Below are 144,179 nucleotides of genomic sequence, written 5' to 3' on the forward strand. Positions count from 1 at the left end.
CCTCCTCAGGGACCACTGCAGGAGAACCTCCCTCCTTGCAGCTTCAGTCTGTGCATCACCTTCCATCTCTTATCTCATGTGGGAGCCCCTGCTCTGGCACAAGGACATTGGACCTACTTTAATCACAGGGCCCAGTCACACTGTGATGGTGACCAAAACCTTGTTTGTTTAGTGAAATGGGTTGGTTGTCCCAACAGACAAGTTTCCACATCACAAAATACCACCACCGTTTAAGGTAGTTGGAATAAATTGATGGCTGAGAATGGTCATGGAATCTGACCTGCACATTTGAGCTCTCACTTGGGGAGGGGGAGACAAAGTATGTGCTGACCCTTCCTGCACTATACTTATTCATTAGATAAATAGAGGACATTAGAAAGGGGGAAGCATTAAACAAAAGCAAGTAAACAGGCCAGAAAGACTGAAATCAATAGGAATAAAATTAAAACTTCTTGAAGTCAGAAGGTAATTTAAGCATAACATACCAGAGTGACACGAGGAAGGCTACACCACCCCAATTAGATGGTTAAAATGATGAGGAATAAGTTATCTGAGCTCAGCAGATATCCTTCAAAAATGGAAAGCCAAGTGATGAGACCAATAGAAAGTAGTATAAACTCTGGCAGGAAAGATAGAAAAATAGGAGGGTGATGAGGAAATCTGAAGAGACAGATATAAAAACAAATACAAATGTTTGATATTCTTTAAAAATATGGATGTGATGAAAAAACTGTAGATCTACTGTGCTACCTAGGAGGAATTAAAGATACCAAGGACACCAAAGAAACAAAAAGTGATTTCTTTGTGTCATTTTCATCAAAGAAAATTCTGGGTAAAAAAAGATGAAGCCCTGTCAGAGCTGAGCAGTCAAAAGAGAAGGGAGCACAGTTTTTTACCGAGGAAACCCTCCCCGCCTCCCCCCCCCCAAACGCATTCACAGTCTACTAGGATTCCTTGAGAATGTCCACAACATAGTGAATAAAGGAGAACAGAGAGATATTTTACCTGGACTTTCAAAAAGCCCTTGAAAGAGTCTGTGACAAGAGGGTATTATGGAAATCTAGGGTTAGATTTAGACTCACTTTCAGTCCATTTGAGGGAGAGGAGGAAGAAAAGGAGGGTCTAAACTACCTTTCCATCCCTTTTGATCCTGAGGGCAGCTAATGGCCAAACCAGCCGCAGAGAAAGATTAGGGGAGTGGCAAGAGGGCTGCTCCAATATATGCTATCTGGCCCAGAATTGCCAGGGCACAATGTGCTCCAAATCTCCCCCCCCCCACCCCCAATGTCTTCAGACACCCTCCTTGGCCTGGAATGCCCACTACACTGAAGGAGTGGGGTGAGCAAATGACAAGCTTACTGGTCTCTAAAGCTGAGAATGAACTTAGCATCTTTTTATGGGATCATTCAATTTAAAAAAAAAGATCATTAATTACAAGTCTTCATTTATAACTACCTGTTTTCAACTGCTATGCTAAAGAAATCCTCAACAGCTTGATGAAGGCAGCTTTAAGTATCTCCTTGTCCAACTGTAGCAGTGCCAAGAGGACTTAACCAGGACCAGCATCTGGCCCTATGTAGTGAAGGGATGAGAAGGAAAGTTCTACCATGGTGTACAAAATAATGACTATGAATGAATGATTGAACAGAGCAAGGGGCTAACAGTGGGATGGTCACAGTATCTGTAACAGGACAGGTGCTGTCTAAAATGTTAATAGTGATTTGGAAAACAGAATAAAAATTGCAGACAGCACCAACTTATTCAGGCTGTGCAAGACTAGAAAAAAGACTTTGAGAAACTTCAAAGGGACCTCAAAAAGCTAGGGGAATGGGCAATACCATGGCAGATGAAACACAGTGGCAAATGTAGATCAGTGCACTGTGGAAGGAATAATTTGAGTTCACCACACTGATTATAACACAACGAAAAAAACCCCAAGGAAAAAAGTAGTTGTCGTTTTGAAGACCCCAGTTCAAGCATGCCGCACCAGTCCAGGGATGGCAGAAACAGGGGACTAGCACCCCAGCCACAGAATTATTGCAGGAGGACTAATCTGTGTGTTCTGCTCTGCCCCATGCCACCTACCTCAAGCTACTGCCTTCCCATTGGCTTTCGTCTCCCAAACAGCCAATCAGGTCCTGGCCAGTGGTGAGGGCAGGGCACACCTCCATCCATGGGGAGGCACTAACTGTGCACACGGCGTGGGATGTTGGAGGTGAAAGTAGGAGCTGGAGCAGTTGCTGTGTTGCCCGGGGTTGGGCAGAGGTGCAGGTAGGACCTGGGGTGATCATTCACCCTCCTTTCCCTCTGCTCCATCCATTCAAGGTGCACCATTGCACCAATCAAAATGGGAAAAAATTATTATTTTCCATCCCATGTTTTATACAGACTAATGAAGATCTTATAGTGTCATTATGTTAACTGATGGACACTCACCTGTAATGCAGCATTTTTTTCGGATTACCCCGGGTAATCTAATCCACTATGGCAGTGGAGCTGGGCAAAAAAAAATTTCAGGGAATAGTTTATCTGCTGAAAAATGCAGTTTCAGTTGATCCAAAACTATTTGCAAATTCATGTTGAGTGCACCAAATAGCTTTGACAAAATCAAAATGTTTCAGTAAAGTTGAAACAACAACAACAACAAGGGTTCATTTTGATATTACTGAAACATTTTGACTTTTGGGAGGTGGAGTTGCATAATGGCTAGAAGAGCAGCTGTGGTTATGGCACTCACATGGGCTGTAGGAGGAAGTGTCCAGTTGTCACTAATCTCAGAAGTTTCTCACTGTTAAATTATGCCAGGATGGCTAGGTTTGTCAAACAACACTTCAGTCAAAGTTATAGGATTGGACCCCAATGTGCAAGTCCTTACTCACTTGAGCACTAAGTATAGTGGTCAAATCTTAAATGTTCACACCAGTTTGAGCAATATTTCTTTGATGTATAATGGGGAAAATAGTAAAATTAGTACATACTTCCAGACCAGCAGAAATAGTTTGGATGTGACACTGTCTTCTTAAGGCATGCTTAGGGGTTAATTGTGTAAGTAAAGGTTGGCAGGTATGAGTTCATAAACACCAAGAGTCTGAAACACCACTGTGTTACACTGGTATAAAACTAGGGCAACATCTTTCACTGGAATTCCACTAATGTAGAACTGGAATAGTGCTGCAATGAATCAGGCACTGAGGTTACTGAAACGTTAAGGAAAATCCATTATGCATTAGTGCTACTTATTGCATCGCTGAAATCCTCAGCACCAATGGCAAGGTGCAAATGTTTTCTGACTTCAGTTCCCAAATGACATGGACTGAAGTATTTTTAGAAGAGAACAAAACTCCCAATGGGAGGGGGGGGAGAGAATCTATTTAATATACACTCACAGCCTTGTTGGCCTCTCCTTGTGAGTGTTTAGTAGGATTCTATATGGTCACTTGAATACCTGACATGAAAGTAGGTCTCTGCAGATCTAATACGGATAGAATCAGCATGTACACAATTATATTTGTACACAATTCCTAGAAAGACAATTATGTTGATGTAAGGCCTTGTTTACTCTTGCAGACAATTGCATTAAAGGCATTTAGTCTTTTGAAATAACGTCTCTAGGGAAGTAGGATGCTGGTTAATTCATCCAAAGGAGCAGAACCTGACATTTTCAGCAGAATATTTGGCAACATTTTGCAGAGTTTCCTGCTGAGACATTAAATGTTTTTGCTGCTGTGTGTGTTATATAGCGAAGTATGTGGGAGGATTTTGCACCAGGGCCAGTACACATGGTGAATAGGTCTACCTTTTCCAGTGAGTCCTTGAATATTAAGTTTACTTGTGAAGCAGAAGGAACAGCTTGAACTATTTAAAATCCATTATATTTTTCCACACTGTCAAGATACCTGGGAGCTTTTCCTTAAGTGTGTTCAGCTTTCTGTATTTAAATACAATATATTTTAGATTGAAATGTGTCAAAGAAAATAACCAGGGTCTCAAATCAGCAAAGTACTTAAATACGTGCATAAATTTTGGTACATTAGCAATTCCATTGCATAATGTTAAGCCCATGCTCAAATACGAAAAATAGGCACCAGTTCAGCAAGGTAACAATTGATTAAGCGATGTTTGTCTTCCAAGAAAATGGGCTAAGCATAACATCTGGGGACACTGTTATAGAAGGAGTGACCAATACTGTCAAACTGTAGTCTTTTAATCTTTGGGAACTCTGAATTTGTTAAAACGTAGTGGCTGCCATGTAGAGCTTATTTCTCTATTCTGACTAATTCTTTTGAATGACCATTTCACAATCCTAAAGACATGCAGGGCTGGTCTTACCATGAGGCGAACTGAGGTGGCCACCTCAGGTGCCAGACTGTGGGGGGAGAAGAGGGTGCCACTAGGACCCAGAGTGTAGAAAAGTGTGTCTGCTGCTGGTGCATATGTATTCTCTCTGCTCTAGATGCATAGAGATGGTGGAGTGCTGTGCTGGAGGAAGGAGGGCACAAGAGACTTAACAGGCAGGCAGGAGAAAAAGTGAGAGGGAATAACAGAAAAGCAGCAGGAGCTGCAGGGAGAGAGAGGAGGATGAGCCTCTTATGTACCTCTCTAGCACCCCCAGGAGTCTGGACTGATTAACACCAGCTTCTCAGGGAGCTTCCTGTTTCCTGCTGCTTCCGTGAACCCACTTGAGGAGAACAGGCAGTCAACTGAAGTAGCAGGAGCCAGTTAGGCCCTTAAGACGCGGATATCTTCCCTCACTCAGGCTCTTCTACCAGTCTGCTTATTTGTCCCCGTCAATTGAGTGTTGAGAGCCACTATAGATGTCACAGAATAGCAGCCATGAGTGAAAGAAGAAAACACCTTTCTGGGGCAGCATTCAGAAAAAGAAAGCAAAGGAAACTTTAAGTAGGAAGGAGCTCTTCTGAGATACATAGACACAAATGTTCATGGTGAGCCTTCCGGCCTCAGTGAGGATGTGAGTGGTGAGGAGATGCCTGATCTTTCAGTTAGTCAGAGTGCAGGTGACCTGGCAGCTACTGCAGCATCCATATCTCATCTCAAATGGATGTAACCATGCACTTTCCTGAAGAAAAGTGTAGGTCAGAGAAGAGTGTGGTGGAGGTGAAAGAAACAGCTACTGCCGAGTTTTATTTCCTGAATTCTGGATGATCCAAGACTGTGGACCCACTTCAGCAGTAGCTTGAGGGACTTCCTTGTACTGCATGGACCACAGCAAGTGAAAAACTTCATGTTCCCCAAAGACAATGAAAATAGAAGTTTCCATCCAACATATTACTGGTGTGAAATCCCCAATGGTGACAAAGTGGAGAGGCCATGGCTTATGTACTCAAAAAACCAGAATGCTGCATACTGTTTTTGTTTTGCAAACTTTTCCTGTCTAATGTTCCAGCCACATTGGGTTCTACATGAACAAAGGATTGGAAAAATCTGGCTAGACATCTGGCATGCCATGAGAAGGCTGCAGATCACCAGAGAGCATTCCACAGGTGGAAAGAGCTTGAGATGAGATTAAGGTTAAAGGCCACCATAGATGATCAGCATCAAGAGAAGATTGCATCAGAGTCTCTTTACTGGCAAAATGTTCTGAAAAGGCTCATTGCCATTGTGAGAATGCTTGCTACCCAAAACCTAGCACTGCATGGCACTTCAGATCAGCTGTATGTGCCAAACAATGGAAACATCCTTAAAATTGTGGAGCTGATGGCGGAGTTTGATGTTGTACTCCAGGAGCATCTAAGAAGAGTCACCACCCAAGAAATGCACACACACCACTACTTTGGAAAAACAATTCAAAATGAGATCATATAGTTCCTGGCAACAAAAGTCAAACAGAAGATTGTGGCAGATCTGAAGTCAGTAAGATATTACTCTGTTATTCTGGACTGCACACGTGACATCAGCCACATGGAACAAATGACTTTAATGGTGTGTTTTGTAATGGAACCTAGTGAAAATGTCCCTGCAATGGTGACTGTCAGAGAGCCTTTTCTAGACTTTATTGACATTAATGATACTACAGGAGCTGGTATGACAAATGTGCTTCTGAAAAAGCTGGAAGATATGGGAATTGCGATAGCGATATGAGAGGTCGGGACCACAATAATGGTGCCAACATGAGAGGAAAGAACAGAGGAGTGCAGACACGGATCCGAGAGTTAAACCCTTGAGCTTCTTTTGTCCCATGCAGTTCTTATTCATTGAACTTGGTGGTCAGTGATGCAGCATCAGCTTCTAGTGAGGCTGCTGAATTTTTTTTAAATGTGATTCAAAGCATCTATGTATTTATCTCTGCATCAACTCATCAATGGCAAATTTTGAAGCAACATCTGGGAACATCCTCTCTGACACTGAAACCCCTGAGTGCCACATGATGGTAAAGTCGAGTGGAGGTGATAAAGTCTCTCAAACACCAAATTGGGAAGATAGATGATGCCATAGTTCCCATTATGGAGGATAATGCTGTGACAGGAACTGTTCATGGGAGAACAGTGGCAGAGGGAAATGGAGTCACCAGAAACATACATAACTTCAAATTTCTGTGTGGCTTAGCTGTGGCATGACATACTGTTTGAAATAAATGTTGTGCTAAGCAAGAGACTTCAAGGTGTTGACCTTGATATATCTGGAGCAATGGAACTGGACAAAGTAGAGTCATACCTACAGTCTGAGCAGTCAGATGAGGGATTTCAAAACATTTTGAAAAGTGCACAGAAGTTGGCAGAGGAACTTCACACTGAAACTATTTTCCCATCCATTCAAGAATACAAGAGTCACCGAAGAGGACATTTTGATTACGAGGCATGGAATAATCCCATAAGAGACCCCAAACAATTCAAAGATGAATTCTTTAACCAGGTGCTAGATAGTACAATACAATCAGTTGAAGAACATTTCATGCAGGTCAAGAAACACAGCAGTATATTTGGGATGTTGTATGATATTCCAAAATATCTCACTATACCTGATGACCTACACCAGCAATGCAGGGCACTAGAGACAGTGTTGACACAGGATGACATGTGCGATATTGATGCGAGTGATTTAGGTGATAACTGAAAGCCCTCTCAAGATACATTTCAGCAGGATCAACTCCAAAGGCTGTTCTGGAATATATGTGCACATACAAGATAACCACCCTCTTTCCAAATGCTTCTGTTGCTCAGCACATACTTCTAACACTTCCTGTAACAGTTGCTAGTGGAGAATGCAGCTTCTCCAAGCTGAAATTTATTAAAAACACATCTACGCTCCACAATGACACAGGAGAGGCTGGTCAGCCTTGCAACCATCTAAATAGAGGATGAGCTGGGCCACACTATGTACCTTCAGGAAGCAGTTCACATCTTTGCAACCAAGAAGGCACTTTGATTATTCAAACAGATAAAAATGCCAGTGTTTACTTTGCAGACAAGAAAAGTTAACTTTCAAATGCCTGAACAGCAAATGTAAGCATTACTTAAAACATTTAAACAAGGCATTTTAAGTTGTTAGTTCTTCTTTATTGAGGTAGGTAGGAGAGCAGTACCATGAGAGGAGTAGAACAGGAAGGCGGCAGAACTGAGACCTTTCAAAGTTTTGGCCCAAGCGAGGGGGCATCATTTGAGCTCCCCGCCTCAGGTGCCAAAAATGTTGTGGGCTGGCCCTGAAGACATGTGACCCTGTTGTCAAAAGTGAGACACTTTGTGGAGACGTTACACATTGTGTGAGGAGGGATTCCTTAGGGGTGTCAGACACAGAACTTTTGACAAGGCCAGACAATTTTCTAACAAGTAAAAGCATGGGTGTCAGATGCACATTAAAAACAAAACACCAGAGCTGAGACAATACTGGTTGTGGGTTACAATAAAGGTACATTGCATGGAAGAGGGAGATAAACACCCCCTTCACCAGCCAGTCATCTAGAGAGGTGATCACCTGGAATCCTGAACTTTTCCAGAGCTGCAGTTACCACTGTCAGAATCTTGATGAAAATGCAAGAGGCCCACACCTGAACAAAGGGAGAAGTACTGGTATAATACTATGGCCTAAAAGTGACCCTCAAAAACTGCGTGTGTGACTGGAGACAAACAGTGGAAAACTTCTGTCTGAGTCCAGACACTCCCAGAGGTTGATGGTGGCCAACATGTATTTAAAGACTCCATTTTGGATTTCTTGTAGTGTACAAATGGTTTCTGCCACTTGAGGTCAACATTCAAGCTCAGGACCCTTGGTCTTTTGTGATGTAAGTAGAATAAATGCCTCTTCCTTTTTTATGCAGAGGGAAAAGGCAAGACACTTGGCTGATCCTGAAGTGAGTGCATGAGTCAGCAACAGATTTTTGGCAGGAAAGGTGGAGAAAGTGGAAGGGATCCAAAGTAGATGTGAAGTCATTCAAACTAATACTGATTCAGCCCTGGGGAAATAAACAGTTTGGCAGAGACTTTTGCATTTACACTGCACACTGAAAAGTACCCAATTGCTGTTTTCATGTTGTGACATGTTTGGAACTATTGATAGTTTTCTTTGTAAGTCAAATTGCACATTTTACATCTCTTAGGTCCTGTAGCACTGAGCACCTCTGATACAATGGCAGATTTAAAATGACTAAAATTACCTAGTTTCTCTTTCTGCACTCACATACCTCCCTTTATACTTCATTGTCCCAACAGGAGCTGCTCTCTTGTGGGCATTGTGCCCCTGAAGTCAATGGATACTGGCCCTTGATGATGGGCAATCACTTGTTACTGAGCATGATCATTTTCCGTGGGCGTTATGGGTCCTCAGGTCGCTAATAAGGCCAATCCTTGAACCACAGGTTCTATTGCAATGTGGGCAGATGTTTTCAGGCTCAGCAGGAGGCTGTTGACCATAACTGGAAACCAGTCTCTTCTTCCTCCTCTTGAGCTTCTCAGCGAACAAGTTCAAAATGCAGGGGGACCATCATGTAGGACTTCACTCCATTTTAAGTGATCCTGGACAAGTGTTGATGTCAATATTACACTTTAGGTTGTCCTTCAGCAAGTGCTTATAATGCTTCCATTGTTCATGTTATGGTGCCCTTCTTTCAGCTGAGAGAAAAGGACCTGTTTTGGGAGGCGATGGTCTGGCATCTGGTCAACAACATGACTAGTCCAGCAGAATTGCTGATAGATGATCTGCCTCAATACTGGTAGTCTTTGCCTCTTCCAGAACACTAATATTGGTGCACCTGTCTTCCCATTTGATATTCAGAATCTTACAAAGGCAGCATTGACGGTGTTTCTCAAGGACTTTCAAGTGGCATCTATAGGTTGTCCAAGTTTTGGACCCATACAACAGTGTTGGGAGAATAACGGCTTGATAAACAAGAAGCTTGGTGTCTGTTCAAATGTTGTGATCTTCAAAAACCCTGTGCTATAAACAAGAAAAAGCTACACTGGGACAGCTCAGGCAATATTGAAATTTTGCATCAATATCTGCCTTGGATGAAATAGCTTCCAAGGTAGAGGAAATGATCAACATTCTCCAGTGCCACGCCATTGATTTTGATAGATGGGGAATGTAATACCTCATTTAGAGAGGGCTGATCATATCAAGACTAAAATGCTCTAAGAATGAAACCAAGACAAGCGTAAGCATCGGCAAACACATTCAAGATAGTTTGAAGATCTTTCTCAGAGTGGACAAAGATTTCATTATCAGCATACTGAAGTGCCACAATAGATGTTGTGGAGATCTTACTCTTGGCTTTCAGCCTGCTAAGACTGAACAGCTTTCCATCCATTCTGTAGCAATTAGGTAAAAAATGACGGCAATAAAAACTACAAACATTGTTGGAGCAATGATACAGCCCTGTTTGAGTCCTGTTTGTACTTTGAAAGGTTCACTCTGGAAGCCAGTGCTGCTCAGAACATTTGCTTTCATGAAGCAATTTTAGGACATTGGATGTCCTGATAAATACATCAATCTTAGAAAGTACAGTCCAGAAGGAACAGCGATTCACTGAATCAAAGGCTTTAGTTAGATCAATAAAAGCCATGTACTGTGGTCGGTTTTGCTCCGGACACTTTTCTTGCAGCTGCCATGCTGTGAAGATCACATCCACAATTGCACGACATGGTCAGAAACCACTGTGTGACTCCAATAAAATTTCTTCTGACAGGGGCAGAGTCAGGTTTGAAGGATCTGTGCCAGAACTTTGCCTGCAATGGCTAGGAGGGAGATACCATGGTAATTCCCACAGTCCACTTTATTCCCTTTCCTGAAGAGGGTGACAATCAGGGCATTCCTCATTTCACAGGGTATCTCCTCCTTTATCCAGATTTTAAGGATAAGCAAGTAAAGCTGCCAAATTAGCTCTGGTCTGCTGTCTTTAAAGATTTCAGCAGGGATCCCATCTAGACCTGCTGCCTTGTTGTTCTTTATCTGCTTGGTGGCATTGTGTACCTCATCCAAATTGGGAGGGTCTCCAAGCTCATCCCTAAATGATCATTGAGGGATTTGCTCAAGGACTTCATTTGCAACCATAGAATTACTGGCCCTACTTTGTGTCTGGAAGATATATACACACCCTTTTGTAACCTGGATCCTGGTCATGTGACCAGGATAAGGAAATAGAGATCAGTCCTTTATCAGCACCCTGGTGTATCCTACTCTTGTAATAATGCTTCTGTCTTCTAGTCTTGTTATTTGGAATTTCTCATGGTACTTTGTATTTATCAGAAATCAGGGATTAAACTACCTGCCAATGGCAAGTCTCATTACTCCCAATTATTGCAACGGTAAACTTTTATTTTAAGCCTATTGTAGGTAAATCAAAACCAGCTCCTAACTTGCTATGAACATTATACCTAAAGCCTAAGGATTGCTGGTGAATCTTACCCATATGCTCAGGGTTTAGCTGATCGCCATATTTGGCGTCGGGAAGGAATTTTCCTCCAGGGCAGATTGCAAGAGGCCCTAGAGGTATTTCGCCTTCCTCTGTAGCATGGGTCACTTGCTGGAGGATTCTCTGCTTCTTGAAGTCTTTAAACCACAATTTGAGGACTTCAATAGCTCAGACATAGGTGAAAGGTTTTTTGCAGGCATGGTGGGTGAAATTCTGTGGCCTGCGTTGTGCAGGAGGTCAGACTAGATGATCATAATGGTCCCTTCTGACCTAAATATCTATGAAAAATCTATGAGAGTGGCAAAGAAAGAAAGTAATTTGAGGAGAATTGCTGTTAGATGAGAAAAGGAGTACTTGTGGCACCTTAGAGACTAACCAATTTATTTGAGCATGAGCTTTCGTGAGCTACAGCTCACTTCATCAGTGAAGTGCTCAAATAAATTGGTTAGTCTCTAAGGTGCCACAAGTACTCCTTTTCTTTTTGCGAATACAGACTAACACGGCTGTTACTCTGAAACCTGTTAGATGAGAGAATCCAGGATTGAATTCTGTGGTCATCCTTTTGGCAGTCAGTAGCCTGTATGAAGACAGGACAGTTAGATTCCTGAACTTAGTACAGCTACCTAAGCTAGATGCAAAGGTTTCTCCCTTTGAGGAAATAAAACTTTTGGGAATGGTCTGAGGCAGAATACATCTTTTAATTCTCTTGGTGAAAAACTCTGGGTGAGGCATCAGACCCAGGTAAAGGAATACATACAATATTTTGTTCTTATGATTTCAACTAGTCTTGATTTTTTTTTTCCCCTGGATCCTCCTTTCTAGTTCAGACATCCCTTTCCACCATCAGATGGATTTTATTTCTAAATTCTTCTACTTAAAATGCTACAGATGGCCACCAGGAGGCAGATGTGTTTTGTTAATCAACTATTAGATTCCAGATTTATTACTGATTTAACAACATTTAAACAAACAACTTTCAAAATCTTCAGATTTGTTTAGGTCAGCACTGCAAGAGAGCTTTTCGCCTATGACCATTTGTTCTTCTTGTCCTTGCCCCCTTATTTTCTTTAAATTTAAGTTTAATTTTAGGGTGGGGGAAATTTTCTAAAAAAAAATAAAATTATTAGCACAGGGAGGTTTTATTTTAAATGTGCTTCCTGTTATTGTTACAAGTAGCTTGTTCTTCTGCTTGCTCCCAGAGTGAAGTTATAATTCTCTGGAAGAATCTTAGAAATTACAGGTAGAAAGACCTAAATTATTTGGTGCATCCCTTGCCCTGACAACATGCATTGTTCCCTGAAGTACATTTTACAAAGGGATTGAGGACATCAGTTTGTTGCTAGACAAATGATGAACATAATGTGAAGTTACAAAGACTACATTTTGACTTCACTTCAGGATTAGATATAGGGTTGTGAAATAAAAAAGCTCACTGAAATATAAACGTATCTTATGCGTAACTGCCTTTATCAGTAAAATGAGTAAGCAGCACTATAAACAGTTACATAGATTAGTAAGCATCTAGGCAGGTGGGTGTCTCCTTCACTGTCAGTCTCTGAGGGAGGCCACACCTCTTTTCTGACACACTCCTGAAACAACAGTCTAAGTAAAGGGGCGGGAGGGGGGGGAGGTAGCAGGGCAGAGCCACAAATAGTTCCGGGGCCCAGGCTCTCAACCAGGGCAGGGCACCAAACAAAGAATCAGCAGGGGTTGAGCACACTACAAACTATCCACAGTCCTAGCTCAGACAGTAGACTAGGCCAGGCCTCCTAGCCTGAGGTGGGGTGGTGGGGACACACGGGCCCTCTTGACTCCACATCACAGCCCAGGGTCCTAACAGAGCCAGAGCAGTTTGCCACTGGGTCAGTAGGGATCCAGCCACAACACACTGACTTAGAGTCAGCCAGCACCATAGCCAGACAGTAATCAGCTGTTCCTGGGCCACTTCCTCCCCTCCCTTCAAGGTGTACCTGAACCCCCAAGGTCATCCTCCATCTCCCCAGGGTACACTGCCAGTGGCACTCCCAGCAGCTCCTCAGCATCAGGCACGTCTAGCAGTCCTGGTACCTGGGATGGGTCCTTGAGACAATAGAAATCTTCCACCAGTTCCAGCAGCAGACTAGAAGCATCTGCCTCCCTCAGAAGCTTCCACTCAAATGAGCTGCAGGGCCCTCCTTTTATACTTCCTGTTCCTTTCCCGCCCTTTTGCTTCTGGCATAGTGGCCTAGGTCTTCCTGGTTCCAACCACGAGGGGGCATCTGGCTCTCCCTTGCTGTCAGTCTCTGAGGGAGGCCATACCCCTTTGCTACAAAATTAAATATAACATTATGATGGGATTATCTGTTAGAAGTATAAATATTTATATTGTGGTAGCATCAAAAGGCCACAACTAGGATTGGGGTCCCATTTGGCTGTGCAATGTACAAACACAGAAGACCCAGTCGCTGTCTGGGAGGATTTACAATCTAAAATCTAAATATAACATCTGTACAAGTTCTTTGGTGGCCTCTTGGAAAGCACTAACAACTAAGATATATCTCCCCTAAAGACTAGATTTAAAGCAGTGTTGGGCATGTTGATATAAAATATCACTTGGGCACTGAGTACCCTTTCTTATAATAGATATTTGTATTTAATACCATTTGGACTTCATAGGGTCACTAAGTTACAGATCAGTGTTAATGACCAGACAAGCCCTTCTCAGACAGCTGTGCAAATGTTGCCTGTGCACTAAAAATGACAGTTCAAAATTGCTTCTGTTTTTGTAGGTTTGTAGTTTCTGCTCAGTTCTACGGGTGGTATATGTTAATGAAGCCAGTGTAAAGTGTATGAGTACACTTGCAGTGTTAACTTACATATCCCAAAGGAAGTGTTACCACAGATAAAAAGCTGGGAATTTGAGGAAATGGTATAGATAAGAGGGTAGACTGCAGAAATATGATTAAATTTATTTTATGAGGCAAAGGGTGATATCCTGGTGGTACTAATAGGAAACATGAGGGATGGTGAAAGTGACATATAGACTCCAAGGCAGGTAGATATGGCTACAATTTTGTCTGCATGCTAGTTATTTTAACTTCAAAGTAACAATTAAAAAAACCCTCATGAATCTTCATTGGGGCAAAGGAACATTTTTGCTAACATGTACAAACTGATATTTGTGCTAGTTTCTATCTTTAGAGGGACCACTGGTATCCAAGCAGCAGTATCCTGCTAATGACACAGATTAAGAATAAATATAAAATTAAATGATAGCTCATGTTTCCAGAAAGCACTTCCTTAAAATGTGTATTTCTAGAAATTATATCATTGTTAGACAAAAATATCATTTTCCTGTTTCCCTAGGCAGGAACCCTAATCCCTCAGCTAACACAAGAACCACTGATCCATATGTTTGTGAGCTCCAGGCCGGATGACTGCAATGGGAGTCAATTCAGATGCTAAAGAAACTAACTGATGCACAGTGGAGCAAGCCCTGGCTAACACACACAGGCTGCCCAGAGTACATCCATCTGATAGCCCCACTACCTATCACCTGCATAACAAATAGGTTAAAATCCTGATACTCATTTGCAAAGTGGGCAGGGCAGGGCGTAATATCACTGAGACTGCCTCTCCCTCCTTGACCAAACTGATGTAACAATATTGCAGTCTGAATTAATGATGACTAGAGCCCTGCACGGATACAAAATTTGTAGCCACATTCGATTCGCAAACATGGTCTGTGGACATCTGCAGATATAAAGCACGTATCTGTAGTCTTGGAGGGTTCCACCACGCTCCCTCTATTTATTGTTGGATTGGCCTCTCATCTCTTTGTAAATAAAACCTGTGGCATTGCAGGCCCTTCCATAGTCAGAAGCTTTTCTTCTCAAGTGGAAGTAGCATTTCTTCACAGATCTCAGTGTGGATCCAGTTTAAGGAACAGAAGTGAGACTGCTTTGACAAGAAAGAATTAGTTATTAACTACAGAGAAATGTTACATCAACAAGGAAGGATACTAAACCATTTTGAATGGTGGTGTTCTGTTGTTGTAAATACCCATTGGGTTTAGAGATGGGGATGGCAGCTCTTCACATATACATTTGACAACTTTGTATCAGAGTATGGTGTCTGAACTATTATTTGGTGTTTGTTTTTAAAAAAAGGAATATAAGTTCTCAGTGCCATTAGTGACTGAATACACATACTGCAACGGAGAGCTATTTAAAAAAAATCTGAATTAAAACATCACGAATCATGAACATAGTGATGTAAGTTTTTCCAAACATTTGAGATCCCCTGCTGTGTTGAAGCATAACATGTTATCCAAAAAGTCTTGGGGTGGCAGGGAGAGAGAGACGTGTGTGTATAATCAAAGACTAAGTAGCCTTTCCTTTTCCCCACCCCATCTTTCCACCATGTGTATACAACATACTGCAAAAGGACCAAGTGTTGCTGCTGCCAAAAGATGTTGGTGCCACCACAGGAGCTGTACTATTTTCAACCTTTATGTTTAATTATTTGCTTTATATATAATAGTTAGAGAGATTTAGATTCCTGTTCAAACAGCTGTTGAAATTCAAAGTTGTTGTGAGATCCCATGAAAGATAGTCACGTACAACAGCTATTAATGCACTACCCCATAGTTCTGTTTGAATAGTGTGATTTACGTGACCCTCAATATGTACAGCAAAATAGTTGTAGCAATTAGCATGAATAAACATAAGTGGAATATGTATTACATACTTTCACCACCTGTCTTCATTTTAATTTTTCCTTTTTTTATTTAGAATCAACTGACCAAAGGTCTGTTGGTTTTTTTTAAATTCAGGATGAAGGCAAACAGGATTGTGTTTGGTATTTAGTCGGCAAGCATGCAGGAATTGAGGAAAAGTTTCCAGCTACATTTCTAATTTACAACATATTCTTGTTTGATCTAATTAAAACCTGAGGATTTAAGAGTATCTAGCCTCAGTGTCTCATTCTTCTTTGCGATGCATCATGCTCCCACTGTTGCAGTAAGGCTTTTCTCATGGAGCACATCACAATTATGGTTAAAAAACCTATAGCTAGTCTTAAGTCCATATATCAGCTAAATCATGAAAGGTGGCCCCTCACCCCAACATTGCCACATCCCTGTCACAGTTTAGGACAACTGCATCTGTATGTCCCCTCAGGGGTTCAGCAAGGGCACCCACTCTCAGCTTGCAGCTCCACACCTGTTGCCTTTCTGGGTGGAGACCTGTTTCTCTCCCTCCTGACCAGCAAAGACAGTCTGTCTCCTTGCTTTCCCCTCTGAGACCGATAGAGTGATTTTCACCAGTTGTAAGTTACTTCCTATGCAAGTTCCTACTTTATTCTTAAGGTAAAAATCACTACAGAGAAAACATTTTAAAACAATAAAATGCTAATGAGCTTAGTGGATATTACATCACTCTAAGGGTTTCTTTATGGTTACAAGTTTGTCAGAGCTTCAGCTCAGAATAAGCACCCAGTCTTAAGGGGCCTGTTGTGATAATTGGCCTACAAATTCACTCTCATTGTGAGCTCAGAAGTAAAAAGTATATGAAAGTTCATAAAATGTCACAATAATCTATAACAAGTCTTGAGAAAAGCTAGGTAAGGGAGACAGATTGAACGAGTCTAAACAAAAAGTCCTGCTGATATATTTAAGGACTGTGTTGAAATGATGGTTGGTAAAACCAGAAGATGTGGACCAGAAATTAATGAACCAAATAAATGTATATTAGGCCTAACTGGTGGACAAATGACGACATGAGCTATTCCACCATCACTCCCTTTTTGGGTCCTTAAAGAGACTTTGGTGGAAAAGATGGAAGAGAACCGAGGCTACTGAAGCAAAATGCCACTCTCCCATCTCCTGTGCCCGTAAGTCTTCGTCATTCTAATTCTGAGATGAGTTCGAACCAGACCATGCCAAAGAGAGGGACTCAGATAACTTTGCCACTTCCACTGGCTCCAGCTGAATCCCAAACACCATCTCGGATTAAACAGGAGCAGACTTTAACAGCAGCAGCAGCAGCAACTCCTCATCTCACCTTCTTCTTTTCCCCTGAGAGTTGTTACCATCTTTGATACCAACTAAGAGACGGTCAAAACTAAAGGACATGAGAACTGTTAAAATTAAAGCCTTTCAAATACAGAAAAGATGGAACACTTAGTATCTTTAATACAAGGTTAAAGGGATTTTTAATGGTGTGTTTGCCATAGTACTAAGCAGGCTGAAGTCTCTGTAAACCAAACCCCAGACTTTGTTTAACCCTGTTTATTGTTGGAGAGCGACTGGTTTACGTTAACACCTTTGGCCTGCTTATTCCAACTAAATGAATACAACAAGCCTCAGTAGGCCAAGTCCTTCCAATCCTCTTCAAAAAATTGAAGGCCTCTGTGGTCCCAGGGTCCTGTCTATTTGCTGGATCAAGAAGGCGGCCTCGAGTCAGTTTACAACCTAGGCTTGTATCTAAAAGTCTTTTCTTTGGCTGTTGGTCTCCGGAGAATCCAGTTTGAACAAATAAATATGCATCTCCCCAAAGGGTAGCTTTAAAGCCTGCTAATGGAGGAAGTTCATTAGCATCCCCCTCCCTACTAGAGAAGGTGAAAACACATACACCACATACACAATTGGATTTTGAATATGATGTACCCTGAAGGTGTTAATCCTTATACCAGTGGCTCTCAACCTTTCCAGACTACTGTAGCCCTTTCAGGAGTCTCATCTGTCTTGTGTACCCTCAAGTTTCACCTCACATAAAACTAGAAAATCAGATATAAAAATACAAGTGTCACACTATTACTGAAAAATTACTTACTTTCTCATTTTTAACCATATAATTCCAAAATAAATAGATTGGAACATAAATATTGGACTTACATTTCAGTGTATAGTACATAGAGCAGTATAAAGTAATTGTATAAAATGTTTGTTTATACTGACTTCACTAGTGCTTTATATGTAGCCTGTTGTAAAACTAGGTAAATATCTAGATAAGTTGATGTATCCCTTGGAAGACCTTTGCACACCCCCAGGGACAAACATACCCCTGGTTGAGAACCACTGCCTTATTCAATAAGGGCTAACTTATCTCACTAAAGTTTATCTTAATTCCTTAAGTTTTGTTCAGGATACTACACGGTTTTGTCAGTCTCTCACACTAACTATCCACTATGCCTCTGGAGAATATCATTTTCTGCATAAGGCCCTAATAAGGATATCATTAAGAGGAGCTGCCCTCCTACCAGCTGCTGGTGTGTGCTATTTGGTGACCACAGCATCTATTACTTGACCTCATGCTCCCCTGAGTCCCAGCTCCTTCATATCCACACCCTGTGGGGAAACGTCAAAGCATGTCTCCTGGTGTACAGGCCACAAGAAGGAGCTAGTACAGCATTCTCCTCCCACTACAAAGAAGGTGGAGAATCAGTTTAAAAAGAGACCAGTCAAGTCATCCAGCCCCCATCTCTACCAATGCATCACAGATTCCTATTTCAGAGGGAGATGGGGGAATCATGGAAAAAACAAAACCAAAAGACAGGAAGGAGAACATAATAGAACAGAACAAGGGAGCAAAAAAAGGGCCAGAAACCTTAATGCAGCATACCCAGGTAAGGGAGGCAGAACACATGGGACCAATGTCAAGGTGAAACAGTGGCTGCACCATAGTTACTGCGGTGTTACAGAGTTCACTTTTAACAGGAGCTTTAAGTCTTTATTTTGTGACAGTCTCACTGAAATGGCAAACACCAAAATATAGAATAGAAACTTTGAGCAGTATTTTCATGCTGGTTTGATGAAAAAGGAATTGATACCATGAGAATATTGAAGAGTTTTAAAATCACCCATTTTGGGCATTTTATTCCTGGTGGATTGTCTCACTTTCGTTTGTTCTTCTTTTGCAAGAAATCTAAAACACCGTGGGATGCGTCCTTTGTGGCAGAACATACTCCACCTACACAGAAACTTAAAAGCATAGAAATAAGTTAGAGGAAAGACTTATTCATTCCTTTCCACCTTCCCATTGCCTGCAACAGTGCCCCTAGCATACTTATGGCATGACTATTCAGATGCATGGAATGTGTGCAAGTCAGATGTGCTGATCTGTTGATTTAAAAGCATTCAAGGATCATTGCTAAGATTTGACATTAGAGTGCAAGTATGATGTAGTAAGGGTTCTTACTGTTTTTCTGGTATCTGTTGCAGATGGAAGTGAAAGCCTTATAGAGTGTGTTATCAATAGCATAGGCAAGACGAAGGTGGAAAGGAATGCACAAGTGTTTCCCTTAATTTCTGATTTCCATGCTTTTAAAGGTTTTGGTAGCTACATCATGTCCTGCTACAACTTCAGCCACCACTAAATGTAGTATTCCATTTGTTAATAGGACCAACAAAGACAATATGGGGAAGAGTGTGAAGGACAGAAATGTGAGGGGATAAGGGAAGGGAACACTATGAAAAAAGAGCCCCCGGAATAGCCCACCTTAACAGTTGTAGCCATTCTACAGAATTTTTAAGTCACCCTATTAAGTCCATGTTGGTTACATCCTTTAGGTTTTTAGAGTAATTTCTATAGAATCATATTGGATTAAAATTCCCAAACTCACTAGGACTTTTCCCACAAGAGATGAGACAATAAGGCATGGGGAAAGGTAAAGGACAGAGGATAGGGCAGTGGGGATTTAGAGACAGCCAAGAAGTGATGGAATTGCATATTTAGGGCCCAATTCTGCCACCCTTCCTCAAGTTAAGTGGAAACTTGAACTGAGGCACTCTGATGCTAGAGAGAGAAGCAACTTATATGTAGAGTTCTTGCGATAAAACATAGTACAGTGCCATCTCAGTGTAGAAGCAGCAGAACTGGGTTCTTAGAAAAACAAGAAAGGTACCACTTTTCCCTTAAGAAAGATGAGCATAGGAAGCACAGCAAGACGGGAATAAATAAAGGGGAAAGAACAAATACGAATTAGAGATGGAAGGAGAAAATGGAATTCTAGTCCATGAAATAGGAGACTGAAGAAGGAAAACATACTGAGATGGGGGAAAAAAATGGAGAAAATAAGCAAGGACAAAACACTTGGGCTAATGCATTATATTTATTTATTCCTGCTGGTACTCCTTGATGTCATTTTCCTAGCAAATATCCAACACAGCTGTAAATCTGGAGGAAGGGAATAGCAAAATGATGTTTTGTTGGGAACTAGAGAGTCTTACTTCTTTGCACTGTTAGTGCTGGGATGACGTTAACTGTTTCATGCCACAGTGGAAAATCATGCTCCCCCCTCCGAATTTCAAGTCTTGATGCAGAAATGAGGGGAAACCTTTGAACGACAATTTAGTTTTCTTCAAAGGAACGCCAAGGGAAACCAATCAAGGCACAATTAGTATGAGTTTATCAGCAGTTAGCTTGAAAGAAAACAGGCTACTCCTGCAGGCACCAGAAATGCTACGAGTTTGACAGCCAGATATCCAACTTCCAGACAACAGGAGGTAAAAGGGGCCAGACTGTGCTAATGAACCACAGGCAAACTGCTGGTTTGTTATTTATTAACACTAATAAATGAGCTCATAATACCGATCAGAGAGTTTACACATCTCACAAAAAATTCCATGTGACAAGTATCATGATACATATTGTAGAAACAACAGCCGTGGCCGTAACAGTAAATAATGTTTCATTAACTGATGAGTAATATACCAGAAAGCAATCACACTAGTAATCAGTAAGAATTTACAAACATTAAAAAGTGCATAACATTTGAAACAAAAGGAAAAAATGTGACATCACCACCTATTAAAAAAAAAAAGCTTCTCTTTTTACCCTGTGATTGGTGCAAATGCAGGTGCCACAGTAGTAGTCATTCTTCTCACTCACCTAGATCAGGGAGACATGGGATTGCCCCAAGACTAAGCACTAGGGTAAATCTCTGGCCTTTTTTGCCCAGGGAAAATTGACCATCATAGCTACTGCAGAATATCTTATTCTAGAATAGTTATTCCAAAGTAATTTACCCAGGTGGACGTATTATTCTGGAGTCAGAGTGACTTTCTTCCAAAATAAATAATTAATCTTCTCACAAAAGCAGAGGAGTTATTTTTGAATAAAATGACTTTTAATTCTGGAATGAAAGTCCACAGAGGGGAGTTATTCCAGAATAGCTTCAATTATATCAGAATAGTTATTCCGGAACAGTTGTTCTGGAACAGTCAGGCTGGTCAATTTCTCTCATGTAGACAACAGCTAGGTTTAACAGCAGGAACCACAGCTTCACCAGCACCATGGGCTTCATTATTTTCAAATCAATGTTTTTCAAACCATACAGGTTATACATTTACTCTAAAACAACAATAATAAAATGTTTGGACTTTCTCTTCTTTTTTAAAAAAGCCCAGAGAAAGATTTATAAATCCAAGAAAAAAATATAGGGGAAAAAACAAAATGTAAAGATTCAGTTTGAATCCCGGATCTGCAACGAACTACAGTCAAGTGGCTGAACTGTACCACAGATACAAGACATACCGAACTGAGGGAATATTCACATTAGTGAATCACTCTGAAGGCTCATCTAGTAATAAACTGGAGTGCTGATGAGTCAATAGTTTTAGGCATAATCAATTTAGCAGTTGACATTTTAATTTGTCATGTGCACACCACCACATTATGCAAAAAAACAGCCCTTTCAAACAAGTGATAGAAAAATTCACAGTAACAGAAATATTCTTCATAAGCATTTGAGACAGGGCAGGGTGGAGCGTCTAAGTAGTACAATACAAAACATTGTAAATAACAGAGCTGTAAATCACAGATGCAGAGTTCTAAAACCAGTGCTTTCTACACAGTTCTTTTACTAGGTGATCACTTTGGCCAGAGAATTTTAAACTCTGAGGATCACTCAAACCTTTGCCACAGAACACAATTAAATCCTCTGATGGTTCAAAGACCATTTGCTACAAGAATTATCTATTTTGTTCTACTTTCTACAAGCATTCCCATCAAGTGGTTGTTATGAAAAGATCCATCCGATGACAATGTCCCACGATTAATAACGTTTCAACCATTGCTAATGACAGAGGTAGAACAAATTCTGTCTGCTGTCACAGCCTGTGTCCCCATTTTTAGCATTATGTTGAGCAGGTTCCAGCAGTGAAATGCATCCATTTTCTTTTCCACCAGCTTGCTCATGGAAACAAATTTGTTCCAGTAAACTCCTGCAGTCTGCAAACATCCAGCAGCTGCTCCTGTCGGTCAAAGTTGGATGTCAGCTTTCTTGTTTCGCTGCTTCCCCCTGGGCCTCCCCTGCTTGTTCAGTTGGGTTTCTTTGTGCATCTCCTTCGCCTTCTGCAAGGAACAAACAAAGGAGGGGAATGACTGGGGAAAAAACTAACCGGTTTTCAGACTGATCCATTCTAGATCTGTATTTTGCTCCTGGAATAAAATTTTATCCTTTGCCAAATTTAAGAATTTTGCAGTGTTATTGTAGCTGTGTTGGTCCCAGGATATTGGAGAGATAAGATAGGTGTGGTAATATCTTTTATTGCTCCAACTTCTATTGGTAAAAGAGACAAGCTTTCAGAAGTTGGTCCAATAAAAGGATACTGCCTCACCCCCATGGTCTCTCAAAATTTAAGAAGTGTCAGAAGATATCTGAGAAATAAAGTCAAAAGGAGAACTACGATGTTGACAAAATAATGGTGCATTTAATTCAAATACGCTTTAACGATACCCTATATTGATGAAATATCAAGACTGCATATTTAAAGACATGTTGACAAACCTGTTTCTGGCTGAACAGTTATAGTCTATCATTGCAAGTAACATTAAGATTACTAAAACAAAGATGTTAACAGTTTTCCAGGTTTCTTTACCATGTTAATTTGACTATATAAGAAAATCATTGTTTGTACTGTGCCTAAATACAGCTCTCTGGTGGGCTATACAATTATGGTAGAAAAGTACCATATTAAACAATAGAGGTAAAATTATTTTTTAAATTAATTCACTATGTGTAGTACTTTCTCCACGGACCACACTCCACATATGCCACTACTTCTGCTTCTACTTCTGCTTCTACTCCACATATGCCACTACTTCTACTGTCTCATTATAAGCCACACGAATGATTTGCAGACTGGAAAATATGTCTTACAGTGATAGACTTAAGGAGTTCAGTCAATTTAGTTAATCTAAAAGAAGGTTAAGAGGTGACTTCATAATGGCCTATAAGTACCTACAAGAGCAAAACACATCTGATAGGAAAGGGCTCTTTTAGCTGCTAGATAACAAGATCCAATGGTTGGAAGTTGAAGCTAGACAAATTCAGTTTGGAATAAGAAGGTAGTTAACCACTGAAACAATTTACCAAGCAAAGTGGTGGATTATTTGTCACTTGTACTCTAAAGATTGAATTACAGCATAAATTATAGGGCTCGATGCATGAATTACTGGGTGAAATTCTATAGCCCAAGTCATGCTTAGGTCAGATTAGAGGATCATAAGGCCTTATGGCCTCAAACATCTAAACATTGTCACAGGGTGTGTCAAGGTTGATTCCTCACTCTGGCACTTCGAGTGCAAAGGTGGGGGCACACAAGGATTTTAAAAATTAATACATGCCACTCCAGGCTTGTATTAAACTCCCAAGGTTACAGCTTTTCTCTGACTTTGGCTTGGTAAACATTCTCACCACTCAAATGCAAAACCCCTTTGAAACCCAGAAAGGCGCACTTGGGAATTCCTTCCTGTGGGATACCCTCAAGCCCTTTCACCCCCCTCCCCCCCAGAGAAGAGCAGAGAAAGGAAAACAAAGAAATCAGCTGTTGCCACCAGCTAATTAAAAAAAACATGCACAAACCTCTTGGAACACCAAAAATCCAATCCTGTTTTTAAAAAGGTAAATTTTATTAAAAACAAAAAGAAAGAATACACATCTGGAACTTAGGCTTTTGCTAGATTTAAAAAACCCACTTACAAAAATTAAACATCAACAATAACTTTCTTGAGGTCCAGCTTAAAGGTTACAGCAAAACAAAAGCATTTGGGTTTAGCACAGAAGAGTCCACTAGCCCTAAGAAATAAACAGAAATAAACGTAATTGCATCTTTCTAAACATTCCTGATCTACTCACACATTTGGGGGTTCCAAGTAAGTGTTTTAGGTATGATCTGATGATCTATGATCATACCTGGCTTAAAGCTGCTTATAGCACAACTGCTCCCTGTTCCCCTCTTTCCTGGAGAACAACAACAGCACACAAAGGGAAAGCTTTTTCCCCCAATTTTAAAAAGTTCTAGCCTTTCCATTGGCTCTTTTGGTCAGGTGCCCACTCCTTTTCTTTTATCTAGCCAGGGAGAGTTTTTAACCCTTTAGAGGTAAAGCGAGAAGAGAACAGCCACCAAGAGGGACTTTATAACTAAATGGCTGGCTGTCCGTCCATAAAAGGGAGTGACCCCCGCCGCCCTTCATTTATCACAGGGTGATGGCCCCTTTAAGGGGAAATGGGCCAGTAACATCTGTGCCATAATTAATTAGGTGCTTTCCAGCCTGGGGGCTAAGGAGGGTCAGGTGGTAGTTTATGGACACCTGGGCCTTATTAGAAGACTGACAAAGCTCTGTTTAGGGAGTTAAACACAGTGGGCGGGAAGCCTTCTGTGGGAGGCAGAGAGCCAGGGTCTGCAGGAGGCTGGGTACTGCAGGGCTCTATACCGGAGTAAAGAGGAACAACAGATAGTAGACAGACTTCTATGGAAGGCCCAAAGTGAGAGTCTGCAGGAGACTGAGGGGACTTCCAGAGAAGGAGCCTGGAAGTTGGGGATCTATCCCAGAGAGAGAGACAGACACACACACACAAAAACGCAGAAGGGACTGGGAACAGGGCCCAGAGGCAGGGCATTGGAGAAGCCCTGAAGGCCAGAAGAATCCTTTTGTTTCTTTGGGACTTTTGTTTGGACTTATTACTTCAAAAGGGGATTGAACTCAGAGTGAGCCAGCCCGAGGGCTGAGCCACAAACTCTAGCGGGGAGGAAACTGAGGAAGGGAGTGCCTGCAGTGCCACACACAGCCAGCAGGGCATTACATTACAGTACACCCTGTGACTATTTTGTAGGCCGTTCCACTATTTGAACATAGTAAGGTAAAAAAAATATTGTGGTTTAACCATCTATGCATAATCTTTTATTAATTCAAGTGACACTGAATATCTGCAACTGTATCTTCATGCACACACCCACTCATGAAACCATTCACTTCTCTATGAATATGCAGTGGCACAGCACAAATAAATAAAATACCAAGTTCATGCAGAGCATCAGCTATTAAGGGTGAACTTTTCATAACTTCCTGTTGATAAGAAAATTTACAATAATGATAATTACCAACCTGACCAAAGGTAACGCATGGGAGGTTGCTATTTGGATGCATTCACTAACACTGATGCTTATTCTATTAATTACGGGCTGACTTATAGATAATACTTTTTAAAAAAATACTTTTTGTTGCCATCCTTTTTCTCCGAACACCTGCCAGTATCTGCATTGCACCAATTCCTCAGATCCTGCAGTCCGCTCTTCCCTAACCCACCATTATCAATGACCAAACAATTAATAGGGATTCTATTTGCATATGGACACCTCCTACTTGAAGATAAAGTAAGTCTCCTCTTCCCAGCTGAAAGCTCTGAACTTTTTCCTTGCCTCAAAGCCTCCCATTTATCTTTTTGAACACTCTAGTATATATATTGACAAAAGTGACTGTAAAATCTGATTTTCAGTGCCCTCTCTGGCTCATCCCACTCCACACACAGTGAACAGTTCTGGAGCTTTAATATTTCTCTTGACCTGCAGGGAGAATTGTGGTGAGGAATAGCTTCCTGCATATGATTCCGGAGCACAGTGCAATGTTAAGGCTCCAGGAGTGAACTTTCCTTTAAGGATTCTTCTCAAGTCATTCCATCACTGACCAATCTATAACACCAGTTGTCTTGCATTTGCCGCCACTGACATTTGCTCTGAGACTCATTGAGTGAAATATGGTATTACATCCAAAAATCATGATTGGCTTAAAAATAAATGTTAAAAACCAGAAAGTAAATAGAAACAACCTGAGGTTCCACGGTGCTCTTGGGCCACGTTTTCAAGCTTTTTTCCTGAAACCATAAGGGCTAGAATCTTATTTGAAAAAAAACAAAACAAAAAACAAAACACACATTTGCAGAGATTCTCATGCAATGTTTTGATTCCAGCAGGTGGGTTTTAAGAAATGAAATATCACAAGACTTGCCATAAAATTGTGAGAGTTGGCAACACTAGAAATACTTTAAATATTACTGCCAATGACCTCTCTGATCAATCTCTAATTTATTTTCCCTTCCAGATATTCTTGGTCTTTTATGGTCCATTAACTCTCCCAGAGGTTATATCACTGACTTAATCCTATCAAAATTTATCTTCTCCTCTACTCATTTTTACTGATCCAAACTTAAGCTATCATTCCAATTCTGTATTGCTCTGCCTAAATCAACAGTCTTGCTTTACTCTGAGATGCCTGGACCCTCTCAGTTTTCACAAGGAGGCATCCCTCTCAACTTCTCACCTGCCAATTCTATTCCCTACTCTCTCTGACAAAACTGCATATACTGTACCTATAACTTTTTTCCCCTTGAGCAATTTGTATCCATCTAATCTCATAAACCAACATCCCTCACTCTACTTTTTAACCTTGGTATATGGGTCACTTTTGCTAAATCAGGCGCTGGGCTAGTCTGTACTGAATTCTGAATTAAACAAATGCTTCAAATTGGGTTTCATCATCTATTTTGACAAGGTGAAAGCTTAGCTGCTGAGCTAACAACTTCTCTAAGAGTACACAAGTATAAAACCCTGCTCTCTGTTGTCAGCCATTACAGAGGGCACAGATATCTCAAGTTTCCTGTTGTGGTTTCCATACTTATCCAATCTGAAAAGCAATTCTCCCACAGGAATAAAAGTCACATTGCTGCAAAAAAGGACAGTATGTATTTATTTTAAATACACTATTCATTAAATATGCCCACTAGGAAGTTGCTCATTACAGCTGATTTATTTTGACTAGAGAGTACTGGAGTACTTGTTTTGAAGGAATAGCCTTATACATAATTATGTGCACTTTTGCAAACAAATATGAAGTAGAAGATGAGAGTCAAATTTTGGACCTACCAACTTAGTTGAGTTTGTCACTATATTGGTGTAATTTAACTAATAAGAGCACCGTTCAGCACAAATAGTCTGACACCTTTTTGGCAGCACGTACATTGGCAACGTCAGTCTGTTCCTCACCAACAGGTGTCTACATCAGAAAGCTGCCAAAACTGGCAAGCAGCACCAGGTACAGGACAGGCCTGGAGAGTGATCTACTCTCTTACCCTGACACAGGTTTGGTGGGGCATCCTTTTCTGCCATTGGTGTAACAGTGCTAGGGACACTGCAGAAGACCTCAGTTTGAGACTTTTGATTTGGCACCTTTAAAAGAACTACATTCACTTTGTAAAATCAGTTGGGGGGGGGGGGGGGCGGAGAACAACGCTCCAAAAAAATCCAGACCATTCCCAATCCGGAAGGTTAAACTACATAGTTGGATATATTGTTAAGAGGAGGTAGGATGGCATTTCCATGTACCTTGTTAACCTTATAAGATTTTATGGGCTGCTCTGAAAACTTGTCTGAAATTATTAGCATTTACATAAGCTGCAAGAGAGGTCTCAGACAAATTAAATATAATCTTGAAACATGTATCAAATTTAGGCTAATCATTATTTAGCCATTCCCAGGGTTTATGAAGATTCAGGATCTTAAGTCTCCTTCTCATCACAGCAAAGCCTACTGTATCTACGTGATAAATATGCTAACACGAATTAAATCAAATTCCTTTGAATGATCACAAAAGTCACTCTAGCTAGTAATTGCTCCTTCATCATTAAGAGATACTGAACGTAGTCAAAACACTGAAGTTTGACTGTGTAATTGCAGTTTTGTAAAATGTAAATTTATGGTAGGAAGACAGTTTAAGGGGAGAAGTTGAATCTTAGCTGTAGGAATTTTGAGTATACAGCCCCAGAAGGCTGTATATGGCAATTGCATTGGAGGTGGATCTACTAAGGATACAAGATGGCTTTTTACACAAGTCCAGGAAGACAAACAAACAAACTCCACAGTCTCTATGCCGATCTGTTCAGTGGAGAGAGAAACTGTCAAATCTCTCTGTTCCCACTGAAACAGCATGTGGGGCCCTTCAAGCTACTGCTTGCCACTGGCCTGTCCTTTCTGAGACCCATTGTCTTCTCCTCCAATTAGGGCCAAACAATCTGCTGCAGATGGAGCAAGTATAGGTTTATGTCAGGGCTATTAGAAGCAAAGGAAAGAAATGTCAGTATTTACTACAGGGTGTGGGTGTGTGTGTGTGTCAATAGAAAAAGAAGCTTCAAATAAAACAAAACAAGAATAATCACATGAGTATCACTGTCTTTTAACTGCTGTACAAATAGTAATTACTGCTCACAATAATCTTTTAGATAGGAATGTCTTATTCCCAGTATACAGTTGGAAAAGCAGAGAGAAAGCGTAAATGAGTTGGTGCAAGCCCGCACACTGTACTAATAGCAGAGCCAAGACTAAAAAACACAAAGACAAACATACACAACTGAACAACTCAGGCATGTCTGGCTCCTAGGCTGTGTCCACTAGCCTACCCCATAGCCTCCAATGAGGCAAGAGTGGGTGTATAACCAAACACTGGAGACGAAGCCTCCCCGCAAAAACAAAAACACAAAACCCCACATTAAAAACCAACCATAAAGGCATTTACAGTTACCTTCTGAACTGACTTTTAACCTTCTTATTTTTTCACAATGGAAAGACTATTTGATCTTCTGTAAGCAAAACCCTTATATAGGTCACCAGCTCCAACGCACTGTAGAAAATCACTACTCATTTCGGTTGTGTGTCGAGTTTGGGAAGAGAAGCCATTTTTAAATCTGAGCTTCTGTATGAGTAGCAAAACCCACTGATTCTGCAACATCAGATGAAGGGCTGGAGTTTATCCATTCACCCATGGGGAGCAGTGTGTGTGTGCGCCAACCAGATTTACTAAAGTACTCATTTCTTCCGTTTTCTTTTTTGTAAACAGCTGAAATAAAAGAATACAAGTGCTTACCTCTTTTGTTTATATCAAGTTCTGATAACTTTAGAGATAGTTCACTAGAGTTCCCACTTGTAGAGGACACCAGGATATCATGTAGCGCATTTCTTCTACCTGTTCTTCCTGAAGCAATAAAATCTGCATATGTAGATTCCACATCAGTCATTGCTAACAAATATCCACATAGCAGTACCTAAATAGGGAACAGGAAAAAGGTCCATATTTAAAACATGGGAAAGGCAAAAAGGACAGGGAGACAGAAGAGGACAGCTAGATGCCTCCAATCATGAAAAATGAAACCTTTAAAATGTGCTGGATTTACAGAAGTAACACAGAGACCCCTCAAACTACTGAAGTTGGCAAATTAAGAGAATAAAATGAATAAAAATAAAAAGTGCAAGGATGTTGTCCAACAAATGTTCTTTATTAAACTATTTTTACAACTGTAGTTTAAATATGTGAAAGAATATTTCATAATACAGTCATAAGTGCATTTTTTTAATGATAAATTTAGTAACTTAACTCTGCTATATAGTGTTTGCTGGAAAGTGGGAGTTGGAAAGAGTTCTTTTCTGCATGAAATACGAAGTACACAGATTAACAGAGTTTGAATTAGTGAAGTTCTGCTTTGTTTCTGCATGTTTAACGTTCTTCTCGGCAGTGGAGAGATTGTGGTTTGATAATGTTGGTACTGTATATACCACTAGGGCTTCATAAGTAAATTTGCTTTGCTGTGGTATCAGCTCCAAAGTGAATGCATTGCAATAAAGCCACTGAAGTCGGTGGAGCTATGTTGATTTACACCTACTGAGGATCTGATCTGCACCATCTCCTCGTGGTTCAATACCTCTCCTCTCCTTTCCCTTTACAGGAGAATTTTATTACAAATGTTCTTGAAAAACCATTTGTAGGCTTCCTTTTGACAATCATATTTCTTTTATGTGCCCAAACTCCATTAGCATGCTCACCTAAAGTTTCCTGCAGAGATCTAGACAGGTAGGTTTCATTAATGAAATTTCAGAAAAGTTATGTCTGCTACACCAGTACTTGATAGAAAAGGGAGCACCAAGATCCACAAAGAAGAGGGTAGCATTACTCCTGAGCGAATTCTGCACCACTGTACATGTGCAGAATTTACGTCCTCCACAGATTTGATTGCTTCCCTGCAGAAAAATGACTTTCTGACAGGGATGCAAAGGGAAGCCACAAGAACCATCATGCGACCCTCCCCAAGCAGTATGTTTCGGGTGCCCAGGGCAGCCAGCAGAGAGGTAAATCACTCTGGGGCAAGGGGCGCGACTAGGGAAGACCAGATTGGTGGCTCCTACCCTGCACTGGGCTGCTAGTCCCAGCTGGGCTGGGGAAGACGGGACTTCCTCTTCCCCTGCATGGCTTTCAGGACCATGTCAGACCCACCCCTAGATTTCTCCCCTGGCTGTAGGAAGTGCTGCAAACTTCCCCACCTCCCCCTATGCTTCCTGCATCCCTTGCTCCTCAGCTGCAGTGGGAGGGATCACTGTACAGGGAGCTGCTCCCCCATCCGCCCAACCCCCATGCATCCAGACCCCCTCATACCCAAACCTTCCCACTGAGCCTCATCCCCTCCACACACCCAGAATCACCTCCATCCCCAAGCCCCACTCTCCCTGCACCTGGACCACCCCACTGAGCTACCCACACCCAGATCCCACTCCACCGAGCCCCAACCATCTTCACCTGGACTCCCCCGCAGAGTCCCATTACCATTGCATCCAGAACAATCCAACAAGCCCCTGCGCATCCAGATTTCCCCCCTGGCCCCGGATCCCCCACTGAGCCACCAGCATCCAGACTGCCCCCCACAGAACCTTCTCAACCCATACCTGGATCCCCCCACACTAAGCCCCTCCACACTTGGATCCTGTCCTGCTGAGCCTGCCTGCCCACACCTGGTGAACCTGGCATTGAGGGGTAGGGCCATGGGGTGTTTCTGGGGCAGGGTCAGTCCTTGTGCTGTACCAGGGTTGGGCGCAGTCTCACAGCTGAGTCCGTGTCCTGGGGCGGGGGGACAGAAGCTGCACTGTGATCTCCAACCTCTGTGCAGCCAGTGGCCTGTGCTCCCCAATGCCATGCTGGAACCTCTACATTTATTTGACAAATGAAATTAGCAGAATTTTTAATTTTTGGCACAGAATGCTCTCAGGAGTAGAGCATGCTTTGACCAAAGGTAACACTCATGGGGCCAAATTCTGCCCTCATTTACATTCCAGCTATTCCAGTGAAGCCACCAAAGGAAGAATTGGGTCCCTGATGCCAATTTAAACCTTGTTAAGTTGGTGAAAGTATGTCAACAATTCCACAGGAATGAGTGAAGGGTTATTTACTGAAAATGTACACAGCAAAAACCACTTTCATCCATTACCAAGACTTTTTTCGGGGGGTAAACAATGACCTAAAGATAGACCCATCCTCTGGATATCACAATGTGTTTATGTTGTCTATTTCGATTACATGTTAGGGACTACCTTCTGTGTCTTGCATAGGGCTGAACTCAACTGTCACATCATACATGGTTTTTTCCTTTTCTGCACTGTAAGGTCTGAGGCCTTCTTCTGCAGCCATATTAGGAGAGCAGCAGCCAGGAGCCAAGAAGCAGGAAGTCACATCCTCACATTCCTTCTAAATTACAGTAAAATAATGTAATACTGGGCTGCTAAGAAGGAGATCCTGCCCTAATAGCACCCACCAATCACCAGATAAAGAAACAAATCTTAAGATGTTTAAAAAAAACTTTGTTTGATAGCATTCTGTCTGGCAAGGAATCACTTAACAGTTGTGGGTGTGAAATCTCTACTACTTTATTCTTTTGCCTTTATGGTCCCTACTTTTCTATTGTTTATCTCTATGGCTTCTGCCTGGTTCTTTGATTGTTTCTGTTATGTAACTAATTTTTCAAGGTATAAATCAACTAAGGTGATGGGTATGATTGGTTGAAGAATTGTTTTGCAATATGCTAGGATTAGTCAAGGAATTATTTTGTAATACTTTAGTAAAATGATTGATTAAGGTATAGCTAAGCAGGACTCAAGTTTCACTATATAAACTGGGGTCCAAAAGAAAGTTCTTTGGAACCAACTCAGCTCAAGATCAGAGCTGCCAGATCTCAACACCCTGACAACTATATTGTGCAGAAGCTGAAGTCCCCAGATGACCTGATCCTGACTGGCCAGTAAGAAAAGTTATTGGGAGTGGTGAGCATTGTATGTTTAGCGGGTACATTCTGTTTTGGTGTTTGTTAATAGAGATTTAGGATATCACTGTGTAAGGCTCTTTCACTGGTAAAAGACCCTGCAAACCCACAGAGTGTAAGGCTATGTCTTGAGCTATGGAAGGGTAATGGTTGATGCCCTAGAGCAGCATTTCTCAAACTGAGGTCAATGGACCCTTGGGGGTCCCCAAGGGTACTTCAGGGGGTCCGCGGATCCCACTGAGAAACTCCTCCCCTTTCCTCCCAGTGCCTCCTTCATGCTGGGGAACTGCTGTGAAGGAGGTGCTGGGAGGGAGGGGTAGGAGCAGGGCACTTGGCTCCGTGCCAGCTGCTTCCAGGATAGGCAATGTCACTGCGGCCCCAGGGGGTGGGGCAAAGGGGTCTCCCCGTGCTGCCCCCGCCCCGAGTTCTGACTCCGCAGGTCCCATTGGCCAGGAATTGCAGCCAATGGGAGCTGCGGGGGCGGTGCCCGCAGGCTGGGGCAGTGCGAGGAGACCCCCTGCCCTCCCCTGCCTAGAAGCCTCTGCCAGAAGGATGTGCCAGTTGGGAAACGCCCGAGGTAAGCGCTACCTCCCTCACCCCAGCCCCCTGCCCCAGCCCAGAGCCCACACCCAAACTCCCTCCTGGAGTCCACACCCCTCGCCCCCTCCCACATCTAAATTCCCTCCCAGAACCCGCACCTCACCCCTTCCTGCACCCACACACCCTCCCAGAGCCTGCACCCCAACTCCCTGCCCCAGCCTGGTGAAAGTGAGCGAGGGTGGGGGAGAGGGAGGGAGTGGGGGATGGAGTGAGCAGGGGTGGGGCCTCAGAGAAGGGGCAGGGCAAGGGCTGAGCGGGGGGGTTTGGGGTCCCTGAAAAATTTTAAATGAAAATGGGTGTCCTCGGGTTGCTAAAGTTTGAGAACTGCTGCCCTAGAGCGTGCAGGTAACAGCATAACTGTAGATGTTTCCTTTTACTGCCACCTCCCTGGCTGCAATAGACTTAAAAGAAAACAAGCAGATTGAATCAGGTGGTGTAGTTCAGTGGTTGCACAAAAATCATATACCAGGAAGATCTTAAATGCAACTGACTCTTTGGGTCCACAGGCATTTCACTTAACTGCCTTGTGCCGAAGAAGCTATGAAGAACAGATAAGTATGAGCTGAGCTTCACTGGGTTAGTATATTACAGAAAAATGACATTGTCAAAAAGGAAACAGCGTATGCTCCGTCTCTGTAAAAATATTCACATACAGTGTTAAGATTTAACTCTATCAATAGCTGAAGTTACAGCAGCTGATGCCAAAGGCTCCCAAGTACGTATAAAATCTTCATTGACATATTACTGTTAACCTAAAGCATCTGTTACTAATGCACACTATGAAGTATTTCCTAAAAGCCAAAACCAATATTTATGCAATCCTTTAGAATACAAAAAGAGATTCAACTTCTTTTCCTCTAACAAACCCTGTATTTTCATGGTCTTATAAATGCCCATTCATTTTAAAAACAAACACTATCCTCACAAATCTTGTCCATTCCCGCCCTGCTTTTGTTTTAATCCCTTAGCTCCCTCCATCTTCGCTCAGCCAGAGTCAGTTAATCAGCCTAGTGTGCCATATTTGAATCTACTGACAAGCTCTTTGAGAAGCCAGGGAAAGGGGGTGAGGTACAATATTCTATCCAGCTAAATATAGCCATATTGAATATCATTGTAAGAGTGACTTATCCACAAAGAATTTCAAGACTATGAAGCTTCTGAGAATGAACTAGTGACACTGTGTCACACGCCAAATGCTGAATGGCTGACATCATTTCACTCCTGGGAATGAGACCCATGAAACAAGAAACCTGCTGTGAAGAAAGAGGGAATTAAAAGAGGTCAGTGTGTCCACAGGCTTGTCTGATATATGCAAAATGGTGCTGCGCCTTTCAGTTAACCAAAGCTTTCTTGGGCTTCATAATAATCCATGCCAGGATAGATGTACTGATTCCTGTAATATGTTGTCTCCTCATAACAATGTGAAACACTGAAGCAGTTTACTAACTTACCGAATTTACTACTTAGTTCAGCCCCAACCTGCCAATATGTTTTTTTAAAAACAAAATAAATAAATGGATTAAAAGTATATAGAGTGGGGATGAGAGGATGAGGATAATGGTGTCATTAGCAGCCACAGGTCAGGTTAAAAACCTACACAAGACTTCAAACTTGCCTGTGCTTTCCTCCAAAACATGTCAAACTTGACATGACCAGAAGACAGATTTACTACTTGATTTTAATGCAACTTACTCAAGTAATAATTGTTTGGTCCTTTTATTTAGGGTAGGTTTCTAGAAGACTAAGTGCAAAGCCAATGAGTAAGTGTCTAGCCACAGGAGCCACTCCTTAAAAACAAATAGCTTGAATTTTGATGCTAATATAGCATTAGTTCCAAGTCTACACAGCAATTGTTTCTCCCCCCCGCATTTGAACAATTAGTATGCCAGTTTTACAAGTTTTAGAAAAAGAATCCCAGGATTTTGCCTCCTGTGTATTTTTCGCCTTGCTTCCTCATGGTCCATGATGCCAGCGGAAGTTGTCAGCACTATGTACCCAAACTGACGTGACGGCAAAAGGTTGTTCTCCCACTTTTCCAGGTCCTTCAACTGAACATCAAATCTCGGACTGATCACACCACACTTGCTCAGTCTGCCCGTGAGATTAACAACAATTTTCCCAGCTCTGTGATCGTCAATGATCTCAAATTCACCAATGCAACCATGCTTCATCATCACAGTTAAAAACCGGACGATTACTTTTGCCAGGATGCTGCCTTAATCTGTTAAGTGCAGCAGCATCACACTGCCAGAAGGAGCATTCTTTCGTTCTGCAGAAAGCTGTACACTGCTTTGCTGATTACAGTGGATTTGCTCACAAATAGATGAAGCACGCACTATTGCTCAATTTCATTTAGAACGTTTTCAACTGTGTTTCACCCCAGGTGTTTGCAATACCCTTACCCCCCACACCAGTTATGGCAATTTCTAGAGCCAACATGGCTCATAGTTTTAAAGGGCTACCCTTAACTTTCCCTCAGAGTTTAGAAATCAGGATGATGTGTCTGTCGGGGAAGAAATTAGTGACAAGTGGCTATCTTTCACAGTGGTACTACTCTAGAGCCTCCTGCTTTGCCAGATTTACTGATCTACAGCTCATACTGGCAGAATCCAAGGATCTCCTATTTCCTTCCTTCAGAGGGCCTTTATCCACCAGATCTACTAGATGACAACAAACAGGGAGGTGGTTTCCTCCAACGTGAACACCCATACCACTCCAGGAATTAGGTGTCAGGAGATACATAGTCACAGTTTTTATTTCACCTCTGTAACTGGAGTACATCCCTCTCCCCAGTATGACTGAGTTACACCAGGCTTTGGATTGGCTTTGACTACAAGGTCCTTATTTACATATTAACCATAAAATAGTTATTCAGTACGGGCTGCGGGTACTCAGCACTCCTAAACCCAATGGAAGCGGAAAGCATTCAGTAACCCTGAAACACCAAGCCTGTGGCAGAGTACGGTTAGAACAGGCCACTCCCACATCATGGCAACTGCCACCCTAACCTCAGTTTCTTCTCCTGGTTCTCCATCAATTCACATGAACCCAATAGTTTATTTTATGTTTCCCTTCTTAGATCTGTTTTATTAAGTCAGTCTAGTTCCATAGTCTAAGTTTGGTTGTGTTCCCAGATACTAAGGTTCCTTCCCTGATCAGTGGGGTACCATAAATAATCCTCCTCTACCCTGCCAGGCTTAGATCTTTTTCTCTCCTAGTTACCAGGGTTCCTACAGCCTTTGTTCCAGGGGCTGCAGCACAGGTGCCCTTGGTAGAGGGTTCTTTCCTTCCCTCTTTTGAGGGACTTTGCCTAAAGTCTGGCAAGCTTCTCTAGTCTGCCACCATCCTGGCTGTACTGCCAGAGAGCCCTTCTGCTCTCAGCAGGTTTCTCCCAGGTGTGAGCAAGCAGCCCATCTTTTAGGAGGCACTGCCTCCAGGTGGTATTCAGGTGACCCCTAACTCAGGTGCTGGTGAGTGCTTGTGGCTTCAACCCCTTAGATTCATAGATATTTAGGTCAGAATGGACCATGATGATCATCTAGTCTGATCTCCTGCACAACGCAGGCCACAGAATTTCACCCACCACTCCTGCAAAAAACCTCTCACCTATGTCTGAGCTACTGAAGTCCTCAAATCGTGGTTTAAAAACTTCCAGCAGCAGAGAATCCTCCAGCAAGTGACCCGTGCCCCATGCTACAGAGGAAGGCGAAAAACCTCCAGGGCCTCTTCCAATCTGCCCTGGAGGAAAATTCCCTCCCGACCCCAAATATGGTGATCAGCTAAACCCTGAGCATATGGGCAAGACTCACTAGCCAAATACTACAGAAAATTCTTTCCTGGGTAACTCAGATTCCACCCCATCTAATATCCCATCACAGGCCATTGGGCCTATTTACCATTACATGCTCAGCTCACACAGTGACAAGACTTCTTTTCTGATGGCAGGTATTGGGTCATTTCACAAGTTCAGATATTAATGGGGTTTGGCAGCAAGTGAAATTAAAAAAAATCCCCTGGTATGTAGGGGAATGTTGCGTGCTATTGGGACGCAGAACAGTAGTGGGCTGCTCAAAGCCTTCCTAGCGAACCTTTGAGTAATGACTACATCATATTCTTTTTTATATATCCATATAAATAAAATAAATATATACTATATTACAGAGAATTCAGGAGTGTTTTCCATGTTATTCTAGGGTATCTAACAAAGAATATGAACTCCTTTTGGAGCATCTCATCAGGAATATCTCACAAGGCATATAACATGAACACTTCTGAATTCGCATTTTAAAATGTACACATTCAGTAATTCCTTGCTTAAGGTTGTAGTTATGTTCCTGAAAAATGCTACTTTAAGCGAAATGATGTTAAGCGAATCCCATTTTCCTGAGCCCTGTCGTGTCCCCTCCCTGCTCCGTGGAGATGGGGTAAAGGAGTGGGGAGCAGAGGACACCCTGACATTAGCACCCCTCTTCCCCCGCTCCCTGCACAGCAAGCAGGAGGCTCCCGGGAGCAGCTCCAAGGCAGAGGGCAGGAGCTGCAAAGGGCCGTGTGGGGAGGGACAGCTGAACTGCTGGCAACTGGCAGCCTGCTGGGTGGCTGCTGTACAGGGAACTTAGGGGAGCTGATAGGGTGGCTGCCGGTCCACCCTGGTGCCAAGCCCCCACCACCTAGCTCCAATGGGCTGCTCTTTCTGCAAGCAGTGGACAAAGCAGGCAGCTGCCAAACACTGTTAAAAGGGAGCATTGCGCAACTTTAAACGAGCATGTTCCCTAATTGATCAACAACGAAACAACGGGATGACGTTAAGTGAGGAGTTACTGTATTAATTTGAAAATATATTTCTTATATATAAACTAGCCATAACAGTAATAAAAGTACTCCTGGGAAGATTTTTTTTTAAAAACCCACAGAAATGGGCTTGGTTTCCTAACACATATGCTGCAATATTTATTGACAACTTCTAATTTTTGTGCCAGTATAATCTCCTTAATGTCACTGAAACACAATTTTGTTTTGTGTTGGCATTTTAGGCAGAATCATGAGACATTATTCGTTAAATATGGAATTTCATTGACGTCACCAAAGAAATCCTCTCTCACTGTGATGGCTTGATGCCCAGAAACCCGATTTATTTAGTGCAACCACCACGAAGCAATTACCATTCCTTCTTAAAACCCCTTTTTTTCATTCTCTTTGGGATGACTGGAATCTGGCTTTTAGTATATAAACTATTTCATGAAACAGGATTTTAATTTCTTAATTAACTGCATTAACCTGGTCTCCTTGGATAAAATCCTCATTCTGCTCCCATTGCCTTCAATAGGGCCAAAATTTCATCCCTTAACTTTAAAGGTTCTTTAAAAAAAGATGAAATGTTTATGAATAACCAGCTACCAAGTGTTATTGAGGAATTTCCTGATGTTTTTCAGTAACGTTTTCTGCTGGACTCAATTCAATAACAACAATTACTAACAAAATATTGAAAACATAATAAAAATATAATTAAAATATTTTATAACTCTAATCTTTAGCATGGAAAGACTGGTAATGACTTTATCATTACAGTTGCAACAAGGGGGTCACTCAAAAACCATTTCAAATTCAGATTTTCATGATTTAAAGTCTTCCAGGTTAACTTACAGTGAACTATTTTAATTCATTCCCTGCCTCCCCACCCTATACTTCCTAAAACTACTAACAGTTATAAAACATTTAATTTAAAGATGACCTCTCTGAACCAAGCTCAGATTTTGTGATCTTTCTTCCATTCTTCTCCACAGTATGATCAAGTTACAGCTCAAGATTTGATGGGACATAATATATCTAATTGTACGGTTTATAGGTTAGTTGTGTTATTGGGGTGGGGAACTAAAGCTCATTAAATTAAGACTACTGCACAAGTCTACTGAATATGATGGAGATAAAAAAAAAACTACAACCACAGAATGCTCACATACCGTCACCTGAAATTCTGGAAACAACAGCTCCCCCCCCACACACACACACAGGGCCTGCTCCTACTGAAACTGACAGGAGCAACTGAATGTCACAGGGAGCAGAATCAGACCCCCAGGAATTCTGGCAGAAGGGGAGACTTGCTAAGATCTGCTGGGGGAACAGAAGAGGAACTCCTCTACAACACACCTTCGCAGGTGCACAGAATAGGTGCTCCACTGCTGTTCCTTCAAATACATTTTTGATAAGTCTCTCTGCTTCTATCCTTTGATCTCACTAGCCCAAATTATGGGTTAATATTCATCACCCTTTTATATACAGTTTTTATTGTATCCCCAAGCTTTCCTAGCAATGTGTGTTACATTTCCATGAACATTTCTTTCTCCAATACAATCTGGTTCTACTGGGAAAACTGGAACACAGCCTGGCACTTAGTTGGACCGCAGTGTAAAATCCTGACTGCACTGAAGTCAATGACAAAACCTTCCATTGACTTTAAAGGGGCAGTATTTTACCCAGTGACTTTACTGCTGTTCTCAAGAATCTGGAAGTGAAAGCATAAAAATTATGCCACATAACACAGACAACTTTTCAATGCACATTAAAAATCTATGCCCAGAAGCTACCCAGACCAGTAGTACACCTGGTTCTTGAATTAAACGTATTTCAGGGACTGGCCCCTCTGTTGGAAAGTCTATTATTTTTTAACCTGCCATTGCATCACATCCATGTTTTGTCAGCGTTTCCATTACTATCACAAAGAAAAGAAACAAAATGAAGACAAAAATCCAACAAGTCTGTGAAGAGTGTCTTCAGTGTAGGATTTGGCATGTGTTACCAGTAGCAGGAAGAGGTAGTTTTGTTCGCACTAAAAATTACTGGAATATAAAACCTCACAAGACACAATCCTCCCTGCTCTCCCCCTCCACACACACAGCTGAGAATTAAGAGGGGATTTTTCAGCTTTATTAAAAAAAAATTCTCAGGGTTTGGCAGGTAAACGTTGTGTCATGATCTGAACATCACTGAAAAATAATGATCTATAGTCAGCTTTCATATGGGAACATAAAACCCTATCCTTAATACTATGCAAGAAACAGAGGAGTTGTACAATTATGTTTTAAAAATAAAATTCAGTGAAGATTCAGCCTCCCTGTAAGCTTTTTCCAGTCAACAGGAAGCCTCTGTGACTATATTTCCCACATGAACTAATAGATTCTAAGGCTAGACAGGATCCCTGTGATCATCTAGTCTGACCTCCAATATATAGCTCAGGCCATAGAACTTCCTCAAAATAATTTCTAGAGCAGAGCTTTTAGAAAATTATCCAATCTTGATTTTAAAATGGTCAGTGATGGAGAATCCACCACAAACCTTGGCAATTTGTTCCAATGGTTAATTACTCTCACCATTAACAATTTATGCCTTATTTCCCATCTGAATTTGTCTAGCTTCAACTTCCAGCCATTGGATTGTGTTATATCTTTCTCAGTTAGATTGAAGGACTCATTATTAAATATTTGTTTTCCCAATTATTGCTTATAGACTGTAACCAAGTCACCCCATAACCTTCTCTTTGTTAAGCTAAAAAGATTGAGTTCTTTGAGTCTATCACTATAAGACTTTTTTTCAAATCCTTTAATCATTTTCATGGCTCTCTTCTGAGCCCTCTCTTATTTATCAACACCCTTCCTGAACTGTGGGCAACAGAACTGGACACTATATTCCCGCAGCAGTCACATCAGTGCCAAATACAGACATAAAATAACCTCTCTATTCCTACTGAAGATTCCCCTGTTTATGTATTCCAGGATCACATTAGCTCTTTTGGCCACAGCATCACACTGGGAGCACATGTTCAGCTGATTTTTCCCATAACTCCCAAATCTTTTTCGGGGTCACTCCTTTCCAGAATGGAATCTCTTCATTCTCTAAGAATGGCCTACATTCTTTGTTCCCAGATGTATACATTTATATTTACTCATGTTACAACACATATTGTTTGCTTGCACTGAGCTTACCAGGCAATCCAGATCACTCTGAATCAGTGACCCATTCTCTTCATTATTGACCACTCCTGCAATTTGTGTCTCATCTAAAAACTTTATCAGTGATGATTTTACGTTCTCTTCCATCACTGATAAAAATGTTAAGTAGCACTGATGAAGGGTTACTTGCTATGGAGCTAGAGCAAAATGGGTTGTCAGAGGAACCTCTGTTGTTTTAAATCCATTTCTCAGAGTGCTATGCACCTTGTGGCAAATAAATCATACTTTGTTTTGAAGCAACTGCTTCTGTGTCACTGCAAACGGTTACTGTCCACAGGTTCCCAAAGGGAAACTCTTGCATTTGTCAAGCCTACTGGGACTGCTTGATGTAACCTGGGAGATCCACTTGAAAAGCAGTTGGATTCTACCTCAAAGAGAAATGGAGGCACAAGCCTTTCATTTGAAAAGGGTGCACTATGGAGACTTGGAAAAGAGTCTCAAAAGGGACAACTAACTCATGGCCCATGACATGTAGAGGACAAGGGGACCTGATCAGAAGGAGATAGGGAGTTGTGATATGTAGGAACTTCGACTGGGTACTGCAAAAATTGGCTGACACAGGTATGCAACTTAAGGAGGAAAAGTATATTTGTCAGGCTGCCTAAATCATTTAGCTGGGACACAAAATTAATGCAACTGGCTTACACCCAGTAGAGGAGAAGGTACAGGCCATTACCAAGGTCACCACCAAAGTCAGTGTCCGAACTGAAATCCTTTCTAGGCCTGCTAAATTATTATGGTTAAATTTTATCCAACTTAGCATCTGTATTGGCTCCATTACACAAACTGTTACAGAAAAGGAGAAAATTCCAATGGGCTCAAAAACAAAAAAATAGCTTTTGCAGAAGCAAAGAAATCGCTAATGCCATCAAAACTGTTGAATTTATTAGAAGTAGTACTGTTTTGTGACATCTCATCATGTCACAGGGGTGGAAGCAAGAAGTGGTATTAGCTCACTGAATGTCAGATGGATCTGAGTGTCCTATCAATTATATATCAAGGTCACTAGTTCCAGCAAAAAAAAAAAAAAAAAGTATTCCCATTTAGAATGAGAATGGCTAGCTGTGGTTTTTGGGCTAAAGAGGTTCCCACTCTTACCTATAAGACAGGTCTGGCGCTAGTAGGTGGGGTGGGGGGAAAGAGGAGGGACTAAGGAGGCTCTGCACACTGTTCTCGCCCGCAGGCACCGCTTCCCCAGCTCCCATTGGCCACTTCCCAGACAATGGGAGTGCGGAGCCAGTACTTGGGGCAAGGGCAATGCACGGAGCCCCATGGCCCCCCGGCCTAGGAGCTGGACCTGCTGGCCGCTTCCACGATGCAGCGCAGTGCCAGGACAGGTAGGGACTAGCCTGCCTTAGCATTGCAGCACCGCTGACCAGAGCTTTAACGGCCCCATCAATGGTGCTGACTGGAGCCGCCAGGATCCCTTTTCGACTGGGTGTTCTGATCACAAACTGGACACCTGGTCACCCTAGAGGCCCCATAAGGCCCCCTCGAGCACTTGCAGCCCGGGCCACCCCCGTTCAAGATTATTCAGGGATATATAGTACAAGTCATGGACAGGTCACGGGCCGTGAATTTTTGTTTAGTGTCCATAGCCTGTCCATGACTTTTACTAAAAATACCCGTGACTAAAACGTAGCCTTACCTATGGCATCTGCCAGAATTCAGAGATGGTCTCTCACCTTATCACTTTATGGCTAGGAGTTTGATAATAAATCTGGAAAAGCACTGGGTAATGCACATACTCTGAGTAGACTTCCTTTGTCAGATAGCCCATCAAAAGTACCTCAACCTACAGAAACCATCCTCTTTACTGAACTACTGTCCACTTCTCTAATCAACACAGCACAGATAAAAAGAAAAAGACTCATTATTGTCTTGAGTGAAGAGAATGGTAAGAAATCACTGGACAGAGAGAGTAAGCACAGAAATCCAACCTTATTACACTCAAAAGGAGTCTTTAAATGTCCAGGATGTGTACTTATTAGGGTCCCAGATAATCATATCTCCAGTAAGTAGACTGGTGGTGCTAAACTTGTTATTCACTAGTGCAGAGGGGTCCTATAACCCGAGTCCTGCAGCCTCAGGCTGAAGCTCTCGGGCTTTGGCCCTGGGCCTCGGGTTTTAGCTTTGGCCCCAGGCCCCAGCAAGTCTAAGCCAGCCCTGGCGACCCATTAAAATGGGGTCACCACCCACTTTGGGGTCTGGACCCACAGTCTTAGAACCTCTGGCTTAGCAGAGCAGGCTGTGCAAATCATAGAAGAGAGAATGAAGATGATGACGTATGATAGCATAGAAGCCAAGCTGGCCAGGCTTCTTTTCCAGTATTGCATGACACCACAAACCACAACAGAAAAGTCACCTTCAGAAGGAAGGAAACTAAGAATACAATCTGGACTCTCTTCACTCAGATCAAGCTTCTAACACGAGGGAAAAGCAGACAGCACAAGAGTTATGATGATGATATATGAGGTGTAAGTAATGCAGTACATACTCTTAATCAGTGAGGGTCACTGCAAAAATTATCAGGTCACATCATAGCACAGGCAGGACCACTTTCTTGGGTGACTGATTTACCAGATGGGAGACATCACAATAAGGGTTGCCTGCTGCACCATGAGGAGTTAGGAATTCTCATTCAGACAGGTTGAGGTACCAGGTGTTATGGAGTCAGACTATCCAATTGCTGCATCCAGAAATAGTGAGATTGCTGAGGACTCTGTACCAACCACTACAGTGGACTTGGAAGTTAAGCCTGCAGAGACCGTTTTATTATCAGAAAACTCTTCTGCACCTGCAATTTATCACAGACCACAGGTATTTGCACTGTACCATTCCAGAAGATCTCCCAAACTTAGAGACAGACTAGACTTGTAGCAATAAGACAATTACGCTAGAAAGGGCAGAATAATCCCTTGCAATTGCCTGAAGATTAGGTAGTCCATCCCAACCTCTTAGTTAGGATGTTTTGTTGTTATAATGTTAATTAGGGCTGTCGATTAATCACAGTTAACTCATGCAATTAACTCAAAAAAACGGAGATTAAAAAATTAATCATGATTAATCACAGTTTTAATCACATTGTTAAACAGAATACCAATTGAAATTTATTAATGATTTTTGGATGTTTTTCTACATTTTCAAATTTATTGATTTCAATTACAACACAGAATACAAAGTGTACACTGCTCACTTTATATTTTTTTTGTTACAAATATGTGCACTGTAAAAGTGATAAAAATAGTATTTTTCAGTTCACCTCACACAAGGACTGTAGTGCAATCTCTTTATTGTGAAAGTGCAACTTACAAATGTCAATTTTTTTTGTTATGTAACTGCACTCAAAAACAAAACAATGTAAAACTTTAGCTCCTACAAGTCCACTCAGTCCTACTTCTTGTTCAACCAATCACCAAGACAAGACAAACAAGTTTGTTTACATTTACAAGAGATAATGCTGCCCACTTCTTATTTACAACGTCACCAGAAAGCGAGAACAGGCGTTCGCATGGGACTTTTGTAGATGGCATTGCAAGGTATTTGCGTGTCAGATATGGTAAACATTCATATGCCCCTTCATCCTTTGGCCACCATTCCAGAGGACATGTTTCCATGCTGATGATGCTCATTAAAAAAAATAATACGTTAATTAAATTTGTGACTGAACTCCTTTCGGGAGAATTGTACATCTCCGACTCTGTTTTACCCACATTCTGCCATATATTATTTCATGTTATAGTAGTCTCGGATGATGACTCAGCAAACGTTGTTCGTTTTAAGAACACTTTCGCTGCAGATTTGACAAAACAAAGAAGGTACCAATGTGAGATTTCTAACGATAGCTACAGCACTAGACCCGAGGTTTAAGAATCTAAAATGCCTTCCAGAATCTGAAAGGGATGAGGTGTGGAGCATACTTTCAGAAGTCTTAAAAGAGCAACACTACAATGGGGAAACTACAGAACCCGAACCACCAAAAAAGAAAAATCAGCCTTCTGCTGGTGGCATCTGTCTGAGATGATGAAAATGAACATGCATCAGTCCACACTGCTTTGGATTGTTATCAAGCAGAACCTGTCATCAGCATGGACACATGTCTTCTGGAATGGTGGCTGAAGCATGAAGGGGCACATGAACCTTTAGCGCATCTGGCATGTAAATATCTTGCGACGTTGGCTACAACAGTGCCATGAGAACGCCTGGTCTCATTTTCAGGTGACATTGTGAACAAAAAGGCAGCATTATCTCCTGCAAATGTAAATAATCTGTTTGAGTTATTGGCTGAACAAGAAATAGGACTGAGTGGGCTTGTAGGATTTAAAGTTTTACATGGTTTTATTTTTGAATGAAGTTATTTTGTACATAATTCTACATTTGTAAGTTCAACTTTCATGATAAAGAGATTGTTCTACAGTACTTATATTAGGTGAATTGAAAAATACTATTTCTTTTGTTTTTTACAGTGCAAATATTTGTAATCATGAATAAATATAAAGTGAGCACTGTACACTTTGTATTCTGTGCTTTAATTGAAATCAATATATTTGAAAATGTAAAAAAAATCCAAAAATATTTAAATAAAACTAGTATTCTATTATTAAACAGTGCAATTATTTTTTTTAATTGCACAATTAACCATAATTAATTTTTTTAATAGCTTGACAGCCCTAATGTTAATGTTTTAAGTTTATTATTACTAATAATTTAAAGGAGGAGGAGTGTAATGTTGTAGGTATTTGTTATGCATATTGCCACCTGGTGCCCAATGTGAGAATAGCTATTTGCTGTTAGAAGCCTTAAGGCCATTTTTGAGGATGCTCCAGTGGGTGGGGAGTGGGCGGAAAGGGATGCTACTTAGTTGTCTACATGAGCCTGTACCGGAATAAAAAAAAAAGTCTCCTTTTTTCAGTTATTATCAGTTTTTGGTCTCCATATACTGTAACAGGGATTCCCCAAGTCAAATGTATGAACAATAATTCGCCAGGTCTCTGCAGAGAGTTAATAGCCTAGCCCACTGGTCATCATAATATTTGCAAAATGTATGTATGGATAATATTTAAGGAACTGTGTGTCTATACTGAAAAATGAGGCTCTTTAGGTATGTAAGTTAAGATAGATGAAAAAATGTTCCTGTCAGGTAGACAGGAAGAGACACTTATCTCTCTGGCTGGTCATAGAATCATAGAATCATAGAATATCAGGGTTGGAAGGGACCCCAGAAGGTCATCTAGTCCAACCCCCTGCTCAAAGCAGGACCAATTCCCAGTTAAATCATCCCAGCCAGGGCTTTGTCAAGCCTGACCTTAAAAACCTCTAAGGAAGGAGATTCTACCACCTCCCTAGGTAACGCATTCCAGTGTTTCACCACCCTCTTAGTGAAAAAGTTTTTCCTAATATCCAATCTAAACCTCCCCCACTGCAACTTGAGACCATTACTCCTCGTTCTGTCATCTGCTATCATTGAGAACAGTCTAGAGCCATCCTCTTTGGAACCCCCTTTCAGGTAGTTGAAAGCAGCTATCAAATCCCCCCTCATTCTTCTCTTCTGCAGGCTAAACAATCCCAGCTCCCTCAGCCTCTCCTCATAAGTCATGTGTTCCAGTCCCCTAATCATTTTTGTTGCCCTTCGCTGGACTCTCTCCAATTTATCCACATCCTTCTTGAAGTGTGGGGCCCAAAACTGGACACAGTACTCCAGATGAGGCCTCACCAATGTCGAATAGAGGGGAACGATCACGTCCCTCGATCTGCTCGCTATGCCCCTACTTATACATCCCAAAATGCCATTGGCCTTCTTGGCAACAAGGGCACACTGCTGACTCATATCCAGCTTCTCGTCCACTGTCACCCCTAGGTCCTTTTCTGCAGAACTGCTGCCTAGCCATTCGGTCCCTAGTCTGTAGCTGTGCATTGGGTTCTTCCGTCCTAAGTGCAGGACCCTGCACTTATCCTTATTGAACCTCATCAGATTCCTTTTGGCCCAATCTTCCAATTGGTCTAGGTCCTTCTGTATCCTATCCCTCCCCGCCAGCGTATCTACCACTCCTCCCAGTTTAGTATCATCCGCAAATTTGCTGAGAGTGCAATCTACACCATCCTCCAGATCATTTATGAAGATATTGAATAAAACTGGCCCCAGGACCGACCCTTGGGGCACTCCACTTGATACCGGCTGCCAACTAGACATGGAGCCATTGATCACTACCCGTTGAGCCCGACAATTTAGCCAGCTTTCTACCCACCTTATAGTGCATTCATCCAGCCCATACTTCCTTAACTTGCTGACAAGAATGCTATGGGAGACCGTGTCAAAAGCTTTGCTAAAGTCAAGAAACAATACATCCACTGCTTTCCCTTCATCCACAGAACCAGTAATCTCATCATAAAAGGCGATTAGATTAGTCAGGCATGACCTTCCCTTGGTGAATCCATGCTGGCTGTTCCTGATCACTTTCCTCTCATGCAAGTGCTCAAGTGTGTATTGTCCGCTTCACAATGGCAGCTTATCTACAGGCTGAGCTGAATGCTAATCAAGAGACTGTGAAATCTTCAAGAAAGGAAATATACAGAAATAAATAAAACAGTAGGAGGCGATCCTGTTTTAAAATAAAAACAGTGGATGGTTGGAGTATATCTGGGAGACCAGTGTACCACCATTGCATCTTTCCACTGAGGAGGCAAGAGGACAGCGTGACTTGTTTTACGAACAGAAGATTACAGCCAGGCTTGGCTGTAATATTCCGGAAGGATTTTGGCTGAGCTTTGGCTCTATAAGACATGACAGGAACTAGTTAAGCAAGTCTAGGTTTTAGAATGTGAGTTATGTTTTTATTTTATATGTAACCATTTTGTTACCAGTATTTCTACTTGCCATCATTTGAATCTCTGCTCTTTCTTAAATAAAAGATCTGCTTGTTTTCACTATAAACCTATCTAAGTGCTGAGTGTTAAGCAGAGCTGTGATCTACGGTGGAACTGGTAAGCTATGGGGGTACTATTCCTCTGGGAGCAATGATTCTGTGAAAGTCCAGTGGACAGGGGGCCGGACACTCCAGGGAGATACTCGGAGGGCTCAGGGGTTGGAGTGTGCCTATCACGAACGCGCAGGGGAACAGCAGAACCAGTGCAGGCTAAGAGGGGAGTGCTTGTGTTGCCCATGGCTGGTGAAGTCAGGGAGCTGAGACAAGGCTCCCCCATACTAAGAGAAGGTGGTACCTCACAACCCTGGGGAGTGTCATAATGGGTATCGACACTAACTACCCTCGACGAACTAGACCAAGGCAAGTTCTGTGGTACAAAACCTAACCAAGGTTCTGGGGTCTTTTTAAGGGTTGTAAGAACATTACAATAAATATTTTTGTAACTTAGAATCATAGAATATTAGGGTTGGAAGAGACCTCAGGAGGTCATCTAGTCCAATTCCCTGCTCAAAGCAGGACCAACGCCAACTAAATCATCCCAGCCAGGGCTTTGTCAAGCCGGGCCTTAAAAACCTCTAAGGATGGAGATTCCACCACCTCCTTAGGTAACCCATTCCAGTGCTTCACCACCCTCCTAGTGAAATAGTATTTCCTAATGTACAATCTAACCTCCCCCACTGCAACTTGAGACCATTGCTCCTTGTTTTGTCACCAGGTAATTGAAGGCTGCTATCAAATCCTCCCTCACTATTCTCTTCTACAGATTAATTAACCCCAGTTCCCTCAGCCTCTCCTTGTCAGTCATGGGCCCCAGCCCCCTGATCATTTTCGTTGCCCTCCGCTGGACTCTCTCCAATTTATCCCTTCTGTAGTGGGGAGACCAAAACTGGACACAGTACTCCAGGTGTGGCCTCACCAGTGCCGAATAGAGGGGAATAACCACATCCCTCAATCTGCTGGCAATGCTCCTATTAATGCAGCCCAATATTCCGTTAGCCTTCTTGGCAACAAGGGCACACTGCTGACTCATATCCAGCTTCTCATCCACTGTAATCCCCAGGTCCTTTTCTGCAGAACTGCTGCTTAGTCAGTTGGTCCCCAGCCTCTAGCAGTGCAGGACTCTGTACTTGTCCTTGTTGAACCTCACCTGATTTCTTTTGGCCCCTATCCCTACCCTCCTGCATATCTACCTCTCCCCACAGTGTAGTGTGCTGAGGGTGTAATTCATCCCATCATCCAGATCATTAATAAAGATGTTGAACAAAACCGGCCCCTGGACCAACCCCTGGGGCGCTCCACTTGATACCAGCTGCCAACTAGACATCGAGCTGTTGATCACTATCCCTTGAGCCTGACAATCTAGCCAGTTTTCTATCCACCTTATAGTCCATTCATCCAATCCATACTTTTTTAACTTGCTGGCAAGAATACTGTGGGAGACAGTATCAAAAGCTTTGCTAAAGTCAAGATATATCACATCCACTGCTTTCCCCATATTCACAGAGCCAGTTATCTCATCATAGAAGGCAATCAGGTTGGTCAGGCATGACTTGCCCTTGGTGAATCCATGTTCACTGTTCCTGATCACCTTCCTGTCCTCCAAGTGCTTCAAAATGGATTCCTTGAGGACTTGCTCCATGATTTTGTCAGGGATTGAAGTGTGGCTGACCCGTCTGTAGTTCCCTTTCTTCACTTTTTTAAATAGGGGCACTATATTTGCCTTTTTCCAATCGTCCGGGACCTCTCCCAATTGCCAACTTGCAGCAGACAACCAAATCATCTCGAGCCACTACCATGCATAACAGTTTCTAAATGCCTTTTACCAAAGGAAATCTTAGAACAGCAATGAAACAGCTGCCTAGATCAACTGCTGCCATCTGAATTTTCCATTCCCTCCGTGGAGGCATTCAGCACCGGCAGGGACTAGATAACCAAACAGATCTTACTCCTGTCTCTCATCTTGGATTTCCGCTATTCTGCAAATCGATACTTACCTACAATAAACCTTTTCTATGTGGTCTACATCTTTGTAATTGTAGATGCATATTTCTCTGATATATAATGCACAGGTGTTAGTACTTTAGGCTAGTGGTTCTCAGCTGGGATACATGTACCTCTGGGGGTATGCAAAGGTCTTCCAGCAGGTATTCAACTCATCTAGATCAGTGTTTCTCAACCTGGAGCTTCAAGGCCGCAGGGGTCACGGGATATGTTTAGGGGGATCACAAGTGCAGGGCCAGCATTAGGGAGTGACAAGCAGGGCAACTGCCCAGAGCCCCACGCCACAGGGGGCGCTGCTTCAGACAAGGCTTGGGCAAAGACAAAGCATGCTTCAGCCCCACTGTCTGGGGCTCGGGCTTCAGACAAGGCTCACAAGTGAAAAAACAGGCTCAAGTATCACACTGAAATGTAAGTACAATATTTATATTCCAATTGATTTATTTTATAATTATATTGTAAAAATGAGAATGTAAGCAATTTCTCAGTAATAGTGTGCTGTGACACTTTTGTATTTTTATGTCTGATTTTGTAAGCAAGTAGTTTTTAAGTGAGATGAAACTTGAGGTGCACAAGACAAATCAGACTCCTGAAAGGAGTACAGTAGTCTAGAGAGGTTGGAACCATTGCTTTAGACAACAGGGGAAACAGTTATTTTTATGAGCTAACAGGTGACAGAATAATTAAAACAGAGATAGCACGTGAAAGATAGATAGTACATTTTGTACTGCATTTCTTTTGGGGGGGGGGTAGTTAAAGAAATAGCTCCATGGTGCAGGACAACCTCTGTTCAGCAGAATTAAGGGATATGCAGGCTCAACTTCTCTAAATGCTTTATTATAGCTGCTGTAGTTTCTAACAAAGAAATGCACTTTGTATGAAGAGTTCTAATTCAGGTTCTTTATGCTGCTGACAACCCAAGGAACGTACACCATCTCTTTCATTCTTTCACTTCTGTAAAATCCAGTTACAGATACCTTATTAGAGATTTAGCATGCATTAATTGTGTGAGCTTATTTTAATCAATATGAGATAATCTTGCTAATGTTTTCCATTGGTTTAAAATGTCAATAAAGCTAACAGCTAATGAAAAGAAATTAGACAATACTGCTGAGACTCTTCGTTTCTTAACTATGTATCATGCCAGCCAGAGGAGGTAATCTGTGTAGAGGACTCACTTAGAAGTCTAATACCATAGAAAATCATTTTAAGGTTACACATCACTAAATTTACAAATTACAATTATATTAAAAGGTTGCATCAACATCCTCGACCTTATTTATTAAAAATCAGATTCTGTCTGGCCCTTAAAAGGGCCTTTGCTTAGAAGACACAATCTAGTCCTTAGAGCCAAATCTTGTTTCCACTGAAGTCATAAAGGAAGTTTTTCACTGAGGGTCATGGGACTGAGATATGGCACTAATAGCATATATTTTGCTTTCACTCAGTTTTCTTTCCAGCTATGCACAAAGAAAATTAAAGTAACCACAATGCATATTTTCTGTAAGACATAATGGGCCTGACTCTTTCACACTTGCACTGGTGTTATTTCTAAGCAACTCTCACAAGTGCATTATAAATTCAGTGGAGACAAGTATCAGGGGGTAGCCGTGTTAGTCTGTATCCACAAAAACAACAAGGAGTCTGGTGGCACAGGGTTTTTACCCACGAAAGCTTATGCTTAAATAAAGCTGTTAGTCTTTAAGGTGCCACCGGACTCTTTGTTAAATTCAGTGGAGTTACTCACAGATTACACCAGTATAAGGAGGAGAACAAAGCCAGATGCCTTCATGCTGTGAAATTGGCCTACAGTGTATCAGAAAAATGGCAAAGTCAATAGGGGGGCATGAGCCAAAAAATGGTGCAAAGATTGACAAAGGGGACTGTAGGCGTGCAGTATCTAAAAGGTCAATTCATGAAGAAATTGACAAGGATTTTAAGAGGGGGGAAATGTGCAAGTTAGAACAGTCAACAACAACAATTCAGGTTTGTAATTTGCAGGGTTGAAATTATAGCACCATAACCATGTTTGTGACTTGCGACTAGCAAGGTTCCTGCAGTTTCTTTGTCTAGAGTTTCAGAGTAGCAGCTGTGTTAGTCTGTATTTGCAAAAAGAAAAGGAGTACTTGTGGTACCTTAGAGACTAACAAATTTATTTGAGCATAAGCTTTCTTGAGCTACAGCTCACTTCTGATGCATCCGATGAAGTGAGCTGTAGCTCATGAAAGCTTATGCTCAAATAAATGTGTTAGTCTCTAAGGTGCCACAAGTACTCCTTTTTGTCTAGAGTGAAAACCATGCTACAGAATTCGACTCTCCCTCCCGGATACCTTAAATGCACCATAGGAAGCGTATCTAGAACTTCTATAATTCTAGTTGATTTTCAGACATACAGACCTGTCCCTAGTGGTCAGGGAAGCTATGCTGGCCACAGTCTGGTGTCTAGCACAGTTTCAACCCCATTGTGTGCAGGAACTAATTTTGAAACTGACATATATTCTGCAGATATCCTAAACTGTCAGCTGCAATGGTTCTGCATTATTAAAGCATGGCCTCTTGGATACATTTATTGACCCAATGTGAAATGCGAAGAACACTCCAGTTTCTTGGTGCTTTTACATTTTCTCTCATGCCTAACTATATACTGGGCTATTACAGAAGTACAGGATTTGTTCCATACCAAATGTCTTTGGGACAGGTTCCCCCTTAACACTCCAGTGCCATAAAGCAACTGATGGCATTTGGTGACCTTTTAAAAACACAGATCAGCCCTTTGATTCATCATTCAAGTATGTGTAGCAATACCAAGAGCAGAAGAGCTGTTTCATCTGGGGCACTGAAAGGAACAATGGCAAAAACTACTAGGATCGGAGACAGCGGGCTTGTTTGCCAGCAAAATAATCAGCTGCTGTGGGTTCCAAGGAGGAGGCATTTCATTTGCTTCCTCACACACCTTTGAATAAAATAAATTACAACTTGGGAAAGGTTTCAGAGTAACAGCCGTGTTAGTCTGTATTCGCAAAAAGAAAAGGAGTACTTGTGGCACCTTAGAGACTAACCAATTTATTAGAGCATAAGCTTTCGTGAGCTACAGCTCACTTCATCAGATGCATATCGTGGAAACTGCAGCAGACTTTATATATACACAGAGAATATGAACCAATACCTCCTCCCACCCCACTGTCCTGCTGGTAATAGCTTATCTAAAGTGATCATCAGGTGGGCCATTTTCAGCACAAATCCAGGTTTTCTCACCCTCCACCCCCACACACAAATTCACTCTCCTGCTGGTGATAGCCCATCCAAAGTGACAACTCTTTACACAATGTGCATGACAATCAAGTTGGGCTATTAGCTGTAGCTCACGAAAGCTTATGCTCTAATAAATTGGTTAGTCTCTAAGGTGCCACAAGTACTCCTTTTCTTTTTGCGAACTTGGGAAAGGAAATTCTCCATCACTTTATGCAGACATAAGATGTTTCTTATGTTCATAGTTGATATTTGGCATGCTAATAAGGAGTTTCCCCAAGAATACACTCAAGAGGACCTGTATATTTACAGCATTTACAAAGAGAAATGCTTCTTGGAAATCCATAAAATTAAGGTATTTCTCTACAAGTATAATTTTGGTGAATGGAGCCATGTAGTTTTTAAAACCAAAATTAAAGGATGAGGAGACTATACTTCAGTCACTAAACCACAACCCTTTCATACACATTCATAAATGTTTCATTTGTGAATTATTTGGTGAATGTTCAGATCATCAATAACAACTCAGGTTTCAGAGTAGCAGCTGTGTTAGTCTGTATTCAGAAAAAGAAAAGGAGTACTTGTGGCACCTTAGAGACTAACCAATTTATTTGGGCATAAGCTTTCGGGAGCTACAGCTCACTTCATCGGATGCATAAAAGTGGAAGATGCAGTGAGGATATTTTTATACACACAGACCATGAAAAAATGGGTGTTTATCACTTCAAAAGGTTCTCTCTCCCCCCACCCCAGTCTCCTGGTGGTAATAGCTTATCTAAAGTGATCACTCTTCTTACAATGTGTATGACAATCAAGGTGGGCCATTTCCAGCATAAATCCAGGGTTTAACAAGACCGTCTGGGGGCGGGGGGGTAGGAAAAAACAAGGGGAAATAGGCTTGAATAGAGACTGGGAGTGGCTAAGTCATTATGCAAGGTAACCTAAGTTAATTGTATCCAATTTGCAAATGAATTCCAATTCAGCAGTTTCTCACTGGAGTCTGGTTTTGAAGTTTTTCTGTTGTAATATCGCAACTTTCATGTCTGTAATCGCATGACCAGAGAGATTGAAGTGTTCTCCGACTGGTTTATGAATGTTATAATTCTTGACATCTGATTTGTGTCCATTTATTCTTTTACGTAGAGACTGTCCAGTTTGACCAATGTAAATGGCACAGGGGCATTGCTTGCACATGATGGCATATATCACATTGGTAGATGTGCAGGTGAACGAGCCTCTGATAGTGTGGCTGATGTTATCAGGCCCTGTGATGGTGTCCCCTGAATAGATATGTGGGCACAGTTGGCAACGGGCTTTGTTGAAAGGATAGGTTCCTGGGTTAGTAGTTCTGTTGTGTGGTATGTGGTTGCTGGTGAGTATTTGCTTCAGGTTGGGGGGCTGTCTGTAGGCAAGGACTGGCCTGTCTCCCAAGATTTGGGAGAGTGTTGGGTCATCCTTCAGGATAGGTCGTAGATCCTTGATAATGCGTTGGAGAGGTTTTAGTTGGGGGCTGAAGGTGATGGCTAGTGGCGTTCTGTTATTTTCTTTGTTAGGCCTGTCCTGTAGTAGGTGACTTCTGGGTACCCTTCTGGCTCTGTCAATCTGTTTCTTCACTTCAGCAGGTGGGTACTGTAGTTGTAAGAATGCTTGATAGAGATATTATAGGTGTTTGTCTCTGTCTGAGGGGTTGGAGCAAATGTAGTTGTATCGCAGAGCTTGGCTGTAGACAATGGACCGTGTGGTGTTGTCTGGGTGAAAGCTGGAGGCATGTAGGTAGGAATAGTGGTCAGTAGGTTTCCAGTATAGGGTGGTGTTTATGTGACCATTGCTTATTAGCACCGTAGTGTCCAGGAAGTGGATCTCTTGTGTGAACTGGTCCAGGCTGAGGTTGATGGTGGGATGGAAATTGTTGAAATCTTGGTGGAATTCCTCAAGGGCTTCTTTTCCATGGGTCCAGATGATGAAGATGTCATCAATGTAGCGCAAGTAGAGTAGGGGTATTAGGGGACGAGAGCTGAGGAAGCGTTGTTCTAAGTCAGCCATAAAAATGTTGGCATACTGTGGGGCCATGCAGGTACCCATAGCAGTGCTGCTGATTTGAAGGTATACATTGTCTCCAAAACGTGAAATAGTTACGGGTGAGGACAAAGTCACAATGTTCAGCCACCAGGTTTGCCGTGACATTATAGGGGATAGTGTTCCTGACGGCTTGTAGTCCATCTTTGTGTGGAATGTTGGTGTAGAGGGCTTCTACATCCATAGTGGCCAGGATGGTATTTTCAGGAAGATCACCGATGGATTGTAGTTTCCTTAGGAAGTCAGTGGTGTCTCGAAGATAGCTGGGAGCGCTGGGAGCGTAGGGCCTGAGGAGGGAATCTACATAGCCAGACAATCCTGCTGCCAGGGTGCCAGTGCTGAGATGATGGGGTGCCCAGGATTTCCAGGTTTATGGATCTTGGGTAGTAGATAGAATATCCCAGGTCGGGGTTCCACGGTTGTGTCTGTGAGGATTTGATCTTGTGCTTTTTCAGGGAGTTTCTTGAGCAAATGCTGTAGTTTCTATTGGTAACCCTCAGTGGGATCAGAGGGTAATGGCTTGTAGAAAGTGGTGTTGGAGAGCTGCCGAGTAGCCTCTTGTTCATATTCCGACCTATTCATGATGACAACAGCACCTCCTTTGTCAGCCTTTTTGATTATGATGTCAGAGTTGTTTCTGAGGCTGTTGATAGCATTGTGTTCTGCACGGCTAAGGTTGTGGGGTAAGTGATGCTGCTTTTCCACAATTTCTGCCCGTGCACGTCGGCGGAAGCACTCTATGTAGAAGTCCAGTCTGTCTCGGCCTTCAGGAGGAGTCCACCTAGAATCCTCCTTTTTGTAGTGTTGGTAGAAAGTTTCTTATGCAATTTTTCTGTGGCAGGCATTTAACTTCTACTTCACATTTGCATTGGTTTCCCCAGTCACTAAGTCACTAAATAATCTGATTTTGTTCCAAATATTCTTTAGAAATTATAAAACTATACAATTTTGACAGTATTTTAGCTTTTATGTCACCTAGTAACATCTCTTCAATCCAGGATCCTATGATGATTGTGTAATTAATATATATATATATACACACACACACACAGTGCACATTTTAACTCAGACTTCCCTGTTAGTCCGAGGCTTACATCTGCAAAGTTTCAATCACTTTTGTCTTTTGTTCCCATGTGTTCACTGGCTGCTTTAAAATTCTCAAGTCTGCCTGGTTCTGTTGCTAAGCAACAGTTTAGCCTAGTTAGGACTTCCTGAGAAATAATAATTATCTAGAACATGCCTGGTTTTTAGATCCATTTCTAGCAAGAATATTTTACCACTTAATGGAACACTAAGGCTCTCACTATAATAGTAGGCAGTAGTCACTCTGAAAATTTTGCCAGTTATCCTAGATAACAAAATAATGACCCCAGTATTTGCAAAATTCATGGCATTCCTTCTACGGTAAGCTCTGAGAAGTACATAACCCCCGATAACCACATCTCTTTAGAGGAAAGCTGGCAAGTGTAAGTAGGAACGCCACATATTTCTATATGAAAAGAAAAAGAGGGGGTGGAGTCTTTTTATTATAGTCTATTGTTCTCCTAAGCACTGCCTAGCAGAGAATCATACCACCATCAGAAAAGATCCCTGGTTGAAGATCAAAATAATCACAACTGAAGTGCAGACCAATTCTTTCTGCAACTATCCCATGCTGCGACTCAGTATGGAATATGCTGGTTTCAGTGATCTGGGACATAGAGCTTGACATATTTGATCTCCTCCTTTCATTGCAAAGCACCAGTTCAAGTGTCATGAACTACTACTCCCTCCTGTCCCAGCTGTGTTTGCTTTTTGAGGCAACCTCCTTCATATAGCTCTTGAGAAGCACTGCCCTGTCAATTGCTCATTCCCCCCCCCCCCCATGGCGCTTTGTTCACCACGAACTTTTAGTGCCACTGTCTGGGAGGGCAGGGATGTGCATGTGTTTTTTCTTGGTCTGTTTAAGTTAATTCAATGCTGTAATACATGGCAGATACAGAAATACAAGGCTCCACTGCTGACTGATCTCACTGTTGTTCCAGGTCAGACAACCTGAAAATTGAAGCCGGAGGTTCAAATCCCACAATGCCCTAGCTAGGGCCAGGAACAATATAGGAAGGTCTGATACCAGAAGTGAAACATATTAAAAGGAATGACAAAACAGAGAGAGACTTATCAGAGAATCAGTGCTAATTCTGTGCTTTGAAGACTGAGTTTCAAGTATGGCTACTGTCCCACTTTTCAGCAAAATTCAGAGCCTATATACATATTTTGTTAAACAGAATAGTTTTTGTAATGTTTCATTTAGAAGACAAGAGGAGGGTCATAGGGACATAGGGTGCAAGGAAGGAAAAAAAACAAAAACACAACACAACCCCAACTGGGCAAAACTACCTTGATTCTCACATAGCACCCTGGTCTCTGACAAGCTTTATAACTTCTCTTTATATAACTTTATATAACTTCTCAATCATTTTAAAAGATGGGCTATCTAAAACAGCATCTGTGCACAATTGGCATTTTGTATTCATGCCAAGAAACAGTTGCCCAAAATCTTTATACAGGCCACGCTCTCCATCCTGGCCTCTGAAGATTCCTTTCAAAGGTGCATTACAACAACAAGAATTAGCTGAAGAAACTTTGTGCGCTGATTTTTTGCTAGGCAGTCTCAGAGAGTCAGATTTTGAAAATTCAGTCATTATCTGTATGTATGAAATAGCATATGCAATAACTTGTGCACACAGATGATGGCTGTCCCCCCCCCCCACAAGCAATTGCACACGTGCAAATGGAGAATGGGTTAAGGAGCCTTTGAAAATGTGGCCCATAGAGACTAGGACTTAGATTTACCCTTCCTAAATAAGAGGATTAATGTGGTTAGGCTTTGTGGTTAATTGCTTGCACCAATTTATCAAAAAGCTTATCTAAACTACCACAGTCCTTCCTTCTCCGACCTACTGCAGGATATGGACAGGAAGGGTTAGCAGCCTATCCCTCCTCTCCATAATCTTTCAGAGTGGTAAGAAAGATGCTACTTTTGGTCCAAAAGTTCGTTTGTGGGAGGAAGATTCCCTAATACACTCTGCACTCTGGGGTTTCAGAGTCAGAGCCCTACCAAATGGAAGGGTTACAGCAGAGAATTTCTGGGCCCCACTGCTGCATAAGAAGCTGGCTACCTGACTCACCAGAGGATATTGGCAGCTGGATTGGAGGGTGTAGTGCACCCATCAGATGAACAAATTAAAAAAAGCAACTTATAGTATTTTGGTTTTTTAAAGTCAGTGTGGCTCCTTTAGGGCTCTTTTCCAGTCAAACAGGGCTTGAAGAATCCTTCTGAGCTGTCTCACTTTGAGATTCTCTCTTCTGGATGGATTTATTTAGACCAGAGGTGGGCAAACTACAGCCCGCAGGACCATCCTGCCCGGCCCGAGCTCTCAGCCAGGGAGGCTAGCCCCCGGCCCCTCCCCCGTCGTCCCCCCTCTCCCACAGCCTCAATGCGCCACGCTGCCAGCGCTCTGGCCCTCTGCTCCTGCCAGACAGCGCGGGCAGCGTGACTGGCTCCAGCCGGGACTGCGAGCTCCTGCTGCTCTGAGCAGCATGGTAAGGGGGTGGGGGGTTGAATAAGGGGCAGGGAGTCCCAGGGGGCAGTCAGGGGACAGGGAGCGGTTGGATGGGGCGGAGGGCGGTCAGGGGATGGGGAAGTTGGATCGGCGTGGGAGTCCCATGGGGGCTGTCAGGGAGCGAGGGTGTGGATAGGGGTCAAGGGACAGGCAGCAGGGGGGTTGGATGGGGGTAGGGTCCTGGGGGGGCAGTTAGGAGCGATCAGGAGGCAAGAAGTGGGAGGGGGTAGATAGGGGGCAGGGGCCAGGCTGTTCGGAGAGGCACAGCCTTCCCTACCCGGCCCTCCATACAGTTTCGCAACGCTGATGTGGCCCTTGGGCCAAAAAGTTTGCCCACCCCTGACTTAGACAATAGCACTAGCTCTCTAGCATATACTGCTGAACCTGAACTCGTAAATTATGGCTATGGTTCAGAAGGCTCAAATACACCCAAATCACATGGGGTTTCAAGCTTGGCGCAAACTGTTTGACCAACCCTAATTAAATGTTTCCCATTTCAAAGAATAAAGGTTGTTGGGGATAAGCAGAATTTATCCTGCACCATAAACTATAGCTAAAAACAGATCTTTTTTGAAAAAGACAAAATTCAGCCCTGTGACAAATTCAGCCCTGAACTAAGGGAGTGCAATTTATATTGATTTCAGTAGGAGTTGATCAGGGTTCAACTTGGTCCAAAGGCTCCAGTTTTTCACATAGATAGGTCTAATATTAGCTTTGCAGAGCTTACTGCTCTAGGCAGCTGCCATCCCAGTTCCATCATAGAAATGGCCCTGCGTGCAAATTTTCAGACACAAAGCCATGCACAATTAATCTTGTAATCTCTCTCCTCCTGGCTGAATCTCTGCCCCTTATCTCAGCACCCCACCATCCCCAACAGAGTTCTGGGCTCATCTCCAATCCTCCACCAACCTCCTTTCTCATCAGTGGCCTTCAGAGTGCTGAAGGGAATACTGATTGTTCACGGATTAGCTTAATGAACTGCAGAACGATCCCTTAAGCAGTAGCAAGAAATTCCTTGTAACAGCTCCCTCTTATTATCAAGGATCATGCCATCAATGGATTTTATCTTCACCTTAGAAAGTTAAGAAGAGTTTAAAGCTGAAAACACCACAAGACGACACACAATAACCTTCCCCCATTTTATTTTAAAAAAAAATCTACATTAAAAACCTAGTTATTCAGGATGCACAATTAAGCATATGAAAGTTAGGAAATGTACAGTTCCCCATACATCTTTAATTTTGCCTCATTGTGTATCCATCCTGAACACTGAATAAAACAGGGAAACTGCGGAAAAAAACCGTGAGAGCGCACATAACTAAAAAGACTTTATCATAACATAACCACAAGGCAGTAGAATTAAGGTTGCCCAGGCAACCATAAATCAGGCATTTCTTCGGTTTTGAGACCTTGGCTCTGTAATCCCCTGCAACTTCACTCCTCCAGACTCAATATCCATTCCTCACCCCCTGAGGCACCTTATGGGAAAGGAGAGTCTCCAACTCCCCTTATCAAAAGAGAACCAGGCTTCCCTCAACAATCCCCTCAACCCAGATCATAGGACCAGCCTCCCACAGCCTCCCTCCCCCCTCTAGGATAACAGCCTTCTCCTATTCATTGCCAGCTAATATAGTAAGTCCTGTAGCCTCAGTAAGAAAAGTCTGTATAGTGCTGAAAGTTCAGGGTTCAAATCCTGCAGGGGCAAGAGGAGGGGTTATTAAAAACAAATAGCGTTATGTACACTTGTATCTTTTTTTAACCTAAAAACATCTAGGAAATGACATACCAGAAAAAATTGCAGTTAAAAAGGAAGTTATTTATGTTGTAAAGTCAAAGCAAAGTTGAGGGGAGACAGCCAGGCTAGAATGCAGCATATACATTCTGATGAATTTTAATATTTCTGCAACTTTTGTTTTTTAAGCCAAACACACTAATCAATCATCCATCTTCCTTGTCCTATTTTACAGTCAATAGACCTGATTCTTCACTACCTTGCATCTTGTGTAATCATTTACATAAAGGGAAAGTGAGAGTAAAATGCTACCATTTCTTACTGTGACTTTGCACGGGCATCAGTGACTACAGAAAGTGAAAGAAAGTGGATAATCAGGCCCTAAAAACCTCAGATTAATGGATTTGAATACGGCCACCAAATTAGTCAAGATGAGAAATGCTGTTACAATGCTGGAGTCCTTGTCACAGTTCCATGCTCAGTTCTCTAGACAACATTGCCTATTATACCAATAAGCTGTTTCCATCCCAGCTAGAGATCACATTTATTGTTCAACAGAAGAAATGTCTCAGCCGCAGGCAGCCAGCAGGGAGGCTGAGATGGCCCTACTGCGTAGCGGCTGAGTTCCAAGTACCACTCCCAGGGACATTTTTCACTGAGGTGAGTGAGGTGAGCAGTATCTTTCTGATTCCACCTCCTTCCCCCTATATAACATACAGAGGCTAAAGGGAGATCGAAAAAGGAAGATGAGCTTTCAAGCCAGTAGGATGGGGAGCTGTGGGGCGGGGGGCACTGCTTACCCAAGCCAAGGAGAAGAAGGTGAGCTCTCCTTATGCTTTTAGCAGAAGAAGGGGGAAATGTGCTCCCCCACACCTGCTACTATTGTTTAAGTCCCAGATATGCAAGTGCTTATATAAAACATTCCAGTAGAGCAGGGGTAGGCAAACTATGGCACACGTGCCAAAGGCGGCACACGAGCGGATTTTCAGTGGCACTCACACTGCCCAGGTCCTGGCCACCGGTCCGGGGGGCTCTGCATTTTAATTTAATTTTAAATGAAGCTGCTTAAACATTTTAAAAACCTTATTTACTTTACATACAACAATAGTTTAGTTATATATTAAAGACTTATAGAAAGAGACCTTCTAAAAACGTTAAAATTTGTTACTGGCATGCGAAACCTTAAATTAGAGTGAATGAATGAAGACTCGGCACACCACTTCTGAAAGGTTGCTGACCTCTGCAGTAGAGGATCCAAAAGCTCTTTACGCTACCTGTGAGACAGGCAAGTATTCTCTCCATTTCCCAGAAGAAACTACAATCCATCGGTGATCTTCCTGAAAACACCATCCTAGCCACTATGGGTGTAGAAGCCCTCTACACCAACATTCCACACAAAGATGGACTATAAGCTGTTAGAAACAGTATCCCCGATAATGTCATGGCAAACCTGATGGCTGAACTTTGTGACTTTGTCCTCACCCATAATTATTTCACATTTGGGGACAATGTATACCTTCAAATCAGCGGCACTGCTATAGGTACCCGCATGACCCCACAGTATGCCAACATTTTTTTGACTAACTTAGAACAATGCTTCCTCAGCTCTCATTCCCTAATGCCCCTACTCTACTTGTGCTACATTGATGACATCTTCATCCTCTGGACCCATGGAAAAGAAGCCCTTGAGGGAATTCCACCATGATTTCAACAATTTCCATCCCACCATCAACCTCAGCCTGGACCAGTCCACACAAGAGATCCACTTCCTGGACAATGCAGTGCTAATAAGCGATGGTCACATAAACACCACCCTATACCGGAAACCTACTGACTGCTAATGCTTACCTACATGCCTCCAGCTTTCATCCACACCACACCACACGATCCATTGTTTACAGCCAAGCTCTACGATACAACCGCATTGCTCCAACCCCTCAGACAGAGAAACACCCACAAGATCTCTATCAAGCATTCTTACAACTACAATACCCACCTGCTGAAGTGAAGAAACAGATTGACAGAGCCAGAAGAGTACACAGAAGTTACCTAATACAGGACAGGCCCAACAAAGAAAATAACAGAACGCCACTAGCCATCACCTTCAGCTCCCAACTAAAACCTCTCCAGAGCATCATCAAGGATCTACAACATATCCTGAAGGATGACCCATCACTCTCACAGAACTCGGGAAACAGGCCAGTTCTTGCTTACAGACAGCCCCCCAACCTGAAGCAAATACTCACCAGCAACCACACACCACACAACAAAACCACTAGCTCAGGAACCTATCCTTGAAACAAAGCCCGTTGCCAACTGTGTCCACATATCTATGGACACCATCATAGGGCCTAATCACATCAGCCACACTATCAGAGGCTCGTTCACCTGCACATCTACCAATGTGATATATGTCATCATATGCCAGCAATGCCCCTCTGCCATGTACATTGGTCAAACTGGACAGTCTCTACCTAAAAGAATAAATGGACACAAATCAGACGTCAAGAATTATAAAACATTCATAAACCAGTCGGAGAACACTTCAACCTCTCTGGTCACTCAATTACGAGCTAAAAGTGGCAATTCTTCAACAAAAAAACTTCAAAAACAGACTCCAAAGAGAGACCTGCTGAATTGGAATTAATTTGCAAACTGGACCCCATTAAATTAGGCTTGAATAAAGACTGGGAGTGGATGTGTCATTACACAAAGTAAAACTATTTCCCCATGTTTATGCCCTCCCCCACCCCGACTATTCCTCAGATGTTCTTGTCAACGGCTGGAAGTGGCCCACCTTGATTATCACTACAAAAGGTCTGTTTTTTTCCCTCTCCTGCTGGTAATAGCTCACCTTACTTGATCACTCTCGTTACAGTGTGTATGGTAACACCCACTGTTTCATGTTCTCCGTGTATATTAAATCTCCCCACTGTATTTTCCACTGCATGCATCCGATGAAGTGAGCTGTAGCTCATGAAAGTTTATGCTCAAATAAATTGGTTAGTCTCTAAGCTGCCACAAGTACTCCTTTTCTTTAAGCTGATCTTCTCTTGAAGAGCAAGGGACCTATAGCCATGGTTTCCATAGCTGCCAAAAAACTCTCTGAGGGTGTTCAGACTTGCAACTCAAGCCTTTTTAAAACAAAAAAAAAAACATTTCAATTATATCTTTACATGGCAAAGAATTAGAAACCATTTTTTGTTGTTGTTTATCTGAAAGCTGAGATTAGCCTTGACATTTCTAGGTTTCTCACATCTGAAAAAGTTGGGGGGGCGATACCTGCCAATTTTGCAGGCCTCACAGGCTACTTCCTAAGTACTTTACATTATAGTAAAGAAGTTATAACATCTTTCGTATCATAGCAGATTAGGAGCCAGGATTTCATTCACTCTGAAGAAACAATACTGCACAGTGTGGGAGAAGGAAAAGACTTAATCCGTTTTTCTCTCTCTGTTACTAGAAAGAGACAGGCCAAGTTTCCAAATGTAAGGTTGCAAGGGACCTTAGGAGGCCAACAAGCACAGCCCTCTGTGCTGAGGCAGGACCAAGTCAACCTAGACCATCCCTGACAGGTGTATGTCCCATCTGTTCTTAAAAACCTCCAGTGATCAAATTCCAAAACCTCCCTGGGAAGTCTACTCCAGAGTTTTACTATCCTTACAGTTAGGAAAAACTATCTAATATCTAACCGGAATCTCACTGGCTGCAGATTAAGCCAATTACTTCTTATCCTACCATCAGCGGACACTGAGAACAATTGATAACCGTCCTCTATATAACAGCCCTTAACATATTTGAAGACTGTTATCAGGTCCCTTCTCAGTCTTGTCTTCTCAAGACTAAATATGCCCAGTTTTTTTAAGCCTCTCCTCATAGGTCAAGTTTTCTAAGCCTTTAATCATTTTTGTTGCTCTCCTCTGGACTCTCTCCAATTTGTCTCTTTCTTAAAGTGTGGAGCCCAGCATGGAACTGATTGTCTACACAGTGTGCACATATGTTTTGCAGTCATAGCTGCAATTAAAACTTACCATCACAGGCACAACATCTATTCTTCCACTAATTCCTACCATAATAGTGACCAGTCTACAAAATTAAACCATAAGCACGCTGCCCCTCCTCCCAAACAATTGCGCAGAATTTTACAAGGTTGTTGCTGTATTTCAAAGTCTCTTCCAAATGTACATTGAAGTTACCTGTATTTTTCAATGAAAAACAGTGACAAAAAGGAGGTACTGGTACTTTGATGACATATGGAATATCATTTGTTTACTCCTCAACTATAGACACCAACATAGCTTATGGTTAAGCCACAACTAAAATTCACCCATAGAGTCTCTGAACACCTGGAAAGGTATCTGAGGACAATGTGGGTGAAACAGAACTCAGAAAACAGTGTTCTTGAAGTTTAGTCTGATCAGCTTCACATTCACGTCTTTTGTAATTCTTCCTTTTTAAGGCAAGCAGGCAATTTGCACACAATACCTTTTAATTTATTTCACATTAGAGAAATATTTAATTTGACCGTCAGCATTTAGCAACCCCTTCTTTCTCCTGTATTCTGCGATTCTCTCCCCTCCCCAAAAGCCAGCATGTTGCATTAAACAAAAGAAAAATAAAATAAATAAAATAAAATAAAAAGGAGTGCCCAGAAAGGTTATATGAAGTGGAAAACTTGGTTTCTTGAACTGACATTTGGGTGAAGATTCACACAACACTGCATATTTCACCAATTATTCTACTTCATGCATAGCTGAACGCACGTCTCTTGACATATGCACTTAACCCCCCAACCCCACCCCAAAAAACCTGTACAAAAGAAACAGCCAGTATTGATGGAATGATGCAGTATGTACAGCAAATGGCGAATAATGCCAGTTTGTTGTTTTTTTAAACAACTTGCATGACAATGTTTTGAAAACTTCAATTATCTTCTTCTACTTTAAGAAGGAAATATTAAGCCCTTTTAAGTCAATGGGAGTTTTACCATTAGTAGGGGACAGTATTTCACCCTATGTACATAATATAGAATTTCATTCATACATGTACTCATTTATAGATCTTTAGGTAAAGGAAACAGCTCCTTTGTCTGGAGTATACTATTTCAACTCTGATGCCCAAACTTACAGACTAAGGGCATGTCTACACTTGCCATTTAGAGTGGAAAAAGTCCCTTTTTTGCACAAACACCATGGGAGCATCTATACTTGCTAATGACTTTTTGCGGTGAAACTCAGAAGTTTCACCGTAAAAAGAAAACCACCTCCACAAGAGACATACAGCTCTTACAGGTGATGCTTTTGCAATGATGTGCAAGTGAAGACACGTTCTTCCTGTTTACACAGCTTTTAGCCTCCTGAGGATATCCCACAGTGCCTAGCTGAGCACTCTGGCCAGTAGCTCTGCTGCTCTGATGTCAGGTAAACAGACATCCACCCCTCCCCCCTGTAAAACCCCCAGAACTTTGAAACTCCCCTTCCTGTTTTCTTGGCAAGTGCTTACTTATCTGGCCAGGTGACAATTCCTGCTCCCGATCCCCTACTTGGAGCAATGCTGAGCTACTGGAGCTGATCAGTGTTTGGGGAGAGGAGGCTGTGCAGGCACCCAGGATGCCCCGGATCCCTGCACAGACTCCTCTCCTCAAACACTGATCAGTTCCAGTAACTGCACCCCCCTCCCCACAAGGCCTATCGTCAAAATGGAGAGAGCTACACTGTGGGATAGCTGCCCGCAGTGCACTGCTCTCATCAGTGATGGAAGTCCTGCAAATGTAAACATTCTCTGACGCCTGTGGAAGTGAGTGAGTACACAAACCAGTGCTTTTCTTTCACCGGTTCACGATCACTGTTGCAACTGACAGTGCAAAAACTCTGCAAGTGTACATATAGCTGAAGTAAAAGAAAGAAGCAATATGTACAGCTTGACTCAGATTCACCACAAACACAAAGATGGTGGTTATCTTTTGCAATCTGAAGACAAAAGCGGTAGCTGGGTGTGTACAAACTTTCAGTCCTGACAAAACTTGACAATGCAATGAGAGAGTTCTTTGGAAGCATGGGTGAAATCCTAAAAAGAATGCCCTCTTCATGATAACCTCAATAATTTCAATGAAACAGTCAGTCATTGAGTTCAGCCTTGCAATCAGAGTACAAAAGGTTTAAAAAAAACCAAACAAACAAGAACTTGTTCTGAACATTTTTCATGGTAACATTTTTCAGTTAGGGTTAGCTTTTTGGAGCGGTCATAAATATAAAGGGAAGGGTAAACCCCTTTAAAATCCCTCCTGGCCAGAGGAAAAATCCTTTCACCTGTAAAGGGTTAAGAAGCTAGGATAACCTCGCTGGCACCTGACCAAAATGACCAATAAGGAAACAAGATACTTTCAAAAGCTGGGAGGAGGAAGAAAAACAAAAGGGTCTGTGTCTGTCTGTGTGATGCTTTTGCCGGGTACAGAACAGGAATGGAGTCTTAGAACTTAGTAAGTAATCTAGCTAGATATGCATTAGATTAGGATTTCTTTAAATGGCTGAGAAATTAAGCTGTGCTGAATAGAATGGATATTCCTGTCTGTGTGTCTTTTTGTAACTTACGGTTTTGCCTAGAGGGATTTTCTATGTTTTGTATCTATTACCCTGTAAGGTATTTACCATCCTGATTTTACAGAGGTGATTCTTTTTTACTTCTTCTATTAAAATCCTTCTTTTCAGAAACTGAATGTTTTTTTCATTGTTCTTAAGACCCAACAGTTTGGGTCTGTGGTCACCTAGGCAAATTGGTGAGGATTTTTACCAAACCTTCCCCAGGAAGTGGGGTGCAAGGGTTAGGAGGATTTTGGGGGGAAAAGACGTTTCCAAACAACGCTTTACTAATAAAAATAAACCCAGATAAATGTTTAGTGGTGGCAGTGGAAGTCCAAGGGCAAACGTAAAATAGTTTGTACCTTGGGGAAGTTTTAACCTGAGCTGGTTAAAGTAAGCTTAGGAGGTTTTCATGCAGGTCTCCACATCTGTACCCTAGAGTTCAGAGTGGGGAAGGAACCTTGACAGGAGCCAAATAAAAAACAAACCCCAAGATGACTGCCACCATTGAGAAACTAATCACCATCCTGATTTATTCAAATCAGAGAGAAAATTGTTAAAGTCTGACTGTTAAATAAATATTAGAAGAACAGGTTGGAAATTATTTTCTATTTTTACATTGAGTTTCCATGCAGCCAGGATAGCATACGATCCCTCTCAGACCTCTGATCACTACTGCAATTGGTTCAGAAATGCCATTCTCTACTAAGCTTCTGATTATATTTCATGCTTATCCTTCTTTACTTAACACCTGTTAGTCTTCTGTATTTATTTTTTATTTGTATCGTCAGAGCACACGGGAATACCAATCATGGACCAGGACGCCACCGTGCTAGGCACAGTACAAAGATGATCCTTGCCCCAAAGAGTTTTCAGTCAGTGTTGCAAAAGCCTGGTAAGATATATTTGAAAGTAAAAAGTAATATTTAAACATAATTCACAGTCTATATATCAAAAGAAGTGCTTTGAATAACATTTCATCCACCTCTGTAATACATCTTTTTCCTTTAACAAAAAATGCCAATCTGTTACAAGTTTCAGAGTAACAGCCGTGTTAGTCTGTATTCACAAAAAGAAAAGGAGTACTTGTGGCACCTTAGAGACTAACCAATTTATTTGAGCATAAGCTTTCGTGAGCTACAGCTCACTTCATCGGATGCATACTGTGGAAAGTGTAGAAGATCTTTTATACACACAAAGCATGAAAAAATACCCCCTCCCACCCCACTCTCCTGCTGGCAATAGCTTATCTAAAGTGATCACTCTCCTTACAATGTGTATGATAATCAAGTTGGGCCATTTCCAGCACAAATCAAGAATCCTGAACTAGTGACATCTTGCATTTCCTAGGAACAAGAAAAGTCTTTAAAAAATTATATATATTTAATGTAATTTATAGGTAACAGGGTAAATGTTTATTAACAATAGGCATTAGTAGTTATAATCCTGGATTGATTTCCTCACGAGAAAGCCACACAAAAACACTCTGCGTGGTAATTTTATAGCATTTGTTGTAAGACTAAAAAGAACTTCAGTTTAGTGAAAAAGTCCTTGTGTACAGAAGCACATCAAGATCAGAATGAACGTTACACCTATTTGAAAAAGTTCTTAATATAAAGCAATTGCATGGTAATGTAGCACTGGGGACATAGTGTGAAAGTAGAAGAGTGTGGGCAAACATGCCTTCTCTTCTGGTTCTTATTGATGGACTTAAGTGAAACATTTTTCGGAGTGGTAGCCGTGTTAGTCTGTATCAGCAAAAACAACGAGGAGTCCTTGTGGCACCTGGCACCACAGAGAAACAAATTTATTTGGCTTATGCTCGTTGTTTTTAAGTGAAACAGACATTTATATCAGTTCTCACGGACAAGACAGCGTACAAAGCTTGGGACCATTACTGAAGAGACTTGTTATCAGCCTTCAGAAAAGCTAGCTGCCCATTGCCCTAAAACAACTGGGTACAAGACTCTTACTCAAGAGGCCATCTATTGGCATTAACTTTTGCGCTCTCTCAAATCTGCAGGGTATTTTATTTTTTGGGGGTGGGGGAGGAATGGGATGATAGGTGATGAACAGACTCTAGATATATATCAGAGTAGCAGCCGTGTTAGTCTGAGACGTATCTGCAAAAAGAAAAGGAGTACTTGTGGCACCTTAGAGATGAACAAATTTATTTGAGCATAAGCTTTCGTGAGCTACAGCTCTCTTCATCGGATGCATTCTCACACTCTCAAAGAAACTGTGGAACCACCTGATCAACATCCTCTACAGCAAACAGGGAAAGATTAAGAATGATCTCTCAAAACTGGATACTCTCATAAAAAAAACAACCTTCCACACAAACTTCCTCGTGGCTGGACTTTACAAAAACTAGACAAGCCATTTAAGGAATGCATCCAATGAAGTGAGCTGTAGCTCACGAAAGCTTATGCTCAAATAAATTTGTTCATCTCTAAGGTGCCACAAGTACTCCTTTTCTTTTTGCAGATATACATAGATTCCTCTGGTATATAGATCAGTCTAACTTTTGATATAAGCATGGCATGGAGCCTTCACTTACTGATACCTTGTAAGTGGGTTAGGTTTTGAAACGTTTCCGTTGTTGTTATAGTTGTTATAAGATCAGAACATCGCAAATAAGGGAACTTACTGATACTGTCAAGCAGAGGCTGCTCCCTGGCATCGGCTCACATTATCCATTGGAGTGGGGAAATGAGGGCAGCCTTAAAAGCAAGAGTCCTTACCATGGCCAGGTTTTAAAGGCTGAGGAGGAGATTATTGTTTTCCAGCATTTTATTTCGAGTGTAGGTGTCCTTGAGGATGCAAGGTTCTTAATGGTGCCTTCACCTTCTGCTGGACTTTTGCAGTTTGCCTTTTGTATTGGGAAAGGGACACTGTATTTGTCTTAAAGTCAGGGATGGGAAATTGGACAATAATATTTCATACTCAGATGTAAGATACAGAGTCTTATAGAAACATTGCCAATGCAAAGGGCATTGGCTGACAGGGACACTACTCTTTAGTTTATGTTGTTTAACCCATGGTTGGTGGTGAATGAGGTTATCTACATTAAGTCATAGATACAGCCTTCAATTTTGCCTGTCTATCGGAGTCCTGGTAGGATGATTCAGCTAGTTCAGCTGGCTCTGCTTTAGCTAGGCTTGCTCTGGACAGGTACTCGTGCAACATGAGAGCAGGTCAGGAAGGTGATGATGTTATTTGCACAGAACTTCCAAGACCAGATTTTGCTGTGTTCGCCTTGTCTGAGAGATCATAGCAGGGCTTAAGACTGAACCAGACTCTCATTTGTGTGCTGGGGGAATTCAAAAATTTAGCCCTAGTTAGTTCATCGTCATTCTTCTGACACCACGAGGTGCAAAAGGCAGAAGTCAAACTGAACTAACCATCCCTATCCTGGGCTTGTTTTTCCAGGTCTTTTATATTCAAATGCAATAATGCCACTTCAGCCATTATTGTGCTATTGAGTGTGCCTCTAGATCAGCCTCTCCATTTCTTTGGCAACTGCAGTTGCCAAAGAAATGCTTTGGTAAGCTATCATAGGGCATTCTTAAAAGATATCCCAAAATTGGTCTCTCTTCTATCTTACTTGGATTGCTGCAGGTAATTATGTACATATACATATATATGGTTAAGGTTCTAATTATCTGATGGACTGCCTCTCTACTTAGCATGCCAATCCAGATGCCCAGTTCAGCAATGTAGCATCTGCTATAAGTCCTTAGATTTGAACATGTATTCTGTTTTCACGGATACCCCAAAGAAGAGCTCCTAACTCTACAATTTGCTGTCTCCACTAACCTGAAAGTCACAGTTTGCTGGCCCTCTAGGCACAGAGTAAAACCTCACATCTTCCACTGGGATACTTGTGAGGTATCTTTTTTTTTTTTTTTTAAATAAATACAGGCAGTCCTCGATTTTATGACGTTCCACTTACGATGAATGGCACTTACTTTGTTTCTAAATCAACACCCTGATTGGACTACAACAACTGGTTTCAACTTTACGACGCTCGGTCCCGCAAAGGAGTGGATTGCGGTTCCGAGTTACGACGTTTCGACTTACGACGCAATTTTCAGGAACCAATTGTGTCGTAAGTCCAAGGACTGCCTTTATATTATTCACTTGACTACATACTGGTATGGATTTTGATCTCATACTAGTTTTATACTCATGTAACTACACTGAAGTTAATGTAGTTAATTTTGGATTTATTCTGGTGTAGAAGACCAGAATCAGATTTATTGTTTTTTTAATATTGTGCATGTATTAGACACATTTTTAATAAATTGCTTTGAGCCAAAAAAGCAAGACCTCACATTTCAGCGATCACTAATATTTGATAAATTAAGGCCACAAAAGGATAACAGATATCGGTCTCACATGAAATAAACCACACCAAGGCTTTTGGCTGTCTCTCAAGACATCACCTTCAATGCATAAAGTCCAGGATCTAAATTCTCATTAGCCTCTACCCACATACTCACGTTCTGGGAGAGTAGCTTGCTTTTTTAACTGCTAATTTCACAAGAAAAACTTTGGCCCTAAGAGATTGAGAGACATGGCTGTGCATCTTGATGCACACACGGAGTCCATAACCTGAGTCGATCTTGAGACACAGGGTGATGTGTGCCAGTGTAAATGAGGTTAGGAGATAGCTTTAAAATGTACACATGGCAAGAGCACATTGGTCTGAGAACCTATTTTTTATGTATTTAATCAAAGCCTTCCTACATAAAGGCACACAAAATGAACAATGATCCAAATTAAAAAAAAAAAAAAAAGATGCCCAGGTCGTAAAAAACAGTGCAGAAATTTCATCACGATAGGAGAAGAAATGAGAAGAAAAGACAACAACTGCCTAAGTGGGAGGAAGCTAAATAAAACCCATGTTTTCACATTGGGATCCTCTTTAGAGGATATTGCAAAGCCTTTGCTCCTTAGTTTAACATAGTTTTGAAAGGAATCACAAAGATAAGCCATAGATATGAATACGTAGCATGCACACACGCACATTCACCCCCTCTACACATGATGTGAGCCTGACTTTCTTCTCAGGCCTTTGAAAAAAAGGGGTGGAGAAGTCTGAGCCAGAGATGCTAAATGCTGAAAAAGATAGGGATGCAAAAGCTCCTCTCACTGAAGGATAAAACATGCTAGTCAGTCCCTGAGACAGAATTCAGGCCATGACGTCAAAGAATAGCAGTTTACCCATAATTTTTAACAAAATGGGTATCTACAGCTTCTTACTGTGGAAAGCTGTTTTTTTTTTTCTCCAAGAGCCTTTTTTAAGCATCAAATTATAATTGTTGCTGTTTGTTCCACTTTCATTTTGTGTCTCTCATGCTCTATGATTTGAGATTTAATAAATAAAAAGACAGTAATCATTCTCTGACTGTATCCTATTTAAGCGTATATTATCTCTTCACATTACCAGACAGCACCCAAACTGAGCTGTTCTGATCCTAGACAGATGTCAGAATAGTGAAATTCTAGTCTTAAGAAAAATTGGGTAGATAGTGCAACTTTAATCATCCTTGAATTTCAGGAAACATATGGACAAATGTTCAAAGGTCATTACAGTAATGTGGGGTCTCTGACAAAGAATTTGCTAAATACTCTGAACTTAGAATAGACAAATTTGTACTGAAGTTCAGTGCAGACAGTAAAAAAAAACCCAAAGTTGTTATTGTCCCGCACAGAAAACTGGAACAGTTGGAAGAACCAAGGCACAAATATAATAACAAGATTTAATAAGGTGTAAAGGGTTTAAGTAAAGTGAGGAAAGTGGTAAGTCATATGACAAGCCAAACAAAAATGCATGGAACTACACAGTTCTGCTATTTCAACAACTTTCATCGGTAATAACAAGAAGTAGGTAAAAGAGTGGTGCTTTTGGTGTTTATATCTGAAGACACACTGTAAATGTTCAAAAAGTGTCCCACCGAGGAGCCATAAATAGGGTCATGAAGGCCAAACTTTGATCCCACCTTCAAAAATCAATCTCAGAGAAGTTCTTAGAGCTAACTTATCCTTGAAAAGCTTGGTATAAAGTGAATCAGTCTCTAAAGCTCACTCGCTGTGTAAGCTGAAGTCACTTCAGACAGGAAATGACCGGAAACGAGTGGTTCAAAATGAGTTTTCAGCTGTTTTGTCGGGTCCATATTAATGTGGGGGTTTCAGAAGCCCCACGTAAACCTGATTATGACAAGAGGCTGCAGAGATCTTTGCCTAACTTGCCACAACAGCTGACAGATGTACTTGGAAGGAGCTAGTTTTCTAGTTTCACCCACATAAAGTAGCTTTTTTTTTGTGGGAGGCAAGCAAGACACAAGAATGGTCAAACTGGGTCAGACCAACGGTCCATCCAATCCAGTATCCTGTCTGACAGTGGCCGGTACCAAATGCTTCACAGGGAATTAACAGAACAAAGCAATTATCAAGTGACCTATCCCCTGTTGTCCAGTTCCAGCTTCTGGTAGTTGGAGGTTTAGGGTTAACCAGAGCATGAGGTTGTGTAAAATGGCCCATGAAGACTACTGAGTTGGGATAGAACGATGTACCCTGGTTTTCAGCAACAGTCTGAAGCCAGTGTCTCAGTACCATGGAACCTGCCTTGGTTGTGTGAAACAGAGTGAAGAGCCACATCTGTCTTGGCCACTGTGGGGCTGTTAGGCTCAAAAACCTTGGTCTCTCCAGACTTTTGCTACCAGTGCGATTGGTAGAGAAGCTCCCTCCCTTGCTAACAAAATCATTTCCCAGTGTCACGAGCAGGCTTATTGTTCAGGTAAGTGGTAAAGTGATGCATTGCTGGTGGAAAGAAGATCTGGTCTGCCATCCCCCAATCCAGCGGCCACTTGTGAGGATCTATCACAATTCCTGGATTGCATGTCTGCAGCCACTTTATCCTTCGACTAGAGATACATGATGACAGAAACATCTCATGAGATGGAACCAGTGTTGCTACCTCGTGGAATTTTTTATCATGATTCTTATGACATTTGGTGTTTTTTCTTTAAGTCCCATGTCCTGGAGTCATATGATTTCTAAAAATCTCCCTTTTTCAAAAGGAAAGGTAAATTTGTAGCTAATGTGGCTGCACAGAAAACCTTGAAAATGAGAACATGTACCCTAAGAACTGAAAAGCGAGATAAAAAACTAAAAACATATTTACTTTTAAAAAAAATCATGCTTTTAAGCAATTTTTTCTTTTTGAGCGATCCTGACTTTTGAATGCTTGGGGGGTGGCAATACTGCAGATGTCATTTAGGGCATAATGTGGCCCGGAGAACCTTTATTTTCTAATAAATAGGATTCTCATTCCTGAGTCTTAGCTTCTTAGTGTGAGCTCTTAAGGGTGGTTTATTTTTTTTATTTTGGGAGATTTGGTTAGTTTGGACCCTTCAGGACAGTGGTAGAAAGGTAGGATGTAAATCTACTGATTGCCATGCACCATCCCTGCAAAGTAAAAATGCTGCCCTGTACATGTCAGTTGCTTTTTGATTCCAGTCAACAAAAGAGCTCTGCAGGAGACTGCACTTTGTGGGCCATTACTCCAGCTCTCCATTGGATCCCAACTGTACCTTGTCAGGTGCCCTTTTTTCCCCTGGTATTACTCTGCCTCTCATATGTTGTTAAATTTTTAAGGCTTTTCCCTTGGGTGCCTCTGCACTTCTGCAGTGTTTCTGTTTGCATCAGTGCCTACCTTGGTGCTTGAGTGCCTCTAGCCTGTGGTGCCTGATGGATGTGGAAGTGGGTTTCATCCAGCATTACCAACTCTTGCAATTTTATGTGTTCCTACTGACATTAAAGCCCTCTCATTTTATGTTTTCAGTAGTTTACTATTCCAATTCCCACTTAGCCTTCCTAATTTCCATCTTGCATTTGAGCATCCATAGTCAATGTCCTTTTCTGTTGGTTTACTTTGAACTATTTGAATGTCACCTCTGACTTGAATAAAGTCTTGCCAGGAATGGTTTTATTCATGCCTTCCTTTTCATTTAGGGGTATCCGCATCTTCTGTGATTCAGTTATAGTACACTTAAGCAGCTTCGATGCTGAGTTTAAGTTTCTTCCATAAATTACCAGACATTTATTTTAGATTTGTTTCAAGTACGCTAATCAATTCCCCGTAAGCAAATGTATACAATTTTGAGACACTAATTTAAAAGAACCTGATTTATAAAATGGTTTATTGCCAACAAAAGACTCTCCTGGCTACCCACGTGAGATCCCTGCTTAATACCTCCCTCCAGAAAAGCCTGGGAAAATAAAAGGATCTTTCAGCAGGATCATCAAAGTCAGGCTCTGGCAGACCAAGTGAGCACCGGGGAAATAAATTCTAAAGCAAATGAGAACAACCTGCTATCAGCTGCATCTCTTGTTAAACCTGGTACCATTATCTCAAGCATCTTGGCTGAGCAATCACAAAAGGAATGAGCCAGCCTCTAAAGTAGGCAGAGAGGGATCCATTTAGAGCTAACACTTCAGACAATCTGGAAATGAACTAGTAGTCAGGAAGGGCACACATATAGCATGCTCCCCATTGGAATCTAGCATCAGAGGCAGACAGCTGCATTCTACAATAAATTAATGGCCTTAAAGCATAGCCTTTATGAGGCACGGCAGTCATGGATGAGAGACTTTTCTGAATAGCGTGGGTCAATGTTCTGTAGCATATTTAGAAACCCATATCTTCCACTTGAGATTCGGGCTACAGATCAAAGGACAGTGCTACTAATTGTACAACTGTGAGAATATATTTACATGACACCTTTCAACACAGATATGAAAAATGCTGTGCATTAAACAAAGTGCTGGAAATTGTTTTCAGATCCTCCAAGATGAAACGTGTTATATAAATATTAAATTCCCCAAATTGTAAACTGGAAGCTAACAGAAATGTGTGTTCTTGATCTGCAGTCTTTACAGTAATTACATAAACAAACACACATACAGAGTACAACTGAAATGCAGTTAGTGCATGACACGGTGTATAACATCTCCATTAATCCCCATTCTCATATCCTGTACCCATGTAATCAGATTCCCAATACTGGAGGCTTATGATGTGTGGAGAGTCATCTGTATAAACCCTACTAGTCTGTTAGTACGCAAAGGCTGCCAAAGTGTCTGTAGCAGTGTGGCAGGTGTCACATGTATGTTCCCATTTACATAATAATATCTGGGTTCCAGTTTGCTGCTACATATCTATCAAGTAAACGTGGCAGTACTCTGGGCATTCATATTTCTCATGCATATATAGTGGCTTGATGTGGAGATGACAGGGCGTGCAGCATTTCTGATGGAGGATCTGCATATCCTAGTCTCCAGTTATTGGTTTTTGCCTTACTGTGTTTCACCATGACAGCTGAACCACGGCATTGCCTCGGAGCATGCTCTGGTACCACCACACTTAGTACAGCCATGAGATCTGTGTGCTAGGAAGTTTCATATTTCTTACACACATCACCATTTACTCTTAGATAACACCAGCATCCTGTGGCTCTTATCTCTTTTATCTGATGTTGTTATACTGCTCCCCAACACCACAGCATCAGAGCACCTTGCATATAAAATCGCAGTCTCCAATGGGCTTCATCAAGTCTCTGGAACTTCTTCCGATTTGAGGTTAAAAAACAAAAACAAAAAAACCCTTTGCTTGGGGTTTGAGGTTTTGTTTTTAGTAGTTTAATTCTTAACCTACACCACACTTATTATATAAAGTGATTGATATATTACAGCAGGGGGGCACGGAGGAATGTTCGGGGGGGGGCATGGCAGGGCCAACTCCCACAGGGGGTGAGGAGCGAGCGCCTAGCTCCGGCCCTAGCTGCAGCTCCACCCCCATCCCACAATCCTCTGCTGAGCCAACTGTGCAGTAATGAGGGGTGGAGCAGACAGATTCCATTACTGGTAAGGGTGGGGGGTGCAACAGGAAAAGTTTGGACACTACTGTGTTACTGTATACAATTAACCTACCTAGGTGATGTACTGTGGTGCCCTTATGCTTCCAATGCATGCCATCTCTATTTTTACAGAAATCATGCCTATTTCTCAAGCCAGGCCGCCTCCTCAGATCACAAATTATCCATACACATCTCATGTCAGACTTTGGCTCCACAAAGCTTCACAAATAAAGGTTACTTAAAATTCAGTATTCTATATTTAGACGTGATGCTTTCTTTTTAGTGTTACACACTAAGTCAGCCCCTTAAAAGTCAGAAATTTTCACATGCTCCATTTCTCACATTGAGCAATAGACTCAAGGAGCTCAGTTTATGTAGCATAACAAAGAGAAGGATAAGGGGCGAGTTGGTTACAGTCTATAAATACGTACATGGGGAAACAAATATTTGATAATGGGTTCTTCAGTCTAGCAGAGAAAGGTGTAATATGATCCAATGGCTGGATGCTGAAGCTAGACAAATTCAGACCGGAAATAAGGTGTACATTTTAAACAGTTATTTAATTAATTACGGAACAAATTAACAAGGGTTGTGGTGGATTCTCCATCACCAGAAATTTTTAAATCAAGATTGGATGTTTTTCTAAAAGATACGTGTATGTGCTAATAATTACTTCGTAAATAGTTCTATGGTCTGGGTTAGACAGGAGGTCAGACTAGATGATCACAGAGGTGATCTTCTGTTTTGGCCTTGAAATCTATGAATTAACCAGTCTTGCTCCATTTTGTATTTCCTCTCACCACATTTCAGCCCACAAACACTAAGAGCTCGGTAAGAATGCCATCATCCACTAATTGTATTACATCTGAAGAGATATAAAACTATGAAAAGATTTAAGACAGAACTTTCCTGTTGGTCTCCCAGTCCATATATGGTCATATTTGGTGCTTTCATACATTTGCAAGATGCAACTTTTTGAAAGCACAGAATCAACTTTACTGCTTTGTGTTCGTGGCATTCTTCCACTGTCAGCCATGCTGCATCATAATTTTTTTTAAGAAATAAAACAATATGGCCCTGATTTTGCAGTGAACTCAGATAGACAGATCTCTTTACAGCCACATGGAGCTCCACTGGCTTCAATCGCCATGTGGAACTCATTGCAGGATCAGGGCCTAGAAAAGCCAAGGTTTGCCTAAGAAGTTTCTTCCAAATGACCAACAGGTAAATGGAATTCTTGAACCTGGACTGTACTTAAGGCTTTACCTCTGCTGCATCCATCTTCTCTTGGAAGCTCTGACTAATATGATACATAATAGTTCAAATGAGGTTTAACAAGTGCTATAAAGAGAATCAAAGAAGAAGGAAGGAGGAATGTGGGGGAGGAAAGTTAACAAGCATGTGTGTGATTTTAAAACAGCATGTGGTGAGCTCTTTTCCCAATGGTTATGTGCTCACCCTAAGGTGATTCCTGTAGGGGTATACTAAATAGATAAGCACCTGTTTAAAATAAATATAAAATTAAAAAAAAGAGTATGTATAACCATGTAAGTAACTGTAGCTTTGAGACATTCTTCTACAGGATATCTAGGGGTTGCCATGGTAACTTAGACAGATGCAGTCAGGAATCTTTTGGAATAGGCTTTAGAACAAGAGCCAACAGGAAAGAGCCATCAAGATTAAGACAGCCAAAGAGAGAACACTGCTAGAAGAGGGCATGCTTGCTTACAGCTTGAGATGCAATTGCATCTCACCTCCCATAGTTTTGTTTAGAACCTGCTACTTAGTTTAAAGCACTCCACAGAAATAGTGAAGATTTATCAGCCTATAACCCTGCAAAACCAGAGATGCTGTCAATGTCTGGAGTGGTTCATAACTGTGTATGCCAACCTCTGGGCAGACGGTCGAAAAGCAAGGCAGACACCCCAAACTGGAGGTATGTTCTATAATTAGATTTCACATTCGTTACTGGGTTGGGGAAATCCTGGAGCACTCTGACAGTCTTACCATGGAGTCACAGACAGTCACCTTACTCACTTCAGTTAGTGCTTAATCTGTAATAAAAGAGGTGCCAGGCTGCAAGCAATGTTTTTTTATATTCATAACTGATGCAGCAAGCCCAGAGGTGGCAGGGCTATCAACACTAGAGGTGCCAGGGCTCAGTCCTGGCAAGCTCTGGCACAAATTAATCACTGACTCCAGCTATCTTGCCACCCAAGCAAGCTGGACTTAGTAATAAATGGTCACTTACACCAAAGATGACAAAATATTCAGGTTGCTCCCAGTCCCAAGAGACCAGACACTTATCCCAGGTCAATTTGCACCTTAGATCTCGCACAAAAGATAATGCTTGTAGCCACTCCTGTAATAAACTAACTAAACGTTTATTAACTAGGAAAAAGAAATTATAATTATGTACAAGTTAAAACAGACAAACATATATACGCAAATGAGTTTCTGTCTGTATTCTAAAAGGTGATAGGGTTGTAGAAAACTGTCAGTTCAAAATGTCTTTCAGGGCTAACCCATGCCAAGCAGCATGGGGATCTCTTTGCTTATGTTTAGGAATTTTTGCCCCTCGAAGTCCAAACAGCATTAGAGAGACTTTTCAGGGATTTTTATCCCCTCCACTCCAGAGTCCAAACTGATGGAATTAATTCATGCATAGATCTCTTCTTCCTGAAGGGAATTAGGCATTTATCAACAGGGCCTCTCTGCTTTGATGCTATGCAATACCTTATTTACCTTCCATGTAGAACAAGCCCTTTCCCTTAATTAATGATTCTTTTCCTGTTTGGGGAATTACACAACCACCGAGGTTTACAATGCAAACACTCAGTACACCACAGGCGATAGAGATGGCAAGAGAGATCAATACACGCAGCATCCTACAAGCATTCTATAAAGTCTAAACACTTAACACAATTTTATCAACTTAACATCTAATATCTATTTTGATAATGCTAACACATAGTTGAGCAAGACTGGTTTCCAGCTGTAGGATAAGTATAAAATTCAAGAATTACAGTTAGCTTAAGTTTGGTTAAGGAAATAGATATATGCGTTGTAAAGAAAGGCCCTGAATAGCAAGTAGAAGGAGGGCCTTGGAAATAATGAGTTATAAGGCCAAAAGGAATGAAGTAGAGAGGTTCAAAGAATAAATAATGAGATAAGGGGAAGTTTCTAAAAAGAAGGCCTCTGACAGACAGGGGTGACTGCAGATGGTTTTAAATCCAACAGAATCTGTTTTAAAACAAGCCAACACGGCCGTTCCCCAACCTCCACACACCAGTGTGAAAGCCTGCGTGAACCCAGGTGCAATGGGGAAACTATTGGGCAGCAAGAAGGAGGGGAGGAAAGGAGATTATAAATCTTATCTGGATTAAGACTGGAAATAAGGGTGAACTGTCTCCAAGTAGGTTTTTAGCTGAAGTCAGTAACTGGCCGTGACATATGTTTGTTAAAGGGTATTAAAGGGTTCAAGGGTTCATCATTGGAGCTGACCAATACGAGTCTAAGCACCCCTGGATTTAGCCCGTTTGTAAGTATATTGATCAAATGCTTATAAATATTTTGTTACTGTTTGGATGTAGTAAATTGCTTATTATTTAGGCTTTTTAGGCATGTTTAGAGCAACTGCATAAAGTACCACTTGGCCTTTGGATTTAATAAAGAAACTTTTGGATAAATTGGTGTTCAGTGATTTCTCATATTAATAATTTCAAAATGCATTTGTAAGTATTCAGCGAGGCACCTGGTCTGCCAGCATCATAGAGGCAACATCTCTGAAGATTTCTTTTAGGGAAGATTTGAAAGGAAAGGAACAACGGGAAGGACCAGAGTACCTGTGACACACTGAAATACATACAGAAAGTGGGGTGGGACTTTATTTCTCATCTGCAATTATTCGAGAGTTTGTGGAGAACAGTTTTAGAAAACTCAGTTTAACCCAGGAAGTATATTAGGGACATGTGGGAACCATTTTAGCCTCCTCAGAAATGTAGCATAATGCAGCAACTACATTAATCTAAGGGATAATGTGAAGAATACTGTATCTTATTGAAACCACAAGAAGAATTTAAGGATGCAGAACGCAATTACTGGAGGCCAAGACACTAGGATTAAACACCCCTAACTGAGATATTTATTAGTTTAATTATTGCTCTATTGTTCCTGCTATCTTTATAGAAACAGTTTTGTAAGCTTTTTGGTTTTGTTTTTTAACAAAGGAAGTTCCTGTATATACAGGTTTTCTTTTTTATGTTGTGTTACCTTAGTTGGGTTGTTTCATAGAGAGGACATGAAAATGATAATTTGCCAGAACCGGTCTTTCCTCTAATCACGCTCTGACATGACAAATAAAGAGGACTGAGCTGATCTTGCACATGCTCCTGCACTGAAACACAGCAGATGTGGCAGCAGCAAAACAAGCAAAAAATTGATTTTGCACTTGGGAGAAATGTATGTGACACTGGGTTAGATCCACAAGAGGATTTAGGGGCCTAATTGTGACTTTAGGCACCTAAATCTAAAATTTAGATCTTCAAAACCCCTACTCAGTTGCTGCCTAAACCCACAAGTGCCTATATTTCTGCTGATAAAGTTCCGTAGCACCTAAAATCTGCAAATCTACCAGCAGGCATGCGCACAGCTGCCTAAATTCTGCCTAGCTCAAGCCTTAGCCTCAGAGGGACCCTCAAACTAGGCATTGCCCTGCCTGTCTTACCTGCAGGTCCTGATCCTATAGGTCTACTCAGAGCATGACTACTGGATTGGGCCACACGGAAACCATAGCTGGAGGAGGAATTCTGCCACACCTCTTATATTTCTTAGAACATCCACTCAGCATGTGGGAGCTTCAGGTACAAAGTCAGCCCCTCTGCCCAATGTGGAGCAACCCAGGTCTCCCAGTGTTGGTGAGTGCTCTAATCACTAATCTGTGTGGTATGTCTTAATGTCTCCTCTTGAAGCTGTTCCACTGTGTATAAATAGTCACTGGAACAGGGTTTTGAATGTGGATCTCCCCCCTCACAGGTGACTCTACTAACCACGGGGCTGTGGAGTCAATCCCATTCTTCTTCTCGCTCAGTGACTTAAGTATTTTATACGGAGTGGAATAACTTCAACAGGAGAGACTGAGAGAGACCTACTCCAGCATGCCCCATAGCCTAGTGGTTAGGGCACTTACCTGGGAGATGGAAGACTTGCCTTCAAATCCTGCTCCATACCAGGTAGATTGAGGATTTGAAACCCAAGTCTCCCTCATCCTGGGTGAGTGCTCTAACCTCTGGGCTGAAGAATAAGGGGGGTAGCACCACCACCAATTTTTGAAAGAAAGGGCTTAGGCACTTAACTTGAAGGTTCACATCTGTGAATCCCAAGCAGAGGGAGGCACCTCACTCTGTCCCAAACTTAGGTGCCTAAGTCCCTTTGAGGGGCAGGGCTTAGAATCTAACCCTTTCCTAGGCATTTCCTATTGGGCACCTCCCCCCATTCAACGTGCTGGCTTTTGTGGATCCCATTCTTAGGTGCCTAACTCTTCCCATACTTTGTATAGTGCGCCTGAGTGCCTAACTCAGGACTGTAAATTCCACTAGATGGCAGAATGCCTAAATTTGGGGTATGTCTACACTAGAAATGCTGCAGGGTGCTGCTGAAGTGTAGACACTTACTACAGCAACGGAAGGGATTCTTCAGTCACTGTAGTAAATCCACCTCTCTGAGAGGCAGTAGCTAGGTTGACAGAAGCATTCTTCTGTCGACCTAGCAGTGTTTACATGTAGGGTTTCGGTCAGCTTAATTACACTGCACAGTGCCTCAAATTTTTCACAACCCTAAGCGACGTACTTAAGCTGACTTGATTTTGTAGTGTAGACCAGCCCCTAGACACTGCAATACTAAGCCTAAATTTCTTTTATGGATCTAGCCTTGTTTGTCCATTTCTCTGCACATTAAAAATCTAATCCTTCCAAGCCTATGCATAATCAGTAAACGTCAATTTCACTGCACAAACACAAAGGATAATCATCTACATTTACAGATAAGCAAAGTAAGAAAACTGCTGCTTCAGAACCTATCAGAGTGTGATTTAAAGATATTTACATTTTTAAAAAACTTTTTTATGAAGTTACAATAAAACATTAACATACTACATCATACGTTACTTACTAAGGATCAGGTTAATATTCAAAGAGTCTGGCTAAAGATTCTGGCTTGCTGGTTGAGGAACGCTTCTGCTCTAAGTATACTAAATCGGGTGACCACATTTCTAAATACCTATCCTCTTTTTGTCATTTCTGCTGTGTATGTACTTGATGTGAAAGTTTTTCCATTACAAGGACAGTCCATATTTTACTATACCATAGTTCCATAGGAGAAGTCACATTTCTCCCACTAAAGTGCAATACAAAATCATGCTGCTAACAGTAAAAAAAAGATGAATTTGTCATTCTGTTTAAAACGTATATCCTTTATTGGAGCTTCAAATAAGCAGGTAAGGAAAATCTCAACTTCTACCATCATTTAATAATTATTGTTCGATCCCCCATTGCTTACTTCCCCCATAATTTCCTGCAACCATAAAATTTTAAAAATATATCAATATTTATTTTAAGCATTTTTTTAATTTATATTATTTATCAAATTACAAAAATATGTATTCTGCCAGGCCTAATTATGTGTTAGTTTCAGGGTCTGAGCACCCAATTTTTGAAGTGCAAAACGTATTGACATACTTAATTGGCTGTGGGTATGAAATGTACTGCAGTAATCAACTTTGATACTCTGCTATCTGTGCACACACAGCTCTTCCATGGACAATAATTACTAAAAACAGAGTTTAATAAGAGATCTACTTACACAGAAAGAGGGAGATATTAAAGTTGATAGGTGCCATGTGAATTGCAGAAGGAAATTTTCCCCTTATGTTTGCAAATACCAAGTATTTCTTATAAAATTAGGTGTCTGAGAAATGTTATGCTAACTTTTTTTGGTGTAGAAAGTACAATAATGCAATCTTTAGAGTATGTAACTAATCAAGGTTAGCATCATTCTGAAGTAATGCTTTTAAGTGAACTGTAAATATTTTAATATCATTGAAAAACATTTTTACAGGTGCTGAAGCAGCTATTTGTAGAGATCTTAAAAAGCACTAGCTCTTTCTTCTCCTCCATTTATACCAGTTGTTCTCAGGACAAATTTTTAGGTGGCTTTGGAGTGAGGCTACCAACTCTTGCTGGTGGCTGCTCTCACACTTTCCCCTAAAATACTTAATTAGCTTTAGGAAAAACAAATAAATATGCACATATACACAGCAAATCACTGCAATTTATTTATTCTTAGCTAGTAAGCCTGTTGTGAAAAGTGATATTAACACACAAGTATCACTTTTCACAGCAGCCTTACTCAGCCCTGCCAAGCATGGGGACAAATTAAGCCCTGGATGAGGAGTCGGGGGGAGGCAGCAGGGGCCAGGGCAATGGGGGTTGGTGGGTGGGGGCTGGGGGAGGCAGCAGAGTCCTGGAGCCTGAAGCCCCCACGGCCAGAGCCTGAAGCCTGCCACCGCACAGCCAGAGCCTGGATTGGAGCCCGAAGCCCCTCGGCCAGAATTTGCCACCCCACCACCTCAAAGCCTGAGCCCCACTGCCCCGGGAAGGTGAAGAATTAACTGGCTGCCTGCTCCTCCCGCATTGTGCCCCTGATGTCTCCAACGGGGGGGCAGAGCCCAACCCCTGCTGGCAGTCCCAGCAGCCAACACTAAGGTGGTGCATCCAGGAGCAACCGGGAGGGGCCACTATTTTGCCCCCCCCCCCCAACCTATTACAGCCCAGGAGGCTGTGGCCGCAAGAAAAGCCCTTGGTGGCCACATTTGAGAAATGCTGATTTATACCTAGCTCAGGTCTTTCTTTGATATGATAGGACATGAGGATTGGAAGACTGCAATTTTCTAATTTAGGAAAATGAGCAGATTCAAAAGCATAAATAAAAGCATAATTGAAAGATTATGTGCTTACTCTGAATGTGGCACTTCTGTCAGTTCAAGCCAACATTTGGAAACATGAAACAATATTCACTGCAATCTCTTTAAATCTAAGATAATGGAATAGACTGACTGAGGTTGCTTAAATTCAACCGTAGGGCACTAACACAAATGAAATTGGATCTCTGCAGTTTCAAGTGCATTAGAGTTCTTTTTAATATTCAAATATTACCTCTCTGTGCACTTTATTTAATTACACTGTGCATGTATCTGCAAGGTGCACCAAGGACCCAAATAAAAGCAAATGAAGTTTTCACTTTTAAACTAAACTAATAATATCAACATCCTCAAGGATATGAATGTACTTATTAGGTCTGTAATACAATAATGCTAGAGTCTCACTAGCTCCCCACCTCCACCACCCCTGCTTTATTAGCTGTTAGTTAAAACACTGGTTAGAAGCATTACTTTTTTTTCCTAGAAAACAGAAATAGCTCCATTTACTGCACTAATGCTGTGGCAACGTAAGGGACTACTTATGCCATTTGACACCATATATAATTTAACATAAAATGGAAAAATATCACGTGTTCTCTTCGACAGATGAACTCTAGAATATAGACTACACGGCCTGACACAACAAGAGTGTGAGCTTAGCTACACACTTCCCTTTTCGGAGTGGTAGCCGTGTTAGTCTGTATCAGCAAAAAGAACGAGGAGTACTTGTGGCACCTCAGAGATAAATAAATAAATCTGTTAGTCTCTAAGGTGCCACAAGTACTCCTCGTTCTCTTTATACTTCCCTTTGCCACTTAGGGACAGCTGTGGAAGAAACCAGCACATATGACCCCAGCAGGTGCGCCTCTGGAATTAGCAAAGATCAAGAATGATCTTTGTTAACCAGAATACCACGTAAAAAGGTCATAATAGACTTCCAAGACTTTTAATGCATTTTTAAAAGCCAAAGTTTGACTGAAAAAATAATACAACTTCATTGGCTTGAAATAGAGACATAGACCAGTGCTCTACTATTATGAGAGTTCCAAAAGGGATACTTTAGAAACTAAAACGAATGGGTCACGTTTAATGGAGGTTCTTCAGAGCCAATACTTATGTCAGTTGAATTCATTTTTAATACGGTCATTAACCAATCATTCTTTGTTAGTATTTTTCCAAACCAGTGAACATACTAGGGTGTCCTATAACTCCCTCCTGCTTCTACTGACATCATCTCCTCTGCTTTCTGCTCTAATCTCCACAACAGTGCTAAGCCACATCTTCCCAGAAAGAGCAGAAACAACCCAAGTTACTTCCTACATTTCTTATCTGCATTTCATCTAATTACAATAGCTCCTAGAGGCCTCAGTCATGCCAATCATTTGACCAACACATAAAAGGAGACAGGCCAACTCAGAGCCCTTTCACTTGAAAATATAAATAAAACAGCTGTTTTAAACTTCTACTATCCTCTTCTCAGTAGTGCCTCTTTCCTTCAATATAAACTCACGCCCCCCCCCCTTGTCTTCCCACAAGTATCTTTTATTTTCTCTTTCAACCCATGTAGAGTTGCTAATCAGTAGCTCCTATAGCCAGTTACCGGTTTAATGATCTGTCTCTGCATGCCAGTCTTAGTCTCTTTCTTGTACAGCGAAGCCTGTTTGAGGTATTAGAACAGAACAAATTATATATATACATACATGCCAGGTGGATTTCCGCCCTTGGCTCAACTCTTAAAAATCTCTCTCATCAATGATACATGAACTCCTCGGCGTATTCCATAAGCAAGATACAGCGTCAATAGCCAAGCTGTAATATGGCTGAACTAATGGTAAAGGAAGTGGTAAAGGTAAATGGTAAAGGTGAGGAAGTGAGCTGTAGCTCACGAAAGCTTATGCTCTAATAAATTGGTTAGTCTCTAAGGTGCCACAAGTCCTCCTTTTCTTTTTGCGAATACAGACTAACAGGGCTGTTACTCTGAAACCTAATGGTAACAGGACTGTCTCCTCTCACTCTTCCAAAAGATATATGATCAACTAGCGATTCACCAAGCCTTCTGTTCTACTGAACCTAGGAACTGTTAGTGGTATCCAACATTTTACCTTGATGCTCTGGATCAAAACATAAGATAAAAGAACAGGAAGGAGCAGCAGAATCCATTTTAGGCACTACTTCTACTCCTGTAACATCTACTACATTGGCTTTTGGTTATGGGTGCTTTCCAAAATTAGGGATTCAAACCAAGAGATAAACTTCTATCTAATATGGTTCCTTTTCAGTCAAACCCTTCTACCTTAAGATGTTGTTTCCTATCACTGGGGAAATTTTAAAAGCAGCCTGGAGAAAGCAGTAGAAAATAAAACAGCTAAAGGGAACAATCCTGCACCTGTGGCAGCCTTAGACTAGATGATCCAATAGGTCTTTCCACTTTTAGTTTCTTTGTTCGATAAACGGTAAATAAAATTCCCATTGTTTACTCAAGAGCCTTTGGCTTGTGACAAGCTGAAGGGAAGCAGCCCTGCTGTGAAGCAGAGAATTGGCATCAAACATCCCACATTCTGGCGCAAAAGAATCCATGTTTCAGTTGGAGGGATTCTCTCTCGCTGGAGGGAAGTGACAAATTAACCAAACACAGCTCCAGACACTTGCCAGCCTGCGTCTCTCCAGCCAAACCCGCCCAGCGTTGGCGGCACTGCAGGGAATCCGGGGGCTGACGCCTGGCAGCGTCTCTGGGGCGGCGAGGAGGCTTCTGCGGCCGCCTCCCAGGGAAGCCCCCAGGCTCGGCACCTCGCAGCGGCTCCGAGCGTTCGGCCGGGGGCCGCCCCTCCGCGCGCATGAGAGAGCCTCAGGGCGGCAGCCTCCGGAGGCACCGCCCGCGCTCCGGGTCACGCACCCAGGAAGACGGAGCCCGGGCTTGGACCGCTGCTGATCTGAGATGAGCCCCCCTCCCCGGCCGGGCCATGCGGCTGGAGACTCTCCCGGCGAGCCACAAGCCCACGCCGCGGGCTCCCCCCCCCCGGCTTGCGCGCTCGCTGCTTTCGGAAAGGCTCCGTCCCCCCGTCCCCCCCCGCTCCCGGCGGCTTGACGCTCCGCCGCGGCGGACACGAGCTACGCGACCCACCTGCCCAGCGACCGACTCAGCGCATCGTCCTCCGCCGCGCCCTGCTGCTGCGTTGGGGACCCTCCGGCCTGGCCCCCGGCGGCCGCAGCTCAGTGCGGGAGTGAGGGGTCTGTGTCCGCGCCTCACGCTGTCACTCCGCTCCCCGCATCCCAGCACCAGCTGAAGCTCCCAAATTCACAGCGCGCTCCGGCGGCGTGAAGTCATCCTCCTCCCCCGGATCGCTGCACTCCGCAGCCAGCCGCGGGGAGGGGCGAGGGGCTGGCTCTGCCGCCACAAAAAGGGTCTGGGGCTCGCTCCTCCCCCTACCTGGGGGGCTGCGGTGCCGCGCGCGCGCGCCGCGAACGCCCCGGGAGCCGGCGGTGGGGGTGCAGGCTCGGTGGGGCTGGCGCCTGTGCCTAGCCGTTGCGAGCCCCCACCCCGGCTTGTGCTGCTGGATGGGCTGTCCCGTGCAGCGAGAACGCTCCCCTCCTGAATTCCCCTCGCCTGGCCCTGGAGCGGCCGTGGAGCTGGGGATTGCCGGGGGAGGTTCCTGCCAGCTGGTTTCAATAGTGCGGATGCAGGGGGAGCCGCACCTGCCCTCCTGCTAAACAGCGCTCTTCTCCCCTATACTGGAGAAGTCCTTGTGGTCTGCTGTCCAGCTGCAAGCTTTCACTACTAGGCAAGAACTGGGAGTGGGGCACAGCATTGCTTTGTGTGCCACTGTTTCACATGGTTTGTGCCTCCAGCCCCATGGAAAGCCCCCACCTGTCTCCCAGGAAGGGAATTTTATGTTGAAGGAACATCACCTGTGTTGCTTCTTGTGCAACACTATTCATCCAAAAGGATGCCCAAGCATTTAATAAACCATGTGAATAAAAAGAAGAGGAGTACTAGTAGCACCTTAGAGGCTAACCAATTTATTTGAGGATAAGCTTTCATGAGCTACAGCTCACTTCACTTATGCTCAAATAAATTGGTTAGTCTCTAAGGTGCCACTAGTACTCCTCTTCTTTTTGCGAATACAGACTAACACGGCTGCTACTCTGAAACCTGTCATGTGCATAAAGCATTCTAACTAGAAATGCAGCTGTCTCTGGGGTGGAAGGCAGCTGTTTTACCAACATTCCTTTCCTTGCACAGTGTGGGAGTGGAGTGTTGAAGAGGCACTGTGGTCATGGTTACCGGGACAAACCTCTTTTCATAAAAGTGGCTTGGGAATTTTATGATCCACAAGCAGGTGGGGCTTCTATTTTTGTTATTTATAGAGCACCATATCATTACATGGCAAATGACAAACTCATAAAAAAGACCTGGTTCCATAGAGAGCTTAGGATCAGATGAACCGATACCATATGCAGAGTAACAGTTCAACAAGCACCACTATGGTGCTATAAAAATTACAACAGGCTGCCCTATGCAAAAGTGTGTGGCCATATCATCTTGGTATGTGAGCGCTTCAGATTTCACAAGCTAAGCAGCAACATATCTGGTCAAGATTTTGCTGGGAGAGGTCCCAGGAAAACACAAGTACCGCAAGTGCAGGTGTTATGCTGGTTGGCATTGAGTCAGTCGCTACGCAATGCCCCAACGGGATTTTTGGAAGGGAGCATGCTGCTGGAGATGCCATCTTTCACAGTGGTTAAAGTAGATTGAAACAGTAGGGGGAACTGCAACCCCACCTCCAAGTTAGGAGTGGGAGATCTCTCTCTGCTTTTGGCAGAGGGTGGCGGAGCTGTCTCCCTGTTTCCCCTGCCCTCTAACTCTACTTCACTTTGACTCCAGATCTTTCAGATGAAATGTAACTTTGAGACCCATATTTCCCATGTTGTTGAAAATTCTATCTCATCTCTTTGCAAGGATACAGGGTTTAACCCTGGCTAAAATCCATTTTGTGTAATTACATTCTGCATTCCTAGAAATTCCCACTGATGTTTCCTTTGCGGGCAGTTATTCTTCAGTCCTTGCCTGAAGACTGTTGTGAACTATTTCCGGTGCAGAGCAGAATGCCTGCCACACCTTAGAAGTGGCTGCATTTCAATTAATGATTCACTGAGTGCTTTGGAACATTATAAGTGAGAGGGGCTATTGAAATGTAACGTATTATTGTTATTTTTCTATTCACTTGGAAATACTAGGCTCTTTCCAAACAGAAAAAAAGAAAAAGTTCCTGGCCCAAAAATATTAATATTAAAATACACCATTACAAAAAAAAAAAAAGAAGAAGAAGAAAAAAAGGGGGAGACCTGCCTAATTTAAGTCATTTACAGGAAGAATGGCTTTATTGATATCATTTAAAGATATTCAGAGATCCAGTCAGTGTAGCAACTAAGGGCCAGACGAGCCCTTTAAAAGAGCTCAACCACCACGTTCATGGCTTGACTTTCCAAAGAGCTCAGCTTCCACTGGGCTCCGAGATAAGTGGTCAGATTTCTGCATGAAGGATCTCAGTACGTTGGCACACCGTTCTTTGGAAAATCTGGCCACAAGTGTCGCAATGGGAGCTGCTGGTTGCTGAGCCCTTTTGAAAATCTGGCCTGTCATAGGTGCTGAGCATTTACCTCCCAACTTGCATGCGCATGGTACACTACAAATTTTAAAACGATAAATGACATATAAACTGCTGGATTAGTAAATAGCTGAGAAAACCTGACCTACACACACAAAATAGCTAAGGGTCAGACTCTGTCATTCTTGCTCACATTGAATAAGAAGTACCTTTGCAAGTAGCCTTGTTGATTTCAATTGAACTACTTTTGAAGTAGGGCCCTGATCCTGCAATGAGCATTGGGGTCCACCTGCATGGAGCTGGTTGCAGAAGTACTGTGAGGAAGGGTGACGGAATCAGGTGCTGAGACAGCAATACAGAATTTTAGAAAATATATGGTTTTTGAAAAATAAATATATTATACAGGCGTAAATGATCTTTATAGTCTAGTTTACCTAAGGCATTTGCAATGAGCTTGTCCTAGCAGTATATAAGCACCTATTAACCGGTAGTGGTCTGAATTGAGTCTGTTTTTGCCCTGGAGTTATCAGTGACCTACAAACACCTAGAACAAGCTCTCAGTCCCACCTATTATTTTTGCTTTGCTTTTTGCACTGCTTCACTTCATACTGGGCCTTCTCTGACATGTTTATTCAGGTGTAGGTGTCCTGATTCAAATTTTTCTCTCCAGAAATGCTCTACGTGTGTGACGTTTGCCTAGGTTCTCTACACTTGCATTGTTATTTGCTTTGTGGGTTATTTATTTTGTCTATTTGTTATTGTTTTGGCCTGTCCAGGCCAGGGAAAGTACATCTACCTTCATGTTTAGGAAAGCTCTATCAAGAATATTGGAAGTCTTGTCTAGGTCAGTCCTTGAAGGGTAATACCTTTTCTGCATTAAAAGGTCAGGATACACCATGTCCACCTCAAAGGAATTTGAAAGTGTGGGAAATCCTGGCTTTGGTCAGTTCCAAACCTGTTCTAAGATCATCTGTTGAGGAAACCTTGATCTCTCAGCCAGACCACTTAGTTCTGGGTTTTACCAAATTCTTTTATAAGCCAATTTTATGTGGTATTTCATAAATGTATATTAAATACAAACATAAAAACAAAGAAACAAACATGATAACAGAAATACAAGCAGAGAGGCCACAGGCAAATGCATTGTCAGAATACTTTCTATGAAGTCCACAAAACAGAGAACCAGTACATCAAATGCATCTAGAGCAAGCAGGAAACTATAGCAGGCACAAAGAGGTTAATGGGCAGACAGTTACATCCCCATCTGTGAGAAAGTGGCTGACCCACAACAGCTGAGAGAAGCCTTAGAGAGAGAGGCCCCTCCTCCCTCTTCATCCCTTCCCCAGAAGAAGAGCTCTCAGGAAGAAGTACTTATGGAGAGACTTTCCAGAGAGTTGGAGGAAGTCTTGCCTGGATGGGGTTATATGCTGCTAGGGAGCCTTAGAGGACTCAGCATCAGCCTGAAGGGAGAAGTAGTCTAGACTAGAGAAGCAGCAGTAAGTCTATGGAAGCAGACCCTGGCTATTTAATACAGGGTCCTTGGCTGGAATCCAGAGCAAAGGGAGGTCCTGGGTTCTCCTACTGCATCCCAAAGAAAGAGAGGTAAAATAAACCCTGACACAAAGCAGGATAAGGGCTGTTGAGTCGATGGTGAGGCTGAAGGCCTGGGACAGATTTGTTAGAGTTCTGCTTTTGTTGGACTCTTTATTACTCTGGAATGGGTAGAACTATAAGTGATCTAGCTGGAGGATGGAGTTGAGAAAAGGGGTAAGCTGTCCCACACTTGGAGTGACCATTATCATGGGACGCCAGAGCTGAAGAGGCTGCTACACCCAGCTTGGCCATGACGAGGTGCACTGACTGGTGAGTGACTCTTCTACAGTTATCTACAGTACTCTATAAGGCATGGAATACACCCAAGGTTTATATAGCAAGTACAATTCATGCTGGACAGCAAGACACTGTCACAGTTATATTTTGAAGTGCTGTGCAAGAGTACATTGCCTTTTTAAAGAACTCTTATTAATGCTATGCGGCACTATCAATTTCAGCTTGTCGAACAGAGAGTGTACATTGTTGTTTTGACTCTGTAGCTAGTTCTTCTCTACTCTGAAAATTTCAGACAGTCTCTGATTCAGGTGCTTGAACAGCTTGCAGAATAATGTCAAGAGGTGGGTTTTAGCAGCACCCATAGAAAATTCATCATAATCCAAATGAGCGGGCTTTCACTGAATGCCAAATTGCCATCGCTTGCTAAAGGGCTCAGTGTGGTCAGACTGATGAGAAGCATCCCCTTGTGTCCTCTCTCCCTGGAACTCTTTCTCCTCATGCAGACATTGCACGATACAGAGCGTATGATGGAAGCAGAAAGTGTTCAAGTGGACTCAAACTTATTTTATCCTTTTGATATCTTTTAGGCAAAATAACTTCTATAATTATTTCAGCCTCCACCAAAGAAAATGAAAGTCTCAAAGACAAACTCTCACAAAAGAATGCTGTTAATAGTGCAAGTGACTTCAAATAGTTGTTTATTGTTAGAAGCATCATGACTGCTGGGTTTGTTTTTTAAGCAAACTATACACAGCTCTGTTTCATGGCCACTTAATTAAAAGTATTTTTTAACACCTCAAAGTTAAATCCCTTTTTTACATGTGGACTTGTCTTGTTTTTTTAAATGTAGACTTGTCTTGAATGGGATGAAAAAATCAGCCCCCGAGTTAAATTATGACCCCTCAATGTATACAGAATCTATGTAAGCTGGCTATTAAAAGAATCAATGATGAGGAAGTATAATAAAGTCTGAATGCAAGGTACAGACTTTCCTGAAATGGCCAAAATGATGACAATATTTTAACACTGTCTTTTATATTTAGGAAAAAATACATCTGTATTAGATTTCAAACCAGTTGTGGGGCAAATGTAATCATAAAAGCACAGGCAATAGTCACTACAATTATTACTGTTAGTTGTTTAGAACGCGCAAATAAATTCTATGTTTGTTTTGATTAGCGTTCTGTATTAGTACAATATAGTGTAATTACATAAGGTGGCAAATCAAGAGAAAAAAATGACTATTTCTCTCTATATACACACACTTAACTTTTTGATACCTAAACTTAGGTAAAGTGTCAAAGTAAACAGAAGTTCATCTTGAAAGTCTCAGCAGATTGCATTCAGTTATTTGAAAAAGGTTTTTTTAATCTACAGAACAAACCCTACTACATGAAATCCCTCAATCCACAGAAAATAAGTGTCCTAATATGCCTTTCAAACAGATCTTTTAGACAAAGGTGGATTTTTCTTCTTCTTTTTAATTATAAACTTTAACTTACAACTTACAATAGGAATTTGCTGCAGCATTACCCCTGTTACTTATCCAGTCTGTGCAGCACTCAAACTACCAAAAAGAAAATAAGGACACACTACACTTGCCTAACGTAGGTCACATCAAGATCTAATCTTCAAGAACAAGAACTTCCAAGTAATATCACAATAGAACCAAATGAAACCATCAGGTTCTGCACATAACCAGCCTATGGCACTGCATGAATACATTACTATTTCCCTTATCCTCCTCCTCAGGGTTTGTCAAACCCATTCATTGCATCTTGTCCTAAACAAGGATGTAAGATCTTCAGAGCAGGACCATGTCATCCTCTGGGTTTGTACAGCACTGTTAGGCACTACCATGACACAATAATAATGGCTCGGGTCTCTCATATGGTGTCCTGCCTCTTTCCATAAGGCCAGATTCTTCTCTTAACTTCAGCTGGAGCAACATGTGACCTACTAGAAGTTGCACATGAATAAGAATACAATTTATTCCCTTATTCTCCTGATGTCAACAGGAACAAAGGTAGATAGGCAGCAGGTGTGATAGGCTTCCTCTTCCTGCTGGGAGGTCTGCCTTTGGGGCTAGTGATGGACTGAAAGCAGACACAGGGGTTGTGTCTGGAGAGGAAAATAGGTGGTGGTGGGTTTTAAAAACTGTTCTAATACACTTTAAAAACCACTTAGCACCTAGTGTACACCATGTTTAACATCTTTAAAAATGTGTCATGGGGTCCTGGTCAACCCTAGCTATAAATAAGTCCCTCTTTGTTTCTCTGTCATGACTGTCTTTCTCTCAAACCCACCTAATCCTCAAAGTTCCCCACTTTCCCCACACACAGGCTCAGAAAACCTTTCCTCCTACTCTCATCTCACTAATCTCCCCCTCACTAATTTGGCAAACCATTTTTTCCTCAACTGAAACCCATGTCCTAATTCTTCCATAGTGTAGAGGAACCAAAACAGAGGCACCAAGGAGTGCTGGGCACTGCACAAACTCCTAACAATGTGAGAGACTGTTGCTGTTTGAAGAAAAGGAGGACTTGTGGCACCTTAAAGACTAACAAATTTATTTGAGCATAAGCTTTCGTGAGCTACAGCACACTTCATCGGATGCATGCTGTGGAAAATACAATGGGGAGATTTATATACACAGAGAACACGAAACAATGGGTGTTACCATACACACTGTAACAAGAGTGATCAGGTAAGGTGAGCTATTACCAGTAGGAGAGAGAAAAAAAAAACCTTTTGTAGTGATAATCAAGGTGGGCCATTTCTAGCAGTTGACAAGAATGTGTGAGGAACAGTGTGTGTGGGCGGAAATAAACATGGGGAAATAGTTTTACTTTGTGTAATGACACATCCACTCCCAGTCTTTATTCAAGCCTAATTTAATGGGGTCCAGTTTGCAAATTAATCCCAATTCAGCAGTCTCTCATTGGAGTCTGTTTCTGAAGTTTTTTTTTGTTGAAGAATTGCCACTTTTAGGTCTGTAATCAAGTGACCAGAGAGATTGAAATGTTCTCCGACTGGTTTTTGAATGTTATAATTCTTGACATCTGATTTGTGTCCATTTATTCTTTTATGTAGAGACTGTCCAGTTTGACCAATGTACATAGCAGAGGGGCATTGCTGGCACATGATGGCATATATCACATTGGTAGATGTGCAGGTGAACGAGCCTCTGATAGTGTGGCTGATGTGATTAGGCCCTACGATGGTATCCCCTAAATAGATATGTGGACACAGTTGGCAACAAGCTTTGTGGCAAGGGTAGGTTCCTGGGTTAGTGGTTCTGTTGTGTGGTATGTGGTTGCTGGTGAGTATTTGCTTCAGGTTGGGGGGGCTGTCTGTAAGCAAGGACTGGCCTATTTCCCGAGATCTGTGAGAGTGATAGGTCGTCCTTCAAGATAGGTTGTAGATCCTTGATGATGCGCTGGAGAGGTTTTAGTTGGGGGCTGAAGGTGATGGCTAGTGGCGTTCTGCTATTTTCTTTTTTAGGCTTGTCCTGTAGTAGGTAACTTCTGGGTACTCTTCTGGCTCTGTCAATCTGTTTCTTCACTTCAGCAGGTGGGTATTGTAGTTATAAGAATGCTTGATAGAGATCTTGTAAGTGTTTGTCTCTGTCTGAGGGGTTGGAGCAAATGCGGTTGTATCGTAGAGCTTGGCTGTAGATAATCGTGTGGTGTGGTCTGGAGGTAGGCATAGCGGTCAGTAGGTTTCCGGTATAGGGTGGTGTTTATGTGTCCATTGCTTATTAGCACCGTAGTGTCCAGGAAGTGGATCTCTTGTGTGGACTGTTCCAGGCTGAGGTTGATGGTGGGATGGAAATTGTTGAAATCATGGTAGAATTCCCTCAAGTGCTTCTTTTCCATGGGTCCAGATGATGAAGATGTCATCAATGTAGCGCAAGTAGAATGGTGGCATTAGGGGACAAGAGCTGAGGAAGCGTTGTTCTAAGTCAGCCATAAAAATGTTGGCATACTGTGGGGCCATGTGGGTGCCCATAGTAGTGCTGCTGATTTGAAGGCATACATTGTCCCCAAATGTGAAATAGTTATGGGTGAGGACAAAGTTCAGCCACCAGGTTTGCCATGACATTATTAGGGATACTGTTCCTGACAGCCTGTAGTCCATTTTTTTGTGGAATGTTGGTGTTTGGAAGAGCTTAAAATCTAAAAGATGAGCTGCTGAAGTGACTTACTCAATTTCAGACACCAGATCAGTGGCAAAGGTCCCAGGTCTTTTGAGTCCCAGTCTGGTGCCCTATCCATTGAACCACATGGGCAGTCAAGCATGGAAGTATTGAATCTCTCTTAATTTAATTTTTTGTTTGGAGATGTGGGTCAGATCCTGAACCAGTGACAGGAGGAAGGACAGAAAGAAATTAGGAATTTATTGTAGATACACTATTTTAGGTATTTTAACTTCACCATCCCCAGCCCCCGAAAAAGTTAACTGTTAACTTGTAAAGTTCCAGTAATAAAATACAGATATCTTGATAGTTATCCCTTCTTAAGACCCTCAGTGTCACAGTATAAAACAGCTCTACCCCAAAACTGAGCTCAACCAACACTGAGTCCTGACCCAAGCTGAACTTCTAGAGCAGTGGTTTTAAAACTTTTTTTTTTTTTCTGGTGACCCAGTTGAAAAAAATTATTGATGCCCACAACCCAACAGAGCTGGGGATGAGGGGTTTGGGTTGTGGGGGGCTCTGGGTTTGGGGGGGCTCAGGACTGGGGTAGAGGGTTGGAGTGCAGGAGGGGGTGAGGGCTCTGGGCTGGGGGTGCATGCTCTGGGGTGGGGCTGGGAATGAAGGGTTCAGGAAGGGGCTCTGGGTTTGGGGGTCTCAGGGCAGGGGATTAGGGTGCGGGGTTGGGGCATGGGCTCCCGATCAGTGGCTCAACGGGGGTGCTAAGGCAGGCTTCCTGCTTGTCCTGCCACTGCAGACTGTGCCGCACCCTGGAAGCGGCCAGCAGCAGGTCCAGCTCCTAGGTGGAGGCAGGCAAGTGGCTCTGAGCAGCTCTGGCCCACAGACACTGCCCCTCCCAGCTTCCTTTGGCCGGTTCCTGGCCAATGGGAGTGCAGAACCCATGCTCGGGGCAGGGGCAGCGCCGCGGAGTGCCTAGGAGCCAGACCTATTGCTAGCCACTTCCAGGGTGCAGCACGGTGTCAGAACAGGTAGGGACTAGCCTGCCTTAGCTAGGCAGCACCGCTGATGGGACTTTTGACAGCCTGGTCAGCGATGCTGACCAGAGCCACTGCAACGCAGTGCTTTACATTCCGCAACCCAGTACTGGGTCACGACCCGCAGTTTGAAAGCCACTGTCCTAAAGCTTAGAGACCAGGTGTAGAGCATGTAGACCATTGGCTTTAACCTTCCTTTTGATTCATCTCCTTGCCTGTCACCAAATCAATCCCCTCCACCTTTCTACACTGTCATCCCTTCTCTTCTCCACAGCTTTCATACACATACACACCTTTTGTAGTTGTTACGAAGTGTATGTTGTTGTTGCTCTTTTAACCACTAAAACAACTTGCTACTCTTGCTCCCTCTGGACAGGGGCAATAAGAAGTCTGGATACCAGTTGCTAGCCCATAAACTCTCAAAATAACAAACTTAAATTAGAACCAACGTCAACAACTATTTGGTAGTTTCCCATTCCTCAGTGGGAAGTTGTTGTGTTAACTTGCAGCCCTAGCAGTAGGTTGAGCTGTGTTAGGTTACGCTCTCAAACGCTCCTCGTGTGACCCAAAATGGTGTCCACCAATAAATGATTCTGGCCTTTTCTGAGGCCAGAGAAAACTCAGTCCAGATAAGAAGATACTAGTCTAAGGTAAGATGCCCTTGTCTCTACTTCTGGTACTGTCAGGGCAAATGGAAGTAGGAAGCTGATCTGCAGTTGGGTCCCCTCCTCTTTTTTTTCTCCTGGAGACTTTATAACTTGTTCAATTTTAATAAAAATCAGACTCTTGGTTATTAACCCTTTAATGGCTATACTCCTTGGGCTGTCTCATTTCCAGCAGCTGCTTGCTTCATCACAGAGTGGTACACACTAAGCTTTACAGGACCTGTACTCCTTGTATTAAACACATGCGCACACACACACTGCGTTAAAAGGACATTATGGAGGTTGCGAAGTCAAGCACTGAAAGGTGGGAAATGCCAGAATTAAGGCAGTCAGTTCCCCTCCCCACCCCCAACCCATGTTTTGCCCCCAGCAGCCTCTTGGCTTCCCTGCAGTCAAATCAGGCAGCTTCCTTCTCCCAGTTGCTTGAATCTCCCAGCAGGGCGTTATTGAGAGCACGGGGAAGAGTCTCCCTGCTCATAAAGAAAAGGTGTACTTGTGGCACCTTAGAGACTAACCAATTTATTTGAGCATGAGCTTTCGTGAGCTACAGCTCAGCCCTGGCTTCAGCATGCCCAGTGCAGATGGCATCTTCGGGGAATTTAGCTGTTTAAATTCAGTCTCTATGAAGCATGTGCAAACTTTTTTTTTTTTTTTTTTGAAAAGGTCCATAACAGGGCTAAACTTTCACTGAGACTGTGAAAGGCACATGCTTGATATAAAGGTCTCCCTCTGCCAAATTTCAAGTCCCTGCTCCAAAATGCTAACGATAAGGCCACACTAGAATTATTTTAACACGAGTAAGCAACATATTTCCCCCTCATTCTCAGAAACAGGCAGACCATTTTGAATTAATTTTTCCCAAAATATTCAGTCTGAGGCAGATACCCAGGATGGGAGGTCTCAGCCCAAAGTGTTGAAGTTGGCAAAGTTGCAAGAAATTGAAAAATGAGTGTTTTAATGGGAAAACCTTCCCAGCCTACCTTAAAATAAATTTGTGTGCAGGTAGTTTCTTTTGCTCTTTAAATGTTCCCTTTCTGTCATGCTCTCTGGTATTCCCTAGAGCTCTGTGATTAGTCAGCATTTACTGTACATTGTTCTTGGGATTTGATTTCTATTCTTATGCAGATAGCACAGATTTATTTTAAGTTTAGTCCTTGTCTTTTTTTCTCTCTGCTTGTCTTAATGCTGAGGAGTGGATGATGTACTTTATTTAAATATTTGGTTCTAGATGTTACCTTTGCACCCTTTTTTTCTTTTGTCATGTATTCCAGAACAATAAAGCTACTATAGTAAAGATTCAAAGGCCAAAACTTTCAAGCAGGAGTGGTCATTTAAGTTAGGCTTCTAAATAAATATGGCTTTTTTAGAAGTACTGAGCATGAGCAGCTCCCACTGATTTCATTGGTATTGGTGGATTCTTTGACTTTCAAAAGTCTTCTTTTGGTGTCCGACTCCAAAACTAGAGTTACAGAGTAACAGCCGTGTTAGTCTGTATTCACAAAAAGGAAAAGGAGTACTTGTGGCACCTTAGAGACTAACCAATTTATTTGAGCATAAACTTTTGTGAGCTACAGCTCACTTCATTGGATGCATACCGTGGAAACTGATGAAGTGAGCTGTAGCTCACGAAAGCTCATGCTCAAATAAATTGGTTAGTCTCTAAGGTGCCACACGTACTCCTTTTTCTTTTTGCAAATATAGAGTTAGTAGTCTAACTTTGGGCACCCAACTGAGTATTTTGGCCTCAGTCCTCCGTACTCAGTCTGTTATACCAATAAAATAAAACCCAACAGGATCTTTTAAAAGGGAGGTAAGACAAAAGGCCGCGTTTATTGTGAATACAAAAAGAGGCACAGTGGGCAAGTAATCATAAACCTTCTATCCCATGTACTCACACAAAATACCAAAAGAGGCAAAGCAAGTAAACAGTCATCTTTACTATCCCACACACATACACATACAGGTTCTGCAAAGTTGTTATAGTTACCAGCCTAGAGGTTGCTCATGCCAAGTTACTGGCCAGCTAACCTGGGCATGAGGGTGGAGCCAAGTCTTTGTCAGATGCGCAGATAGCTGTAGAACCAGACTCAAAGTTCTTAGTCTTTAGGATCTGTTTTTATAGGAGTTTATTCCTATGCCAGTCTGTGGAGGTGGCTTCATCATGCTGTTGCTGAATCAATCAGCAAATGGTACATCCCTGACAGCACCGTGCTGCCAGATGTTATGTTGTTCTTTGGTTCTCCCATCCTTGAGGCTGTTGGGTGGATTCCAGTCTGCCCTCCAGGGGTCATCCGGTTATCTCCACTAAGCACATTCTTCGGCCAATCGATACTGAAGTGGTAACTCTTAGGCTGGAACTCCTAACCATTCTATTTACACACAGCATCCATTCACATGCATTTTCAAGCTTTATTTCAACATATATCTCTTTTGACTTTAACAACTCTTAGGGTGTAATTAAACTGCATAACCCCTTTACCGTATAATATACATAACAAGCAAGATAAAATATCAGAGGGGTAGCCATGTTAGTCTGGATCTGTAAAAGCGGCAAAGAGTCCTGTGGTACCTTATCCACTAACAGACGTATTGGAGCATAAGCTTTCATGGGTATATGTCTGTTAGTCTATAAGGTGCCACAGGACTCTCTGCAGCTTAAGTAAGATAAAGAACGTGAGAAGGGTGGGAGTTTCTGTGTGCTGCTCCGAGGAATAGTTGTTTTTGCAAAGTCTTATCTCTTCTGAGGACAGACTCTCTGTTCCAGGATGTGCTGAGCAGTTTGGCCTTCTATTTAACATTACTTTGGGATCTTTAAACTATATAAAATTAAAAATCATACAGAAATCCTCTGGTATAGTAACATAATCCCCCTTTTGACGCTAAGATTTGTAATAGTCAGTGTCACTTTCTATGCAGTCGATTTAGGAGAAGATACTGGGAGGCAATTTGAGTTTGTGACTCCAATTTAGCATACATTCTTTTCATCCAGCAACACATACCACACATTCCAATTAAATGCAATTCAATACCAAAACAACTAACAAGGGATGCAGCATTACTGACAGTATGCCAGTGGTGGTTGGGAACCGTCCAGAAAAGATATCATACTAGTGGTACGTTGTTACTTGTTTTTCCGCAGTTGCAATTCTTAACATGTTCCCATGTGCATGTACAATATGAATAGTCTGATTTCCCACCTGGTTGTTTGTTTGCTCTAAGAACTGTGTTACTGCCCTGCTTTTTATCAGGCTGTCTGTGAGTTCCTGCCATTCGACTCCAAGATTGACAGAAAACTCAGTCAGCTCGGTATTTAAGGAGAGCTGGGACTTCTTTGGTTGCAGTATCTAGTAAACACAGTACTTACATTACACCTATATTCGTCTACTGGGGGACTACTAATGCTCCCATCTTCCCAGAATACTTCCTCCCACGAGTTAATGAATACACATTGTCCATTTTACAATACTTTGGTGTCATTGTCCATTTCATCCCACATACATGATCCTAATGAAGTATCTCTACTACAGGGCTCTGGGGCAACAAGTAAGGTTAGGCACACCCACTTTTGAGGAGTCCATTCGGTACAGCCTCCAGTGTCCAATAACTTTCCTCCCTCCCCAGCCCACTGGTTCGAGATCCGGGGCAGCCAGAATGATCCCATGTGCAATATGGGGAGTGGGCTAACCTTCCATACCTTTGCCTCCAGGGCTCGCTGGTGTGCAATTTTAACAATAATTTCTCCACTCAAAATATCTGGTCTCACCGTACTGGAGACATACTGCATCCATTCATATTGAAAGGTATCAAACAGTAATCTTTTCCTTTGCTTTAACAAGTGCATTAAGACCTTAATATTCCCTGATATTACCCAGAACATTTCATGTTCCAAAGCGGACAAAGCAAGTACCTGCATTTCCATGCATCCCATAGCTATAGCTGTGTAATTCCCTATCTCTAAATGTTTCTTATGCATTAGCCAGGTGGTGGTGTTGAGCCACTGCCAAAGGTTCCATCTGGCTCTCAGGTTACCAAGACCAATTTGGACCAAGTCTACCTTAGCATGCACTTGTTTTTTATCAGGCTGTCCTGAAGCCATGCCAACCAGCTTAATAGTTTCCAAGTCTACCAAGTTGGCCAGTCCTGCCCCTGCTCCAAACCTACCAAGTATGGTATCCATAATATCCCTTTTGGTTCTGGGATGAGGTGTAGTCAGGAGGGACAATTTGTGCGTCCTCATCCGGGCTGTCAATATTGGGAGTGAAAAAGGTGTACACTTGGGCTCTACTTTCAAAACATTCAATCGTGTCCAATCCATAGCACTTTTCACTTCTACCAGAAGGGGGCTTAACAAAATTTTTAACTGTGGTAGTATGGATTTTAAACAAGGCAGGTTTTCTCATATGTTGTCTGGGTATTCCTCATAAATACATGTTTTTTCCCATTGCCAGTCACGCCCATCGGGGAATGTCAGGGCTGGTGTGTGTCCTGGGCAGTATACAAGGATTACTGTCACAAGGGTCCCTGATTTCACGAATCCCTCCCATATGTATGGGAACAACAGGTAATCTGAGATCATGTGGTGTCCCCCACATACCCTTCTGTTCGTACTCCCACCATCCATGTTTCTCCCATTTTTCAGGGACGGGAATATCTACCTGCAATCCCAACTCCCCCTCTCCAACATGTACATGAGCCTCCCCTAAAGGTGACAGTGTGAGATTAGTACTTAAATCAACCCATTTTAGGCGAATATTTGGCTCTTGTAGCAAGATCCATGGGATGCTGTCTGCTCCTAAGTTATTGTGTATCAGTAAGGCGGTGAGGATTGCTCTATCTTGTCTCAGATATCCCAGAGCATTAGTGTTATTGTCCATCATCTCCTTGGGGATAGGCTGCGTTCTCACTGCAATAATGAGTGCATATCTTAATCCACCTCATTCTCCATTCCACTCGGGTCATCATCCCGCTCTTCCCTTACTGCCCTTTGAAAAAAACTGAAGTTGTAGACAGGGCTTGTTATGCAGGAAGCACCCACAGCAAGGGGAACAGCAGCAACACAACCCCACACCCAATAATCCTGTGAAAATGACAATAAAAATACACCATGTCCACGGGTCCTGGTGTGCGATTGACATCGGGACATTGTGTCTGAAAATACAGTTGTAACAGAATTAGTTCATGCAAACAGCTTGATTTGTGAAACGTGAACCCACTTCAGTTTACCATTTTTGTTTATACGGTAAATGAGAGGACTGAGGCGATCAGCTATGGAGTAGGGACCTATCCACTTTGACTCCAGTGTGTGATCCATTTTGCCCAATTTCAAATACATTACTGATCCCCTGGCTCCCATAAGTGGGAGTCCCCAGCTTTTTGCTCATCCATTCTCTTATGCATGAGTTTATTGGCTTGGTTCACCCTGTACTGTAGGGTAGCTTTATCCTCTTGTTGCTTCAGCCATTGCTAGTGTTCATGAGTCCCGGGTGGACAATCCGCCATGGTTTTTGTGGTTTGTTAGGGGTCAAAGACCAGTCTCATTGCAGGTCCGAAGAGGATCTGGTATGGTTGGATTTTAGCTCTCAGCCTATTGCTGCTGCGAATAGCAGCCAGTATCAGTGGCAACTTTTTGGGCCAATCTGTGCCAGTGTGATTTACAACTTTCCTGAGGGCCTCTTTAATGGTGCACTTCATTCTTTCCACTTGTCCTGAGGACTGGAGTCTGTGGGTGATTCCCAAGGCTTTAAGCATTGAGATGAATATAGATTCATAGATATTTAGGTCAGAATGGACCATTATGATCATTTAGTCTGACCTCCTGCACAACGCAGGCCACAGAATCTCACCCACCCACTCCTGCAATAAACCTCTCACCTATGTCTGAGCTATTGAAGTCCTCAAATCATGGTTTAAAGACTTCAAGGAGCAGAGAATCCTCCAGCAAGTGACCCGTGCCCCATGCTACAGAGGAAGGCGAAAATCCTCCAGGGCCTCCTCCAATCTGCCCTGGAGGAAAATTCCTTCCTGACCCCAAATATAGCGATCAGCTAAACCCTGAGCATATGGGCAAGATTCACCAGCCAGATACCCAGGAAAGAATTCTCTGTAGTAACTCAGATCCCACCCCATCTAACATCCCATCACAGGCCATTGGGCCTATTTATCATGAATATTTAAAGATCAATTAATTGCCAAAATCATGTTATCCCATCATACCATCTCCTCTATAAATTTATCAAGTTTAATCTTAAAGCCAGATAGGTCTTTTGCCTCCACTGCCTCCCACGAATGACCCTCCGTTGTCCGAGTCATGCTTGGTCCTATGAACATACTTAAGCAACAGCTTACCATTGGCATTGATTCAATATTTTTGATATCGGTAAACACATAAAGTTCCAAGTAAGGCTGGTAGTCTCAAAAAGATGCCTGTGTCCTCTTTGCTGAACGCTAACAATCTGTTTGAAGTGATCCAAAGTAGCAGTATTTGTTTAAATATAATCATAATTCAGTCTGTATACACCCTATATCCTCAAACCACTGCCTCAACAAAACAAAGACAATTCTAGGGCGGAAGTGAACAGTCCTGAATTATAACAAGATGTATGAAAGCTATAAGACACTTATTGATTAAGCCCATCACCCTTATTAATTTCTTCTGATCAATCTTTCCTGGACTGAGCGTTAGTTCAAAGCATAGGCATAATAGCCATGGAGACCTTGAGTTTCAAACCTCTTAGTACTTATGTCTATAGAATGTACTATGCAGAAAAATTACTGGCTAATACTCTTGCAAGAGAGAAGACCTAATAGTCCAGACAGGAGAGTTGCAGGTCGCTCCCAGATACTCCCTAGTTGACAAATTTGGAGGAAGATATTTATAAGAATCTTCTTAACACAAAGTATGAAACTTCTGCAATAAATATATAAGGCCAAAATTGTATTGTAAAGGGACTTGTCCTGGTCTCCATATGGCATAAACAACTGCATGTATAGTTGATAGAACTTTAGTCATTTTGGGTTTTGCATCTGTAAACTGTATAATCAGAGCATGGAGATGATCCATTCTGCCAATTAACTACGTATATACAACACAGGCCACTTTCTTGAAAACTTGGCCCATAATGCCTGTCAAGGTTCCTCCCCCACTCTGAACTCTAGGGTACAGATGTGGGGACCTGCATGAAAAACCTCCTAAGCTTATCTTTACCAGCTTAGGTCAAAACTTCCCCAAGGTACAAAATATTACCCCCGTTATCCTTGGACTGGCCGCTACCACCACCAAACTAATACTGGTTACTGGGGAAGAGCTGTTTGGACGCGTCCTTCCCCCCAAAATACTTCCCAAAACCTTGCACCCCACTTCCTGGACAAGGTTTGGTAAAAAGCCTCACCAATTTGCATAGGTGACCACAGACCCAAACCCTTGGATCTGAGAACAATGAAAAAGCATTCAGTTTTTTACAAGAAGACTTTTAATAAAAAATAGAAGTAAATAGAAATAAAGAAATCCCCCCTGTAAAATCAGGATGGTAGATATCTTACAGGGTAATTAGATTCAAAAACATAGAGAACCCCTCTAGGCAAAACCTTAAGTTACAAAAAAGATACACAGACAGAAATAGTTATTCTATTCAGCACAATTCTTTTCTCAGCCATTTAAAGAAATCACAATCTAACACATACCTAGCTAGATTACTTACTAAAAGTTCTAAGACTCCATTCCTGTTCTGTCCCTGGCCAAGACGACTACAGACAGACACAGACCCTTTGTTTCTCTCCCTCCTCCCAGCTTTTGAAAGTATCTTGTCTCCTCATTGGTCATTTTGGTCAGGTGCCAGCGAGGTTACCTTTAGCTTCTTAACCCTTTACAGGTGAGAGGAGCTTTCCCCTGGCCAGGAGGGATTTCAAAGGGGTTTACCCTTCCCTTTATATTTATGACAATGCCCAAACAACATTTAGAGTTGCAGATTTAAACCTGATCACCAAACAAAGGGTTTCTTTGACAACTCAGCCACAGTCCCATAAAAATATTCTAGAGAGGACAGGCTATGACGAATTCTGAGATTCAAAAGGTCTGCTTGCTTGTCTTCAAAATTTACCAAAATATGAGACTAGAATGAGTGCTTTTAACATGGTGGAGGTTTGAAAATAAGTCAAAATAACCATTTGTTTCCTAAACAACATGAGTATTGATTTCTGGGAAAGACTTTAGAGACCAAATCTTCTTAAAATGCTCCCGAAAATTACAAGGCTGACTCTAAAGGGAGCCAAATTCAGAAGGAAATTTTAGAAACTTCTCTTTTTATTCAACCAACTTTTCACTGTTCTTAATTTCATCCTGTTACTGCTAGTTCCACCCTTTGGAATACTCTACCCAACTTCTCTCCTTTCTCAGTGCTTACACCTTTCAAATACTTATAGAAAGTTATAATTTTTGTCTCCAGTCTTCCTCATTAGTCAGTATCACTCCGTCTCCTTAATCATGTTTGCAAAAAGAAAAGGAGTACTTGTGGCACCTTAGAGACTAACCAATTTATTTGAGCATAAGCTTTCGTGAGCTACAGCTCACTTCATTGGATGCATACTGTGGAAAGTGTAGAAGGTCTTTTTATATACACACAAAGCATGAAAAAATATCTCCTCCCACCCCACTCTCCTGCTGGTAATAGCTTATCTAAAGTGATCACTCTCCTTACAATGTGTATGATGATCAAGTTGGGCCATTTCCAGCACAAATCCAGGGTTTAACAAGAATGTCTGAGGAGGGTGGGGGGTAGGAAAAAACAAGGGGAAATAGGTTACCTTGTATAATGACTTAGCCACTCCCAGTCTCTATTCAAGCCTAAGTTAATTGTATCCAATTTGCAAATAAATTCCAATTCAACAGTTTCTTGCTGGAGTCTGGATTTGAAGTTTTTTTTGTTGTATTATAGCAACTTTCATGTCTGTAATCGTGTGACTAGAGAGATTGAAGTGTTCTCCGACTGGTTTATGAAGGTTATAATTCTTGACATCTGATTTGTGTCCATTTATTCTTTTACGTAGAGACTGTCCAGTTTGACCAATGTACATGGCAGAGGGGCGTTGCTGGCACATGATGGCATATATCACATTGGTGGATGTGCAGGTGAACGAGCTTCTGATAGTGTGGCTGATATTATTAGGACCTGTGATGGTGTCCCCTGAATAGATATGTGGGCACAGTTGGCAACGGGCTTTGTTGCAAGGATAGGTTCCTGGGTTAGTGGTTCTGTTGTGTGGTATGTGGTTGCTGGTGAGTATTTGCTTCAGGTTGGGGGGGCTGTCTGTAGGCAAGGACTGGCCTGTCTCCCAAGAGTTGTGAGAGTGTTGGGTCATCCTTCAGGATAGGTTGTAAATCCTTAATAATGCATTGGAGGGGTTTTAGTTGGGGGCTGACGGCTTTAGTTTAGGTGATGGCTAGTGGCGTTCTGTTGTTTTCTTTGTTAGGCCTGTCCCGGAGTAGGTGACTTCTGGGAACTTGTTTCTGAGGCTGTGGATGGCATTGTGTTCCGCACGGCTGAGGTTTATTGGGCAAGTGATGCTGCTTTTCCACAATTTCAGCCTGTGCACATCGGCGGAAGCACTCTATGTAGAAGTCCAGTCTGCTGTTCAGAAACAACTCTGACATCATAATCAAAAAGGCTGACAAAGGAGGTGCTGTTGTCATCATGAATAGGTCAAAATATGAACAAGAGGCTGCTCAGCAGCTCTCCAACACCACTTTCTACAAGCCATTACCCTCTGATCCCACTGAGAGTTACCAAAAGAAACTACAGCATTTGCTCAAGAAACTCCCTGAAAAAGCACAAAATCAAACCGCTGGAACCCCGACCTGGGATATTCTATCTACTACCCAAGATCATAAACCTGGAAACCCTGGGCGCCCCATCATCTCAGGCATTGGCACCCTGACAGCAGGATTGTCTGGCTATGTAGACTCCCTCCACAGGCCCTACGCTACCAGCACTCCCAGCACTCCCAGCTACCTTCGAGACACCACTGACTTTCTGAGGAAACTACAATCCATTGGTGATCTTCCTGATAACACCATCCTGGCCACTATGGATGTAGAAGCCCTCTACACCAACATTCCACACAAAAATGGACTACAAGCCGTCAAGAACACTATCCCTGATAATGTCACGGCTAACCTGGTGGCTGAACTTTGTGACTGTGTCCTTACCCATAACTATTTTACATTTGGGGACAATGTATACCTTCAGATCAGCGGCACTGCTATGGGTACCCGCATGGCCTCACAGTATGCCAACATTTTTATGGCTGACTTAGAACAACGCTTCCTCAGCTCTCGTCCCCTAAAGCCCCTACTCTACTTGCGCTATATTGATGACATCTTCATCATCTGGACCCATGGAAAAGAAGCCCTTGAGGAATTCCACCATGACTTCAACAATTTCCATCCCACCATCAACCTCAGCCTGGTCCAGTCCACACAAGAGATCCACTTCCTGGACACTACAGTGCTAATAAACAATGGTCACATAAACACCACCCTATACCAGAAACCTACTGATCGCTATTCCTATCTACGTGCCTCCAGCTTTCATCCAGACCACACCACACGATCCATCGTCTACAGCCAAGCTCTGCGATACAACCGCATTTGCTCCAACCCCTCAGACAGAGACAAACACCTACAAGATCTCTATCAAGCATTCTTACAACTACAATACCCACCTGCAGAAGTGAAGAAACAGATTGATAGAGCCAGAAGAGTTCTCAGAAGTCACCTACTACGGGACAGGCCTAACAAAGTAAATAACAGAACACCACTAGCCGTCACCTAAACTAAAGCAGTCAGCCCCCAACTAAAACCCCTCCAACGCATTATTAAAGATCTACAACCTATCCTGAACGATGACCCAACACTCTCTCAAATCTTGGGAGACAGGCCAGTCCTTGCCTCCAGACAGCCCCCCAACCTGAAGCAAATACTCACCAGCAACCACATACCACACAACAGAACCACTAACCCAGGAACCTATCCTTGCAACAAAGCCTGTTGCCAACTGTTCCCACATATCTATTCAGGGGACACAAGGTCCCAATAACATCAACCACACTATCAGAGGCTCGTTCACCTGCACATCCACCAATGTGATATATGCCATCATGTGCCAGCAACGCCCCTCTGCCATGTACATTGGTCAAACTGGACAGTCTCTCCATAAAAGAATAAATGGACACAAATCAGATGTCAAGAATTATAACCTTCATAAACCAGTTGGAGAACACTTCAATCTCTCTAGTTACGTGATTACAGACATGAAAGTTGCTATATTACAACAAAAAAAACTTCAAATCCAGACTCCAGCAAGAAACTGTTGAATTGGAATTTATTTGCAAATTGGATACAGTTAACTTAGGTTACCTTGCATAATGACTTAGCCACTCCCAGTCTCTATTCAAGCCTATTTCCCTTTGTTTTTTCCTACTCTCCACCCTCCTCAGACGTTCTTGTTAAACCCTGGATTTGTGCTGGAAATGGCCCAACTTGATTATCATATATACATTGTAAGGAGAGTGATCACTTTAGATAAGCTATTACCAGCAAGAGAGTGGGGTGGGAGGAGGTATTTTTTTCATGATTTGTGTGTATAAAAACAAACATCTTCTGTATTTTCCACTGTATGCATCCGATGACGTGAGCTGTAGCTCACGAAAGCTCATGCTCAAATAAATTGGTTAGTTTCTAAGGTGCCACAAGTACTCCTTTTCTTTTTGCGAATACAGACTAACACGGCTGTTACTCTGAAATTAATCATGTTTGTTACTATTATCATACTTCCCTTCATTTTGGCTATAGCTTCTGTTTAGGAGTTGATATTCAGTGGTTCATTATTCAATGGTCTCAAATTGCTGTAAGATATGACATTTTAAAAAGGTGTTGTACATCTGTTTGTAATTAACTATGTTGTGATGTATCATTTCTTTGAAGGAGTTACAAAGTTATTACTTTTTTCTAATATTAGCATATTCTAAAAGATCTTGACAGATCTCTTCATGTAAAGTTATAAGAATATTAGATGGAAATCTGGCATAGTTAATAGCAGTGTTAGAGGAAAAATTAGAGAGAATGTTTCAGTTACAGCGAGGCCATTCCGGCCTTGAGTTCATATGAAATATTAGTAATGAGCTGGGAAGCTGCACGTTTTTTAAATCCAGTGATCAGCTGAGTGAAAATGACTTAATATAGGAGCTCAACATAATGCAGAAAAACCATTTATTTTTGGACCCAAGTAAAATATGCACCAGAAAACTCCTTTAAATAATTTTTTTAAGCATTACAATTGACTTTCAGTATTATGGTAACACTGAGAAGTCCCAACAAAGCTTTGGGCCCTGTTGGGCTAAGTGCTGTATCTGACTACGTATGTACAGTCGCTGCCTCAAAGAGTTTACAATCTAAATTTGCAATATAAATAATTCCCTTTGTTTATATTGCAAATTTAGATCTGTTTTACAGATGGGCAACTGAGGCACAGGGAGATTAGGCCAAGATCACCCTAGAAGTATGAGATGGAACTGGGAGTTGAACCTAGCCATTCTGGGGGCTGGTCTAGTGCTTCTATTTACTTTGCTTTCCTCTAAATCAGGGGTTCCCAAACTTGGTTCATGGCTTGTTCAGGGTAAGCCCCTGGGGGGCTGTGAGACACTTCGTTTATCTGAGCGTCCTCAGATAAGGCCACTCGCAGCTCCCAGTGGCTGCAGTTCACTGTTCCCTTTACTCTTTAACATCAGGATAAATGTTTAAAATGTCCAGGGAGGCAGAGACAAGCCTGAATCGGTCCTCTTTAGAGTCCAAGAGACTAGCCCTTCTGACCAATTCGCTGTTTTTAAATTGGACCCATCGCCTCCCAATTTGAGACCTGCTGAAAATGAAGTCCATACATTCTTCAGCCTACCACCTCCAGATGGACAGACTGGTTTGACACTAAGGGAACCGTTAAAACCCTGTTACAAAAGTTAATTGAACCTCAGGATAAAAATAGGGGAAAACCTTGTCCCCATCTGCTCATCACAGTGAGGCTTCCTAAAGCCTTTACTGACTCTTACCTGTTCAAGTTGTAACTCTGAAGGCAGTCTCAGTGAATGAAATATCTATCAAATATTTACTGATGCCTTAAAGAGACAATGGAAGGGTCTCTGATCTGTACATGAACCAGAGGATTTAAGTCCTCAGTTTCCCAAAGTAGTATGGATGTGGTATACATTCCCCTGGAAGGGGATTTTATTTTTTATCAAACATAGCAAGTCTGTAATCCAGTAGAAAGCTCTGCGGTATGTCTCTTCTTTGCGGGAAAAACCTTAAGAGTCACCAACAAAATCACAATAAGAGAAGTGGTCCTTCAAAATCCCTGAGGGAATGCAGGAAGTGGTAGCCCATGAAGTATTTTAGATGTATATATTTTGATTGGGGATAACTGAAAAATTGCACAGTGACCTGATGAACTTTCTTCACAAAAGCCAATAGAAGTCTATGCTTCTGTGTAGAATTTGGATGGGTGAAAGATGTCTCTTGAATCAGCACTGGCAAATGCCCAGGTAAATGAGCATCTTGACTAACTTAAACCTTGCTTCTCACTCTGACTGTCTTACCACCCTCCTTGAATCCCTTCACTGTCTCCTCCTACTCAGTGATGAAGTTCAAGCTTTTTGTGAGTCTTTAAGGCCCTACGTAATTCTGCTCCTGCCTTCTTGTCCACTTTTCTCTCATTTTTGTGTCTTCCTTTTGTTCTGCTAGTGATGCTAGCCTTGACACCATTTGTCTGATTTTTTTTTTCCCCATCAAACATACTCACAACTCCTTCTATAAAAAGAAAAGGAGTACTTCTTTTTTCTTTTGCGAATACAGACTAACACGGCTGCTACTCTGAAACTCCTTCTATGCCATCCTTACACATGGACCCTCTTGTTGAGCTGGTCCCCACTGAGATCTCTTCTGAAGACCCATTACCACAGTGTTTGCAAGAAATTATAATGGCATGGTCATAGGGTCATCTGGATTTGTGTGTTTATATTTAGATTGACACCCATCTTGATATATACAGAATTCTAAGTATGATAATACTGTGTATTTTTAATATATTTATGAACACATTTTGACCTAAACATTTGGCTAAGAATCCTGTTACTTGTCTGGTGTGTGGAATTTTTCCCATCCCTTTCTCTTACCATTTATCTGTTTGTTTTGTTTGTCATTTCAGGGGCTTTTATCTCCTTTTTATGTCTGGTAAGTCCCAGAACACTGTGGGCATTTCCAGAAACAAATAATAACAGGACATAGAGAGCACTTGTATCTTTTATGGATGGTTTGTGTTGTGTTTATGATGTGTTGTCATTAACATTTTGGTGACTCGTGTTCTCTCACATATTTGGTGTGATTTGAAAAAAAAAACACTCGTTATAGGTTAGACAGCTGTTATCTTCAGATATTTGAATCGTCACCATGTGGGAAAACACCAATCAGGGCAAATATTTCATTAAAAGGTGCTGAAAATCAGCCAATGACTATAAATTTGGGCATACAGCTGAAGCACTTAGTTACTCCAAGACTAAGTTTATTACGTACTCAGCATTCCTTGTCTCAGCAATGCTATATAAACCCAACAGCTTTCAGTTTGCTTCCTTTTTAAAGTGGGCTGAAGAGCTCTATTTCTTTTCTCCTTTGTTTTCTTTACAATGTGTATATTGTCAAGACACTGCACGAATGTCCTTACAATACACATATTGTCCTGAGCTCTGTAGATCCAATGTTTACCGTTGTAAAGGACTGACTTGTACCACCGTCTATATTTTTTGCTACCGGTTCATTATAAAAAAAAGTTCATTAAAACGAGCGGATTATATTTTGAAATCAAATCCCATTTGTAGAGTCTCTACCAATAGGCAGGTTAGAAGACATATTTTTGGGAAGGAATTTATCTTTTTTCTGGAGCACCGAGATTTTAAAATAAGAATGAGATCAGAAGCAGCACAATAATCATGTTACATAATGTTTTTGTTATGTAGTGGTTTCTGAGAAATCAACCATATTAAGACATTGTACTTGAGCAGTGGCTAACTTACTGATGTCATTAATTGTCTTTAAGGAACCTTGCTTTACATTTCAATTCAGACTGGAAGATGGACTGCTTACTCCAAAGTTGTCTTGTGAGCTGTACAGCATGGAAATGTTCTGGGGTGGGGGGGAGTTATGTGATGCAGGAAGAGCAAGAAGGATAAATCAGGAGAAATGCTGGTCTGTCAGTTGTTTAAGATGGAAGCTCACTCAGTAATTTCAGCAATAAACCAAGAAAATGTCAAAGTGACATATCCCAAAATAATATGCAATATGAGAACAAATCTGGGACACATTTTGAGAACCTGCTTTTAAAAAGTTTTAAATGAAAACGAGTTGGCGGGGGTGGGGGGGGGGGATTCACCAACTTTACACAAAATAAACCAGATGGCTTACAAAAATAACCAAAACCCTCATAAAATAAATTTCCAGGAACTAATGAATCTCCTTGTACTTTCTTTCCTTCTGCTTTAAGGAAGGTCCGTTATTTCAGTACATCCTTCACACAAAGCACAATGGCAGAGTGGTCTTCCAATAGAGGAGAGGATTTTGGATCCAGCAAAGTCCCTGAAAAGGGATGTGAATATTTCTATTCACACCCAATTCCATATGCTCTTGTAGTTTTTCCTGCCTACCAGATGTCTCAATAGTCTGAACTCCATTGCTGAAGTTCCATGGGAGGAAGTCCTGTGTATCATCTAAGCTTCAAAAGAGGGTAGTTAATTACCAGGCAGTATTAACTGAGTGTGATTTTTTCCTAGCTGGGAATAATTGTCATCTCTTCTGGAACACTTTCCTGAGACCTATGAAAAGAAGCTAAAATGATATGGCTGCTGCTGATCACTGTAGCAGAACCATCCATTGTTTAATATGTTTATCCATTGTTTTTTTCGATGCAGTAACAGAATTGAGTCCTGAGCAACCAAGAAGGTTTTTTAAAAGGTGTAATGTAAGTGATGGAGCACTGCAGAGCCTTCTTTTCTCTCTGGAAGCATGTAGAATAAAATCCACACTTGACAATCCCTCCAAGTCCTGGCAAGATGATCTGCTTCTGCAGACTCACTTCCTACATTGTCAGCTGTGATAGAGGGAGAAGATCCATTGCTTAAGATTATTCTGAGAGGCCTGCAATGAGAAAAGGCAGCATAGGGGAGGAATTAAGAGTAAAGAATGGAATAGAGATAGTGGGAGTGAGTGAGGAGTGCAAGACCTACTACAATATTTCAAGTCAGCTCTTCCCCCAACTGTTCAAGCTGCTTTTTCCTCTAAAATAAATATTAAATAAAACACTGCTAATGGAGGAACCTAAATGCTGCCTTTACTTGCTAAGTGCAGGTGCAGAGAGCACTGGCAGGCACACATAGCAGCAGCTGGTATTTTGCTAGCTCCATATGGGATTGGCACATCAAAATGTTTGAATTCTGTTCCTAGTTTAAAACCCAAGATTTTAGAATGTGCTTGAAAATCCAGCTATGTAAGTTTGACTATCCTTAACTGGAAGACAGCTTTGCCTAACCAAGAGAGTAATTCTCTGCTGAAGAAATGCCTCCAGATGTACATGACCAGGGCCATTGACCGTAAGCGAGATCTCTGTGTAAAGTAAATGGGAAATAGTAATTCTTTCTAAACAATGAAGTCCACTGGATAAACTTCTGATTTTATGCCTGGTTTTCTATTGCTGTCTTTCTGTCTCCTTACCAATGTCACTATTAAATATACCTTGAAATTGTATTAACTCATTTCACAGTGTCCTTGTTTCCCAATCTCCTATGTGAACAGCAGAGAAATGAGGTAGATGTCAACCTTTCTGGACCTCCTTTCACATTTTAAAACCAGTGCTAGAGGGGTGGGCTTTACCAAACTGGTGTATCTTCTCCAACCAACATTTTCTCTCTCCTTTGGGATTACAATGTATCCATGAATCAAAGTGCTATTAATTATAATAGTAATTAAGAATGGGTGTAGCCAAAATTAAATGAAATCTCTACTTTGTAGAATCCAAACACCAGAGCAACTCAAATAGCATTATTGCACATGTATGTGGGGAAAATAAAATTAAAGGGTTGATTTGCAATACAGTCTTTTGTAATAATCTGCTCATATAATCAAGCAGAGAAAATTATGAGTGTTACGTACTCGTGTTGCAATAGCAGCTGGAGGTCTTCATCAAGGTCCCATTGTGCTGTGTTCTGTACAGACATGTAATAAACAGTTCTTGATAGTTCTGGTAGAAATCTTTTTAGGCAAAAACAGGGCTTTGTTGAAAACAAAATTATTCATGGGAGACAAAGCAACTTTTTTGTTTTGAAATTATGGGGAAATTCCACATTCCCTTTTTCCAACCCCTCCTTCTGTCCCCTCACCCTTTGTCTCCTTGAGAAGTGGGTGGGGAAGGCAAAAATAAAGAAAATGAGGGGGGAAAAACACATATATATATATATATATTTTTTACCCACTAGAATTTTTTGGGGAGCGGGGTAATTAAAAGGTGCTATTGGAGGGGAAAAAACATTCTTAATTGTTTTTTAGTTTCCCACCTATATTTCTATGAAACTAGAGAAAGTAACCTCTCTCACTTCTTAATCTGTTTTTTCACTCTGGGGAGGGGGGAGGATTAATGGTGGGAAAGGATGACAAATCAAATTTTTTTAAAAAATCATTTTTTGGGGGGATTTTTTTTTTTGAATAAGCTGAAAACCAAACATTTCATGACCAACTACCCCATCCCCAGTTTTACTGAGCTCTAATACCCCCCTTGCAATCTTAGCACATGATGAAAGACCACAATTAGATGCAATAAGGGAAGAACAAGGTAACTGTGAGATCATGTTTTGTATAATATGCAGCAATAATCCTATCCTATTTACTGCCTACTAGTTATGGGATAACTAAGATTGATTTGGCTGGCCTAGTAGTAGGCTATGAAAAATGTTTTCTGTATGGAAAAAAATGGAAAAATACATGAGGTTTTTTTGTATTACTATTTAAAGCAATGCTATGTTGGTCAAGACAATATAAGAGACACAGGGTGGGTGAGGAAATAAATTTTATTCGACCAACGGAAGAGCTATGTGGAAGCTTGAAAGCTTTTCTCTTGTACCAACAGAAGCTGGTGATCTACCTTCTTTCTCTATTTAAAGGAATGTCAGAACTTTTGACTATCATAATACTGTGTGAAATGTAATTAGTCATAAGAAAGTTACATCAAAGCATTAGCTTCAATATTTCAGGTCTGTTCCATGACCTGTGTGAAATGACTTGGTGGTCTCAGGCCATTTCCTAGTGGATAGACGTCTACATCATAAAACCACCATCACAAACTAATATTCTAGGCAGAGCTGGTACTGCTGCCTGTTAAGATTTTATTATATATAAAGGCCCTACTTGAATTGCAGGATGATTGATTGATTGTCAAATAATTGCATCTGAGTTGTGGACAAGACATGGAAAATTGTGGAAAAGTAATAATGGATCTTTATTAATTGAAATAATTTGGAAAAGCCAGAGAACCTAATTGTTTAAGAAAAAAACACTGGAACAATATAAACACTCAAGTATTATGTTATGCATGCTAACTTTTTTGATAACCAGACATTTTGCTGCAACTATATTAGTCATTCATGCATGGGGCTGACAGCGAGAGCCGTGCCATGTGTGGTCCGAGCCCCAGCCGTTTATCCGCTTGGATAAATGGGATTCTACTATACTAATGGGGGGGGGGGGGGAAGTATGTTGCAAACCTCAAAATGTATGCAAAATTGTGGACTGTGCAAAGTAAGCTAATATCAAAACTGCCGCAGAAGCCTAATGTTGCAGGATCCATAATTTCTGCAATATTGTAAATTATGTAGGGCTGTAATTCTATACATGTTACAGTAGTATCTAAAGGCCCCAACAAAGATTGAACATGAACATGCTATAAACACACAGCAAGGGAGAGTTCCTGACTCAGAGGTTACAGTCTAAATAGATAAGACAAGCAACAGTTAGGTAATGGAAGTATTATCACATTTTATCGATGGGCAGTTGAGTTAGAGTAAGTGTCTTGCCCAAGTTCACATAGAAAGTCTGTGGTAGAGTTGAGATCTGAACCCAGATCTGCTAAATCTCCACCCAGCACTTTAACCACAAGACCATTCAAACAGTAAATGGAAATAAATGATATTCCTGTTGGCTATTTCAGCAAAAAGTCCTAAATGGATACTGTCATAAATATAAAGGGAAGGGTAAACCCCTTTGAAATCCCTCCTGGCCAGGGGAAAGCTCCTCTCACCTGTAAAGGGTTAAGAAGCTAAGGGTAACCTCGCTGGCACCTGACCAAAATGACCAATGAGGAGACAAGATACTTTCAAAAGCTGGGAGGAGGGAGAGAAACAAAGGGTCTGTGTCTGTCTGTAGTCGTCTGCCAGGGATAGACCAGGAATGGAGCCTTAGAACTTTTAGTAAGTAATCTAGCTAGGTATGTGTTAGATTATGATTTCTTTAAATGGCTGAGAAAAGAATTGTGCTGAATAGAATAACTATTTCTGTCTGTGTATCTTTTTTGTAACTTAAGGTTTTGCCTAGAGGGGTTCTCTGTTTTTGAATCTAATTACCCTGTAAGATATCTACCATCCTGATTTTACAGGGGGGATTTCTTTATTTCTATTTACTTCTATTTTTTATTAAAAGTCTTCTTGTAAGAAAACTGAATGCTTTTTCATTGTTCTCAGATCCAAGGGTTTGGGTCTGTGGTCACCTATGCAAATTGGTGAGGCTTTTTATCCAACATTTTCCAGGAAAGGGGGGGTGCAAGTGTTGGGAGGATTGTTCATTGTTCTTAAGATCCAAGGGTCTGGGTCTGTAGTCACCTAGGCAAATTGGTGAGGCTTTTTACCAAACCTTGTCCAGGAAGTGGGGTGCAAGGTTTTGGGAAGTATTTTGGGGGGAAGGACGCGTCCAAACAGCTCTTCCCCAGTAACCAGTATTAGTTTGGTGGTGGTAGCGGCCAGTCCAAGGATAACGGGTGTAATATTTTGTACCTTGGGGAAGTTTTGACCTAAGCTGGTAAAGATAAGCTTAGGAGGTTTTTCATGCAGGTCCCCACATCTGTACCCTAGAGTTCAGAGTGGGGGAGGAACCTTGACAGATACAAAGCCTGAGCTAGTCTTTGACACCTAGACAAGCTCCAATGCTGAACTGGAAGGGCAAGTTTGCATCTTTGCTGCTAAAACTGAATTTCTTTTCTGGCGAAAAAGACTACTTTAGGCTCTAGAGCTGTCAATCAGAAATCTTCCACAAGTGCCAAAGTCACTTAAAATTTCAGACAATATTTTCCTTTAGTCTAAGGAAAGGTAAAATGTATGATATACCCACAAGATCTGGATGGTTTGCCACAATTTATTTTAACGTGGCCAAAAGTCAACTTCTGATTATTCTTCTGAAACCCTCCATTTCCCATCACTGCTGATTACACATGATGACCACAAGTGCTATAACTTGGGAGTTATCTTTGACTCCTCCATATCCCTCACATGTACTGGCTCTATCCAGACTTTCTCCTCAGCATCTAAGCTCCACACTTTTCTCTCTAACCCTTTAGCTAAAAGTCTTCTTCAGGCCCGGATCATTTCAATGTCCTCCTCTCTGACTTACCTGATGATGCCCCTTCCAGTTCATACAAAGCACAGATTCCATGATCCTGACCATGTCATGCTCTCATGGTGCTTTAAATTCCTCTTATACTGCATCAGTTTCAAATACGGCTGTCAAGGAATTTAAAAAATTAATTGTACAATTAATCGCACTGCTAAACAATAATAGAATATCATTCATTTGAAAACTTCTAAAAATATTTAAATATATTGATTTCAATTATAACACAGAATACAAAGTGTCCGGTGCTCACTTTATATTTATTTTTGATTACAAATAGTTGTGCTGTAAAAAAACAAAAGAAATTGTATGAGGTGAATTGAAAAATACAAGTACTGTAATACAATCTCTTTATCATTAAAGTTGAACTTACAAATGTAGAATTATGTACAAAAAGTGCAAATAACAAAGCCTACAAGTCCACTCAGTCCTATTTCTTATTCAGCCAATTGCTCAGGCAAACAAGTTTGTTTACATTTGCAGGAGATAATGTTGCCTGCTTCTTGTTCACAATGTCACCTGAAAGTGAGAACAGGAGTTTGCATGGCACTGTTGAGCTGGTGTCACAAGATATTTACATGCCAGATACACTAAAGATTAATATGTCCCTTCATGCTTCATCCACCATTCCAGAGGACATGAGTCCATGTTGACGATGGGTTCTGCTCAATAACAATCCAGTGCGGACCGACACATGTTCATTTTCATCATCTGAGTCAAATGCAACCAACAGAACGTTGACTTTTTTTTTTTTAATTTAATTTTTTGTTGGGGGGGGGAGGTTTCTGGTTCTCTAGTTTCCGCATCAGAGTGTTGCTCTTTTAAGACTTCTGAAAGCATGCTACATACCTCATCCCTCTCAGATATTGGAAGGTACTTCAGATTTTTAAACCTTGGGTTGAGTGCTGTAGCTATCTTTAGAAATCTCCCATTGGTACCTTCTTTGTGTTTTGTCAAATCTGCAGTGAAAGTGTTCTTAGAACGAACAACATGTGCTGAGTCATCATCTGAGACTGCTATAACATGAAATATATGGCAGAATGAGCGTAAAATAGAGCAGGAGATATGCAATTCTGCCCCAAGGGCTTCAGTCACAAATTTCATTAACACATAATTTTTTTAATAAGCATCATCAGCGTGGAAGCATGTCCTCAGGAATGGTGGCCGAAGCATGAAGAGGCATACAAATGTTTAGCATATCTAGCTAAAGGTAGCTAGTAGGTACCTTGTAATGCCGGCTACAAAAGTCACCATGTGAATGTCTGTTCTCTTTCTGGTGACATTGTAAATAAGAAGCCGGCAGCATTATCACCCGTAAATGTAAACAAACTTGTTTGTCTGAGCGATTGGCTGAATAAGAAATAGGACTGAGTGGACTTGTAGGTTCTCAAGTTTTGCATTGTTTTGTTTTTGAGTGCAGTTATGTAACAAAACAAATCTACATTTGTAAGTGGCACTTTCACAATAAAGTGATTGAACTACAGTACTTGTATGAGGTGAACTGAAAAATACTGTTTCTTTTTATCATTTTTACAGTGCAAATATTTGTAATAAAAATAATGTGAGCAGTATACACTTTAAATTCTGTGTTGTAATTGAAATCAATATATCTGAAAATGTAGAAAAACATCCAAAAATATTTAATAAATTTCAATTGGTATTCTATTGTTTAACAGTGCGATTAGAACTGCAATTACTCAAAATTAATTTTGAGTTAATTGTGTGAGTTAACTGTGATTAATCAACAGCCCCAGTTTCAAACTTCTTGTCTTTCCTTTTAGGTCTTTGCATGGGTTATGTCCCTTCTACTTATCCAGTCCAGCTTCTCACATAGTTCCATCAAAGATGAAAGGCTGAAGCATATTCCAGGAACTCTTGTGATAATACAGTTGTTTTTCTACTTGGTGAGTGTGAAATGTCTTAACCAAGCTGCACACAGCATATCATGTTGTAGCAAGAGCCAACAACATGGTAGATTTTTCACAGTGTTGCTAAAGCCTAATAGGAATCTGGCTGCTGGTCATAGCTGCAAAAGCTGCTGTCTAGTCATCAGAAACCAAGAGGAGAAGGTCAGATGTTGTTCATTCACCTTCCTGAGACTGAGTTGATTTAATTTCTTTCCCTTTCTTTTCTGTTTGGTCTGTTTCTTTTTGTCCCCAGAACTGATTATAGATCTCTAGTAAATTGTGTGAATTATGAAAATTGGTTTAAAAATCGGAAAGATTAAATACTTGTGATTTCAACCACCTAATCCCAGACAAAAGAACTATGGATTTAACACCAATAGCATGTTAATTAATCAATTAATTTCAAAATCAATTAATTTCCTCTATACAATACAAATTCACTTTTAAATATGGCCGTTATTCCCGTTAAATAGCTAGGCTTTGCTAAAACTAGTAGGATGACTGACAAATATATGAAATATGATACAGAACCTTGCAGTTGGGGTTGTTTTTTTCTTTTTTTTTTTTTTTTTTTTTTGTTTTTTTTGTGTGTGTGTCCCAACTTCAAATTCTACTTTTGGAGTGGGATTTAAACTTAGAAACTGATTAGTCTTTTACAGTATATAATGACCTGTAATTTTCCCTTCACCTCAACATAATAAATGTTATAAATTATTTCCTTTCTTGTTCTTCTTTTCATAGTAGGCTCTTCATTTGTGAACCATTAGGTTTATTGTTATAAGCATTATTATTCTTGTTGAAATCAGTGTTTTTGCTTGCCTTTTATAAAGAAACATATAATCATGTTCCCACAGCAAAAGCTAGAACCTTCTTTAAGCAATTTAGAATTACTTTATTCAGTAGCTGGGTTTGTTTAATATTGAAATCATTCATGCATACCTCAGAGAATTAGTGGGCCAGATCATCAGTTGGGGTAAACTTACATCAGCTGGGAATTTGAATCAACCACATTGTATTCCCCAAAATACTGTGATGTGTGTGCATCTTCTTTCAAAATAGTCAATAGTTCTAAGGTCCCATCACATCCATTTCCCCCTGTTTCCAGGGTAAGAAGGCTCTTATCACTTGTTGTGTATTAGGCTTGCAGTAGACAGTCAACATGTTCCACCTCAGTGGCAGGCGAAAGGAGATGTGAAAAAATGTGTCGGTGCAAAGAGTTAAAGGATCAGACTGTAACATGACTGGGAATATTTTGGGGATTACAGATGCTATGTTTAATGTAAGATACTTGTTAGAATAATTATTGGCAAATATTACTTGTTTATATTGTTCATGGAACTCATCCATTATGCTCAGTGTTGCACAAACATATGTAAGGACTCATCACTGCTGCATTACTCAACTGTATCATTAAATTGGGACAGTCTGAGGAATACTGGCTAGATTGTGACTAGTCTACGTAGCTATGTTCAAAATGCCTTCCCTCTGTTGAGTGCTTGCATGCGGGCCAGTCAAAATTGCATCTCTCACTTTCCCAGTCACAAGGAATGCTGGAAGCTAGCTCCAACCAAAGAGTGGGACTATGGCCATATATTCTGTTTGCAATAGCCTGGACAGCTGGGTCAATATAGAGAGGAGGGCACACTCTGCTCTTTCAAAACATGCTGGCAGAAACTTTGCTGGCTGGTGCAAGAGAGCTTTTTGGGATGATTGACCTCTTTGGCCTCCTATCATGGCAATGGCTGAAGAGCCCTAATTTATCCTAATTTATCACTTAGCCTTTGGACTAGATAACCTTAAAGTATTTTTACATTTTATTTTGATTCAGGGCAACAAAAATCCCTTGTACAGAGGTTCTGGGCACCCTGCCAAGTACTTAAAATAGCAAATCCAAATGCAAATTTTAATCATCTCACCATATCCTACTAAGCAGTAGCTCTAAATACAAATAAAACCTAGCACACTGGCCAGTACTTCAGCCTCCAAAATTCTCCTCAAAGACCAGGTGGGAAGAAAAAAGTAGGCCTATAGTATTGTCAAGTCTGGGTTATTGCAGACAAGGGGCAGTCAGGCATTCCAGAGCCCTGGGGCCCATATGGAGAACAAGCTGCCAGATCCCTCTTGATATAATGAGGAGATGCCTAACATCCATGCCCCCACCCGCTGCAACTTTGGCAGTATGTCACCAAATTATGAATAAAATAAGGATAAGCTGAAAAAATACTTGTACAGTTTCCCATGTAAAAGTACAAATGGGTACCTGAGTTAAGATTTAATTTTTCTTAAGAAAAGTCATGGGTAGAAGCACTCCCAGGTTGAAAACTTAATGCCAAAACTGGCAATATTTAATTATAATTAACTATTTGTTACAGTAGCACCTGCAATTAGCTAGGCACTATCCAGATGTACAAGAAGGGATGATCTGTGCCCAGAGGTGTGTTAGGATGTAGATATTCAGGCCTGTCTGTAAAGGCCTATACTCTAAGAATTGAGGTGTATTCTTCTCACTTAGCTAGTTATAGAGGTATAAAAGAAAGAATCAAAGTCACTGTCTGCCGGTGTAAGAGCCTTCTCTTACTGTGACAGTCTGAGGCCCTGTTCTTAAGCTAAGGCCTTTGGCTAAGCAACAGAGGCAGCCATAAGCTGGTAAACGAACGGTCACCTCCTCACATTCCAAACGAGTCACATTGAAATAAGGTGCTATTGGGCTGTTTAGGAATACAATCCTGTCCTGATAATGCCTATCGCCTCCAGAGAAAGGGAAGTGCCTAGAAGATGTAAAAGGAAACTTAGTTTGATAGCATCCTGTCTAGCAAGAACTCACTTCTCAATAGCTGGGATGTGAAATCCTCATTTCTGTAAAAAGAAAAGGAGGACTTGTGGCACCTTAGAGACTAACCAATTTATTAGAGCATAAGCTTTCGTGAGCTACAGCTCACTTCTTCAGATGCATATCGTGGAAACTGCAGCAGGCTTTATATATACAGTTTCCACGATATGCATCTGAAGAAGTGAGCTGTAGCTCACGAAAGCTTATGCTCTAATAAATTGGTTAGTCTCTAAGGTGCCACAAGTCCTCCTTTTCTTTTTGCGAATACAGACTAACACGGCTGTTACTCTGAAACCCCTCATTTCTGTGTTTGTTCTATCACTGTAGTCCCCATTTCCCTATTGTTTGTCTGCATAATCTCTGACTGGTTTTGTGATTGTTCCTGTCTGCTGTATAATTAATTTTGCTGGGTGTAAACTAATTAAGGTGGTGGGATATAATTGCTTAAATAATCATGTTAGGATTGATTAGTTAAATTTCAGTAAAATGATTGGTTAAGGTATAGCTAAGCAGAACTCAAGTTTTACTATGTAGTCTGCAGTTAATCAGGAAGTGAGTGTGTGGGTGTGTGTGTGTGTGTGTGGGGAAATGGGAACAGGGAATGGGGGTGGGGAAATTGGAATCATGTTTTCCTAAGGGAGGGGGAATGGAAACAGGGACACAGGTAAGGCTCTGTGGTGTCAGAGCTGGGAAGGGGGACACTCAGGAAGGAAACTGGAATCATTCTTGCTGGAAGTTCACCCCAATAAACATCGAATTGTTTGCACCTTTGGACTTCGGGTATTGTTGCTCTCTGTTCATGCGAGAAGGACCAGGGAAGTAAGTGGGTGAAGGAATAAGCCCCCTAACAAGATGCTCACAATCTAAGGATCAACGGGGAAAGGGAACAACAAATAGATTCACTCTAGGCAGTGGGGCGGACATGAGATTTTTAAGAAGAACTTAACAGTGGAGAGGATAGAGATCTTGAGGTGAGTTCAGGGAGATCATCCAGATGGCCTCTGTGCAAGCTATGAAGTCTTGGAGGCCACTGCTGGAGATAATTGAATGGGCAGTGAAGGTAGGAACTTAAGGAGAACAGAGGTGGTAGGGACAATGTGAAACTTGACAAGGAAGGATAAGTAGGAAGGGGCAGATTAATATGGTGCCTTGAAGGAGTTTGACTGAGAGATACAAATCTTTCAAAAAAACCCAAAAACATTTTCATTGGGAATGCCAAGAGGAAATGCCTGCAGCAAACTGGAGATGGAGTGGATTTCATTTGTCAGCCCCACACAGGGCACTCATAATCCTGGCTTTATCTGTGTGTTTTTTTTTTTTTTAATTTCATATTGGCTTGCCTACCTTCAAGCTAAGGATGCATAATGTTCTAGAGCTTGAGTAATATGTTTATATTCTTTATTTCAGCTCAATAATGAAAACTACTGCTGCTCAGAAAAAAATGCAAGTCAGGAATATTAATCTTGATTCTGGGCCTGATCTAAATTCATTAGTCAATGGACAGACTCCTAAAGTTGATTTTGATGGGCTTTGAATCAGGCTCCCTCCAGGACTAATATTTTGTATTTGTTTAATTATTCTATTTATGTATGACATTGAATGACTCAGTGTAACTAAGAGCAACTGTACAAAATGACTTCTAAACGTCAGTGTTTTAATTTGTAGCCACTGAAAGACTGCCCTCATGTGGTGAAACAGAACGCTGAATCAACAGCATGGTGTCTGCTGCAGCTATTCTAGATGCTTGCATCACAAGTACTGACCAACCTGAGTTTGCTAAATTTGGAAGGTCTAATGTCACCATATGCATCTAATTAGAGTTATACTGTGGCCAAGCAAATTACTGTATAGTATTTAGTAATTCAAGAATTGTGATGTAATGTTATGAATTACTGCATAAAGAATTACTTTATTATTAAATATAGCAATTTAAAGAAATATTCAATTAAAGTAAAAGCGTGGGAGACAGATTCTGCACTGTTTACTCAGGCTGTCGTTAACTTCAAAGGTAGTTTCAGGGGCACAAGAAATTCTGGATTTAGTCATTAACCGTAAAAATGTTATGATTGCTTGTGATTCTAGCATAAAGCCCTACTTTTACTGTCCTTTTCATCAGAATAGTTGGAAATTACTTTCAGTAACTGTAATATGTGTTCTTATTCCTGTTACCACTAGTGTGTTTAAAACCGGCAATTAATATCGTTGTACTTTTCACAACAACTTAGTTTTAAAGCGGAGAACCTATATTTGGGGGGAGGAGGAAAGGGATGTTTAATTTTGTAGTAAAGAAAAAAGACCTGTTAATGAAGACTGTTTCATTATAACAGGCCATAAAAAGGTTGGTGTCACTGATTCCTGACATCCAAGAAAATATAAATCGATCTCCAGCTTTAAGATATTTGTTCTTTATTTTAAAGCTGACTTGCCAAGGGTTCTTTTGTAGTTCCTAAAACTCAAGGGAAAAAAAAACTATTAAGCCAATATTAAAAAATGAAATTAGCACTGTATTTTAACAAAATTTAAAATAATTACAACCTCCTTAGAAGACACGGTCACTTTAAGTAAAAATAAATAAATAAATCTGGACCAAAGGCATTCCTAGTGTTACTTCACTTCAGTTAATGGAGAAATATTAGGGCTGCATTTGGCTCTAGGTAGTTAAAATAAATCCCTTTACCTTTGTTACTTTTAGTTTTAATAATCTCTGGTGCTAGTATTTTTACGATATCAATTTACTGTTTTGCTGTTTACTTTTTGCATTCCATCAGTTTGAACAATGTAAATAAGTGGGTCACTTTCACTTTTGGTTTATAGTCAGTCCCACTTTCAGGTGATCATGAAGTAGCACAATGCTGCGAGGCTTACAAACCGTGGAAAGAAATCTTTATTTTTTTAAAGACTGTTTTTGTTAGAATGGGTGGGAAAGATGAAATATATGGCTGTATGTTTTATAAGTTTGTTTCTATAAAATAATTTGGGATCAGCCTTGGTCTGACACTGTCCCTTGTTGTTTATCATGTTTATTATGGTAGTTATGCTTATGACGATGATGCTTATGGTCCACCTGAGAATGGGACCCTATTGTGCTAGGCACTGTACAAACTCAGAATGAGACCATCCCTGCCCCAAAGAGATTACAGTTTAAATAGGCAAGACAGACACAGGGTAGGGGAAAGATGAATAGTGGCAGTAAAGGTCATGTTTAATTCCACAGGTTTTTGATTTTTCTATTTAAATTCTTTCACTGGAGTTACATTAACTGGGGACTAGGGAAATGGAGAACCAAAAGCATGGAGGGGCAGGATGAAGTTGAAATAAGTGAGGAAGAGGCAAGAGGCTTGGAAGAATCAGCTAGTTAGCACAGGGGGGAGAGCGTTCATTGTGAAAACTGCAGAAAAAAGTCTGTCTGCGGCAGCAGCTTATAAAACTTTTTTTTTTTTTTTCAAACTGATTGTGCAACTAGGAGTCAATCACTGTTCAAGCATTTCTTTGATCTGATTGGCCGGGCTCGGGGCCCAGGAGCCAATCATGCTCTCCGGTGGGAAATTCATAAAGCGGCAACAAGCTACCTTAAAACCGGGACAAGCCCAAAACAAGCCAACAAGCAACCAACAGCAAGTACAAACCAACTCCACTTAAAACAAAGCCAATTTCTGCTTTATTGCGAGCAGAATTGTCAAGTGGCCCCTTTGGCTTCTTTCTCAAAGGCCATTTCGTTGCTGGAAGGAGGAATACTACATAGGTCTTAATGTTTCCAGAGGAAGGCATCTCCCTTCACAGTTCACGCTACATCTTGAAGTGTAGTTGTCATCATAAGAGGAATTAGAGTCCATCGGAAACTGGAGGCATTTAAAGAAAGCAGCTGCAACTACAGACATAAACAAATAGACTACCACACAGCTTGAATTCCAGCTTTCTTTCCTTTGTTTACAAGGCACTACACTCTGGAACTCAAAACAGCCCAGTGAGACATCTACTGGCTGTGAATGATGTACTGCAAATAAGCATAAGAGGAAAAAGAGAGAGAGAGAGAAATGTCTTCTAAAAACATACAATTAAACTATGTATAAATTCTTGTGCTGCACTTATCACCATAGTATGTGATGAAGCAACCACCAACTCATATGAGGCCATGCTGCATAATTTCAGAATAAAAATATTTTTGTTTGCGGCATTTTTTTTTGATGAACGCAGTTTCAATGGAAAATTTCCAACCAGCCCTATTAAAAATTGATCTTCCTGATATATGATTCCTGTCTACACAGCTCTTCCAGCTTCTCCATTTTGGAGTATATTGAGGGCTAATATTGATATGATGGAAACTGTGGACCAGGTCCTCAGCTGGTGTAAACTGGTATAATCTGATTGATGTCTATATAAATATTCTCTTTTAGGATCTGGGCCATATCTTTCTTTGAAGTTTGAGTCTTGTCATGTAAAACATAGTTACTCTGGACTTCCATGATGAGTAACAGAACAATTGGTTCATGCTTCTGGCCAACATCCAAATATCTTAAATTACAGTCCATGGCACCTGGATTATATTTTATTATCTAGCTGAGATGATTAGGCCCTGACAGGTAAGGTGGTATCATCAAAGGTTCTTTCCTTTCTGTTCATCTATTAGCCTAACAGTACATTCTGGTTGTCAGCACTCTCGGTATATATTTTCTTGTTCCTGACCATCACTTTGCTCATTCTCTGCATTTACTAATGATGATTATGTATTCTTTTCAAAGTTTTCTTTCTCAATGTTTAAGGAATACCACAGAATGGCAGACCTTTAACACTTTTAAGTATTGTCTCTTTGCATAGAATACTCCAAAATTTTGAGGGACATCTTTTTCATATTGTGACCATGTACCTCTGACATTGTAGTACAAATAAAAACATGCCACTCCTGCAGCTTTTCTGATCTCTGGCAGTTTGTCACATAATATTGGCATGTGTATGTCTTTGAGTCCTACAAATGCTTCAATCTCTTTAATGACAGGTTTCAGAGTAACAGCCGTGTTAGTCTGTATTCGCAAAAAGAAAAGGAGTACTTGTGGCACCTTAGAGACTAACCAATTTATTTGAGCATGAGCTTTCGTGAGCTACAGCTCACTTCATCGGATGCATACCGTGGAAACTGCAGCAGACTTTATATACACACAGAGAATATGAAACAATACCTCCTTCCAGCCCACTGTCCTGCTGGTAATAGCTTATCTAAAGTGATCATCAGGTTGGGCCATTTCCAGTACAAATCCAGGTTTTCTCACCCTCCGCCCCCCACACAAATTCACTCTCCTGCTGGTGATAGCCCATCCAAAGTGACAACTCTCTACACAATGTGCATGACAATCAAGTTGGGCCATTTCCTGCACAAATCCAGGTTCTCTCACCCCCCTCCCAAAAACCACACACACAAACTCACTCTCCTGCTGGTAATCGCTCATCCAAACTGACCACTCTCCAAGTTTAAATCCAAGTTAAACCAGAACATCTGGGGGGGGCGGGTAGGAAAAAACAAGGGGAAATAGGCTACCTTGCATAATGACTTAGCCACTCCCAGTCTGTATTTAAGCCTAAATTAATAGTATCCAATTTGCAAATGTATTCCAATTCAGCAGTTTCTCGCTGGAGTCTGGATTTGAAATTTTTTTGTTTTAAGATAGCGACCTCCATGTCTGTGATTGCGTGACCAGAGCGATTGAAGTGTTCTCCGACTGGTTTATGAATGTTATAATTCTTGACATCTGATTTGTGTCCATTTATTCTTTTACGTAGAGACTGTCCAGTTTGACCAATGTAAATGGCAGAGGGGCATTGCTGGCACATGATGGCATATATCACATTGGTGGATGTGCAGGTGAACGAGCCTCTGATAGTGTGGCTGATGTTATTAGGCCCTGTGATGGTGTCCCCTGAATGGATATGTGGGCACAATTGGCAACGGGCTTTGTTGCAAGGATAAGTTCCTGGGTTAGTGGTTCTGTTGTGTGGTATGTGGTTGTTGGTGAGTATTTGCTTCAGGTTGCGGGGCTGTCTGTAGGCAAGGACTGGCCTGTCTCCCAAGATTTGTGAGAGTGTTGGGTCATCCTTTAGGATAGGTTGTAGATCCTTAATAATGCGTTGGAGGGGTTTTAGTTGGGGGCTGAAGGTGACGGCTAGTGGCGTTCTGTTATTTTCTTTGTTAGGCCTGTCCTGTAGTAGGTAACTTCTGGGAACTCTTCTGGCTCTATCAATCTGTTTCTTTACTTCCGCAGGTGGGTATTGTAGTTGTAAGAAAGCTTGACAGAGATCTTGTAGGTGTTTGTCTCTGTCTGAGGGGTTGGAGCAAATGCGGTTGTATCGCAGAGCTTGGCTGTAGACGATGGATCGTGTGGTGTGGTCAGGGTGAAAGCTGGAGGCATGCAGGTAGGAATAGCGGTCAGTAGGTTTCCGGTATAGGGTGGTGTTTATGTGACCATTGTTTATTAGCACTGTAGTGTCCAGGAAGTGGATCTCTCATGTGGACTGGACCAGGCTGAGGTTGGTGGTGGGATGGAAATTGTTGAAATCATGGTGGAATTCCTCAAGGGCTTCTTTTCCATGGGTCCAGATGATGAAGATGTCATCAATATAGCGCAAGTAGAGTAGGGGCTTTAGGGGACGAGAGCTGAGGAAGCGTTGTTCTAAATCAGCCATAAAAATGTTGGCATACTGTGGGGCCATGTGGGTACCCATAGCAGTGCCGCTGATCTGAAGGTATACATTGTCCCCAAATGTGAAATAGTTATGGGTAAGGATAAAGTCACAAAGTTCAGCCACCAGGTTAGCCGTGACATTATCGGGGATAGTGTTCCTGACGGCTTGTAGTCCATCTTTGTGTGGAATGTTGGTGTAGAGGGCTTCTACATCCAAAACTTCAAATCCAGACTCCAGCGAGAAACTGCTGAATTGGAATTCATTTGCAAATTGGATACTATTAATTTAGGCTTAAATAGAGACTGGGAGTGGCTAAGTCATTATGCAAGGTAGCCTATTTCCCCTTGTTTTTTCCTACCCCCCCCACCCAGATGTTCTGGTTTAACTTGGATTTAAACTTGGAGAGTGGTCAGTTTGGATGAGCTATTACCAGCAGGAGAGTGAGTTTGTGTGTGTGGTTTTTGGGAGGGGGGTGAGAGAACTTGGATTTGTGCAGGAAATGGCCCAACTTGATTGTCATGCACATTGTGTAGAGAGTTGTCACTTTGGATGGGCTATCACCAGCAGGAGAGTGAATTTGTGTGGGGGGGTGGAGGGTGAGAAAACCTGGATTTGTACTGGAAATGGCCCAACCTGATGATCACTTTAGATAAGCTATTACCAGCAGGACAGTGGGCTGGGAGGAGGTATTGTTTCATATTCTCTGTGTGTATATAAAGTCTGCTGCAGTTTCCACGGTATACATCCGATGAAGTGAGCTGTAGCTCACGAAAGCTCATGCTCAAATAAATTGGTTAGTCTCTAAGGTGCCACAAGTACTCCTTTTCTTTTTGTGAATCTCTTTAATGTTATCAGTTCCACTGTGGCTGTGACATTACAAATTAACAGAGTGGTGGATCACAGGTTAACAATCACATGCAGTATTGATGCTTCGCTTTAAAGAAGAAATGAAAAGGGTCTCATTTTCATCTGAATCTGAGAATTAATGGGCATATGAGGAACGCTAATCACTGTTTTGGAGGTTTTTGTGAATCAGATGAGTGCTCCGATGTGGATTGTCTTAGATGACTTGTTGAGACCTATTTAGGCTGTATGTGCAAAGGAGTCTGTTTTTGTGTAAAGTGTACCCAGAGAAACTAGAAGGAGCTGTAATTTAATATGGCTCCTATTCCATTAATTTAATCCTTATACCTTTTCTCAGTTTGTTCTTAGGCTCCCTTACGATCAGTAAATGGGTGTAAGTAAATTGAAGGGAGTCTAAATTAGTGCTGGGTCTAACTTACATATAGTTCTATGGCATTCCTTAGCTGCATTTTCTTGCAGATTTGTAAGTCACTACAACTTTATGTAATGTGCCAATGTTTGCAATCAGTTTGAAATGTACATTGTGTTTTTCACAGAAATCTGCTGATTGGGAGATTTCAGCCACAGTATTTCTTTCCTTCTGTTTCATAAATATTTCAATTTGAGACAATTTTCTGGAAAATTTAAGCACTTTTACAATTTCATACTTCCAAATATATATATTTTTTTTCCCCGGAGAACACTGCCTCAAAAATTAGTGTTTTTTAGCTGTATTTTTGCTGTCTGGCCTCACGGTGGCACAGTTGGTTAAGAAATCACTGAAGTCCTGAAGTCCTCTTTCTTTTCCTGTGTTTTCAATATTCGTATGTAGGGAGTGTGTCATGGAATATATAACCTTGCTAACTTTGTTCTCTGTGCAGAAAGGAAAATGTCCCAGGATTTAAATATTTGTGTTTGAGATGGTTGTAGAGATGAGCTGCAGTACTGAAGGGTGGGGGTGGGGGGGCGGAAAGGAAAAGAGAAAAGAACAAACCAACCAACCCTCTAGCTGTACTTCTACTGCACAGATTTCTGCAAGGACAATGTGTGAAGAAGGGGCTGACTGACATTTTGGTCGGAAATAACTATGAAGAAGCTAATATTTTGAGGCAGTATGTAAAACCAAAGCTGTTTTTGTGTGTAGGGATTCGGAAGTAATGGACACGCAGGATGCTTGATATGCTAGTTATTGCCCCAAAAGCTCTATTAGCTCATTGCCACTTCATAGCAGTTCTGGTGTTTCAGTTTTGGCTAGAAACTATACTTTGAGCCTGCCCATGAAAAGCAAGAGAAAAGTCCCTGTCCCATTGCAGTCAAAGGCAAAGCCCTCATTGCCTTTATGGGACAAAGATATGGCCTAAACTTTGTTATATATGCTGTGGAATGCAATCCTTCTGGGCATCTGCCTCGGGCAATCCCTTGTCTCTCAGGGCTCTGTGCTCACCGTTGGGGCCCCTCCTTGTAGCTATGTCTGAGGAGTAGCTCCACCCAGTCTGGTGCCCACTTCTGTCTCATTTGCACGTGAGACCCCTCTCATGCTCTAGGAGTTGCAGTGCTTCCACTTTGTTACCCAAGGAGCTCCATCTTCATGGCTTGGCCCTCTGGCCAGATTACTGTAGTTTTTCCTTCCGGTGGACCAAGTCTCACTCAGGTGACCATGTATCATTCCCAGCAGTCCTCCAGTCCAAGGCAATGCCACTTTCCCAGATGCTGGTAGGAGAACCCAGGCCAGCCCACTATCTGGGTTCCAGTTCAGGGACTATTGAATCAGTGGCCAAGGTCTGCCCTTTGCTGCCGTTTCTCTGAGCCTTTTCCTATTCCTCCTCTTTCAGGCTTCTGCTCCACCACCCCTCTGGATAAAACCTTCCCTTAGGGCCAGAATCCCAGGGCTGCTGCTCTCCCCCGGAATTTCCTCCTTTCCTTCTCTCAACCCAGAGTGACTACAGGCTTCTGACTGCAGCCCCACTTCCTGCTGCAAACTTCCTGGCTTTATTCTAGTCCTGCCTGCTCTTGCTTTGCTGGGCTCCATCCTCAATCAGTGCTTGGTCATCAAGCCTAATTCTCTCTTTCTCTCTCAGGTGTGTCCTATGAGGTTACTTAACCCTCCTTAGACTATATTAACCCTTTTTGGGCTAGCATGGGGTGAACATCCCATCACACCTACCCAATCCCAAATAACACCTGCACCCCGTATTTGAAAGTGTTTTTGTTTTTTTTTAATCAAAGCTAATATGGTAGACTTCAGTAGACTTTGGATCTGGCCCTATAGGATTCTCTGGCTTTGCTCAGTGATGCTAGTAGAGTTGGGTTTTTACTCTTTGTGTTGCCAAAGGATGGTTTTTACTCAGCCTGGACCCAGATAGACTCCCATTGATGCTGATGCAAGTTTCCATGGGTTGAGTAAAATTGAGGTTCAAATCTTAAAAGGGATTTATGTGAGCTACCTCCACTGACTTCAGAGGGTATGGTGATCCACTTTGCAGATTCCTTTGCATGACTAGAGCCCTACTGTCCAAAAACTCTTAAACATATAAGGGAACTTATACTTCCACGATGTGTGGAATCAGGCCTTCAGTGAATATCTTAGCATTTGATATGTTTTCCGTTATAGGCAGAATGTACAGTGATGCCTATAGCTGGACTTGAACTTCTAGAGAGCCTTGGCAAGGTCCCTCACCAAAGGCTCTTGAGCAAACTCAGGAGTCATGGAATATAAGAAGGAAGGTCTTCTCATGGATCAGTAACTGGTTAAAAGAAAGGAAACAAAGGATAGGAATATATGGTCAGTTTTCACAATGAAGAGAAGTAAATAGTGGTGTTCCCCAGGGATCTGTACTAGGACCAGTCTTGTTCAACGTATTCATAAATGATCTGGAAAAAGGGGGTGAACAATGAGGTGGCAAAGTTTGCAGACAATACTAAAATAATTAATATATTAAGTCCAAATCTGACTGTGAAGAGTTACAAAGGGATCTCACAAAACTAAGTGATTGGGCAACAAAATGGCAGATGAAATTCAATATTGATAAATGCAAAGTAATGTATATTGGAATACATAATCCCAACTGTACATAAAAAATGAATGGATCTAAATTAGTTACCACTCAAAGATCTTGGCATCATTGTGAATAATTCTTTAAAAACATCTACTCCACGTCAGCGGGGTTCAAACAGAATGTTAAGAACCATTAGGAAAGGGATAAATAATAAAACAGGAAATATAATGCCACTATATAAATCCATAGTACACCCACATCTTGAATACCATGTGCATTCTGGTTGCCCATCTCAAAAGAGATATATTAGAAATGGAAAAAGTACAGAGAAGGGCAACAAAAATTAAGGATATGGGAAAAAGCTTCCATATGAGGAGAGATTTAAAAGACTGGGAATATTCAGCTTGGAAAAGAGGTGACTAAGGGGGGGAATATGATAGAGGTGTATAAAATCATGAATGGTATGGAGAACATGAATAAAGAAGTATTTACTCTTTCATGAAACACAAGAACCAGGGGTCACCCAGTTAAATTAATAGGCAGCAGGGTTAAAACAAACAAAAGGAAGTACTTCTTTACACAATGCACAGTCAACCTGTGGAACTTATTGCCAGGGGATGTTGTGAAGGCCAAAACTGTAACTGGATTAAAAAAAAAATAGATAAATTCATGGAGGATACGTCCATCAATGGCTATTAGCCAAGATGGTCAGGGATGCAACACCAGGATCTGGGTATCCCTAAACCTCTGACTGCCACATGCAAGGACTGAATGACAGGGGATGGATCACTTGATGATTGCCTTGTTCTGTTCATTCTCTTTGAAGCACCTGGCATTGACCACTGTCAAAGACAGGATACTCGGCTACATGGGCCATTGATCTGAGCCAGAATGGCCGTTCTTATGTTCTAGTTCAGATTGCTCAAGCTTTTTCACTTTTCCTTTCTAATGTGTCACTTTCACTTGCTTATAACTTTCTCAGAGTTTTGGCATGATTGCTGTCGGAGAGCCAGTTAGAGAGCCAGTTTTATTCTGAAAGAGCCATGATTGCTGTTGGAGAGCCAGTTTTATTCTGAAAGCTTTACCAAAAATGGTTAAGTTGCTTTCAGCTGCAAAAAGAGAGCAAAAATCTTTTTTTTGCTGAAGTAAATTTTTTTGCAACTTCTTAGAAGAAGAGATTTTATTGAAATTTGGGCCTACATTTTACATCATAGATGTGGGTTTTTTAGTGGTCTGATGAAAATCTATTTTGATTTGTCTGAGTTAGTGGTTTAAAACACACGCGCGCACACACTGGTTTTTGTTGTACAGTTACACAATTTGGCAACATTCTACTGAAACTGCATGTAGGTGTGTACATGACAATAGATAAGAAGGCAGGACCCATCCTACCTCTTTTACGTGCCATCACATAAAGCACATAAATGTGGTGGCATTAGTGTTTTTTTTCTTTAAAGACACAAAACAAAACTGAAATATACACTTAGGTTATGTCTACACTTGGAGCTGAGGGTTTTGATTAGCTCAAGTAGACCTGTTCCAGCTGGGTCTCGGAGACCTGTGCTACACTTTAGGGCACTAGTAGCATGGGCATGTCGTAACTTTGTCATTTCCAGTCATTCTTTGTGAATGCTTCAGTTTTCTACCTTAATGTTCCTTTTAATGTAGTTTTTCTGTGAAAGATTGTATAATGTTTTAACTCACATTTATAAATATTTATTGTTACAATCTCATTTGAAATAGTTTGGGTAGACCCCAAGCCCTTTGATGCATGGGGGGGAGGGGGCGGGGTGAGCTTTATAGATAAAATAGTAATTAATAATAAATGCCATTTCATAGGTCTAGAAATTGGATCAAGTTAGAGTATGATAGTCTCAAATGTAACAATTCATCAAAGCCATCACAGTTGGGGATCTCTTCATGAATGGGAAAGAAATGTATTGTGTTTTGTTAATTATTAAATGCCTGATATTTTTTTCAGATCTTTGCTAAATCTCAAAGCTTTTTATATTCAGTATAACTGAAGTCAGAAAGTTGTAGAATTATAAAGTGATGAGTGTCTTAATAGTTCAACTTGTCATGGCAACATATAATTATGATTTCCTCTGGGAATGGTGGGAATGAATCCCTGTTCTCACAGAATTTTAGGCAATGTTTAATGAGGAGAATATTTCAAATAAATGGTATTGAGTTTCAGTGAGTTAAAGCAAAGCAAAACAAAACTACACACTCTTCCCAGAAAAAAACAAATCTAGATTTGAGGAGCTGTCTCAGATGTAACATAAGGGAAATTGTTTTGTTTATGATTTGCTTTCTGATTCCAGGTGACCAAAAATAGCCAAATCTCATTTTGTTGTAAAATGAGATTTTTATATACAGCAGGTATTCCATGCCATTAAATCCCTAGGCATTGTGCACAAATGACAGCAAAGGTGTGGCTATTGGTCTATTGCTAGACAAATCTGGTATTGGCTGATATTCACTCAACTTGTATAAACCCTTTAAAGATAGGATGCAGAATGTGAAATGTTCTATCAAAACGCATATAGAATATTTCTCCTAATGCCTCCGACTGTCATTATATCTGATTTATCTGAATTTGCAACAGGAGGGAATTGTCTAAAAAATATACATTTCAGCCTCAGAAACTGCAGGGAAATAAAAGATAAAAAACAATGGAAAAACCTGTGTTTTGGAAGAAACATCTTTTAATTCATTCTATTTCCATTTTGTGTTGATGTCTTTCCTTTTAACCAAATTAATTTCTACATGCTGTTACAAGGAAATAATGTTACTGAAATCCATGCAGTCCCTCCTTATCAGTCAACAGCTGTCCCCAGATGCAGCATTTTAATTTTGGAAAAAATATAAGAGCAATACATTTTCATTGACAACCGTGCAGCAAACAGCTCTCATTTTATAATAACTTGTCTGAGGTGTTTTTATTCATAGCTTTTTTCAAATTTTATATAACTGAATTTCTATATCCACTTTTCTACACTGTTTAAAGAAGAACGTTGTCAGTCTGTTTATAATTTAAAAGCTCATTATTTTTGCTGCCTTGTTTGTTGTGTTCCTTTTGTCCTGCCAGCAGGAATTCTATTGTAATCAGATTGGTGTGCTCAGTGTTCCTGCTGTTTGCCCACTTGAATTGCTATTATTATGTTTGCCCCTCCAGTAGGAGAGTTGCTAAGTAAGATAGGACTCCAGCTAGATTCTGTGCACGTTAATATTTGAATGAGAATCTTATAATGTATAATCTTTTTTATAAAATCTTCTATAGACCCATAAAAATGCTTCAGAACAGATTCTAGTTACTCTAAACATGGAAAACAAAAAGGGTTTATTCAAATTGTTCATAGGAAATTACAACTGTATTAACTAATTACTTCCTCTTGATGTTATGGAAGGGGGCTTTCAAAGGAAATGCTCATGATTATTATTAGTCTCTCTAGCTGTCATTCAGGTGGTTTGTGCATTGATGTCAAGGCATCTGTTTTTTCTAATTTTCTTCAGACAAATTAACTCGCAGGAATCATTTCTCCAGGATAGGTAGTATTCCTGGCTATGGACTTGGACTGAGACAGCAGACTTAACATCTACATAATTCCCACTAAAGTCAATGTTGGCTGGGCCTGAAATTCAGTGAATTATCATCCACCATGTTACATTTCAATGGGAAGGAAATGGATTAATCTAGACAGAGACCACAGCTGAGGCTTTCAGACACAGTTCTAAACTTCCCCAAAGTTCAGGATATGGTCAGGTCAGGGTTTGGCTGAGCCCAGTATGGAGACAGGGACCAGATACTTAGGTTGAACGTAGACCCAAATACCCTCAAAGTTTTGGCATGTTTAAGTTAATAGTCAGACGTATCTCATTTCTGTTGTATGTACAATCTCCTGTCTGGGGCTAATGCTAAAATCCATATCAAGAATCACACTGGAAATGCATTATTTGTGTATATGGAATTACACGTCTGAGTATTACCTATTAGGAAAACAGTTACATTCATTTGATCCAATTCAACTAATTTGAATAATGAATTTTTCATTTCAAAGAACTTTGAGGTAGCTTTTGGAGGGAAAAGTATGTCAAGACAATGGCTCAGACATCAAAGAGAAGTCTTCCTGTAAGTGCAGCTGCCTGGACCTGGAAATCTGAACTAGGGCTGCAGAAACAGAGACCACAACCAAGAGCTGACTTGTTTCAGTTTATTCTGGGTGGATTGGCCTCTGTATTATGGTGGAGCAGTTGTAAAAGCATAATTAAGGCTGATTCAGGCTTTTCAATTTTACAGAACAATGAATTGCTACTTGCTAATCTTTTGAGAATGATAAAGCCCAAAATTTAAGGATTTAGTTTCGAAGGAACTCTAATTTGTTAGATATTTGTAGTATAAAGGTGAATTGTGAAGTATTTGTTTAAAAATAGGTTGGAATATAAATTTGAGTCTTCAGGTTTTTTTAACCTTTTTCGTAAACATATCATAGGGAGTGTGAGCCAAATAATATCCATGGTGAGAGATTTCCAGTATTCCTTAACAAAATATTCTATGGCTTGGTTGTACTGAATCCCAGACCCAGGAAGGTGTGTTCATATGTTCAAACTGTTCTTTTTCCTTTCTGGTTTGATGTTTTAAACTTTTATTTGTTATATGGGCCTGAATTTCAAACAAGTTAGTTGTGCAGTTACTGGTATGAAATGCCTGGGCAACTGTGCATCTACTTTGAGCTCGCTTAAGCCAGTAATTATGCACACAAATATATCCTAGGAACAATTACCCAGTTCTATGTACAACTTTTCAGTAATTCGGTGCAGAAATTAGACCTGCATTTTACACATACCAGATGACCAATGGCAGAGAAGTACTGCAGCTGGACCAACATGACCATCTCTTCAATAGTTTGGTTGCATAGGTCCAAACTCTACCTGGTCTCTCTATCCTTCTATTGTTAACATTCTACAACACACAGCATACTATTAATGCAAAGTACATAGCGTGTGCTCTCTAAACTCACATGCATAAGTATGTCATGATTACATTAATTTATATAGCTTTAACGGAGGCTATTGCTACTCTAATCATTTTATACCTGGCTGCAACATCTGATTTGGTAAATAGATATTCAAGGCCCGAAGCATGTATATAATCTGTGCCTATGCCCTTGGTCATTTATTTTAGGTATTGCCATCTGTCTACAGGAATGTGTGGTATATAGTCAGTTAAAAATAATTGTGATAAATTTATTATCAGAAGATTGTACCCTTTAATATGTTGCCAGTATGTTTGCTAAAATGGTCTGGGTATTAGTATACATCCTGCGTCAGAACAATTGCTCACTGTTTTGCTGTTGTTGCTCTCTTTGAAATTCAGTCAACAGTCTGTGATACCAAAACAACAAAAATGTGCACTTATCTCTAGGCCATAAAAATCTTACAGCTGTGTTTACTTTCAGTGCAAGGAATGAGTAAAAGGCTTTCAGAAACATAACACTTAAAAAAAAATAAAAGGGAATAGAGGAACTGTAGAGCACGGATTAGATACTGCAGTGTTCATGGTGTTTTCTTCACAATAGTAATATTCTATCTAATTTTAACTCCTCTTTTCATCCTGATCTGAAACAGAGACTCCATGCATAATGGTTGGGACCCATGGGTACACTTCAGCAATCTAATCATTCCAGGTAATTTGCTATATGGATGATTGCATTAAGGCACTGTGGTCTAGAGACTTCAGCTCATTTCAGCCCCTGCTCGTAGTCACAACTGAAGTGGAATGAGATTCATGCTTTAATCTTAGACTTTTGTCCATATGCGCTATTTCCCCACACATTCAGTTCAAAAGAAAACTATAGAAATTTGTTGTCTTAGATTCATTCTTGCTGTAGAAAAGAATGAATCTAAGACTGGAATCCAACCTATTGGTGGAAGGAGGCACAGAAACCTGTCTAGACTGATTCATTTTTTTTTGAGTAAATGCCTGCACCCTGAAAGAGTGTTTCCTGCAAATACTTGTCTGATCATCTTTTTTTTTTTTTTTAAAGCTATGCTAGTTGTTGCTACAGCAGCCCTAGATGCCCCATTTAGTACATTAACTATTTTCTATATGAAGAAATTCTACCTGCATTATTTTAGTACCCTACTTTTTCTCAAAGAAAACCAACCAATTTTACTCTTGCCAGTAGTCTGAAAGACAAAAAAAAAAAAAAAAAAAAAAAAACCCAAACACTTCTCACTAGTTAGTCGATGTTTTCCAACTGAGAAATTTGTTGTTGGTACACACTGATTGAAAACATACCAAGGTCAAATTCATTTCTCGTGTAATTCCACTGAAGAGAATGGAGGTGAATTTAGCCCACATTCTTACTTCTGGTCTCTTATTAGTACCACCACCAAATCCTTTTCTCTCTCTGCCACAGCCACTTGGAGAAAGAGAAAAGCAAACACAGCTAAGTAGATTAAGCTGGAGTTAAACTATGAGGATTTGGAGAATTTTCAGAATACCTCTTTTTCTGTTCATGAAAAATATTCTGTTTGTGATTGGGGGGAGGTTAGTTTCATAAGTTTTCTCGAAAAAATTATGAAACTAATCAATTTTTTAGTCTTTTGGTTGTTTCACTTTTTCATTATTCCATCACTGTATAATATGATTGCTATCACTTACACTCTGGTGGGATTCTGCTTTCATTCCAAAGATAATTTTGTTTAACCTGAAATGAATTTCAGATTGCTTGTCATATTTGTTCCTGAACAGTCATGCACACAAAATGCCAATTATTCATGAACATGTTTCCCTGAAATTTGGAATATGTCTGTATAATGATGTAGGATATTGCCCATCACCATAATGCCTCAGCACTATTTATAAATATATATATATATATATATATATATATTTCATGGAAAAATGTCACTGTTCTTCATGCAGCTGTAGTAGCAATTCTTGGAACTAATTCCATCATACAATTGTTTCTGGCAAAACCGAAGTACATTTCTAGTTGCAGGGCAAAGTACACACACGGCTAAGTGTAGAGTGAGTGACTCTGGAATCTGCTGTATCTCCCACTAGTGAGGCATGTTGGTTTCAGGCGCTTGAGTCATGATTTTGCAGATTTCTGAGGTCTCCTTGAGCCACTTTTTCAGAATGATACTACCTGGGCTTTATCAGTGTCTGAGAATGAGCTTCTAAATTTCTCAAGGAGGTTATTGCAGATGTCTCTCAATTCAACACTGATATCCGGCCCAACACAAATTCCACACTTTCACAGCATGTGTTTGAATGATCTCATGCTGAGTAGCTGCTGTTACCATCTCACACTTCATTCTGCACTACCTACCTGCTGTTCTGGCACATTTTTGGCCATATTATTGTGATCTTTGCATCAGTTCTTCTAAATGTGCCCTCTTTATCAAGTGCCATGCTACTTTAATCATAGGGTGTGGCCAGCTCGAAATGATATCCGGGTAGAAATATACTTTTGTTTGGAAGCCTCACACAATCAAATCCAGTCCAGAAGGGTAAACTTGAATTACTTGTTACCCCCTGCAACAAACTGATGACTTCCCCTTTAAAAATCCTTTTGACCAGAGTGTCTGAACTGTGGTTGAAAATGAGAATTGCCCCTATATGGCAGCAGAAATGAATAGATCGTATGCCTTGACTGCTATTTAGATAAATGCCTTCTTTGGCTCCCTAGCCTACATTCAGCCATTAGGAGAAATCAGTTTGGGAACTGTACACAGGGCTAATTATTTGACTGAAATATATAGTTGCCCCATTTTGGGGTGAGGGCAGGGGTGCGGGTGTTGGACAACCCCGTCTGAGGTTTTAGATAAGTCAGATATTTTTTGTTTTAAGTTGCTCACCAATGTAACCCTTCTGCCAGGCCAAGTTGATAGCAGCAAGGGCTGGGTTCAGTACACAGGGGTTCCCTCTCATCAAAGCAAATGCAAAACTGGCTCGAGCCCCCACCCAGTGACCTGGGAAAATCTTTCACACCCCCTGGGCGCCTCAAAGAGGCAATACTTCCCCTCTCGCAAGCACAGAGTCTCGGTGTAGCAGAGAATCTTTAATAACATGAGGTAAACGACATCAGCATTAAATTGGGGAAACACAACAACTAGTGTTCATTAACCAAACCATGAACAAAGACTCAGCCCAGCAAATTGGGCCACATCCTTTCCCTTGGGTTCTTGAGTCCCAGAACCCAAACGTCTCTTGAGTCCAGCAATGCACAAATCACGCAAAGTCCAAAAAGTCCAGCCCCAGAGTTCAAAAGTTCATCTGCAGAGTGTTACTCCCCAGTCTGGCTAAAAATGTGCCTGTGTGTGGGGGAAAGAGGTAAGGGGCACCTTATGTGTCCTGAAGCTGACTGCCCCACAGGACTCTGCTCCGCTCTGCTCACCATCTCATGAATAGCTCCACTCTGCACAGCTCACCTCACCATCTCACGAACACTCCGCCAGCCTATCCATGAACAGCACCACTGCACTCTAGGTCTTCTGTCTCCCCACTACTTGACACAGTGCTCAGTGATTCCAGCTCATACTAGTGGGAGCCTTAGTGCTGGTGCACCATAAGACCAAAGTGAATTCAGCACAGTACCTGTAGCAAGACTCTTAATAGACCCAAAATTAGCTCTGACATTCCACAGTCGAGAGAGACAGAGGTGCAATGGGTGTTTCAGGCCCTCACAAAGGAACCCACACCACCAGGTACTAATACCTGTCTCAAGCCTCTCTCAATTCACAGAGTTTTGGAACCCATGTCCCTTGCCTAGCAAGTGCTACTTAGTTGATGGTGAGTCCCTCCATCATAACAAAAGGGCAAGTACAGTTCCAAACACAGTTCCTATAATCAGGGTAATAACACTTTATTCTTCCTGCCCCAATAACAGAGACACTGGGGATCCCACAACAGCTAAAGTGACAATTTGGGCAGTTATGGCCTCATTCTAGGCGGGGGTGTGTGTGCCTATGCAAATGAGATCAGCCCCTGAAGTTCTTTTCCACAACTTGCCACACCTCACCACCAGATGTCAGGGTGGAGCTCATCCTGACTCTGCTTACATTCTCCCCCTGGCGAGAATTTGGCGTCCCGACAAATCATTCTCCCTTTATACCAACTCATTGGTTTTCTTCAAAGGGCCTCAGAAAGCCCACTTTAGCTTCCACAATCCTGTGTGCTAAATGTATTGGCTCCTCACTAGTCACCCCAGGTTCATCATAAGTTAACCGTTTTACTGGTCTTATCACCCTGTCTCGTCTATTGAGAATCTCTGTTGCTGAGGTAGGGGGAACATCCGCTTGATTGACGGATGGAGAGGCTTCCTTTGAGAGTCCCTTGGCTACTGGCGTAGGCCCCTGCACTCCTAGTTCTAACGCGGGAGGGTCCAAGGTGCACAGGACATCCTCTACCTGTGTGTCTCCACTGTCCAATAACCTGTGTGTGTCATCACAGGGGGGTCTCATCAGCAGCACAGGGGTGTCAGAAATGGGCCTAAATAATTCCGCCATGGGGTTTAGGGCGGAAGAGGGAGAACTCACATTTGGTTCAGCTGATCGAGACTGAAATCTTGTCTCCATCCCAGGATACACCAGGGTTGTGTCTTCTTCCTCAGACTCACTCTCAGATGTGCAGAATAGGGGTAAGTTAGCTGCAGGGGGCCCACTGTCTGTGTTGGATGGTGGCTTTGGTCTAGCACTTCTGTTCTGCCCAGCTGCCCTGTCGTGGCCCATCTCATAAGGGGTGCTTACCAATTCCCCCACAGGGAGCAAAAGGTTTCTATGCATGTCTTTATTTGTCCTGGACCGTTTTCAGGTTTGATCTTGTAGACCGGCAGATCTCCCAGCTTTTCCATCGCCAGGTAAGGTATTGCCTTCCATCTGTCAGCTATCTTGTGTTTGCCAGCAATACCCAAATTTTGCAGCAGGACTCTGTCCCCCGGCTGGAGCTCCTGCGAACGCACTCTAGCATTATATCAATGTTTG

At 41.6% G+C, this 144,179-nt stretch overlaps 1 protein-coding gene across 1 annotated transcript; it reads right to left on the bottom strand.

Moving 5' to 3' along the window:
* Positions 1–19,950: 19,950 nt before the first annotated feature.
* On the bottom strand, positions 19,951–88,485 carry PKIA (cAMP-dependent protein kinase inhibitor alpha). The gene is made up of 3 exons (XM_073329380.2): positions 88,035–88,485; positions 29,038–29,215; positions 19,951–22,194 (listed from the first exon to the last, which is right to left on the bottom strand). Exons 2-3 carry the CDS (start codon positions 29,186–29,188, stop codon positions 22,115–22,117), a joined length of 231 nt encoding a protein of 76 aa, XP_073185481.1. The 5' UTR covers positions 29,189–29,215; positions 88,035–88,485; the 3' UTR covers positions 19,951–22,114.
* Positions 88,486–144,179: the final 55,694 nt, after the last annotated feature.

The sequence above is a fragment of the Lepidochelys kempii genome, chromosome 2, assembly GCF_965140285.1.
Source record: "Lepidochelys kempii isolate rLepKem1 chromosome 2, rLepKem1.hap1, whole genome shotgun sequence".
NCBI lineage: Eukaryota > Metazoa > Chordata > Testudines > Cheloniidae > Lepidochelys > Lepidochelys kempii.

Bases quoted from the DNA above. Each gene is read 5' to 3' on its own strand.
- PKIA (XM_073329380.2), bottom strand. From the start codon at position 29,188: ATGACTGATGTGGAATCTACATATGCAGATTTTATTGCTTCAGGAAGA. The intron at 22,195-29,037 runs GTAAGCACTTGT...TGTTCCTTGCAG, and splicing joins ACTTGATATAAACAAAAGAG to AAGGCGAAGGAGATGCACAA.